Source organism: Oreochromis aureus, linkage group 22, assembly GCF_013358895.1.
Source record: "Oreochromis aureus strain Israel breed Guangdong linkage group 22, ZZ_aureus, whole genome shotgun sequence".
Classification (NCBI taxonomy): Eukaryota; Metazoa; Chordata; class Actinopteri; order Cichliformes; family Cichlidae; genus Oreochromis; species Oreochromis aureus.
The window spans coordinates 16,571,966-16,714,783 of record NC_052962.1 but is presented as its reverse complement, the minus strand read 5'-3'; the positions used below and the strand labels follow the sequence as shown (position 1 = coordinate 16,714,783).

At 40.8% G+C, this 142,818-nt stretch overlaps 9 protein-coding genes and 1 long non-coding RNA gene across 13 annotated transcripts in view; 1 reads left to right on the top strand and 9 right to left on the bottom strand.

Moving 5' to 3' along the window:
• Positions 1-498, top strand: part of LOC116333647 (biotinidase-like) — a 17,860-nt gene extending 17,362 nt beyond the window's left edge. Inside the window, 2 exon segments of the mRNA XM_039605300.1 lie at positions 1-23; positions 111-498. The exon segment at positions 1-23 is cut by the window's left edge and continues 550 nt beyond it. Coding sequence (XP_039461234.1) covers positions 1-23; positions 111-383 — 296 coding nt within the window. The 3' untranslated portion in view covers positions 384-498.
• Positions 477-20,031, bottom strand: LOC116333668 (serine/threonine-protein phosphatase 6 regulatory ankyrin repeat subunit A). Of its 2 annotated transcripts, none has more exons than XM_031756906.2 (29): positions 19,825-20,031; positions 11,198-11,281; positions 10,408-10,486; positions 9,157-9,227; positions 8,462-8,662; positions 8,292-8,379; positions 8,049-8,191; positions 7,833-7,940; positions 7,646-7,750; positions 7,066-7,144; positions 6,787-6,901; positions 6,519-6,601; positions 6,374-6,437; positions 6,114-6,182; positions 5,817-5,957; positions 5,587-5,698; positions 5,461-5,487; positions 4,653-4,727; positions 4,166-4,367; positions 3,995-4,082; positions 3,746-3,863; positions 3,414-3,633; positions 3,202-3,289; positions 3,031-3,114; positions 2,762-2,910; positions 2,577-2,659; positions 2,025-2,107; positions 1,841-1,932; positions 477-1,752 (listed from the first exon to the last, which is right to left on the bottom strand). In XM_031756906.2, the coding sequence occupies exons 1-29, from the start codon at positions 19,849-19,851 to the stop codon at positions 1,454-1,456; spliced, it is 3,177 nt and encodes a 1,058-aa protein (XP_031612766.2). In that variant the 5' UTR covers positions 19,852-20,031; the 3' UTR covers positions 477-1,453. The 2 variants fall into 2 exon arrangements, with proteins under 2 accessions (XP_031612766.2, XP_031612765.2); XM_031756905.2 differs by lacking the exon at positions 19,825-20,031 and adding an exon at positions 13,044-13,631.
• A 2,099-nt stretch (positions 20,032-22,130) lies between these two features.
• Positions 22,131-24,756, bottom strand: LOC116333680. Its single transcript, XR_004200475.2, has 2 exons — positions 24,529-24,756; positions 22,131-23,028 (listed from the first exon to the last, which is right to left on the bottom strand). It is a non-coding gene; the product is annotated as an uncharacterized LOC116333680 (long non-coding RNA).
• Positions 24,757-27,721: 2,965 nt separating this feature from the next.
• LOC116333665 (progranulin-like) lies at positions 27,722-29,677 on the bottom strand. The gene is made up of 5 exons (XM_031756903.2): positions 29,614-29,677; positions 29,348-29,497; positions 28,957-29,259; positions 28,631-28,794; positions 27,722-28,274 (listed from the first exon to the last, which is right to left on the bottom strand). Exons 2-5 carry the CDS (start codon positions 29,495-29,497, stop codon positions 28,259-28,261), a joined length of 633 nt encoding a protein of 210 aa, XP_031612763.1. The 5' UTR covers positions 29,614-29,677; the 3' UTR covers positions 27,722-28,258.
• Positions 29,678-34,664: 4,987 nt separating this feature from the next.
• Positions 34,665-36,863, bottom strand: LOC116333682 (progranulin-like). Its single transcript, XM_031756919.2, has 5 exons — positions 36,770-36,863; positions 36,460-36,609; positions 36,077-36,379; positions 35,770-35,943; positions 34,665-35,216 (listed from the first exon to the last, which is right to left on the bottom strand). The coding sequence occupies exons 2-4, from the start codon at positions 36,607-36,609 to the stop codon at positions 35,776-35,778; spliced, it is 621 nt and encodes a 206-aa protein (XP_031612779.2). The 5' UTR covers positions 36,770-36,863; the 3' UTR covers positions 34,665-35,216; positions 35,770-35,775.
• Positions 36,864-59,380: 22,517 nt separating this feature from the next.
• LOC116333667 (progranulin-like) lies at positions 59,381-61,469 on the bottom strand. The gene is made up of 5 exons (XM_039605983.1): positions 61,311-61,469; positions 61,001-61,150; positions 60,619-60,921; positions 60,312-60,485; positions 59,381-59,724 (listed from the first exon to the last, which is right to left on the bottom strand). Exons 2-4 carry the CDS (start codon positions 61,148-61,150, stop codon positions 60,318-60,320), a joined length of 621 nt encoding a protein of 206 aa, XP_039461917.1. The 5' UTR covers positions 61,311-61,469; the 3' UTR covers positions 59,381-59,724; positions 60,312-60,317.
• An 11,736-nt stretch (positions 61,470-73,205) lies between these two features.
• LOC120435492 (progranulin-like) lies at positions 73,206-78,539 on the bottom strand. Its single transcript, XM_039605181.1, has 6 exons — positions 78,511-78,539; positions 75,094-75,196; positions 74,808-74,954; positions 74,438-74,740; positions 74,131-74,304; positions 73,206-73,553 (listed from the first exon to the last, which is right to left on the bottom strand). Exons 3-5 carry the CDS (start codon positions 74,952-74,954, stop codon positions 74,137-74,139), a joined length of 618 nt encoding a protein of 205 aa, XP_039461115.1. The 5' UTR covers positions 75,094-75,196; positions 78,511-78,539; the 3' UTR covers positions 73,206-73,553; positions 74,131-74,136.
• Positions 78,540-86,098: 7,559 nt separating this feature from the next.
• LOC116333657 (progranulin-like) lies at positions 86,099-88,748 on the bottom strand. The gene is made up of 5 exons (XM_031756895.2): positions 88,599-88,748; positions 88,185-88,334; positions 87,837-88,058; positions 86,787-86,924; positions 86,099-86,692 (listed from the first exon to the last, which is right to left on the bottom strand). The coding sequence occupies exons 2-5, from the start codon at positions 88,332-88,334 to the stop codon at positions 86,603-86,605; spliced, it is 600 nt and encodes a 199-aa protein (XP_031612755.1). The 5' UTR covers positions 88,599-88,748; the 3' UTR covers positions 86,099-86,602.
• Positions 88,749-90,365: 1,617 nt separating this feature from the next.
• Positions 90,366-96,602, bottom strand: fam133b (family with sequence similarity 133 member B). Of its 2 annotated transcripts, none has more exons than XM_039606138.1 (11): positions 96,447-96,602; positions 95,721-95,818; positions 95,325-95,403; positions 94,304-94,390; positions 94,166-94,198; positions 93,906-93,977; positions 93,357-93,455; positions 93,213-93,254; positions 92,996-93,088; positions 91,210-91,260; positions 90,366-91,074 (listed from the first exon to the last, which is right to left on the bottom strand). In XM_039606138.1, exons 1-11 carry the CDS (start codon positions 96,468-96,470, stop codon positions 90,979-90,981), a joined length of 774 nt encoding a protein of 257 aa, XP_039462072.1. In that variant the 5' UTR covers positions 96,471-96,602; the 3' UTR covers positions 90,366-90,978. The 2 variants fall into 2 exon arrangements, with proteins under 2 accessions (XP_039462072.1, XP_031612743.1); XM_031756883.2 differs by having other exon boundaries at positions 93,213-93,251.
• A 1,676-nt stretch (positions 96,603-98,278) lies between these two features.
• cdk6 (cyclin-dependent kinase 6) lies at positions 98,279-138,685 on the bottom strand. Of its 2 annotated transcripts, XM_031756890.2 has the most exons (8): positions 138,101-138,685; positions 136,905-137,258; positions 130,323-130,458; positions 125,227-125,394; positions 109,703-109,812; positions 102,498-102,548; positions 102,078-102,213; positions 98,279-101,520 (listed from the first exon to the last, which is right to left on the bottom strand). In XM_031756890.2, exons 2-8 carry the CDS (start codon positions 137,126-137,128, stop codon positions 101,368-101,370), a joined length of 978 nt encoding a protein of 325 aa, XP_031612750.1. In that variant the 5' UTR covers positions 137,129-137,258; positions 138,101-138,685; the 3' UTR covers positions 98,279-101,367. The 2 variants fall into 2 exon arrangements, with proteins under 2 accessions (XP_031612750.1, XP_039461572.1); XM_039605638.1 differs by lacking the exon at positions 138,101-138,685 and having other exon boundaries at positions 136,905-138,093.
• Positions 138,686-142,818: the final 4,133 nt, after the last annotated feature.

The window sequence follows — 142,818 nt, the reverse complement described above, 5'->3', positions numbered from 1 at the left end:
TCAACGGACGTTACGCACTGCAGGCAAGAATCACATGAATATGAATATTTCTAAAAAGGTTAAAACTGACAACTCACTACTTTTATTTGCCACATGTTAAATATCTACAGGTTTGTGCCGTAGTCCGTTGTGCAGGGTTGGATCGGAGCTCTTGTGGACAGGAAGTGGAAGAAGCAGAGTCTAAAATGGACTTCCTGTTGGAGGGGAACTTTGACACCAAATACGTGTACCCATCCATTCTGACAAGCCGAATGTTCCTGGAGCAGCCAGAGAGTCTGGAGAAAGCTGCAGACATGAGAGTGACCATGAAACATTCAAACACGAAGGGTGGCCTGGTCACTGCCTGCCTGTATGGACGAATGTACCACCTGGACAATGAATAAAGTTTGGAGGGATCAGGAAAATAAAGTTCAGTGTTATGGTTAAGAGCTGCTCCAACCTTCAGCTGTTACACATTTGTTTTATCTCTTATAAAATAAACCAAAACAAATGTCTTTATTCATCTGTTACTTAATCTTTACAGTACAAACATTGCATCAAGTAGCATTCATCCTCTCTTTGAATGTTGCATATTCCTCAAAAGGCAATATTTAATAGTTTCTCTCTCACACACACTCACACACACAAACAAATCCACACAGTGACAGCCACCTTCTCTTGTCTCCTGTACACAACACAAACATTAAGAAGTTACAGCATTGCAAGTTATCCATTCCTTGGGCTGCTCATTCAGTTCATCAGTTGTACAGTACATTGGTCTTACATCCACCTGCTGTCACGATCTGCTCTCAACGATTCAATCTCCACCTGGAATAAATACGTAGGTTTCAATATTGACTTTCTCTCCTAGGAATCAAGAAGTCGATCCTAATCATGAATGCAGCATTATAAGTGTCCCAGAGTGACAGTCAGTGGCTGCTGTGAAAGAAATCTGAATAAAATCTCAAGTACAGTAGGGAAAACGCTTCTTCAGCTGGTCCCATAAGATTGTCCCTCAGTTTCTGTATCTTAACAAAGAAAAAAAAAGCAGTCCTCTGAGCTTTTCTTCACCAGATGCTCCATTAGTAAATGTGAATGAAAAATCTTTGAAAAGATTTAAAACCACTCCAGAAAGTATCCCCAAACAGAAAGAGTTCAACGTAAAAATAAAAACACTGCTTTACATTGAAAAGGACGCTGGCCATGTTACTGATCGTACAGTAATGCCGTGGAAAAAAAAGTGTTGGCAACTTATTCTTTATTTTACCAAATTATTACATTAGTGCATCTTTTCCACTGTGTATGCACCTGAAGGAAGCAAGCATGTGGTTCAGACGAGGATTATTTTTAGATTTGAAGAGACTTACCTAAGAATACTCTGCTTGTATTTACTGCCCTGTCAAGCTTTTGTCAGTGATCTATTAAGGCTCCTGAGTGGCTGGCTAACCTGCCAGTATTGAGGTTCCACTAGTCCTCAGTACGTTTCTGAATCTGAGTCATTCATTTCATCATCTCCGGAGACAGAGGACAGCAGGCGTTCTGGCCTGCAGTAGGAGGCGTGGTCAGGCCTCAGTGGGGCTGGAGTATCAAAGGCCACACCTTTGGAAATGTGGTTTGAGATCGGGTGGTGGTTGATGACTGTTTGAGTAAGCGAGAGAGTGGGCAAAGCTGCTATGGTGACCATGGGTGAGGTGGGCATCATTGAGTTGAGGATGAGGGCCAAGCAGTCAGCTACATCCCGATTGGGAGCACAAGCCAAAGCTGGAGTATAACCTGGGAATAAAAGGAGGAAAAGGGTTCATAGTACACATTAGAATTACACCTGAAGAGTATGTGAGAGTACAGTGAGATGAAAGCTGACCATTCTCATCCACAGCTAACACACTGGCTCCTTTCACCAGCAGCTCCTGGACCACCACTGTCAATCCCTTCCTGGCTGCTACATGCAAGGGCCTGCAGGTAGAAGAGTGTTACAGTAAGTTCACAGTGGGTTTTGCAGGTTATCCTGCTGTTTACAGTAGGTGCAACCTTCAGGTTCTACATACGTCTGCAGAGCAGCGTTGGTGCAGTTAATGAGATTCCTGTCGCTGATTTTCTCCAGAATCAACAAGGCACTTGTCTCGTGACCCTGAGAAGAACAGAGAGTACCAAAGTCATCTGCAGTGACCACATGAGATGTGCAACAATCCTGCCTTTGTCAGTATGTTAAAGAGATGACGTTCTGAGCTTCACATAAACGTTAATCTCGCGCAAAGCTTTAAAAGCTCTTTGTGTGACAGTTACGGACCAGTGCGTGTGTGTGTGTGGCAAATATTATTGTTCACAATAATATGACATTCTCCAAATTGTGCCTTTAGTGATGCAAGTGAAACATGTGATGATGTGGTTAAATGTGTCTGCCAGATGTGTCCAAAGTGATACATAAATGTTCCAAGGGCCAGGACCAAAACATACACGTCCCACACACTGCAAAAATATCAAATCTGAATTGTAACTACTTTCAACTTTAAACCTGAGACACTGAGACCACAAGAAAATCGCAACATTTTTAATACTGAATGACTAAAGAACATTTCCTGTCTCTGAATAGCCCTTACCTTGCTGCAAGCCAAATGCAATGCTGTGTTCCTGTCTGCATCTTGCAGTGCCAAGTCTGCCTTAGCACCGCTCACCATCACCTCTGTAACACAACACAACAGTGGAGATAAATACAAGTGAAAGGTTAAGAATTCAGGGACCATTATTTCCACAAGTTTATCCCAGTATCAGTTAGTGTACTGACCTACAGCATTGGTCTGTCCATTTAGAGCTGCCATCATCAGTGGTGTTCTGTGCATGTGGGTGTCAACAACATTTGCCTGAGCTCCATGGCTCAGAAGAAGGGAAACGCACTCCACATGGTCAGAAAAAGCTGCAGCATGAAGAGGAGTCCTGCATCAACATCAACATAGTTATTGTAAATACGTTCCCGCTCACTAAGAACAAATAGAAAAAAAAAAATTAAAAAAAAATCCCTCCACACAAGATGTTAAGTCTGTCTGCATCTCTTACCTGCCCTTGGAGTCCGTTGCATTCACAATATTTGCACCCAGGGAGTCAATTAACATCTCTGCCACTCCCTCGTTATCGTTTATCCTAAAACACACAACGCAGCCTGTCACACACCCTCAGAGCAAATCGATCCTCATAAGCATTCGTGGATACAAACAGACAGAGCCTTACACAGCACAGTGCAGTGGGCTAAATGAGTTCCCTGTAATTTTCCTGAACACCTCCTGATCTAACAACACCTCCACACATGCGTCATACCCTGGAAAACAGAGAAAGACAGATGTAAAAACAGAAGAAAGTACAGTGCTGTGTCTTAAAAAAAAAAAAAAAAAAAAAACCCAGGTTGACATGGTTCTCGAACATTTCATGTTGTGTCCCAATACCGTTATAGCAGGCCCAGTGCAGTGGTGTGTAGCCCTTGCTGTCAGTGAGGTGTGTGTGACTGTGTGAAGTGCTGGTGGCCTGCAGCAGGGCACCCAGGGCACCCACACGGCCAGAGGCAGATGCCAGGTGCAGGGGGGAGCGGCCCCGGATGTCCTTTACACTCACGCTGGCTCCCCGCTGGAGAAGGGCCTCTACACATTCCTCCTGGCCTGTCACAGCCTATGTGAAACATACAGAAAACGCTAGAGAGTATAAATACCAAAAGAAATTTTTAAAAAGCATATATTAAAATTGAATATGTGATCTCGGTAGGCACGTGTGCCTATCTCACCCCTCGGTGTAGTGCTGTCCTGCCCCAGCGGTCCTGGTTCTCCACACTGGCTCCTTGACTGAGCAGAGAGTACACACAGTCTGTATGTCCGCTCAACACTGCCAACATCAGAGGAGTCCTGAACACAGTGTGGAGATCAGGCACAACTCAGTAAGAATATTTAAGTGATCAGTTGAATCGCCAAAAACAGTAGCCTACGATTTAAATTTTTATTTATTTATTTTTTTAAACACACATGCACACACTCACTGTCCGTTGCTGTCTTGTGCATCCACATCAACGTGTTGGTCATTGTTGTTCAACAGCAGGCGCAGGCACTCTGGGTGGCCATTCATAGCTACAGCAAAATGAAATTTTGATTTTAAAAACCAGAAAATTCACCTTTTCACGCGATGGGAAGGCGACTGCCTGCTTATATACCTGCGGTATGTATGGCTGTCTGTTTGTGAATGTAATCCCAAGTCATGGGTGAGGCGCCGTGGTGCAGCAGCAGAGACACACACTCCTGATGACCTCTTGAGCAGGCCAGAATGAGGGGGGTGCATCCCTCTGGGCTACGAACGTCCACATCAAGCAGGGATGACAAGAGCACCTCTAAGGCTCCACAGTGTCCATGATAAGCCTGGACGAAGGGAAAAAGCACACACACACTATGTTAAATGGGGTGAAAGTGGCTTACTAAACTGAAGGTTGGTGGTTCAATACCCAGCTCCTCTATCTAACGCTCAAAGGATGAGAGTGTGACATTAAAATTGCTTGAGCATAGGAGAAAGTGCTTGTATGAGTGTGTGAGTGCTCAGATAGAATAGAAAAGCCCTAAATAAGTACTAATCCTTATTTAATGAATGCAGAGTCGAAGATGGATAGAAAAGAAAACATGCTTTATAGAATAAATCTTAAAACTCACTGCCAGATGGAGTGGACTAATGGGAGCGTGGCTCTCTGAATCACTCAGCATGTCTGTTCCTGATGTCTCCATTAGCTGAAACAGCAATATTACTCATTTCAGATTCAGGTTTGCACAAATGCCAGCTGCTGTATGTGCTCTACATATACTGATGGGTGAAAATTGGTTGAAAACTGAAAGACTATAAAAGGTTGGAAGTCATAAGATTAGGTAAGGTAACAGGTAAAACAACGTAACATGGGACAAAAAGGGCATAGACATGTGCCATGATTTCAAAAAGTACATCAATCTATATATAAACAGATTTTAGTTTTGTACAAAATACAGATAAAATCAGCCTTTTTAATTTGATGCCATAATAAGCCAGAGGAGGGTTCACAGCTTTATCTGTTCAGCAAGTGTCGTAGCCACTACACTACAACAGAGGGAGCTCCTTGCAAAGCTCAATGGTGCTACAGTGAGAGACTGGGGCGATCGTGGCTCAAGAGTTGGGAGTTCGCCTTGTAATCGGAAGGTTGCCGGCTCGAGCCCCGGCTCGGACAGTCTCGGTTGTTGTGTCCTTGGGCAAGACACTTCACCCGTTGCCTACCTGGTGGTGGTCAGAGGGTCCGGTGGCGCCAGTGTCCGCAGCCTCGCCTCTGTCAGTGCGCCCCAGGGTGGCTGTGGCTACAACGTAGCTTGCCATCGCCAGTGTGTGAATGTGTGTGTGAATGGGTGAATGACTGGATATGTAAAGCGCTTTGGGGTCCTTAGGGACTAGAAAGCGCTATATAAATACAGGCCATTTACCATTTAAAATTCCTCTTACCACATCAAGGGGCGTCTCAGTTGCCATCTAAAAGAAACAAAGAGACTTTTTGATATAGTGTCAGAAAACAGATTTTTCAGCCTTTATGGCCAATTTTTCCACATTCAGTGCAGCAGCTGTACACACCAGCTCCAGGCAGAGTGTACGTCCGTAGGCTGAGGCATAGTGCACTGCACTATAACCCTGTTTGTCTCTCACACCTGGATCTGCGTCATTCCTCAGAAGGTACTCCACACATCTGGGAAAGACCAAAGACAGGGTATTTCTTTTATCTCTTTTAAATAAACACTTTAAACTTGGCATTAGGGATTCTCTGAATTATAATATTTACAGATTGAACACGGAGGAGAACTTACTTCCCATCAGTGTCAGCAGCAGCAGCATAGTGCAAGGGGCTACAGCCTCTCTTGTCCAGCTCATTGATGCTTGCCCCGGAGCCCACCAAGGCAAACACACACTGGTAGTTACAGTTGGCTGATGCATAGTGTAGCGGAGCTCTGTGAGGGTCAGTAAATGAAGTTAGCCACTATTCGCAGATTTAATGTGGTCAAAACTTTACCATTCCCTCAATCTCTTATTTTACTCCATTTCTACCATACACCTTTGTGACACCAGCACTGTACTATTAGTCCGATTTTCACAATTTAGCTTACCTGCCGAAGTTGTCTTTCCTGTTAAAGTCTGCTCCGATGTTTAACAGCAGGTTCAGACACTCCAGGTTCCTGTGTGGAGAGGCAGCTTTAAGGGGGGCAGCTGTCTGGATGTACCACTCACTGGTACGACAGTTAACCGCATCACATTTACAAAGTACATTCACAAGCTTTCAGTTCAACCAAAACATGTATCAGATTGTTTGAAAAGAGAAAGAAAGAAAATAACTAATAATATTGAAGCAGTAAGCAAAAACAATCACCCTCCAGCGGCAGCAGCATGTAGACAGGTCCTTCCAAAGTCGTCGGGAGTGTCTATGACAAACCCTGCGCAAATATGCAAGCTGCATTAATTTGGATGTCAACTGGGTGATTCCACAGGCCTGAATGTTGTCAGCATTAATGTACCTGAGGACAGCAGCTTCCTGCAGCAATCTGAGAAGCCGCTGAGAGCTGCCAGGTGTAGGGGGAACATCCCGTGAATGCCTCTCCTTAAAAGACAAGCCATTGCATGCAAGCATTTTTATGACAGAAAAAAAGAAAGAGATTTTATTTATCCTGACTTTAACCATTTCCAGGCTTAGAGCTGCTCACTTGCGTTTGATCCTTTAAGACTACTGCACAGATAACATGAAGCAAGAAGACAGACAGATGGTGAATGTCAGTTGTTACTAACTTGGCTGTGTTGGCTCCATGTTTGATGAGTGCTGTAATGATTAGCTCATGGCCATAGCGGGCAGCAATGTGAAGGGCAGTGTTTCTGCTCTTGTCCTCACAATCAATTTCAGCTCCTACACACACATAAAACAGAATTATATTTTCCATTAAAAAAGCAGGAGCAATCTCAAGAAAAAAAGAGCATATTGTGCAACATATGCGGCATGCATCACACTCTGAGATCCAAACTAATTTGAATCCATGCATGAAACAGACAGCACTCGGCGAGGGCTCTCACCATTTTGAATGAGAGCCTGAGAGCAGGAGAACCTTCCATGTGTAGCTGCCATGTGCAGGGGAGTCTTCCCATCTTTACTCTGAAGAGAGAGAAGACAGAGAAAGAGACATTTATTATTGCAAAATGTTCATATTACAAATATGAAATCATTAAAACATCAGGTATTCGACTATGAATCTAACTCAGAAGTGTTAGAAAGATAAAATGAACAGAAGCTATCACAGACGCCACTGTGGACCACCCACACACACACACACAAAATGCTTGAGCAGCTTGCTGCCTTAGGGAGTCTCCCTCCCCCTCCATCATCCATATGGCCTTGCATCTTGTTGCTGTAGGGACCCAATATCAGTTTCCATCACTGCTACCAAAGTGTTAACAACACAGTCCCTCTAGCTTTCAACTAAATTCTGAGCAGGATGCATACTAGTAAACACTGAGGACATACAAGATAAAATTAATCCTTTTTTTAATACATATACACAGGAGCATTATGCACATACTTCCTTCTTTGGAAAGCAAATACTCTCCCTTGGATGAATTTCTAGTTTCAGCTTTTTTAACTGCGTGTTAACATTACCTGCAAGTTGATGTGAGCCCCGTGGGCCAACAGCAGCTCCTGGCACAGCGCCCCCTGGCGCGAGGAAGAAGCAAAGTGGAGGGCAGAGAAACCCCTCTCGTTCACCTGAAGCCAAGGGACCAAGTAACAGGATTAAACACACAATTACTATGCACATGCAATGTGGCAGAGAGTGATGCGCACACACCTGGTTAACGCTGGCTCCTGCCTTGATCAGCTCACCAACAACCACATCCTGTCCATTGTAACAAGCCAAATGGAGTGGTGTGTTGCCATAGGCATTAGCCTCATTTACCTATGCACAGATGAACAACATTTTCAATTTAACCATTACTAACTACAGTAAGAAATTTTGGTGACACAGACGGTATTTTAAGGACACGGTCAGTATGTCTGTACTGACATTAACCCCGAGGCTCAGCAGGTAGTGCACTGTGCTGCTCATGCCACTGGAGGCAGCTGCATGCAGCGGGGTATAAGCCTTCTTGTCCTTGCAGTCGACCTCAGCTCCACTGGCAACCAATAACTTCACTACCTCCAGGTGACCTGATAAGAGAGGTGAGAAGTAGATGAGTCAAATTCACTTCTGTCAAGTACTACATGTCAGCATCTCCCATTCACATCAACACTATAACCCTAATCTTACCCATGTAGGCTGCCCAGTGGATGGCTCTCCTGTCCTTCTTATCAAACGCATTAATGTTGGCTCCTCTTGACAGCAGCAACTTCACCATCTGACACACAGAATCAGATTAACAAGGAGCTGATGTGTAGTCGCCTCTGTATCTGTGTGTGTGGGAATGAAGAAAGACTGACCTCTACATGTCCACTGAAGGCAGCGTGGTGCAGGGCAGTGCGTCCCGCCCGATCAGATACGTTGACATTGCTTAGCAACGGGACCAAAGCCTCAGCACAGCGTACCGCCTTATTGCTAGCTGCTACATGGAGTGGCGTCTGCCAGTTCTTGTCGCGAGCATTCACATCTGCACTGTGCTTTAGTAACACTGCCACAGCATCCTGAATAAAGAGTGAGCAAACATAAGGTCTACTGGAAAACAGTCTCAGTGCTCTAAGAATGTAAGCGCCATGGTTTGCAGGTGGCTGTGTGGGTGTTTAGAAAGTTCATATTCTATTCATAGAGGGCTTTCATCCTGAAATCAAAATGCTGGAAAGTAGAAACTACACAAGGGACTATGTTAGTTTGGGCATGTCGCCCAGGACTAAGAAGAATAGGCAGACATTTTGACGTTTATCAAACACAAAGCCATAGCACAGGGGTTATTTCCATTTGCCCCTTTAAGGCCAGATTCTGGGAAAGATTCCCTCAACTTTATCACAACAGACCTTTCACGAAACCTTGTCAGTAAAGCAGCTAAAAGATATTCTAAGCAGAAAGTGTTTGCGAAATCTCCCTTAAAAAAGAATTTGTTTAGCATTACTTGTGACACGGTCAAAGTTGTAGCGGATTCCCCAGAGGTCACATTTGCATGTGTGTTTGTGTAATGTGTTACCTCACTACAAGAAGCCACAGCTCTGTGAAGAGGAGTTAACCACTTGTTATCTTTGGCATTAACTCGGGCTCCTTGAGTGAGAGGAAGAGAGTGAGACAGGGTAAGAAAAAGAGATGTCAGAGCAGTCACATAGTGGCATACGCAGAATTGCAGAATGTGCAAAAAGGAGGGGAAGAACTAAATATCTTAAAGGCAAACTATGTTATAAAAAAAAAGGGAAAAAAAGGCTTTTATGGGAAGGGGGATGAGCCAACAGTGGCTGGAGGATATAAAACGCCCATGATCCCCTTTTGGCACGACCCGTGTGTTAAAATAGCCCTGCAGCTGCACCTGTTACTTGCTCTTCATTGAGAAACACTGAATGCACACACAGTCTCACATTTATACGCGCACTACAGCACCCTACTGTCTCGTGTTACACGTATGCTTACACTCAGGCGTTTAAGTGTAAGCTCCTCCCACTGATGTGCTCAGCTTGCTTCACAGAAAATGAAGCCAAAAAAACACTCGTATCAGATGGTTGACAGATCACAAGAGCGGTCACTAGTCACCATGAGACGGTAACTGAGCAGTGAGCACGGCATGGAAATTACTGAGAAACTGCATGTTATGATAAAAGAGATGAAAAACAGTCAGGCTTTTATCCCAGTTTAAAATGCACTGAGCTGTATGGAAGTAGGGAACTACAGGGAAGGCTAACATGGCATTGATGAAATACAAAAACAAAAGTTGTCTGTGAAGGTTCTCAGTCATCCAGGTCATCATAGTCTAAGGAGCTTGGAAAGAAAAGCGTCCCTCTTGGGAGGACACTCCCACAAGGCTTAAATCTGGGACTCTCCACCATTTGACCCTAGAATTGAAGAAGTTTCTCAGATGAGAGGTGAAACGTCTTCAAGCACCTTAAAGAAGTCCAGACGCTCTTCTTTCCAAGCTCCTTAGACCGAAAAAACAAGTTATTTTATAGGTCACAAATTGCGCATTTTAATAAAGAGAGAACAGCTAATTATTCAGTATTGCTTTGACTATCTTACCGATCAATCAGCATGATGTAAATAAAGCTTTTAAAACTCGTGCCTAAAAAAATACTACAGTTTGAGTCAAGGGATATAAACATACAGAAGAGATAATGGGGATACAGACATAATGTTTGGGTGGATGGAAGAGTACAGTTATAACTAGAGGTCCATAAATATTAGGTAGAAATTAAATCAAATGATTAGCTTAACAGGTGAGCTGGGATGTAATGTTTACCTGAGAGGATGAGAAGTTCAATGATCTCCGCGTCTCCCAGGTAAGCTGCAGCATGCAGCGGGGTCCGCTTCTCGTTGTCCTGGGAGGACGTTACGAAACAAAAACAATCAGTAAAGCATAGGTTTCACTTCTCGTTCAGGTCACACAGACACACATCCTGAGCTGTGACATCATGCATGCCAGAACAGAATCAATAGACCTTACAGTGTTGCAGACCACAGGAAGTGCCATTCAGTAAAAATATCCATCATCGGTTCACTTTTATTCTTCACTTCACTTCATCACTTCAACACACATCTCGCCCTTTCAGTACAACTGAGACCAATCAGTGAGGTGGGGCTATAAACAAATCTCATGTGACTGGAATAGGCCTGGGCTAGTGTAGCTGACTCCAGGGAGAGCTGGTGTTATGACCCCACCATTATAGACCCACAGAAATCACACTGGGAAAACACGCTCAGGAAGACTGGGACACAGACTGAATGAAACTGGGGGAAAAGGAGAGAGCCAGTGAAGGTCGTGTCCTTTCTCATCTGAAAGGTTAGAGTGTTACAAACAGTTCATATGTCCTGTCTGGCTGGCAGCTACATAAGATGCAGAATACAGAAAGCTGCCAAAAAAGCACTCCGCCAGCCAATCGATAAACCCAGATCAGCTGTGGGCTGCCGGCTGCCTGCTGCTCCCCTCGCTGTTGTTTATGTGCCCTGTGGCGGTGAAAGGCAATGCTAATGTGTTTGTGTAAATTATTCTAAAACTAAACAACCAGAAGCAACAAAAGTGTGTGATTTACCTGAATGTTGACATCCTCTTTCTTGAATATGAGGGCGCGAACTTCATCTGGGTCCACATTGAAGATGGCTCTCAACAGAGATGGCTATAGAGATTTAAAAAAAGAAAGAATGATGAGAAAATGCCAGTGTATAGCACTATTGGAAAGGTAGTAATTTTCTATGCTGACAAGTGTGTTATCAGAGAGAGTTATGAGTGTTTCAGAAGGAAATGTCTTGCACACACACAGAGTATAATCCCAGGCTGGGGCAGAGCCATAGGTCACATATGGCTGTATATCACCTATTTGTTTATGAGTAGCAGTTTTGGCACATAACTGTTCAACTCTGTAAGGGAAGGGTTAATCCTGAGCATTCTTGCCACGTTGTGCTGCAACAGAAAGTAAATAAAATGTAAATATAGAATAAAATAAAAACGAATAAAATCTGTTTATGAATAAAGAAGAATTTTGAGTACATTTGCTAAATTTAAACAAGTTATACAAGGTCCTCCTCAAGAAGGAAACTGTGAATGAATGACAGGCACATGGTTTATCTGAAAATGTAAACAGCTGCCATGAGGTTGACAGCATACTGAGCAGGATTTGTAGCCAGCGATGCCCTGAAGTCATGATAAAAGTAAGATTTAAAAAAAAAACAAAAAAAAAAAAAACCCCAGCATCCTCCTTTTCCTTACATCAGCCTTTATTTTAAAAGTACTTCAAACTCACATTATAACACTGCTTTCAGCTTTCAGAAGTGATGACTTCATAATTATGGGTAATTTGTCATCTCTGAGATTTAACTGTTTGTGTCTTTGATAGAAAAAAAATAACATTTATTTTAAAATCAAACTAATTTATGTGCAAAATGAAAACTTATGCAGCACAACAGACATTTGGTATTATAATAAATGTCCTTAAAGACTGCCCTAGTGAGCCTCATCTTTGTTACCAAGATTCGAGCAATGTAGAAATCTTAAATTAATGCTACTGTTCTCTAATTGCAGCTTCCTTCTTTCAAAACCTATAAATAAATAAAAGTGTTTTTCATTTGCTGCAACAGTAGTGAAAGTGCACTGACTAACGCTAATATGATGATGCTGATTTTGGCGAGGCTCTAATCTTCAAATGCTGCCGTTCGCTCTTTTGCAACCTATCAAGTATGTCTACAGAGGCTCCATGTCTCTTACTGACAAATCTTTTTGGCTAGAGTGGCTCGCCATGGTCAAACACTGCTGTTCAGTCTATACTTAGTACTATCTAGTGTTAATAAGCACTACAACAAACACTTTCAGCCTTCTTCTGTTTTCCCCAACCTGCTCTCATTACCTCCAAACTAAAAATAAGTAGGGCTGTCTAGCATGCCGGCATCCAACTCTTGCCTATTACAATGATGACCACTAAGCTAATGTAAGTGATTGAAGGAGGTCCCCATGCATAAACCCTGTCATCACAGCCGGCACATCTTCTTTGGCTTCCCCCTCTTCAGTGCATGCTTCAAAGAGCAGTTATCATAAGATGAAAAGACTTATTAACATGTTCCAGCAGAAAGCTTGCCCTTTATACATCCAACAGCAGAGACTACAAAGACCAGGGCTTGCTTTTAATCTATACAAACCAGAGCAGTTCTCATGTGGCAGGACAATACTAGTGCTATATTTAGTGGCACATACCATGTGCTGAAAGTGCACTGTATTTTTATAGAATGGCACATGAAACAGCACAGGTGTAAACATCAGACCAGGACTACAAAGTGCAGTGGTCTACCTTAAATCCCAGTTAAAGCTGTCATTTACACAAAAAACTGTAGATGGTTCCCTTGTTAAAACTAGCAATTTAGAGATTCAGCAAACAGTCCCAACCTCACCTTGTCATCCTCAGCGGCTACCTTTCGAGAGGGATGATGGGATCTGCGTTCTGGGGATGATTTGGGCCGTGGAGGTGGGGATGAAGAGCAGGACTCATCCTCCTCTACCTCCTCCAGCACCACGATACACACACGGCTAGCCCGCTCAGACCGCATCGGGAACAAACATTCACACGCCACACAATCACTCACTCACTCACTCACACACACACGCTCTGTCACTCACGCACATGAATACAGAGTGTTCCTTCTCACATATGTGCGCAATTCAGCGGCACAAAGGTCGGCAGTAAATCCCGCACGCATAGTGTTTTCCTCGTAAACAAGCGCTGCACATCTTCACAGAAAAAAAATCCACTCTGAAATCCGGCTCTGTCCTCTATCTGTCAGTGTTGCTTTGCGGCATGTCTCTTTATCCTCCTCCTCCTCCTCTCTCGTCTCCACACTCACACTCTGTGAGCAGCAGTAGCGGAGACGGCAGGGAATTCCTTTGCGTAATGGTGGCGGTAAGAGGCATGCGGCAGAATGAGCTGCGCACAGGAAGCTACATATCCTCAGTGCTGTGCTGCAGCCACGAGCACATACGCAACTGATGCAAACACACACGCGTGCGCGCGCACACACAGATTAGCATAAACGTGGGAGGGGGCACCTAATGTATGTGTGGGTATGCATCGCTCATTTCAGGCAGACTGCTGAAGCCAGCTCTTTCAAAAGAAGAGAGGGATAGGAGAGGGAAAGGAGGGGGAGGGGAGAGGAGATAAAAGGGGTGAGAGACAGAGAGAAATAAAAAGAAAAGGGGTGGGAATGGGAGGGGATGATTGTAGGCAGGTACCTGGAGCACTACAGAACAGCTGTGTAAGTTGACAGTGAAAAATAGAAGAGCAGATAAAAGAGAATCAAGTTATAAAAAGAGTGACGAGAGAAGTAAGATTTGCTGGGACAAAGGACAGCTATTTTGATGCGTCACTGTAACCAGGTCACTTCCTGGTCAGGGCTTATCCTTACTGTCCAGCTAACGAGTATGACAAATACTTCCACTGTTTTAACTGTAAGAACAAAAACAAAAGTCTAATAATGCTTTTAAAGTAAAAGCTTCCCTTTCAAGGAACAGAAACCATGCTGTTTGTTGGACGTTTGAGCTCAGTCCAGATTCCTGCTTGTTTACAACTCTACCTAACTCAATCTAACCTTTGTCTTATCATTAAGTACCGATCTAATAAAACTCCTGTCTGTTATTGCACATTAAAGTAATAATGTCAAAGGTTGTTCATATTTTGTTAACTGGGCATGCTTCAGGCATCTTAAAAGCTATAATCAACATAGATCGTTAAAAGCAACAAAACACATACACACTGAAATGTGGTGCTCTTTTTAGCTAAATGGGGTGTAAATTATCTGCATTTTATAAAGCTGGTGCTACAATAGAAGTCCCCTTTCATTCTGTATGCTGGAGAAACAAAGAAAATGAATACCACATTGTTGTTGTTTTAGTCTGTGTGTGTGCCCTTGTCCTCTTTGGTGTACTGGTGGCATAGCTTTAGAAGTTCCCATCTCCTCATTATAAAACTGGAACCAAATGGCTTTGCCAGGGAATGTGAGGGTAGCTAACAAGACCAGTCTGTGCGTGCAATACTGTGTGTGTGTGTGTGTGTGTGTGTGTGTGTGTGTGTGTGTGTGTGTGTGTGTGTGTGTGTGTGTGTGTGTCTCCTTCATATTCAACACAGATCCTAAAAAGAGCAATCTTGCCAAGCCACACATCCCTATTAACTCAGTGGGAGGGACGGCGCAAGGCAAATGAGAGAGAGCGATTCATTTAGAAAGAGCCTTTGTGCAGGCCTAAATTTTAAGTCTAATGGTTTTAGCATTCAGAAACTTAATATAAAACACAACATACAATTTCTCTTTTCCTACAGTAATCACTCTGCCATTACAGATTTGCATCAAAAGCACAAACAAAGAATGATTTTCAGGAACCAAAGCATGTAAACAACCAGTGTTTTGTCTATCCCACTTGCTAGCACTGGGGAAACTCTAAGCAGAGCAGCCTGAAGATATTTACAAAGCAAATTTGTTGTAACCTGCCAAACAGAAGTGGGTATTTCTGTCTGTATTCATCCAAACTCAAAAGCAAAGCCAAAGCAATGGATATGGAACAGACTGGAAAACTCCACATACAGTAAAATGAATGATCAACACCATGTGAAAAACAATCTAACAAATAAATAAACATTTTGTTATGCTGGTCTTGTGTGGTGTCAAAAGTCCAGTGTGACTGCAGCTACTTCACGAGAGACCTGACGTGACAGTGTGCATGTGTAAGAGAAAGTATGCAGGCCTGCACTGACCTCTACTCTGACCAAGCAATAGGATGCACGGTGTGTAACGTAATCCCAGAAACACAAAGGGCAGTGCGTGAGTGTGTGTGTGTGTGTGTGTGCTGGCATAGACAGCAGTAATAAACCTGCTGAAATCAGCTGATACCGTGAGATATATTAAAAGGTTTCAAAGATCATCATGAGATCATCTGTAGTATAACTTTGCTGTTTTGATGTGTGTGGTGTAGGGATGTCACCAGAGCTATCTAGAGCTATTATACCTCTAGAAAAACTACAAACAGAGCATCAAAAACTACAAGTGGAAGATGGTGAATAGTGCAGCTGCTGCGATAGCTCTCCCCTGACTCATTATGTATGAAAGTAGTGTGCGTTGCTATCCTAAAATACAGGTTACCATTTTGCCCGAGACAGCTGAAATTAGCGTTATGAAATCATCTGTATGATAGGCTGAAATGTTTGTAACGGCTAATGTTGTAAATTGGTTAAGCTAGGTTAATCTAACTAACTTTATACCTCGTAGTATTGTTAGCCACCTACTCTGCATCCATTCAACACTTTAATCTGTGTCCCATCAACAAAATATTATGTAAACATTTTAAATAAATGGTCTGCCACCATCACGTCAGTGTTTTAATACAACTTTTGAACTAGTACGCAGGATAGACTTTTTTAAATTATTATTATTACTGTGATATTGAACTGGTCTCAAGCTATTGATAATGATGACTAACTTTCTGGTAATGTGACATAACTGGTAGTGGTGCAACGGACCAAAAGTCTCACGGTTCGTATCGGATCACGTTTTTTTCGTCACGGATCGGATCAATTTTCGGATCAGCAGAAAAAAAAAAAAAAAAGACAAAAATTTAAATCGCCATTTACTTATTTAAGTATTTTTTGCCTATTAAAAAAAACATTCAACTCAAGACTCATTGCACACAATTATATAAAAACAAATTAAGATGCAATATAGGGCAGTACAGGGCTTTCTATCTATTACTCCGCTGTGATATAATGGCTCAAGCATGTTCATCATAGTTTAAACTAGTGCTGTCAGCGTAAATCTCGTTCAAAAGACGTTAATGCCATAACTGCATTAACGCGGCAAATCTCCGTTAACTAGTTACCGCGGATCGCCCCGTGCGTGGGGCTGCACGGCGTCAATTCGTCAACTAACGCGTTGACTAGTTTAAACCCCTTGTTTTGCACAACGGAATACGGCCTCCCGTCTGCAGCTAAACACCCCAATAGCTTTTGTAATAGCTTTAGCCCGGTCAGATTGGGCAGCAAAGGGCTGCTTAAATACCGCAAACTCCTCTGCTCCTCCACTTGGAGCGCTAGCGCTGACCATAGCTATCGCTTGACAGACTGACCACGCGCACCATACACAGACTTTTTTCTTCTTTTTCGAATCTTCGGATCACGTGCGTGCCGAACCGTGGAGTGGGATCGGTTCGGATTACAGATTATTATATTATATTGTTATGATTAATTTAGTTTTAAATGGATAATTGGATAATTGTTTAGTGAAAATCTGATGTGATGTGAAAGCTCTACCTTTTTCTTTTAAAATCCTTTATTTGAACTGTAAGAAGAACTCTGCAGATTTATTTTAACACCATCTATCCTTGAGCCAAGATCATCTTTAATGTATTGTTAATGCGGGAGAAACAGGAACGCCGATAAACACTGGAGAACAAACAAATTCCACACAGAACGGTCAGTGTTAACCACTGGGTCGGCTTACGCTTTGATTATACTCAGACACAGACACAGACAGCTGGCGACCCAACAGACGAGGAGTTATTCCTGTTATAATTCTATGAACTATGCCTAAATTCCACTTCCTTGGGCGCACGTGTAGTTGATGTCACTCAGACACAAGCGGCCTCAAGCGGACCCCAGCTGACTTGCAGATCTGAAAATTCTGATCAAACTTACACCAACTATGACTAAATAAACTAAGACAAACTGTGACTCCTAATGGTTTTTCTTGTATAAATCACTACTTTTAGCCAGATTAACCTAGAATAGCCTACACATTCTCCAGGACTATAAAACTGAAAATTAAAGCAATTAAGTTGTATAAGTTCTGCACACACTGCACTTGTCCAAACAACTTGGTGCATGATGCTCAGAAGCTGGCGACCGGTTATTGTGTGGGACGATTCTGCTGTGTACAGACGGTTCTTTTGAGAAGTCCCAGGCCAGTAAACACATAGAAGGAGAAACATTTGAAATACTAATGATAGTTTTTTGTTTGTTTGTTTGTTTGTTTTTTAAAGAGAAATGATTCAATCACTTCTTAGCTGGATCAAACATCCTGGTTTCTAAGCAACATGACGCCCTCTGCAGGACAAACATATGCCGTTGCCAAGAAAAATGACATTCTCGTCTCCAGTTTGGCCCTCTGAGCCCTCTAAGTGTGACTATTTTTGTCCCTTTGTCAACTTGTCAGCAAACAGCACCAGAGAACAATAGAGAATAGAGAGGGAGATCTGACCAACACACACTCTTCCGCTCGTTGCATGCTTGATGTAAGACTGGAAGACTGTTCAGGCCGGGACAGGACACTGAGCCCCACAATACCTGACCCACTTTTTCTTGACCAAACTCATCAGGGCTTCAATCTAAGCCAATTGTGACTCAATATATAACTGAATTTCTAAGCAGTCAGTGTCACTATACTGAACCCCTGATAAGTCATTAAGAGTATAAAACATAAATTAAAAAAATAACAGATTTAAATCGATAATCCAAAGCTGAAAGCATAGCTTTGGATTTCAAATTAGTTAACAGTCACACAACAACCTCTCTTAATTGAAAACTGTAAAAAGTGAGAGACAAATATCAAGATTAATTAACTGTATATAGGAATTTTTAGGTAAGAGCGGTAAATAATAACAGCTGTATCAGCTTTGGAGCTGGAACATTCTCATAGTTTGCTATTTTTTCCATTAGTATTCATTTATTTTAATTAATTTTAGTCTCCAAAGCAGGTTTGCTTGTTACATTTTTACTATTGGTTAAGCATATAACATTCTCATCAGTTTCAGCATTCATTTTAATAACAGAGGATGGTAGAGATTCTTAATCTTAGCCTAATGCAGAGTTTCATCATCTTTATTATAAAATGTATTATTTAAGAAGTTTAGCACCAGCACTACAACAGAATCACAGTACTTTGACTCACGGTGTAAAACTCCCAGTCTCAGTTAACCTGTTCTTCATGTATGTTGACAAATTAACAAATTCCATGCCAAAAAATATTCTGTCTTTTAAATAGATTGGTCCATAATACCATTTCCTTTTTAAAAAAAAAAAATATATATATATATATATAATTCTATTTTTATTTCTGTTAAGTAAAATGCATACATGTATATGAGCTTACACACTTGATTTCCTAATTTATTACATCTATCTAGCTATCAAGCAAATGTACAAATACTGCATTATTTTCCTTTCAAATGTTATATAACATACAAACTGCTGTCAATGTGACTGGCTTCTCAGTGGGCCAAACGTGGAATATAAATAAATAAATAGTGTGTGGTAAAAACGTTAATCCCACCCTTGGCTAATGATGAACCTGCCCACTTGCTATCACTACCCTGAAGACAGGAGCGTTTCCAGCAGCTGATCTGAGCCTGAGGATAATGTCTGACCGGTGAACACAGCTGTGCAGACTTGAGGGCCAGCACCAGCTGCTACTTCAGTGTGACAGCCTTTCTTATCTCCAGCAACAGGTGACTGCCCGAAGCTGCCCTCGGGGGCTGAGACGGACAGCTGACAAACCTACTGGGCAACAAATTCGATCTGCAGTCTTTTAATTTGTAAGGTGCAATCCGATATCGGCTAACTTTTACGTTATTAACCTGGCAAGGTGTGCCACGCGTTAAGGATTGCGGTTGCTTATTCACATTTAACAGGCGCAGGAGTTAGCTAGCCACCCAGAAAACCTCGTAGCTATCCAGCTGTGTTCATCGGTCCATCACCACCAGCACCAGCAACACACACACAAACAGTCAAAAGCACCCAGCCTTTGGCATGAAACAACTTTAACTGAACAAAGTTAATGCAAGGCAACAGATGGCCACACGTTAGCATGCTTCTTGCTGTTTTTTTTCTTTTTTCTGTTTACGGCTACAGCTAGTTAGCTAACATGTTAGTTGACTTAATGATAAGAATGATGCAACACTAGCCTAGCATTTAGACTTTTATTTAAAAAAAAATAACATTTGCACGGTAGGCTTAAGTCACTATTGAGAAACCTAATAGTTTTATGTTACACAAGTTAAAGGAAAAATGAGCAGTCGACGTGACACGCCGCTCCTTATCTCCATACTGTAAAAACTCGAGCAAACTGGCGTTAATCGGTTTTACTCAAAAGTGTCGAGCTGACTACACCCCAGCTAAATGAATTCATAGGTGAGCATTACCTGGTCTTGTATCTTCAACACAGCCATATTCCTTGAGTTAAGACCAAAGGAGGCAGCAACTCGCCCGGGAGTTACTGTAAATTACCCGGGGTAGACTGAAAGGGAAAAGACGCTCCGCGGCGGCTTCTCCCTCTTCCTGTCACGGACGCACTCACTGGGAATACACAGCATCAACTTCCCCATATTTTCACCGTTATGTGTCCCGCTTATCAGGGAAATCATCATCTTGTTTCCCATAAACACAAAACGCAGACTCCAGCGCCCTCGCCATGTGTCAATATGAATTGTATACTGATTGAAAATAAAATAGTTTAGTATTAACTACACTGAGATAAATTCAAAATCACATTTTTCCCTGTTTGTAAAGTGTAAAAGCAATCATTTTGCCACATAGTGTGAAGGCATGAAGCAACTATAGACAAACATATGAAGTAAAATATTTTTTTAATTTAATTTTCAGCGTACAATATTATAAAAACATATAGTTACGTCAATATATAATTGGTCAGAAACGCAACACCATTTTTAAATTTAATTGGTAACAGAAGATTATTATTATTATAAAATGAATTTGAGAACAGAACCCCAGCTTTAGTTTAAGGGTAATCACATCATTGTATGTGTTGCATTTGTTTTCTTGAAGGTGAGGAAGTGGAATATTTTGGAATGACTCGTTCTCAACTCAGTCGAGCTGTATTTCACTTGCTGAAGAAAAAACTTTAACAAAAAATTTAGATAGTGCCAGTGAAGTTCCGGCCTAACTGCTTTATTTCAAATTTTTAAAGTCTTAAAATCATCTTTAATTTCTTTCAGAAATAAGAATTGAGTGCACAAGTTTGAATTTAGTTTTGGATTTTGTCACACAGGCTTAAATATGTACACACACTCCCACAAATATTTGGTTAAACTTGCTAGGGGACATTGCTTTTAGTAGTCATCAAAAGACCTATCAGCATAGTTCTGTTTGGACCACTCTTATTTGCAAATTTAGTAGAATTCATTAAGATTGGTTTCTTTCCTTGCACAGACCCGGATTTCAAGCATAGTCCATAAATTTTCAATATGGTTGAAGCCATTCCAGAAGCTTAATGTTAGCCTGCATTTTCCATCCCAATGCGTGATGTGTTTCAGATTACTGTCCTGTTGGAACAGCCAATTGTATCCAAGTTTCAGTCGTCTTGCTGTTAATTTGAGGTGAAGTTGAAGAAGTTTGAGGTATCCCTTCTTCTTCTTTACTATTCCAACCACTTTTTTTTACTGACATGATGCATGTGAGGCATGATGCTACCACCAGCTGGCACAGTGTTCTTAGGTTTAAAGCCTCACCTTTAGTCCTCCAAACATACCACTTATCATTGTGGCATCTCAAGTTCTGTGTCATCTGAGCATAAAACCTTCTTCCAGAAGGCATTTGGCTTGCCCATGTGGACAGCTGCAAATTTCAGTCAAGCTTGAAGGTGTTGATTTTGAAGCAGGGGCGTCTTTCTTGGTCAGCACCCTCTCGGTCCCTGGCAATATAAAACTCACTTTACTGTGGACAGTCATGCTGATGTTCCAGCAGTTTCCAGTTCGTTGCAGGCTTGAGCCTCGGTGGTTTCTGGGTTATTCCTGAACAGTCTAACCAAATTCTTCTCATCTGAGGGTGAGAGTTTGGGTCTTCTCCCAGACCTTGGCAGAACATCTGAATAACTTGCAGTACAATTGTTTGAACTGATGATCTAAACAGTTTCTTAGAAATTTCTCCAAAAATGTCTACAATTTTCCTTCTTAGGTATTCACCAAGTTCACTGGACTTTTCTGTTTGGTCCATCCACTGAGTGCTGTCAAGCAAACCCTTTTTATGCTGGCAAAGAGAAGCTACCAGTTGTAGTCAATCATGATCACTAAGAAGTGAATAGAGCTCATCAAGTTGGTTGAACAATATGTATACATATATCTGAGCCTGTATGTATACTTTTAACCCTGTATGGATTAGAGAAAATCCCAAATAAATTTAAACTCATGCATTAAATTCTTGACCTTTTAAAGTCACTAAATATGTATGCTTTACAGTTCAAATAAATTAAAAATCCAAAACGACCATTACCTTTATGCCCTTAATAAGTCCATGTAAACTTCTGACGACAACTGTACATATTATTACAGTTATGCACAATCTTTTAAAACGTATAAATGTGTCCACTACTTCATCTCTGCAAACCTGCAAAAAGTATACCGGCACTCACTGAGACAATCATCATGTGGTCGATTACAACTTGTAAAACAAACTACCGGTACCAGATATTTACAATAAACAATGCATGTAATGATGTTGATGACAGCTTTTATTTTGAACACATAAAACAAACAAACCAATAAATACGCACATATTGTTTCTATCAAAATGGATGTTTTCCAGTCAGTAAATGTCCCTATAGTGATCCATATACCAAGACGCAGCAGGTTTCCGTGCATTAACAGAATTTCATCCAGCTATAACATTCACGCTGATCACATGGGATTCAGGCCCTTTGGTCTGTAAAACCTCCTGCGCCGCTCTAGACTGGAATTACTGGAAAACTGTTTGCCACAAGTACCACACTTGTTTTTCTTGGTGTGGCTTTGCAGGTGTTGAACTAAACTCTCTGCAGACAGTAAATGTCTCCCACAGATTCCACAAACATGGTTTTTATCCCTTATACAGTATGTGTTTGCACATGGGCTTTCAGTCTGTACATGTAATGGAAAATCTTCCCACATAGGAATATGAAACTGGAGCTTTGATTGGTTGATATCTGACTTCTTTTTGTTAAAGTCACAGGAAGTAACAATCTTTTCACACACAGTTTTGTCTTTGATCTGAGCGCATGTGAACTTGAGCAAAGTGTTTTTGTGTCCTTTGACTCAGTCTTGCTGCGTTTTCCATCTCTGGAAACTGCACTGATTCCAGTAGAGTGCAGAGCTTCCCAAGTCAGTGCTGATACATCACACACCGTGCATTTGGGCAGAGATTCCATTGCCTGAGCTGAAGGTGCAAAAAGAGACCATCCCTTGCTGCTTTCACTCATATCTCCATAAAACTGTTCACATAGTCAATGACGACATAGTCGTAGTCCTGGGGCCGGCTTGGCTCTAGGCTTTGTTCTCTCATTTGATTGCTACCCTTTTCCACCAGCTCGTCTTTGATCTGCAGTTGTTGTGAGCGCTGCGTCTCCGTAAGGCTCTCTGAGGAAAGGAAAAGGAAACCATCACAAGCTGGTACAAACATTAGAAAAGTTTGCTTTTAAAGTTACACTGCATATATGTCACACCTTGCTTGAATAAAGTGATGAGAAAACAGATGTGTGTGTCTGTCACTCAACGGTTTAACAGCTGAATTAAAACCCTTCACTTTTTCAAAACTATTTCAAGTCCAGTTTAAAACATTAAAAGCACAACACAATAAGACCAGGCATACTTTCTCCTTGTTCATGAGTGAGGGGAGAGTGACAGACAGATTGGTGTGATGTCAGCAGTGATAAATGAGGTCACATGAGGTGAAGACACACTGCAAGACTGGAAAATAAATGCAAATTTGAGGATTTAGTTACTAAAGAAGACACTGCAACGGTGGTCAAATGTTGATGGAGGGTGTAACCAGACAAACACTAACGCTGGATGATCTGCTGCGAGGAGTTCATAATAATTTCTGGTCAGAGATTTGTTACATGTTTTGAGTTTTACTTGAATTTGTTTCACTGAGGAGAAGAATTTAGGCAACCAGTACAACAAGGGAACATAATCTGGAGATAGGGCTATTATTCTGGTACAGCAGCAAAGTATTGCCTAAACCTCAGTCACATATTGATGTGAAATCTTATGCAAACAAATACAATCACGCCACATTCAATGAAAAATTACATATACATTTCTTTTTAAAGCAAAGCTTTTACATTGTTTTGCTCTGGACTTTGTCTGAGGGATGATTACTCCAGTGATGTACTGGTCTGCATCACATTTAAAGGCACTACTAACACAGATAATGTCTTTTTATATAAGGGCAAAACACACACTCATTATTGTACTAAACAAATATTTTTATAAAATATTTTGCAGGTACATTAAGAATGGCTACATTATGACATTATTTTCTGAGCTGAAAAGCACAGAAAGCTACAAATGAGAATCAGCAGCTGGGTCCAAATTGACCAGTACGTTAAAATCATACACCAGTCACGTGCAAGCCTTTTTCTTCTCCAGTGTGTTCTCTATATAGTTTCAGTCAACCATAACCTTAACTCTTAGTGAAACAGTGAAACTGAGAGTTGAGGAAGGGTAAAAAAAAAACAAAAAAACAACTAAACTAATAAACAACAACAAACAAACCCAAAATCATATATTGGATATAAAATTTGTGTTTTTGTGATATTAAAATCAAATTCAATAAAACAAACAAACCAACACAAAGATGTATGCCCAGACCTAAATCCTACAGAAAATCTGTGGGGTGCCCTGAAGAGGTCTGCGCACAAGAGATGTCCTCGCAATCTGAGCTGACACCAAAAAAACTGTCACACTGAGCCGAAACAGTGCAAATACAAAATTTGAGCAGTAAAACAAACAAACAAACAAACAAACAAACAAACAAACAAACAAACAAACAAACAAACAAACTGGACTGGTGCATATTCCCTTTAAGCGTTTATTTTCTGGCGCATTTATCATCTGCTAGTTTAATGCACCAACCTGAAGTCCAAAGTTGGATTTGATGATAATGTCCAGCGGTTACGCTCGTTTTCTTCCTTCAGACGGGTCGCCTGCTCCGTGTAACTTGTTATATTTTTTCTGTAGCACCAAGTACTTCAGAAGCAGCAGCCTGGAGCCGTCTAAAGACAAACAACTTCAGTTCTTCCATTTGATTCACCTTCACACCACACGGGACCAATCCTCTACCTCTGTTTCTTCTTCGTCTTCCGACTCCGATGGAAACTGCGGCACAGGCGGTGCTGCTGCCCCCACAGGCTACGTAGTGTCAGTGTAACAGTTTCATCCTAATGTGCGTCAAGCCTGATGAGGAGACACAACTGCTTCTATTGTGTTACTTTGTTGTACTTTGTTTGAACTATTTTAAATTTTACTTACATACTTAGTTTTATTCTTTGTTTTATCAAGTTCTTATACTCTGTCTTTCAGTACTGCCAGATACACATTGGGAAACAAATTTGCCACATCTGCCCTAAATGAAAAGTACTTTTAATAATTAAAATCGTAAGCGGAAGAGAAGGGATTTTTTTTAAGGTTTTAAGGGTAAGCTCTTTAATCAAACTGGTATTTTTACTGCTAAAAATATATTTATTGTGGTTTTCCGTGACAGAGTTTTAAAAAAACACTAATGAAAAAAATATGAAAGCATATTATTATTATTTTTTCTTTTTTAATAGGATGCAAAATTACAGTTATTTACTTGAATTTTTTAACCTAAATAAATGAATAACTAAAAAGTTTGTTTGTGGTTGAACATTTGAAGGTGCATCAGCTTCAAATTTTGTGAATACAAATGTGAGTTCAGTCATTAAAAAAAGTAAAATAGCTTTTGACAGATTTTTAAAATATTTGTGTTTTTTTGTTTTTACAACTATCGTCTAATAAATTTATTAATCACTATAATTCCTTTTTGTTGAAGGCACTTTTTTTTGGTCCATCAGCTTCTGCATTTCTCCATAATTATACTGTGGCTCAGCAGCAGGGGAGGCTGACACAACGGAGCTCCATCAGCTCATCACGCCTCCCCTGCATAAAAGAGCCGGGACCTGAGGTGTTGTTGTTGTGTGGCTGGCAGCTGAAAAGCTGCAGCTGAGATTAGAGGAAACAGCAATAGTGTTAAAAGAACAAACTATGTGGTTGGGTCCGACATTTATGCCACATATACATATGCTGGTAAACACAGAAAATCTGCTCTGTCCCCCAATTTACACCAAGGGCGTAGATTTGGCATGGACGGAAGGGACATGTCCCCACCAATATCAAGCAATTATTGAATTGTCCCCACCAATAATTTGATCTCTTCGAGTAAAGAAAAACAAACCCGATAGAAAGAAAAAAAACGATCTGTCAACGTCTCATTCACCCAGCGGTGCAGAAAGAGTTAAATCACGTTCTCTACTGGAGTCCTACCTCATGTGACAAATATGGCCAATGTGATTGGCTGTGCCTTTCAGGGAGCTCTGTTTAGTTTTAGCAGCGGCAAGCCTGCGCTGCGAGGACCTGCAAGGAGGAGAGGAGGATGGCAGCAAAAAGGAAGAACCTGGATATAAGAAAGTATTTTTCAAAGAAACCTGTAAGTCACTTAAAGTCAAGTTCACTCATAAAATGTGTCCGTCATAATAACGTTACAGGCTATGCTAGGCTTTGGCCCACATCAGTCTAAAATTGTATGTAACCATGAATAACGTGTTTTGGAAACTAAATGCACAACATGCAGCACTATTAGTTCTCTCAGTCTCAGAGTAACATTTCTAATTTTGATTGAAACTGTCAGAGGAAACGGCAGCCTCGAGCAAGCCAGGATATTAGTTTACAGAGGCTGTTAAAATTGTATGTCTAACATTAAAATGTTGGTGACACAATAATTTCATTGTCCTGTACTGACATATTCATAGGGTTAATTTTTGAGACAAAATATCATGAGGTAGTCATGATTTTGCAAATATTCCACCTTGTAGTGCAGTTTGCACAAATTGTTTTAAAAATGCACTCACCCTACAAACATTACTGATGAGTCAAGATCTGCACAAATTGACAGAAACACTGAAGCAGCCACCCATTTTATTCTTATTGTCATGTATGTGCTATTTGTCAGGTGACAGAAGAACCAACACAAAGCTCAGAGAGCAATGGTGACACAAGATCACAGGTGAAATTGGATGATGACTTGGTGGTTCATTACTGTATTTGAAGCACATGTGTGACTGCATGTATTTGGAATGTCTCACTGTTATTCATCAGGTGACAGAGGCAGCTCTGCCATGTTGTAGCTCGGACAGAGGTGACGAGGTGAGGTCACAGGTGACTGACTGATGATTTGGTGCTATAGATTAACGAGAGGAGAAGGCATGTGTTTGGCTCCTTCACATAGTGGACATTGAGTTGTTGTGTGGGGCACCAGTAGTCCATGTCTGTTGCTGTAACAGTAGTTCATGTTTAGAATAAAAAATCCCAGCTCACTGATTTGATCAGGGCAATAGTGCCTAAAATGTTGCATAATTTTGCTGAGAGATCTTTTACTTTGTGGTAATCTTAGATGAGTAGTTTTATGGACAAAAACCACCAGGTCATTCAGTCTTCCCTTAGTGCTAATGTATAAGAGATGTTGGTGTGATGTTGGTATAACTGAAGTTAAGTCATTATGCAAATGTACTGTTTATAAGATTGGGGAAACCTGCAGTCAGCTGAGACTGAAGAAGTCACTTGGATGAGTGACGAAATGTTTCTCCCACAAAACGCTACGTCCAGATGAACAGAATCAGCTTTTGGAAAATTAATTACCTGGATGATTGAGCATGCATCAAGACGATATAACTGAAGTAATGTTGTTAAGTCCTTAAAGTCAAATTCTTTTATTGTCATGATTGTATTTGAAAATATATTTATTTTTTTATGATACCTGATTTATATGGAATATGGCTGAAGTAAACTAAAGTCTAAAATACTTAGTCATTTGTTTAATAGTAATTTAACATTATATAATTCACATATAAAACTATGAATTGTAATTTTAAATGGTTTAAAAGCATGTAGAATAGCATATGTAGGCAAGTATATTTCTCCTTTTTTTAATCAAGAAGCAAAGACAAAAAGGAAAAAAAAAAAAAAAAAAAGAAACTGGGCAGGGTTGAATCAACCGTCCCCACCAATGCCAAAACCAAATCTACGCCCTTGATTTACACAGGTCACAACAGGTCTTTATTGGTGACACAAGATAGAAAACATTCAAACAAAGAAAGAAACAATAAAGACATTTTAATAATCATTCAGCCTTACATTTTATTTTCTAGTCTACATTCAGTGATATCTAGTTACGCAGGCAGCAGGAAATCTTGCAAAGCTGGTTTGTAAGGATGACTGGTGACTGTCCATTGCAACAGCCAACTATGCACACCCATTAGTCTAAAAGCAAAGAAACAGCGAACATTAAAAACAATCTTGTGCACTTGTCAGATCATTTGTCCAGGAACTGTCTTCTCCCAAGACTGATCTGATTATATATCAGATGTGATGCAAAATGCATTTCAACAGATTTCTGACCATAATAATAATAATAGGAAACTCTTATAAAAGAAAAAACTATTCAAAAGAATAGCCACAGCACATTTAGGCATGTTTCTGTGATCCTAGGATGTCCCAAGGGTAGGCTCGAGTTTTCTGCATGAGAAGGAGGAGGGCTGTGGCTACATCCATGCTCACAGAGATCGTTCATCTACGCAGAATTGGCCCTGAAAAAAAATTTACCCCTGTTAGACCAAAAGGAAATAAACAATAAACACTTTTTTTTTTAAACATTTTTGTTCACACATGGTGATACTGAACACTGTTTTGTTGACCCTTATTGGTGGTAAAACCTGGTTCTTGCCTACCTATCCATAAAGTCACCTTTTGTACTGCTGTACTGCTGACACTGATATGAACTATTGAGTTACTTGTTGCTTCTTTGAGTTTCTTTCCACATGAGGAACCTAAGTCAAATATTCATTCATCTGTGGGAGATTTAAAATGTCTGAACAGTGAGTTGTGCAGAGAAATTATCCCAGAATATTCTTCAAAATGAAGGTTGGAATGTGGCATTTCCTACCTCCTACTTTCCTTTGCCTTTGGGATGGGAGAAGCAGGTGCTGAAGGCAGCGCTGGCTTATAGAGGAAGGGATATGTGAGTTTTTCCCTCAGACAGTGCGTGTAGGTGTGATCACAGTCCAATCCAAATGGACAGCAGTGGTATCCATCGAGACAACATTTCCCCTACAAGAAACACTTTTAGTCTCTCTAACAATAATAATGGAGCACTTTTTAATTAAAAGCTGCAGACGTTCAGATGAAAGCCGATTTCATGTCAGTGGAAGATAAAAGGAATTTCATTACATTCATGTGTTGTATTGCACAAGTGTGTTTAGGCTGACTCACGGGAGAGTAGGGACAACAGAACCAGCCTCCTTTTGGGTGTCTGCAGCAGGTAGTGCCATCAGGACAGTAGGTGTAACTGTCACAGTGGACCACTGAACTCTTTATTTGATCTGGGACGCGGCTCTCTTTAAGCTCCTGGAGTGGAGTTCCAGACAGTTCAGGGGGGGCTGGTTTCTCCGCAGCCTCCTTCTTCACCATGGGTATGGTCAGCCACGGCTGGTCTAATTTCTGACATTTCATGGTAACCAGGTTACAGCGATATCCCGAAGGGCAGCAGTGGCGCAGATCAGCACAGCACATGGCCTGCAGAGCAAATAAAACTCATTTCTAGAAGTCTCCCAACTACCACAAATCAAGTTACTACACTGGTGTGTGAATACACCTGACTTACATTTGGATATAGACAGCAGCTATATCCATGGGCAGTCTTGCAGCAGGTGCAGTCATCTGGACAAAGACTCTCATCAGGACATGTGATGGAGCATGAAGCAAATCCCCACACAAACATACCAACTGACAGCCACAGAGTGATCCCCGACATCTGCAAGGAAGAGTGTCGCCATGACTTTTTATTCTTTCGTTACTTAAACTTCAGGTTTTTCTGTTGCCTGCTGCGGTAATGTCAAATTTCAGTTAAAGACTTTAAAGGAACTTTACCTTTTTTCAGTCACTTATCTTCAGCAAGTGAAGAGCTTCAGCAGCTTCTCGTCACACGTTCCCCTCTGCTGAATCAAGCATGCAGGTTACACATTTTATAATGCAGGTTAGACACTCCCACTGACCTAAACTGTAACATCCCTTCTGTCACGTGATGCTTGTATTAAGACAGACAGGTTTTCAAGATTTCTGGAACTGCAGAAGGTCAAATCCACAACTACTGCTCTGCTTGGCTTAATAAACAAACTGTTAACTACATGTGCACAAGCAGTATAGTTAAGAACAAATGTATTTTTCATTATGGCTTACCATGCACTTCTTTTAATCGTACTCTATTTCACTAAAATGCCCTAAAATCCAAAAATATAACAGATAAGAACAAGAGGAACAATAACAATAAGGCCATTCTGCATAATGAGCAGTTAAGCATGTTATGATGATTGTAGGGAAGAATTTTCACTGGGGAAGTGTGTTAAAAAGGGAAGCCTGTAACTGGATTTTAGTAATTTGATGAAGTGAGCAGTGTTATTAGACTGAACCGTTAATAACAGACATCAGAATAAATTTTTAAGTCATACATAAACATATGTATAAAAATGGGAATATACAAAACAGTACCCAGATGAACACTTTGACAAAAATATTTATGTTTACTGAAGAGGACTTGTGGGGCAGCATGGTGGCGTGGTGGTTAGAGTTGTTGCCTCACAGTAAGAGGGTCTTGGGTTTGAATCCACCATCTGGATGTTTGCGTGTTCTTTCTGGTTTCTCTCCTGGTATTCTGGCATCCTCCCACAGTCCAAAGATATGAAGATAGTGGGGTTTTATTAACTGGTGATTTTAAATTGTCCTGAGGGGTAAATGTGAGTGCAGATGGTTGCCTGTCTGTCTGTGTTACCCCTACAACAAACTCATGACCTCTTGAACTCTGTACCCTACAACTCACTCTATACCACCACCCCTTGCAAATGTGTTTGCAAACCTCACCTACTTTTTCCACTTCTACATCCCTTCAGTGACAGATCTCATCTCATCTGCAGCAAAACAGCGACTCCAAACATACACTAAAGATCTCAATATCCTCCAAGAGATGGTTTGCCTTTATCCCTAAACTCTCTACTGAGAAAAAATGATGCTGTTTGAAAGGATTTTTTTCTGTTTTTGAATTGATCTAATTGATAAAATTTTTTTGCATTGTTAACAAAAGTATATTTGAACACATCCTCATTGCATGCCTTTTCCACAATGCTAAAAAATTAGTTTCGTCCTAATGCTGCAGGAGCTGTAGCGGTTTCATTTGTTCACTGATGAACACTGAAAGTGTTTGTGAGGTTCACCTACTGTGTTTGTTGTTCTTTATAATAAGCATGAACCACTGATCACATGTGACAGGGTCAAAGCCATCAGCGCACTGTGAAACGGAAACGGAATTTCCATTAAATTACAGTAAAACACTGACAACACGACCAGACATTCACTGTGATTACTCTAGTGTACTGTATCAGAAGTAGGTTTTACAGTTTAATAATAATAATCTCAACTGTCTCAACTATTCATTTCTACTTTTTTTTTTTTTTTTTTTTTTTTTTTTGTAACATATAGTTGTATGACCTGATGCACGAATCATCACAGCAAGTCCTGAGAACTTCCTGCAGGATTCTTGCTACTGCTAGCTAAACCTGATACACTGGTTTTGCCCAGTCACTGGAAACCACTTCACACAACAAAGTCTAAATGTCAAATAACTGTAACAACCATCAAAATAATGATAATGATGAACTTCCATCATTTTAAGCCCAATGAGTCACTCAAGAAAAAGAGAAAGAGAAAGAAAAATGCTGCATTGCATAGTGAAACAGTAGGTGTAGGTGTGATGTGTAGGTGCAGGCTCAGTACTTTTGTCCATGTAAAGATGAGCTTCGCTGTCACCACTTTAGGTTGCTTCCAACTGAGCTGTCCTGAAATTTAATTCCATAACTGCCAAGCATGCAGGAAGGTAGTCATAAAGGAGGAGTTTTAAGCTTGCAACACCAATAGGTTTCTTTGTTTTGTTAAGTTTCTTACTAAACCACAAGGTGCGGTGGAATGTATTGACAAAACAGTCTCTCTCACTGTGATTGTGTGTGTGTTTTTTCTTTTTTTAAAATTATGTATTGTTAATTTTAAGAGTTTTTGGAAAGCTTTTTATTTCACTGGGTATTTTCTCACCTCACTAATCTGCTTGAAAATGACATTTTATGACACTGATATGCTTTAATAAAGGGTTTACTTCTCCATGTGGGTATAGATTTACGGGGAAGAGGGAACTTCCCCATACAAATTGTGGGTGCAAACAATGTGACTAAAATCATTTTTACAAAAACCTCCACAAATCAATAACTCAAATGTTAAGGTGGCACAAATAAACATAACTGAACTTAAACCAACCAAAATTAATGTCGAGTGCACCAAGCTACACTGACCTGGGCCCGTATCCCTAAAGATTCTGAGAATCCTCTCAGAGAGCTCCTAACTTAACCTAAAAATTCCTTGCCAGGAGTTTTAGCTTAGAAGTGATTCCAGAACATTTTCAGTGAACTCTGAGCAAGGAATGGATGGAAAATCCTATCTTAGTGAGGAGGTGTGGTTGACCCCGTTGCTAGGTATGAGTCATCATTTCAAAAGCCGTGATTGGTTGATCCTACAAGTTTGATGGAAATGAGCTTTTGGTGAGAATGAGCAAAGGATGTACCCTCAAATCAATAAACATAATTATACACTCTAATCTTATGCTGACTGTAATTGTAAATAATATTTCACATTCAAGAAAATATCTGGAAAATGAATAGTAAGCTGTAGGGGTTATAGCCTAACATTAGAATCTAAAATATGTGAAAACTTAAACTCATTACACCCTGTTCAAATAATGATTCGTGTCTTATTTGCTCATATCAATATCCTAGCTGGCATATTTTGTACTTTCACTCCCATATGGACCCCATTGAAAACAAATGGTAAATGGCCTGTATTTGTATAGCGCTTTACTAGTCCCTAAAGACCCCAAAGCGCTTTACACATCCAGTCATCCACGCACACATTCACACACTGGTGATGGCAAGCTACATGTAGCCACAGCCACCCTGGGGCGCACTGACAGAGGCGAGGCTGCCGAACACTGGCGCCACCGGGCCCTCTGGCCACCACCAGTAGGCAACGGGTGAAGTGTCTTGCCCAAGGACACAACGACCGAGACTGTCCAAGCCGGGGCTCAAACCGGCAACCTTCCGATTACAAGGCGAACTCCCAACTTTTGAGCCACGATCGCCTATCTCAAGGGGCTGTCCCTAATGAAGAAGAAATCACAATGTTACAAGTTCAGTGTGGTCTTAACGAAGGTAACACGGCTCAGCTTTTATCAATGTCTGTGATTGCTGGCTGGTCTATTTGTAAAGGCTTGTTAACAAATATCCTACAAACACAGAAAATGGAGAAAAAAAGGACTCGCAAGCCGAACTGGACTGAGGAGCAAGGTTTGTTGCTGGCCCAGTTGGTGAACGAACATAAAGGTATCTCTCCTGCCTCTTCTGTTGGCCATTTTGTGCAGCTGCTTAGGGAACTCTTAAGCCACTAAAGTCCTCTCCCTGCTCTTAGCAGATCTCGCCTTAGGAGCCCTTTTAAGCGCTAGGAATCTTGAGGAATAGCTTTTATATTAACTGGGATTGTCGTGTCACTTTTAGGGGAAATTCTAAGAAAACGTCACGGGTCTGAGAATTTTCTTAGAATTTGGCCGCTAGGAGCCACTTTTTGCACAAAGATTCTTTAGGGATACGGGCCCTGGTCTCCTGATCACTCTCTGGTGGGAGGAAGGAGAGGAGTCAAGGAGAGGAATTGAGGATGTGAAATTTGAGAAATGAGTGGAGGGCGGGTCTTACCCATCTATCCATCCTTCCATCTATCCATCCATCCATCCTTCATATGGCCACTAAGGGGCAGCAGAGGCAAGCTGTGAACATGACAATATCAACACCTGAGTTCAAGTTATCTGTCATATACAGGTAACAATGGGACAATATTACCTGCAATGAAATTCGTAGGCTCCGAGGCAAAGTAAAATTGCACAAAGTTACACTTAGTTTCATATTTTTATCTAAATAGAGAATTTTTTTAAAGTGGAATAAATTAATACAGATTACTTAAACTTATACTGTAGTGGCTGTAGTGCAGAGGTTTTGCATATACATGTACAGTGTGTACAGCAGGGGTGTCCAACTCCAGTCCTCGAGAGCTACTTTTAGATGCATCCCTACTCCAACACAACTGAATCAAATGATTGGATTACAGCATGCCATCAAGTTTGGCAAAGGCCTGGTAACAAGCCATTCATCTGATTCAGGAGTGTCGGATCAAGGATGCATCTAAAAGCTACAGGACAGTAGCTCTCGAGGGCTGGAGTTGGACACCCCTGGTGTACAGTGATTGTGCAAAATAAGCTGTCTGATATTTCAGCAGTTCAGTTGCCCGATGACTTTTGGATAAAAGCTGTCCATGAATCTGCTGGTGAGGGTGTGGATGCTCATGTACACTCCTATCTGACTACAGGAGCTTGTTCATGTGGATAACCTGTCTAGCAACACCAGGCTTCACTCGTAGGTTCTGACCACGTGAGGAATCTGAGCAAATATTTGCTCCAACTCAAATATCTATGTTGCACATGGGTGAAAAGGGGCAGATTTATTCCATTTGCTGTGATGTTGTTCTGTGTTTTCCACACTAGGTGTCAGCAGCAAACAGGCCGTTTCCAGAAGAGTGACCGAAGCATGGAAGAAGCTAACAACAATGGATCCGCAGTTTGGAAGCTTTTTAGGCTGGCAAGACCAACAAGGGTTTATTTTGTTTGTTTTTTGTTTTTTGTTTTTTTCAATTTGTTCATCAACTTCAAAGCGTTATCATAGTGAAGTATTGTGATAAAGTTGTAATTCATTATGTTGGACTGGTGTAGAGCAGGCTGTGGTGTTCATGGGCACTCAGACTGTGATGTGAAAAGAAGATAAATGAATGACTCCATTACCCAGTTTGGAAGAAGATGTTATTTTTATTGGTCAAGTGTGAAAAGTACACAAAGGAAGGAAGAAACAAATCAAGCCTTTCACCTTACTACGTTAATGCTGGTCTATACTCACTGACACTCAGTCACACGGGCAATATAAGACAATGGAATAGATAAAAAGCACATTTCCATAACTAAAACTATATTTGGTGACTCTCAATTATAAAATATGCAGTAACATTAGCTTAACCCTGTAAACCTTCATCCATGAAATAATTGCCAGAAAATTAAAATTTTCTGAAAGTGGATGATTTATTGAACCTTCTGACAAATTAAAACAAAAAGAGATTAAATGTTCATTTGAAAGTATAAAATTTAATTTTCATTATTTTTTTTTTAGACCTGTGTACTATTCTTCAGCATGGCAAAAAGAATTTTAGGACAATTTTTAACAAAAATGACCAAAAAAATCTATCACAGTGGACTTTAAAGCCATCTCAGCATGTGTTACCATAACGCAGGAGGGGTTGCAGGTACATCTATAGTCACAGCAGCTGAAAATCTGCTTCCTGTGTCCCTGAAATGATTACAAATTGTTCAGTTAGAACAAAATATTTTGGTCAGAATGTGTTTTGTACTCTAAACCATCTATAAGCCACTCTTCAAATAAGCTCTCCTGCTGACACTGAACTGGAATCAAAGCAAAATATTAAGTTGTCTGTTGGAGATTTGTGGGTATTTAGCTGCTACATGCTTTTTGCATGTCTGAAGCCAGTGTACTTTGGATTTATTAAAATCTTTCAAAGCCGCAAAACCTTGCAGAAAAAATACTCAGAGCTGAAGAAAGCCAATGAGTCAGTAATAACTCCCTGTGATATCATCCCCACAAGGTTCATCATGTCACAGTATGTCAACATCAGCGACCAAGCCCACAACTATCAGTACATTTAGCTGTTGTTAAATCCTGGTTAGTGCTCAGGTGTGCATTGGCATCACATGACTTGATAAAACATCAGTAAACAAACAAAGGTCCTTAGCCTTTAAAATTGATCTGAAGAGTGAGTCATGCAGTGAAATTATCCCAGGATGTTCTCCACATGTGAAGGTGGTTAGAGTGTGGTGTTTCCTACCTTCTCCTAGTTTTCTTTGTCCTCTGAAGTTGGGATGAGGGAGGCAGGTGCTGAAGGCACTGCTGGCTTGCGGAGGAAAGGATATGTGAGTTTTTCCCTCACACAGTGCGTGTAGGTGCGGTCACAGTCAAATCCAATTGGACAACAGTGGTAGCCATCCAGACAACATTTGCCCTGCAAAAAACACTTTTAGTCTCTCAAAAGAATAATTATTATAGCTGCAAACTTGCTTCATGTCAGTGGAAGATAAAGGGAATTTTATTCCAATCATGTGTCTTATTGCACAAGAGTGTTTAGAATGACTCACAGGAGAGTAGGGACAACAGGTCCAGCCTCCTTGTGGGTGTCTGCAGCAAGTAGTGCCATCAGGACAGTAGGTGTAACTGTCACAGTAGACCACTGAACTCTTTATTGGATCTGGGACCTGGCTCTCTTTAAGCTCCTGGAGTGGAGTTCCAGGCAGTTCAGGTGGGGCTGGTTTCTCCGCAGCCTCCTTCTTCACCATGGGTATGGTCAGCCACGGCTGGTCTAATTTCTCACAATTCATGGTAACCAGGTTACAGCGATATCCTGAAGGGCAGCAGTGGAGCAGATCGGCACAGCACATGGCCTGCAAAGTAAGTAAGACGAGCAGAGCTTTTTAACAACCAACAATCAAGTTACTGCACTGACGGAAAGTTTCTGACTTACATTTGGAAATGGGCAGCAGCCAAAGCCGATTTTAGCCTTGCAGCAGGTGGCGGAGTCTGAACAAGTACTCCCATCAGGACATGTGATAGAGGATGAAGCAAATCCCCACAGAAACACACCGAATGACAAACACAGAGTGATCCTCAACATCTGGAAGACAGAATCAACATGACTTTGCAGATTTTTTTCTTTCTGAACTACAAAGGTCAGACTTTGTAACTTTAATGTGACACACTAACGCCCAATGTTAGTAGCAAGCACTAAACCATAAACCACTTTACAAAAAAGTTCACTTCTTTTAATCCCTTACCTTTAGGCAGTGAAGAAATTCAGCAGCTTCCTGTGTTGCCTTTCACACTTTCCCCTCTGTTGTATCACACACACAGCTCTATATAGTACAGGTCAGACACTCCCACTGAGTAAGAATGAAAGATTAACTTCACGTAACACCCCTCTATCTCGTGACTCTCATATTAAGACAGACAGGTTTTGAAAATTTCTGGAACTGCAAAAGTTCAAATCCATTACTTAACTGCTGTATTTGCTCAGCTTAATATACAGTCTCCACACGTCCTCATATGACATGATTGTATATGCACAAGAAAGAAGGACTGGGTCTGTAAGCCTCACCTATCGATCAAAGTCCAACAGAGCTGGCAAAAGTACAGACGTTCTTCAATATGTAGAAGTACAGATTGAAGTACTGAGTACTATTTATCACAGTTGCTGAGCAGTCCTTACTTTTGTATATAACCTCTTCTTCCCCTCCCGTCCTGTCTTTCTCACATCGTTCTCTATCTCTGAAGTTATTAACTTTTTTTCCCTCCCTCAAATGTAGAACCTGTACCTTTAGCTAGCAGACACACTTTTGTGACAAACTGCACACAAACAGTTTGCGTGTTTGCAAATATTTGTTGAGCTGTTAGAAATGCTGGATTTTATTAAACACTTCTCCCCTTATGCTCGCATCTCTTCTGTAGTGCTAGCTAGATGCAACTTGCGAACATCTGGTCCAAAAAGTGTTGTTTTGGATCATTTTGGCCTGCTTTAAGGGCTGAATGTGGTACTTTAAATAACATATAAATCATAAATTTCTGCCTATTTTGTGCCATTGTGTGCAATAAGCACCAGTGGTGGATGCACCAACAGGATTGTCTTTGTTATTTATGTTCAAGTCGGTTTGACATCTGTTATGTTAAACAATAGATGGTACGACAACAACAAGAAGACACACCACCTTTGTCACAATTATTGTACCTTCTTGCACAACATGACTATGTGAACGCTGCTGTCTTAAACATTCTTAGAACCCTGAAGATAAACATCTGCGGGAGCTGACTTCTCCACTTCTTGCCATTGCTAGCTAAACTTGCAACACTGGTCTTGGTTACAGGAAAATCTCAAATCAAATCACATATCTACAACAATTACAGCAAGGGATGAGCTTTAAGTATGCCTTAACTATACCAAGTGTTTTGATAGCAGTTCATGACAAAGTCATCGCACAGCCGAAGCACAACAGCCTCATGTAGCAATGGAAGACCTTAGGTAATTAGCACAGCGGCTAACATGTAGAGGGCTAGCATGGTGATGGGTGCAGGACACTGGGGGAAAAAAACACAAATAAAAAAGTGTGAACTTCAGTCCATGGTGGCCATTAATCTACCGTGTTGAAAAAAGAGAACGATATGTATTGGTAGCCTGTTGTTGTTGTTCCAATAGATTAACTAGCTAAGGATAGTGCCCTCCAATGAAAACAGGTGCAGCCAATTATTGAATGGACTACCACATGATATGATTATTTAAGTTGTTGCATTTTGAGAACAAATTAAAGTACCCAAGACTACGCATTAAAGGTCCAAACTCATGCTAAAGATGCAAAATGTTCATCTCCGACTCTCCATAATGTTTTCATTTAAATATAAAAATACCTCACTGGAGCCGCCCAGAGTGAAATGAGCAGTGTGGGAAATAATGTCACACTGGTGTGTGTTTTATTGCGACATTAGTAGTTCCCATTGTTTCGGCTCCACACTTGAGAAAAAAAAGTCATAAAATTAAAAATAAATGTAGCTCTACTTTTAGCAAAATATTATTATATATAAAGGTGTTACTAGAGTTATGAGGCACTACAACAATTTTTTTTTGTTACATCAAAGTTGGATCTCATCCAGCTCACATGTTATGAAATGAATAAATGTAAGTGAAGAGCAGTTAGTTGACAGGCAGCAGATGCTTCATTGCTTAATTTTGTTACTGCAGAGAAAAGAGCAGAAAACTACAGGTCTTGTGAGTATTGTTGTTTTTTTCTTTTGTTCCATGCTTACAGGTTTACAGACGCTTGTGTTTACAACTATCACTAGATGTTTTAAAAAAACCTGTCGGTTACTGATGGTTATTTAACATCAGAATATTTGGCATGCATATATGTGGGTATGTGTGTGTGTACCAAGTACTGTATCATACTTACTTTCAGTTTCTTGTGTTTCTTAAACAAAATATATATTATGTGAATGCTGCTATCTTTAACGGTCTTGAAGATACAATGAAGATAACTATCGACTGGAGCCAAGTTCTTCTTGTCTTCTTCTGGTCATTGCTAGCTAAACCCGCAGCACTGGTCTTGGCCCCATAAAGACTGAAAATCCACATCCACAACAATCAACGTTTACACATAAAAACAAACTGAAATAATCATTCAAATTGGTTATTTAAAAAAAAAACATCTATCCCTTGGAAGGGCTAGAAAAATATTCTGCATTTTAGCAATTGATATGACTTTCAATTAATGTACAAGATCTCTAAATTGTGGACTTCAGTCCTGTGTTCAGTAATGCAACTTGGTGACCAATAATGTATAAAAAGGACAGAAAGATGTGTACTGGTAGTTGCTGGTTAGAGGGATTGTTGCCCAACTTTTCTGGCACTAGCAAGAGATGGTGCCTTGCAAAGAAAATGATCAAATATTCTGCATTTTAGCAATTGATTTGACTTTCGATTAATATACAAGATCGCTTTATCCAAGAAAACCACTTTGTGGGCTGTAAATTGAAATGGGAAGTTATAACGAATATATCACAGTGAATTGCTTCTTTTTCTCACTGCTTCTCTTTTTGTTCTTGGCATCAGGAAAAAGTTGAAATGTGACCACGGGGAGAACAAAGAGCACATGCCTCTGAAAACCATTTCACAATAATGGAATTTGTATAATCAGCTGCAACAGCAACCAGCAGGCCAGTCACGAGGTCAAAAATGTACTAAACTGGCTTTGAAAATTGCCAAAATTAAATGCATTGTACTGGCCAACGGGAATGTTCTGGCTAACGCACGCTACAAAACCCATGTATCCATAGTTTTCACATTACGCTAAAGCTCCTGGGACACGCCGATGTGTGTCAAGTCTTTGAACATCTTCAAGTTTAACTTAGCCAAAATGCCAGATAGTTGCTGTGCTATCGGATGCACAAATCAACGTTTATTTACACCTGCCAGAATGGTGCAGAGTATGTCAACAACATGTGAACACACCTCTCCTAACCCTGCCTTACAGTCCAAATCACACCAATCTGACAATTTAATGCTACGAGAACTTTTCTGGCCCTACACTGTAAGTACAAGTCGACAAAACACAAGATTATGTTTATTATTTACACATACAGACTGAAAATACATGTAGCTGTCTGTACTTTGAAAGCTTTCAAAGCAGCAGTGTAAGATGAGGAATTCTCTTCAAGATACATGTAGATGCAGCAAAACTGGAGCTCTGGGAGAGACGTCACCACTTTCAGGGATTTTTTTAAAAAGCTGCAGAGGCAGAATATTGAACACAAGTCCCCAAAATTCATATCTTTGTTTTTCCTCCATGGATCGATGATCTAAGCAGTCTCGGCTCAAGACAAGTGAAAAAACCAACACTCAACCAATGGTCATGACAATGGAGTAATGTTTTGCCTGTCAGGGTGGTGAGTCAGTCACATGACTGAAAACTCTGCCTGGTTGGGATCTCAGTTAAGGAGATTTATAAAATTAAATTATTGGGTTTTAACTTAAATAATTCTTTATTTTAGTCTGATCATGTTGAGCATATTGTTTCCAAGATGGCAAACAGCATTGCTCTCTTAAGGAAATTCTCTACATATCTTCCTATCTCTGTCCTGAATTGTCCAATCATTTGGTCATGCTAAAAAACATCTATAAAAGTTACAGCTTGAGGCACCCAGAACAGTTCAGCAATTTAAAGGCACATGTTTAGTTACTCGTGCAATCAGCTATTGTGAAATCTGTGTCATTCTTTTATTTTGCAATTAACTTGTAAGGTGTGGTTTTAGTCGTGATCATAAGACACAGCAAGTGACCTGTGGTCCACTAGATTTACCCTGTCCTCGAGCTGATTTTAAGAAAGGAGCTGCCAATACATAATTTACAATACAAAAACTAACCCTAAACAAGCTTTAAATAAACACAATTTAACAAATTCTACACAAAAGCTGTTGTCAAGAAATCTGACATGACTGCCTCGCACTTCACACAAGGATGCTGACGAACACCCACTTGGCCAAAAAAACATTTTAACAAACAACCTGCATTTACGGTGATTTACTCAATGTCACACTGCAGGATATTATATTTTTATTTTGCCTGTAGTAGTGACGCTGTGCTGGGGCTACACAACTGTGGATGTTTTCAGTACTTGGCACATGATGATAAAAAAGGGCCCAGGGAAAAAAAGGCTGTGGTTTGAAACTGTATTATTCATGCCATGAAAATGAGGAGCAACGAACTTATCTAACCTTTCTTTTTTTCAAAGTACTGTTACATCAAAGTGGTGCTGGTTAGTTTAGTGTAGCGTTGTGTGCACCAGTTCAAGAGATTTGGAGTGCTCTGTTTGAGAAGCCCTTATTCTGATTTGTGTTGAACATAAAACACCGGCATGCTTTGGTAAAAATGACTTTTAATCAGATAAAGAACGAACGACGGACTCGGCCTACAGTGTGAGAGACAGGACAACTTAAACATCTGGTCAAATACATTTTTTTTAGTAAAATGAAACTGAGAATTTGGCTTCTGTTCTGTAGTACAGTTCTATCCAAGTCTGTGGTTTAAAGTGCTACAGCTGTGAATGCCCTCTATATGACAGGGCTGAAACAAAAGTGAATGAGAAACGTTATTCAATACTTCATCGAATAACATTAAAAACTGTTTCGTTTGACTACTTGAATACTGAAAGTAACCCAAGCAACGGAAAAAGTCGGGTATGAAGCATAGGGACTAACTTGTAGTGGGCTAGCACACTGAAGGTCTTAGTGAGTAGCAGGCACACTGGAAAAAACTGTGGACTTCAGTCTTGTGTTCAAAACTGGTGACCAATAATGTATAAAAAGGACAGTGGTGAACAAGTGAAAGATATGCACTGGTAGTTGCTGGTTAAAGGAATTGTTGCCCAACCTTTGTGGCACTGGCAAGAGATAGTGCCCTGCAAAGAAAATGAATCCATCAGTGTAAAAATGTGCAGAACTTGTTGCAAGTAACTCTGGGAGTGTAGTTTATCTTAATGAAATAACCGATAATAATGAAAGTGTAATTGAAGTGTGATAACATGTAGAAAATTTAGAGCTGTTTAAGTTATTCTGCGTTGAGGGACAGGAACAAATTAAGAGCATGGGAAAAATGACTTTTCTTCAAATGTGTCATACTTGCTCATGTTCTTTTGAAGCAGCAGGGAAAGTTCCCATTGTTTCTTTGGTCACATACTCAAACAGTCATCCAGTTCACATTGTGTCACAATTCACAGGTTGTCGCCTGTGAAATGACAAATATGATCCTGCTCTTGATCACAGTTTGGGTGAAGACACATTAGGTCAGCGGTCCCCAACCCCTGGGCCACCTACCGGTTCCGGTTCATGAGTAGTTTGGTACTGGGCCACAAGAGTTGATGCTTGGGTGTGAAATTTATGGTTTTTATGGTTTTTATCGGTTTTTATTGTTATTTTTTATCGTTTTTATTGTTAACTCGCCTTTCCCTGGGTCTTTTCCCGTGTGTTATGAATAACTCTTCTTTTTTTGGTACCGGTCCTGGTTTTATTTTGTTGTATTTATCTGCGACACCTTAAAGGCTGGTCCGTGAAAATATTGTAGGACATAAACCGGTCTGTGGTGCAAAAAGGGTTGGGGACCACTGCATTAGGTGATCAATGTGTTGAACTCTGATTAAATTCTCATCTACACTGTAGGAAGAGTAGCAATTGAATGCGTGTTTTCCTTTCATCTGAGCTAAAAATGAGTGAAATGTTCATCATGGGTGGAAAAATAATATAGTAAGTTATAAGTAGTAATTAAAGTAATAGTAATAAGAGTAGAAAAAACAGGTTAAAATTAAAAATCATTTAAATTGATCGCAGATAAGAAAATAGAATGTAATAGCTTTATTGTCAGACCAAACAATAAAACATTAGGAGTGCAACTCTAAAGTGGGGTTTAAAATAAAACATCAAACATAAAAATGTTGAATAACAAATACTATAAATGAGTTATTATATTTAAAGGGAGAGAGTAGAAGCACAAGTTAGTTATCAGTACAGACATTCATTGATGCATTTAAGTATTCAGGACAGAAATGGCCCTTAAAAAGAAGAAGTCCGTGAGTCTACAGGTGTGTGTTTTGGCTGATCTGTACCTCCCAGAAGGTAACAGTTTAAACAGATGGTGGACCGGCTGAGAGCAGTCCCTAAAACCGTTTATGCTCTTTTGAGGTAGTGAGAGTTGGTGATTTCCTCCATGGATAGCAGCTGGCAGCCAGAGATTTTTTTTTCCGCTGTTCTCACCACTCCTTGCAAAAACCTGTTTTGTCTTCTACGGAGCAGCCTGTATACCACACTGGTAAGCGGTATGTTAGACTCAACTGCAGCATGGTAGACAGGAACAAGCAGTCTCCTCTTCATGTTTCTCCAAAAGAGAAACACGGAGAGGAGGCTTAGTGGAGACTTAGTGTTTAAAGCAAAGTTGTTCACTGAAAATGCTGACACTCGTCGCAGTATTTCATCTGTTTACTGACTCATCTTAAATGGACTCATATTCACTTGATATTAACTTGATATGAACTTACTGATGGTTTTGGATTAGTCAAGAGGAGTAGAATCAAATGTGAACAGTGTGCACAGCACAGCCCTGTGGAGCTCTGATGTTCAGTGTATTTTGTGAAAAAGGCATAGATGGCTGAAAGAACGTGCTTACGTTTGCTGACCAAAACATCTGGGATAATGGCATTAAAAAAGAGAATAAAGAAGTGTTTCCAAATGGTCCAGTTCAATGCAAATTCTGTGCATGAGTCACATGAAATTTGTTCTGTGGTCAGGCAAATGAAAAAAAATATTTAATTCTTTTTGGAAAATATGAACACTACATCCTCTGGGCTAAAAAGAAGAGGGACCATCCTGCTCATCATGAGCATTCATTTCAACAGTCTGCATCTCTGATGATGGTATGGGTGTATGTCAGTGCTTAAGAAATTGGCAGCGTGCACATCTTGAAAGGCACCATCAGTGCTCTAAGGTATATACAGGTTTTAGAACAACATATGCTCCCATCCTGCCAATGCACTGCAAAAACTCAAAATCTTACCAAGAGTATTTGTCTTATTTCTAGTCAAAATTATCTCATTACACTTAAAATAAGACAGAATCAGCTAAAGGGCAACATTTCAGTGAGCTAAAGGAACTTGTTTCAAGACAGTAAATCTTAAAACTAGACAATTTTCACTTGTTCCATTGGCAGATTTTTTTTTCACTTATTTCAAGCTAAAATATCTTGTATTAAGTAAAAAAATCTGCCTTCCCTCATTCACTTCCCTGCCTTCAGGGAAGGCCTTGATTATTAAATTCAGTTTTATTTATACAGCGCCAAATCACCACAACAGTCGCCTTAAGGTGCTTTATATAGTAAGGTAGACCCTACAATAATACATAAAGAGTGAAACCCAACAATCATATCAGAGATTAATAACAAGTAAGGATTCAATACAGAGAAGTCTATTAACACATAGTGAAAATCATGGAGAAGCTTGCGACTCTGCAACGGGAAATTGATAGATCTGGGGACCAGTGATGGACATTAGATCAACTGCAGAATTGGAATGCAGCTTTTTGCCCTAAACCAAACCAAAACAACCTCTATCTTCTCGTGGCCTTCCCTCACCAGCTAAAATTTCCCGGGCCAAAGCTGGAACAACCAATTCTCCCAGATAACAAGACGGTGTATGACTCTCTACTCTTTCCTCCTACTTCTTCAAGGTTACCTGCGTTGGCTTGTTGACTTTTGCTTAAATCTAGGTGAAAGGGCTCTCTCTCTTGAGTTGGACACAAGATACAGACACATACGCACACATGCACATGTACTCAGACAGAAATATACAATATACAATATAAATGACTACTTCCACTCGATGCAGCCAGGTGGGTCTGATTCCAGCGACGGAGTATGGCTGCAGGACCAGATGGCTGTTTTTTCCTGTTCTCAAACTGCTCTCCTCCAGTCAGTCAATCAATCAATCAATCAATCAATCAATCAATCAATCAATCAATCAATCAATCAATCAATCAATCAATCAATCAAAAAGATGACTGAAGAAGAAATACACAATGCATCATGGGAATCTCCCAGCATTCTACACTTTTTGCAGCATAACTAAGGGAAGATTCAGGGTCCCCTGGTCCAGCCCTAACTATATGCTTAAGCAAAAAGGAAAGTTTTAAGCCTAATCTTAAAAATAGAGATAGTGTCTGTCTCCCAAGTCCAATTTGGAAGCTGGTTCCAAAGAAGAGGAGCCTGAAAGCTGATGGCTCTCCCTCCCATTCTACTTTTAAATACTCTAGGAACAACAAATAAGCATGCAGTCCGAGAATGAAGAGCTCTAATGGGGCGATATGGTACTATAACGTCAGTCCAGACCTTTCACCCTTTCACTGAAAACATTTGGAACATCATGAAGCAGCTGTTGTAGATAAACTTGTTGTTTCAACTTAAAAATATGAGGTAAAGGGCTGCCTTAAAATTTTAAGTTAAGTCAAGAAATAGAGTTTGTTCTTATAACACAACCAATTGTTATCTTAATGAAAAATCACATGTTGTCTAAACTTTCATCTTAGTTTAGTTGACTGAGATTTGTTAGTCAGTTCAGCTCCTTTAATTGTCATTTTTACTTGGGAAAACCCTTTCAGCTAAATTAAAATAATCTATTGTTTAAACTCTTGTCCTAGTTCAGTTGACTTGGGTTTTTTTAGTTAATTCAAATACTTTAGTAGTTCTTTTAACTTAGGAATCTATTTTAGCTTAACTAACATAATCTGTTAGCTAAGTTGATTTAAGTTTATTAATTAACTGAGCTCCTTAAGGTAGCTGAGTGAACTTGTAAATCATTTTCATTTTAATTATCAGAGTTGATTGACTGGATGTAAAGAAAAATGTGTATTAAACATCTTAAGTTTTGTTTTTTTGGTTTTTAGCTTTCTAACATCCATTTCAGCAAAACTACCTGTTAGGTTTATCTTAGATCTCAGGTTTAAATAGCTACATTCCTTTAAATTAATTTTCTGTTGTTTACAGAAAAAAAAAAAACCCCACAGATTCCATTAAAGTCTATCTGATCATTTCAGGCAGAAAGTTTGTTTTAAGAACATGACAAGACAATTACTCATGAGCACCCAACATTCACCATTTATTGTGCCATCTTAGTCATCTGAGAAACAGAAAAATCAGTGACGTAGCTCATCAGGCTCACAATCCATCAAAACTCAAAGGTTGCTCCTGTGAAACAATAAATTTGAACTTGGTCTTGAGCCCAGTTTGGGTGAAGATTAAATTCTGACCAATACTCTAGGAGCAGTAGTGATTCTTGTGAAGTAACAACATAAAGTCTGCATTAATGTAATGTATCAACGGGACACTTGCTATTTTAGAAAAGTTATTCTTTACATTTACAAAATTTTTAAACTTCATTGTGCTCAGTCACACCTGTTAGCATAAAACTTGAAATATTAAAATAGTACAAAACCTTTGATAAGTGACAGTAAAGATCAGTTTATAACAAGTAAGACATCAAACTCTTGTATTTGTCTTCGTTTACAATTGCAACAAATTCCACAGAACCAATATCTCTGAAAATGAGTGCATGCTTCTGAAACATTTGATAATATGGATATTTCAGAAACATCAGTTTGAGTCTGCTCAATTGCAAAACAAAGGAAAAACTACTGACTTGCATGAGATAAGCATCTGCAAAGTCCAGCATTATATTGTTGTTCACATAAGTTTCTTAAACCATGAACAAATGAGTAATTGTCTAATCTGGAATGTAAAGTGTAGTCATTTAGTGACATACAAAAGTGAGAATGAGAACTTGCAAGAATAAAAAAACAAACAGTAAAATAAAACTGTCCTTAACACTAAGGAACATACAATTACAGTTCTGCATGGCTTTCTGCAAGAGTCTGTTTCTTAGACCATGCACTAGTGAGATGCACTGCCTTCCACCAATGTTCATTAGGATGTTCTGAATGACTTCAAAGATGTCCTTAAGTTCCTTTGGATAGTCTATGTTGAGGGCAAAGAAGGCCCATCAGCATGGAAATGGCACTTGAGACATCCCTCAGATTAGACAGGATTACTGCCGCCTCAAGGACAACCAACACATCGATGATGTCTTCTTCTTTCACCATCGCAATGCCAACTTTCATCCTCTTAGAAAACGTGTCTTCAATACCTGTCGGCTATAAAAGGGTTCAAAGACAAAAAAAAAAAAAAAAATTACACAATTACAATTACACAATATCCCTTGTGCTTAAGAATTCATGTCTTTCCAAAGAAGAGCCATACTGATGCTTTGGATGATGGTGATTGGCTTTGGGTAACACTTATTAGTTGTTAAAGTTTTTCAGAATGAGATATGCACCCCATGTTACAAATTCATTTCTTGCTTTAAACAAAGACCATGTTCATAAATAACTGAGCATGTCTTCAATTGCAGAATTCAAACAAAATTTTCAATTTAAATGGTAAATGGCCTGTATTTGTATAGCGCTTTACTAGTCCCTAAGGACTCCAAAGTGCTTTACACATTCAGTCATTCACACACATGGGTGGATGACTGAATCGTGACTCAAGAGTTGACAGTTCGTCTTATAATCGGAAGGTTGCGGTTCGAGCCCCGGCTCCGACAGTTTCAGTCGTTGTGTCCTTGGGCAAGACACTTCACCTGTTGCCTACTGGTGGTGGCCAGAGGGCCCGGTGGTGCCAATGTCCGGCAGCCTCGCCTCTGTCAGTGCGCCCCAGGGCGGCTGTGGCTACAATGTAGCTTGCCATCACCAGTGTGTGAATTTAAATCTACTTATGCTAAATATTGGCTGTGCTCTAAACCAAATCTGGCTGAGAATACATGAAATGTGCAAACTGCAGCTACACTACAGGATCAGATTGTGGCTCCATAGACAATGCTTCTTTAATCAGTTTATTGATTAAAGTTTATTTTCCCCTATATTAACAGCATGAAAAAGAGCATATAGACATGGCTGAACAGGTTGCATAATTGGCACTGAATATCAACATCCACCTTTACCCAGCTGCCCAATGACTCTCGGCCAGTAACCTTTAATTGCTTACCCAGTCTACACAGTCTCTTTTCCAGGGTCCAGGACATTTCACCAAAGTATTGCCCCCACAGCTGTAGCAGCCACTGCAGCCCCTTAAATATCCTAATATCTCTGCCATTACAATATACAATGTGAGAAATCAAACGTAAAGCTGAAGTGAACAGTACAGCAGCGAAATGTCAAAGACCCTGGTGAAGACATGAATAAACACAAGACACTAATAATATCAATGCTAGCTTGCCAGTTAGTTTCTCTGAAACCCAGACCAAATCCAGTGTCAAAGATCTTGTAATAACACATTTGGTGAGGAAAAAGTACACATGTTATCATGTGGCATCTATTGTTTCATAGATGCCACATGTTTCATTAAAATCCACTGTGGTGCTGTCATTATTAAATTTACTAAAAGAAACAATGCTAACCTTCACAGTCTTGAAAGTGTGTGAGGGATCTTCCTTTAGAAAATGAGGTCCTCTGTCCTCTTCCTTTGTGTAGGGCTCTGGTCAAAGAAGTCAAAAAGAAAACAAAAACACTTTTTAAACAGTGTTTATGAAGCATGTAGACAGCTCCAAATTCACAGCTTTTGATACATAATTCCATCAATATATGATTATCATTGGAGATTTTGAATCAGGCTTATCAGGACATTCAAGTAGAATATGATATCCAACCTACCACCAATATACACAGATTCTGTAAAAGTTACCACACTAAATGTCCAGTTGTGAAATATGATGACAGACTTTACTTATCAGCTTTCTTTCAATGAGTTCATCAGTTGAACTGGATAACCTAAAACTTAAACAAAGGAGAACATTTCGCAGTTGAACACTTACATCATCACCGAAGCATTTTATGAGCCTAGTTAGCCCTCCTATGCCGCTCTTGATTTTGTACAGCTCCACGAACCTCTCCATAATGGTCAAGCACAGCAAAAGGAACCCTTTCAGGTCAACAGATGTAAGACGGGCAAATTCTGCTTCAACCTGAGCAATAGAAGAAGAGGGGTGGAGAGTACAGGCAGAATTAAAAAAGATTCTTTGAGACCCAAATTTAAGCAAACAGTCATCTGAGGCCCATTAGAGAAAACACAAACACACAAAAGCAAACAAACAAAAAGATGCACTTTACCTGCCGTTCAGCAAACAAGGAAGTTCAGAGAACAATAAGCTCTGTCCTGAAATCTTTTAAAGTAGAATGATTGTGAAAATGACTTATGTGATGTAAAACTTTAGTAAGCGATGCGATTAAAAGAACACTGAGTAAAAGGACAAGTAACAATTTCCTTATTCCTCAGATGTTTACCTTGATGAGCAATACTGTTTTAGTCCAACTGCCTCATTAAAGTTACACAACAGGCTTTTTACATTAAAGCCAGCAAGTCCATTACATACTCCCTTTTAGATCTGAAATACTGTGCACATTCTGTGTATATGTAGTGGACAGCAATTTACCCAAAAGAGTGCAAAGTTTGCAAGTCCACCTCATTTAAATGACAAAGACAGATGTGATCATCTAGACCTGTGAAAATAAATTAATGACAAACTTGCAGTTATGGATGTTATTACAACCACAAGAACCTAAACAGTCTGCTCCATTGCTTTTGTTAATGAATCACTTGTTGGTAACAGGTCTGAATATTTAGTTTATGCCACCTGCATGTGATCATCAATAGTGCCATATTACTTCTTAAGAAGTACCCTGACACTACAATCTTTATATCATTTGTTCTACAGAGCTATTAAGTTACAATATAATCTGTGGTGTTTCCAGTATGACAAAATGCACAAATTGTAACTTACCATTTGACTCCACTGACAAAAATAAATCCCCAGCATCAAGTTTGGCTTCACAGACCTAAAATAAGTAAAATAAAAATATATGTTATAATTATATTGTTTTCGCCATTTATTCATGTTTGCTAATTTTCTGACATATAAACAATGTTAGTTTTGTTACAATACAGAGAATGCAGTTTAGTTAAAAGGTAAATTATGCAAAAAAAAAAAAAAACTTCTGCAGTATACCATGCCAAAAATCAGTGTCTCTGATGCCAATTATTTTATCACTACAGCTCTTTTAGTATGGAAACTCACACAAACTAGTCATACTGATCACAAGAGTTCAAAAATAAGTCAAAATAGTGAGCTGTTGTTAAGCATAAAGCATTTCAGGGTAACAAATAACTGCACAATAGAATTAAAGCAAAAACTAAACACACTGGAGGACTATCTGATAAAAACTAATATAATGCTGGTTTGTAGACCATATTTTGTCTCAGTCCTCAGTGCACTCTTGCAGCTTAGCATGCAGCAGTTCATAACAACTTAAGTGATTACATAGGGATAAACAGATGACAACAAGCATCGGAGTCCTGCCAAAAGTTCTTTTGAACCCAGTCAGTTATTGGAAATATTGCCAAAATGAACTTCCACCAAAATACAACAGCCTGTGAACTTGAAAAGAAATTTACAAGTACAGAGACAATATGAAATAAGCTTTATTAATTAGCTGAGTTAGCTTGCTAATATCGCAACAGTGGTTGAGTGCACAACCTTAAAGCTAGCGGCACAATACTTGTGATTTGGTCAGTGCCACATTAAACCCATAAAAAGGCCATATGTCAGTTTATTAGCTCAAGTTTGGTCATGACATACAAGCTGGACCTTGTCGGCTAAAGTTACATTAGCTAAAGCAAACATTTCGGTAAAAGAGAAAAACACACATCATGCCATAGATTCAAAACATGTTCCAACTTTTGTAGCTCTCTTTCCTTATAGTTATAACCAATGTTACTCACCTTGAAAGCATATTCCAAAGAAGACGATTAGAAAACGTCCAAGTAAAGTGAGCATGTCGTTAACCGCCAATTCCCCATGATGCACCTCGGTAGCAGTCACGTGAGGCAGTTTTGAATCCTGCTGTGCTCAACTTACCCACATTGTCAAGTTCACATAAGTTGCTGATTTAGCTGGACATGAGTTTTCAAGTTAGCTTTTTTTGGTGTAATTGGGACGTTTTTAACTTGTAATTCTATGTTATAACAACAACTTCAGTCATCTATCGTCAAACTGATATAGAATAATATGTTGAAATAACAAACATCTAGAATTACATTTTACAGTGTGAGCTTTGCAAATCATGGTAATCAAACAGTTGTATTGGCAGTTAAAGTCTGTGCAGGCCTACCTTTTACCTGATCAAGCAGCAAGAAGGTAATTAATGAAGAACTAGAACTAGTATAAAAATCGGCAAACAGTTTCCATCCCTGCAGCTGGCAGAATCGACAAATGTCCCAGTATTTAGGATTTTACATTTCTATGGAGCTGGTATCACATTAATCACCAGCAGTGGGATGGAAACTAAAATATCCTAAATGAATGGTTTTCATGCCAAGGCAGAAATGCACCAACCTGATATTTGGTTTAAATACAGTCTCATACTGACTCAAATATCAGTATTGGTCACACAGTGGGCTGATTTATTAGATTCACTGTAATGTTGTGTTTACAGCATCATGTGTCCTTAGTAGAGGGCTCATTCCTAAATGGAGCATTAACATAGCATGGGGCAAGCAAACAGATTGGGATGGGCAATTTGGAGATTATTTAAGGTGGAAAGACCAACAGGTTTCTTTGTTTGTTTGAACTTTCTGTCTTAACTGTAATCTATGGTTGACTGAATTGTCAGCAGCTGAAAAGTTTCTTGTCAGCTTATCTCGTCTTCTCTGATTAAGTTCATAGAAACACTTCCTGAAAAGCTTTAACTGCATGTAAGGTAACAGAATGATAAGGTAACATAAGGTAATTCACAAATCAAAAGGTAAGTTCAAACCAGGGAAAACACACATCTATGAAATGAGGGAACATGGAAAAGACAAGCACACATCATTAAGAGGGGACATGACAAAGGGCAAGGGGAGACACAAACAATATATAGAAAGAATAATAAGGCTAGGGGAAAACAGCTGGGAAACACAGAGGGAAACATCAAGGATAGCAAACTAAACTCAAAACAAGGTACACAAGACAAGAGACTTTCAAAATAAAACAGGAATTAACTCACACTGAGGAAAAGACGAACGTGATACAAGGAAAGACCAGTGTTGGGACTAATGCGTTAATAAGTAACGCGTTACAGTAACTACGTTATTATTGTGGTAACGTGCACGGTAACTAGTTATTATGCCAAAACCAGGAACGTGTTACTCGTTACTGGGATTTAGATAGGCTCGTTACTCGTTACTTCGTGTGGTGGATATCGCGGAGCTTCCACAGATTCAGTAACATTAGCAAGTGGTGGAGGCCAGCAGGTGGATGAGGGAAAAGGGAGGCAAGAGGAGAGACCCGAAGCGGCCGCCGGTCCGAGTGTCAGGTGAACTGAACTTCAGGTAAGAAGTTATGACCTGCAGTCTATCCGGGTCAGATATAAACCAAGTTTAGGTGGAGTTTATTTTCGGTATGCTGACATTTTCGTACTGCGTGCTAGCTAGCATGACGGAGTTTCTATACAGCTGGGTGGGTGCTATGTTACTGATGAACTTTATTTTGTTCATACGGTTAATTATTAGAGTTGTCAACCGTCCCATAAAAACAGAATCGTCTGGTATTCAGAGAAAATATTACGCGTTTCGTACTGAGGTGAAAAGGAACACAGTTTGTCCCGGACTTCAGCTACAATAAAAAAGACACAAAGCTGAAGCTGCACAGCTGCCTCTTCTTCTCTCATTCTCTCCTGTTTCTACTTCAATCACGAAACTGATCAATGATCAGCTGATCGGCTTTTCTCTCTTGTTTGTTTATCGCCCACTTTGCGCCAGAAAGAGGAAACCAGCAGATGTCGCGTTAAACAACAGCAGCACGTTTAAGCTTGATCAGCTGTTGTTAGAATTTATTTAATATTAATTTCTAGTATCAGCTGATGTTTGCTGGAGCCACAGCTGTAAAGCTGCTGGTCATGATATTAGTTTGGTTATCTGGTGAAAGGGAAACATGAAGATGAAACCAGGAGATGTCCTTACTGAATCATCAGAGCTGAACAGGTGATGGAGAAACAGGTTTACCTTTTAGGTGACATGAATAAGTTGAAGGGAAGTTATGAGCTGTTTCTGAGAGACAAATAACACCAGGATGCTTTTCTATGTAGCTGACAGCTGGTAACTGTGCAGGGGCGGGTCTAGCAAAGTGTTGCCAGGGGTCCATGTAGGGCATTAACAGGGAAAGGGGGGCACAAGGAAATAGTTTTCTTTATTATTCTCATTTAAAATGTCTCGCTTTTAAAAAAATAATTATCTGAGTCTTACAACAAACAATTGATAGATTGATACATATATACCATCAGAACAGTGTACATCACTGTCACAACAGTGTTTATTTTCATTCAAAGGCTTTATGATTTTTCCTATAATGGTGGGCCGGTCTCTAGTCAAAATGCCCAGGATGATTTTTTTGTCCCAGTCCAGCTCTGTATGCAGCTCATCTGCAGTCTGGTGTTACCTACATCTTCCTATTCAGAAGGCAGAATTTCCGAGTTCTGAGTACAATTGAAAGCACCACGACTGCAGTTTTTGTGTTGGATGTAAAAAGCAGGCTAGACTCATGCGGCGGTCAACGACGGTCCAGGCGTGGGATTTCTCTTGTGGAAATGTGCACATTATTTTTTCCTTTCTATTGGTAGGTGGCACAGTGCACTTGTGGCAAGTAAGCAAGCTAGAAGACTGACAATCTTGCTGGGTATCCAGTTACAGAAGCAACACATTAACAAGAGAATTCTGAGTAAAACCAAAGTTACTTTCCCTAGTAACTAGTTACTTTGAAAGTAACGAGTAACTTGAAGTAACTGAGTTACTTTTGATAGAAGTAACTAGTAATGTAACTAAGTTACTAATTTAAAGTAACTTACCCAACACTGGGAAAGACAAACACAGATACAGAAACACAGGGGATGCAGGAATTCCCAGAAACTTAAGAAATAAAATAAAAACTGAACCAAAACTTTGAACAAAACTAGATATATAAATATAAATATCACCTGTCACTGTCCACTTAACAGTGTGTGAGAGAGTAAGTGCAAAGCACACGGTGTAACAAAACTCCTGTAACCTCATTTCTTTTCATACTTCAATTTTTTTCTAAAGGTGAAAAAAATGTTTGTTTTTTACCACAGACGAAATTGTTTGACCAGAATTGCATAATAAACAAAAATAAATGAATAAACACAAAGTGTATTTTCCTTTCACTTTCACTTTCTCTTTAGTTTTTATTATTTAAATTATTTTTTTTAAATCTTTTTGCTTAGTAAAAATAACTGATGCACAGATATGTAGATCATTGGTGTTGCCTCAGGGCAAGCAAGGCAGGTAGTGCTTATCTACGAATATCAATTGGAACACGTCAAAATGAAAGTGATCTGTTCTTTCACCTCAAACAGCTTTCTGTCATATTTACATCTTTCCTTTAAATTACTACCATCTGTGGTTGGTTATTGTCTCTGGAAGCAGGCTTAACTCCCCTTTACTGTATTTCCACTGAAATCTGGATTTGACTTCATATCCATGTCCTGACATGTAGAGATGTGGTTCTCAATAAATAAATGGACTAATGGCTTCCGTGCTTAATGTGTTCACAAATTTGGTCATATTAGTGAAGCCTATAAGACGTTTTCTCTCTATTTCACATTTATTTATTGTAGTTTTGACTAAAATGTTTTTTCACCGCTAGTTTAAGCATTTAGTTCATTTCCGGTGGACAATAATAACCCTTGTCCGTGATGACAGCAAAAAACAGGATAACTGGTGCTTCTGTCAGTTCTCCTTTCATGAGGCTTCTCTCTGTGTTATAAGCTGTTGCATTTCATTAAAGCCTGATTCACTTCATTTGTGTCTGTCCAGGTGCTCACAAACTACTTCTAACACATAAATGAGTGGAAAGAGACCCAGTTATCCAGTTATTACCACACTCTGTTTCACATTATTTTCAGTGTTGGCTGTAAAATGGAACCTGTCTTTGTTTCACTTCCCTATTTTCTTTTTACCGTAACTTTACCTCCTCCTTCTTTATCTAAGTGTGTTGCTCCATCAGCTTCTTCATTTCACCATAATTCTAAATGTGCTGCTGCCCGCAGAAACCCGGCTGTGGCGCCTGACTTGTTTACTTGATCAAACTCAGCATGTCAGTCTTGGACTTCTTTATGCCCAGAGCAGTCTTATTTGGCAACCAGTCACACCAATAGATGGAAACTCACATTACTATCATTTTTATTTGCAAATGTCCTTATATTTTTATTCTCCACACTAAACACCATGACTTCACTAGAGAATAGTATGACCTTTCAGTTTTTGAAAAAATCCAGCCACTCGACATTTTTAACAGACAACATAACCCAAGTTTAAAAAAACAGCTCCAGGAAATCATGCTCAGCTAATTTGTGATGGTAACATCAATATATGCAATATGTGCAACATTCCTCAGCAAATCTTGAGTAAACTAATATTAGCTCCAAAAAACCCCAGAAAACTGTTACGGTGCAGTTTCAACATTCAACATCGTTTCAATATTGTTTGTGTGGCCCCGAGAAATCTCAAGAGTAAGAATTTCTGCGCTTCAAAAAGGAAAGCAGTGCTGCCCATCTGCACAACACTGGGCCTGAAATCAGTACAATCAGCACAAGTGTTTGTGTTAGAACAGCTGCTTTTCTAGGATTGTGGTAAAAATAATCATTTGCTATTTTAATGCTTAATTTAGTTTAATTTACCTCGAGATCAATGTGCTACTGTTCATTGAGCTAACAATTTTTTCTCACTTCACATCTAAAACAATCAAAATGTTAATATTTTGAAACTTAAGTGTTCAAAATAAACAAATATATTAATATATAAATAAATAAAAATGCGCATACATGTTTCATTAATAATTGTTTCTAGATCTGGATTTTTTGTGAAATTAACTGCTCACAGTTTGTTTATCTTAAGCAGGCTGAACCATATGGGAAGGTTACGGTTAGGGTAAAATATCACGCTCAGAAACTCGTGTTTTAAACTCATATTACACACTTTGTGTCACAGGGTTAAACAATTTATGTATAATCCTTACCCGTGGGTAGGGACAGTAGATGCCTTGCAGCAAGACATCCTCCCCTGGCAGTAATGTAGAGAATCACAGTGAATGACTTGAGCCTTAGGAGAGCCGGCACTGTCTTGTGTTAGAGCTGGCTCTGGTGTTTGCAAAATGGGAAAGAAAGCTAACTATTACTCTCTGTCTCTTATCCAGAATTAGCTGGAAATGTTAGCTAGAACTACATGCCTTGCAAAGGAACTGAATACATCAGTGTAAGAATAAAGTGTAAAAAAACATTTTGTCTGCACATTAAGTATGGCAATGTTTTTTTTCTGATGTGTTATTGCAAGAAATGTGCAGCATGCTACAGTTTAGAATTAAGAAGTGCTTCTAAATGGTCCAACTCATCAAAATCAGCACTTTCTACACTGTACAACAGTTACACTAACAATGAAACTCTATGTAGAGCTGTCTCTTTAGACTGCACAGAAAACTCATTAAAAACATGCTACATCACACAGCTTCCTCTTCACATTGGAGACATCCCTGTTTTTTTCCCTCTTTAAAGGAAAAAGAAAAGAAAAAAAAGGAGAGACAGAGTCACCAACATTTACATGGAAGCTTGAAATGTGCTGAATGACTTTTTTCAACTTTGGGAGGCACTGATGTAATATTTGGTTCAGATATGAACTCCACATCTACTCAAATATGTATGCTCTGAATGGGTGAGAAGGGGCAGATTTATTCCATTTGCTCTGATGTGGTTCTGCATTTTCCACATTAGGTGTCAGCAGAGAGTTTCCAGAAGAGTGAACATAACATGGGAGAAGCTAACAGCAATGGATCTGGAGGAAGCATTTTAATCGTGCAAAATCAGCAAGTTGGATTTTTTTTGTTTTGGTGTTGTTTTGTTTTCTGTTTGTTCATGAATTTCAAAGCGTCATGATGAAGTTTTCGTCTGCAGAATATTTTCCTGTCTCTCTCTCTCGGATTATAGCAGTTGTAACACTTACTGGGAAGCTTTTACTGCAACACACACTACCGGTCAAAAGTTTTAGAACAACACAATTTTGCCAGTTATTTATTGCACTTCAAGTCCAATGAATAGCTTGTAATGGTACAAAGGTAAGTGGTGAACTGCCAGAGGTTAAAAAAAAGGCAAGGTTACCCAAAGCTGATGTAGAGAAAAAGGCAATTAACGATGGACGAGAGACAGACCACATAACACTTAAGAATGTAGGTTTTTCCTACAGAGAAATTGCAAAGAAAGTCAAGGTGTCAGTGCATACAGTTTCCTTCACCATCAAAAATCACTCAGAAACTGGGGCAAGCTCTGACAGGAAGAGGTCTAGCAGACCCAAAGCCACAACTGAATCAGAGGAGAAGTTACTGAGAGTTAACAGCTTGAGTGATAGGCAGCTTCAAGCACAGCTTAATAGTGGTCGTAGTAAGCAAGTCTTAGTTTCACCTGCGAAGATAGGACTTTGAGCTGCAGGTATCAGAGGATGCGTTGCAGCAAGAAAGCCATTGCTAAGACATCAGAATAAGACAAAGAGGCTTGCCTGGGCCCTGAAACGCTGCCAGTGGACTACTGAAGACTGGAAGAAGCCATTATGGACTGATGAATAAGAATTTGAAATCTTCAGTTCATCACGCAGGATCTTTGTATGTTGTTGAGTAGGTGAAAGGATGGTTCCACAGTGTGTGGCATCAACTATCAAATATGGAGGAGGAAGTGTGATGGTCTGGGTTTTTGGGTGGTACAGAGTGAGAGGTACCCTGAACCAAAATGGCTACAACAGCATTCTGCAGTGCTATGCAATACGCTCAGGTACGCGTCTAGTTGGTCAGGGGTTCATCCTACAGAAAGATAATGACACAAAACATAAGTCAAGCCAGGCCAGAACTACCTCAGGAAAAAATAAAAGATGGTAAGCTTAAAAACATGGAGTGGTCAGCACAGTCTCCAGACTTAAACCCCATCGGGGTTTGGGATGAACAGACAGAAAAGTGAAAACAAAGTAACCTACAAGTGCCACACATTTATGGGAACTTCTGCAACAGATATGCGAAGAACTTTCCGAAGAACATTTGATTTCTATTGTAGAAATAATGCCATGGGTGTTTTCAGCTGTTATATCTGCCAACTGTGGCTACATTGATGACACAAAAGTTTAGAATACATTTTCCTCTATAAATTCATTACATGATTTCATTTTTAACTCCAGCATCATGTAGTTGTTGCAGTTTCCACTTCACAATAGTCCTCCTTTTGTGCAATGAAAATAAAAGTAATGTCCATATCTACTGTGTAGATATGGCTACCATTTTCCTCCTCCAGTACACAAACTAAAATCTGCTGTGTAGCAGCCTCAAGGATTGACATAAGCATGATGTAGAGTTATACAACAGGGTTTGTTCTGGTCTTGACAACCTATGAGAACTGCTCACGGACAAAAACAATAAAACAAAAACATCACATTAAAATGCACACTTGTACTAAGTGTCAATCAATCAAAAGTCCTTGATCACAGAAAATAAAACATTTAAAATACACAAACCTCGTGAGCTGGCATCCAGGAGGGGCTAAATAGTCCTTTATGGCCTTATTATCATATTCTCCATCTTCTTTCTCATTTATTTCTTCTCTTTTTCTAACTTTAAACATTACTTTCTCCATGTGTGGAGCTAACCGCAAGCTGCAGCATGCACACACCATGTGCCTTAGCAAAAGAGTGCAACTGCAACCAACTGTACCCTACACAGTTCACCGCCAGAGGGTGCAAAAGAACAAAATCCAGACATACAGCTTAACAAAACATCAAATGCAAAAGGCTTTTTCACACTGTGTGCAAGTGGAACCAATAACCTGGATTGATAGGCAAACAAACTGAAGATTCCAATGAGTTGGACTACTGGGAACAAGAACCGGTTCTCAATTGCCATTCCAATCCACCATTATACATGGTAACATAATTAGTGTCTGTTTGTGTATATTTCTTCATATTTTGATAGGAAAATAGGAGGTAGGTACAGCAATTCTTGTTTTAATACTGGAACGTTCAAACATACATTGATATACAGAGTTTGAAAATTAATATGTGGTTTGTTCAACTTTATTCTTCAAGTAATGCATTATGCTGGACTGGTATTGAGCAGGCTGAGGTGTTCATGGGCACTCAGACTGTGAAGTGAAAAGATGATAAATAAATGACTGCATGACACAGCTGGAAGGACGATGCTATGACTTTTTATTGGTAAAGCAAGACAAAAGTATACAAAGAAATGGAAAAAAAAAAATCATAAAACAAATCAAAAAAATTTCACCTCACCATCGTAACATCATACTGGTCTATATTCACTGACACTCAGTCACATAGGCAGTATAGGAGAATGGAATAGATGAAAAACACATTTTCGTTATTTAAAAAATAATCGATAAGATGATTTAAGATTAGCTTGAAATCCTTAATGATAAATCCAGATTAGGCATTTTCAACACATGATGACCTCAGTGAAAAGTTTGCTTAGCTGGTCTGTGGAGATGACTGGTGACTCTTTCTCCAGTGGGCCTGAAATTAGTGCAAGTCTTTGTGTTAGAACAACATATTATAGTCACCTCACTAAGTTTCTCCCTAAGCCAGGGGTGTCGAACTCCAGGCCTCGAGGGCCGGTGTCCTGCGGGACACTTTTCATTTGGCTACTAAGGGGCAGCAGAAACAAGCTGTGATTTCTGGTCCTTGGGCTGCTACATGCTTCACTATGCTTGCAGGCTAGTAGCTGAATTAGCTTGTCTGCTGTTTGTTTTGGGAAGCCAGCATACTTCGGATTTATAGGAATCTTTCAAGGCTGCAAAACTATGCAGAAATACTACGCAGAGCTGAAAGATCCAAATTTGGTAATAATACTCTATGACCAAATGTCACAGTATGTCTGTCAAATGATCAAACCCACAACTATCAGTATATTTAGCTGTTGTTAAATCCTGGTTGGTGATCAGATGTGCATGCCATCATTTGATATAACACCAGTAAACAAAGAAAGGTCTAAAATGTAGCCTTTACATTTGATCTGAACAGTGAGTCATGCAGTGAAATTATCCCAGGATGTTCTCCACATGTAAAGGTTGTAAAGGTGGTTAGAGTGTGGCGTTTCCTACCTTCTTCTAATTGTCATCTTCCTCTGAAGTTGGGATGAGGGAGGCAGGTGCTGAAGGCACTGCTGGCTTGCGGAGGAAAGGATATGTGAGTTTTTCCCTCACACAGTGCGTGTAGGTGCGGTCACAGTCAGATCCAACTGGACAGCAGTGGTAGCCATCCAGACAACATTTGCCCTGCAAAAAACACTTTTAGTCTCTCAAAAGAATAATTATTATAGCTGCAAACTTGTTTCATGTCAGTGGAAGACAAAAGGAATTTTATTACAATCATGTGTCTTATTGCACAAGAGTGTTTAGGCTGACTCACAGGAGAGTAGGGACAACAGGTCCAGCCTCCTTGTGGGTGTCTGCAGCAAGTAGTGCCATCAGGACAGTAGGTGTAACTGTCACAGTAGACCACTGAACTCTTTATTGGATCTGGGACCTGGCTCTCTTTAAGCTCCTGGAGTGGAGTTCCAGGCAGTTCAGGGGTGTTTGGTTTCTCCGCAGCCTCCTTCTTCACCATGGGTATGGTCAGCCACGGCTGGTCTAATTTCTGACATTTCATGGTAACCAGGTTACAGCGATATCCTGAAGGGCAGCAGTGGACCAGGTCGGCACAGCACATGGCCTGCAAAGTAAGTAAGACGAGCAGAGCTTTTAACAACCAACAATCAAGTTAGTGCACTGACGGAAAGTTTCTGACTTACATGTGCATGGGGACAGCAGGCAAAGCCGATTTTAGCCTTGCAGCAGGTGGCGGTGTTTGGACAAGTACTCCCATCAGGACATTTGATAGAGCATGAAGCAAATCCCCACAGAAACACACCGAATGACAAACACAGAGTGATCCTCAACATCTGGAAGACAAAATCAACATGACTTTGCAGATTTTTTTCTTTCTGAACTACAAAGGTCAGACTTTGTAACTTTAATGTGACACACTAACGCACAATGTTAGTAGCAAGCACTAAACCATAAACCACTTTACAAAAAAGTTCACTTCTTTTAATCACTTACCTTTAGGCAGTGAAGAAATTCAGCAGCTTCCTGTGTTGCCTTTCACACTTTCCCCTCTGCTGTAACACACACAGCTCTATATAGTACAGGTCAGACACTCCCACTGAGTAAGAATGAAAGATTAACTTCACGTAACACCCCTCTATCTCGTGACTCTCATATTAAGACAGACAGGTTTTGAAAATTTCTGGAACTGCAGAAGTTCAAATCCACTACTTAACTGCTTTATTTGCTCAGCTTAATATACAGTCTCCACACTTCCTCATATGACATGATTGTATATGCACAATAAAGAAGGACTGGGTCTGTCAGCCTCACCTGTCCATCAACGTGCAACAGAGCTGGCAGAAGTACAGACATTCTTCAATATGTAGTACAGATTGAAGTACTGTTTGAACTAATTTACTGAAAGAAAAGCAAAAAAGCATATACTTGGAAATTTACTTAATGAATGAAGGGAAAAACTACTACTAATAATAATGATACATTTTATTTAAAGACTTTCTAAACACTCAAGGACACCTCACACACAATTACAATTGCTTAAATTGTAATGTAAGCAATTAAGTAGCGCTTCTGCAAATTTTTGGGTGCTAACTGCACTCTCACTCACCATTTTAATATAATATTAAAATAATATTAAAACACAGGAATACAAGCTTTATTTCAACTCGCATTGTAATTGTAATGATATACTCAGCTTGAACATTTGCGATGGAGAACACAAGCAGGGAAAACAACAGCTATATTTGTTGTTGCCTACAGTGTAGATGGGTGACTTTAATCCACACTAAAACAGAAAAATCGATATACTCCGGGGTTAAAGTGAGGGACATTAATCTTGGTTCTAGTGGTGCAGTGTGAGGAAATAATCAGAATAATTTCTGTTGTGAGCTCGAGCTGATTTTGTGTTCAGGCTGCAATCAGCTGGGCTGTGCTGCTGCTTTTTGGGGATTCACACAACTGAATTCAACAAGACATTAGCTAATGTTACACAAGCTGACATGGCTGATTTATAAAGATAGAATTCAGTGAGTGAATCTAAGCATCATCAGCTTAAATGTAAATTGATGTCTTTTTTTTTCTTTCTTTTTTAAACCAAAACACCACAGCTTCTCTGTGCGGGTTCAATTTTGTGCTTTACTGTAAATTTGACCACATTTATTATACAGTGCTCAGCATAAGTGAATACACCCCACTACATTTGTCAGAAAACTTTTAGTTTCCTTTTAGAATCAACATTTTCTATGAGATACTATTCTACAAAATACTCCCACAAATGTGGGACATTGATTGCAAACAAGATTTGTGAATTTTCCACAAACAAAAGTGATTTTCCTAACAAATTCATTCAAGCCCATGTTGCAAAAATCAGTACACCCCAATTATAGTAAGTGATTCAAAAATTTAAGAAAGATGGAAGTGCAACCATCTTACAGAGACGTCCAGGCCGTCCATGGAAGTTAACATCTCGACAGGAGCATCTTCTGATGAGAAGGGTTGAAGAAAATCGTCATGCAAGGTCACTGAAGTTAGCTAAAGCAGTAGAAAGCCAAACTGGAGTGACCGTTTCCTGTGACACCACACTGCGCACACTGCAGAGGAATGGCATGCATGGGTATTGCCAAGGAAGGAAGCCTCTCCTAAATCCCATGCACAAAAAAGCACGCCTAGAATTTGCTAGGGCCCATGCTGAAAAAGATCAAGACTACTGGGACTCTATACTCTGGAGTATTGAGACAAAGATCACTGTTTTTGGAACTAATGGTTTCAAAACTGTATGGCGTCATAAAGGAGAGGATTTCAAAGACAAATGCATGGTGCCTACAGTGAAACATGGTGGGGGCAGTGTCCTTATGTGGGGCTGCATGAGTGCTGCTGGTGTTGGGAAGCTGCATTTCATTGATGGTATCATGAACTCAACAATGTACCGCTCTATACGGAAGAAGATGCCTCCATCACTCCATGCACTTGGTCATCGTGCACTTTTCCAACACGACAATGATCCAAAACACACATCTACAGCTACTGTTGCATTTCTGAGGAAGAACAGGTTGAAGGTGACTGAATGGCCAAGTATGTCTCCTGATCTGAACCCGATCGAACACCTGTGGGGAATTCTGAAGCGACAAGTTGAGCATCACTCTCCATCCAGCATCCAGGCTCTAAAAGAGGTTGAAGAATGGAAAAAGATAGATGTTGCAGTATGTCACCAACTTGTTCATTCCATGCCTAGAAGACTTGGTGCTGTCCTTGAAAATCACGGTGGTCATACAAAATACTAGATGTAGTAGTTTTTGTTGCGGGGTGTATTCATTTTTGCTTCACCCAAGTTGAGTAAAACTGAAGATTTTGTGATCTAAGTTATATTATTAACCTTAATTTCATATTATGGAGTTAAAATGGAGTTAAACAAGTGTTCAATAAAACCTAGCCTCTTGAAAATTTTGGAAATTGTTCTTTTGTTCTTTGAGCTACTGATTAACGTACTTTTTAAAGGGGGTGTACTCATTTATGCTGAGCACTGTAGTTAGGTTTAAAGTTCCTATTTATCACAGTTGCTGAGCAGTAATTATGTTTGTTTATAACCTCTTCTTCCCCTCCTGTCAGGTCTTTCTCACATCGTTTTCTATCTCTGAAGTTATTAACTTTTTTTCCCTCCCTCAAATGTTAGGGTCACCATATTTCCAAAAAAGAGGACACTTAGCTCAGTCATGAAGAACTTGCTTAAAGAAACATATTTAACATATTTAAACGATGCCTTCTCTGTGCAGTTAATGAATTATGAAATAAAATATGTCATATAGGCCTTTACAAGTAAACAAGTGCAAAAAAACCCAAAAAACTTAAAAACCTTGGGAATTAAATAATGGTACAGAAATAATGCATCATCTGCATAAAAATTTTTTTTTACCAGTACTGGGTCGGTATGAGGGCTGGACTGGGACAAAAAATTGTCCAGGGCATTTTGACTAGAGACCGGCACACCAGGTATTATAGGAAAAGCCATAAAGCCTTTGAATGAAAACAAACGCTGTTGTGACAGTGATGTACACTGTCTTGTTGGTATATGTATGATTTCTATACATTTTACGTCAGATAAAAACTTTGGTTGTAAGATTCAGATAATTATTTATTAAAAGCTAGACATTTTAAATGAGAATAAGAAAGAAAAGTATTTCTTTGAGCCCCCCTTTCCCTGTTAATGCACTACCTGGCCCCCCTGGCAAAGCTTTGCTAGACCCGCCCCTGCACAGTTACCAGCTGTAAGCTACATAGAAAAGGATCCTGGTGTTATTTGTCTCTCAGAAACAGTTCATAACTTCCCTTCAACTCATTCATGTCACCTAAAAGGTAAACCTGTTTCTCCATCACCTGTTCAGCTCTGATGATTCAGTAAGGACATCTCCTGGTTTCATCTTCATGTTTCCCTCTCACTACATATCCAAACCGATATCATATCACTATCAGTAACATCATAGCACCCGCCCAGCTGTATAGAAACTTCGTCATGCTAGCTAGTACGCAGTACGAGTTATTGTAACTGACTGTAAAAAGTCAGCACAACGAAAATAAACTACACCTAAACTTACCTTCTTACCTGAAGGTCAGTTCACCTGACACTCGGACCGACGGCCGCCTCGGGTCTCTCCTCTGCCTGCCTCCCCTTTCCCTCATCCACCTGGCCTCTGTGGAAGCTCCGCCACAGGTGGTGGCTGTGGCGGAGTTGCTTTTACACATCGGCCAGCATCTGGGCAATCCACCACCTTTCATTGTTTATACCGTTACAAAAACAAAAACAACAACAACAAAACCACCCGTAAAAACGAAAAATCACCATCGGGCATACCGGGCATGCCCGATGGCCAGTCCAGCTATGGTCGGTACGAGAGAAATTTCTTTTGCAGTTCGCCTGAAAAGATGCACTTGCGCTTTGAGATCTTTTAAACACCATTAGGCGCGTTGCTGCGCGCTGTCTGTCCCATCTGTGAGCGCAGAACAAGCGCTCACAAAACAGCAGTTCGGGGATGAAGTCTCACACATAGGTCCTCTGTCGGAATATAGGAAAACACGGACATTTTTATAAATCTCGAAAATTCTCCCGGACGCCCTGGACAAAACGTGAAAAATGGACATGTCCGGGGAAAAGAGGACGGTTGGTCACCCTATCAAATGTGGAACCTGTACCTTTAGCTAGCAGACACACTTTTGTGACAAACTGCACACAAACAGTTTGTGTGTTTGCAGATATTTGTCGAGCTGTTTGAAATGCTGGATTTTATTAAACACTTCTCCCCTTATGCTCGCTTCTCTTCTGTAGTGCTAGCTAGATGCAATTTGCAAACATCTGGTCCAAAAAGTGTTGTTTTGGATCATTTTGGCCTGCTTTAAGGGCTGAATGTAGTCCTTTAAATAACATCCATCCATCCATCCATCTTCATCCACTTTATCCGAGGCCGGGTGGCGGGGGCAGCAGCCTAAGCAGAGAAGCCCAGACCTCCCTCTCCCCAGCCACCTCCTCCAGCTTATCCGGGGGAATACCAAGGCGTTCCCAGGCCAGCCGAGATATAATCTCTCCAGCGTGTCCTGGGTCTGCCCTGGGCCTCCTCCCGGTGGGACATGCCCGAACACCTCACCCAGGAGGCGCCCAGGAGGCATCCTTGTCAGATGCCGAACCACCTCAACTGGCTCCTTTCGATGTGGAGGAGCAGCGGCTCTACTCTGAGCCCCTCCCGGATGGCCGAACCTCTCACCCTATCTCTAAGGGAGAGGCCAGCCACCCTTCGGAGGAAGCTCATTTCTGCCGCTTGTATCCGCGATCTCGTTCTTTCGGTCACTACCCACAGCTCGTGGCCATAGGTGAGGGTAGGGACGTAGATCGACCGGTAAATTGAGAGCTTCGCTTTTACACTCAGCTCCCTCTTCACCACGACGGACCGGTGCAGCGTCCGCATCACTGCAGCCGCAGCACCAATCCGTCTGTCGATCTCCGGCTCCCTTCTCCCATCACTCGCGAACAAGACCCCGAGATACTTGAACTCCTCCACTTGGGGCAGGAACTCATCCCCGACCCGGAGTGGGCACTCCACCCTCCATCCTCTCCGTGAATCGCTACCTTATCGTGGTGGAGGGGTTTGTGTGTCCCAGGGATCCCAGGGGCTATGTTGTCTGGGGGCTTTTGCCCCCTGGTAGGGTCTCCCATGGCAAATTGGTCCTGGGTGAGGGACCAGACAAAGAGCGATTCAGAAGACCCTTATGAAGAAAACATCGAGGGAACAGTTTACCCTGCCCGGGATAGGGTTACCGGGGCCCCGCCCTGGAGCCAGGCCCAGGGAGGGTGCCCGAGGGCGAGCGTCTGGTGGCCGGGCCTTAGTCCATGGGGCCCGGCCGGGCACAGCCCGAAGAGGAGACATGGGCCCATCCTCCCGCAGGCCCACCACCCGCAGGAGGCGCCATAGGGGTCGGGTGCATTGTGTGCTGGGCGGCAGCCAGGAGCAGAGGCCCTGGCGGACTGATCCCCGGCTGCCAAGACTGGCAATAGGGACTTTAAATAACATATAAATCATAAATTTCTGCTTATTTTGTGCCATTATGTGCAATAAGCACTAGTGGTGGATGCACCAACAGGATTGTCTTTGTTATTTTCCCTCCATATATGTTCAAGTCGGTTTGACATCTGAAAGATTTCCAGTGGTGGGAAATAGTCACTCATTTTCCATGTGTTGAATCTACACTAAGAAGCCTGTTTTGTAAAGTAGTAGAAAGTAGAGATATTTGTGTTATTAAAAAAGATATACAATATATATCTTATTCATATATTATGGTTTTATGCTACAAAACCATCGGTAACAAATTTCATTTAGTTCATTTTGCAGCATAAATGTAACTCCAACCACACAGTCATAAAGATCTCCTGTAATGTTAAACAAGAGATGGTACGACAACAACAAGAAGACACACCACCTTTGTCACAATTATTGTACCTTCTTGCACAACATGACTATGTGAACGCTGCTGTCTTAAACATTCTTAGAACCCTGAAGATAACCATCTGCGGGAGCTGACTTCTCCACTTCTTGCCATTGCTAGCTAAACTTGCAACACTGGTCTTGGTTACAGGAAAATCTCAAATCAAATCACATATCTACAACAATTACAGCAAGGGATGAGCTTTAAGTATGCCTTAACTATACCAAATGTTTTGATAGCAGTTCATGACAAAGTCATCGCACAGCCGAAGCACAACAGCCTCATGTAGCAATGGAAGACCTTAGGTAATTAGCACAGCGGCTAACATGTAGAGGGCTAGCATGGTGATGAGTGCAGGACACTGGGGGGAAAAAAACACAAATAAAAAAAGTGTGAACTTCCATGGTGCCCATTAATCTACTTTATTTTGAGAAGAAGTTGAAGGACCCAAGACTACGCATTAAAAGTCCAACCTCAGGCTAAAGGTGCATAAAGGTGCAACTCTATAATGTTTTCATAATGTTTCAATTTAAATATAAAAATACCTCACTGGAGCTTCCCAAAGTGAAGTGAGCAGTGTGGGAAATAATGTCTCACTGGTGTGTGTTTTGTTGTGACATTAGCAGTTCCCATTGTTCTGGCTCCACACCTGGGAAATAAAGTCATAAAATTAAAAATTAATGTAGCTCTACTTTTAGCAACATGTTATTGTATATAAAGGTCTTAATAGAGTTATGAAGCACTACAAAAATGTTTTTGGTTACATCAAAATTGGAGCTCATCCGCTCACATATTACTAAATGACGAAATGTAAGTGAAGAGCCGTTAGTTGACAGGCAGCAGATGCTTCATTGCTTAATTTTGTTGCTGCAGAGAAAAGAGCAGAAAACTACAGGTCTTGTACGTATTGTTTTTTTTTCTTTTGTTCCATACTTGCAGGTTTACAAAAAGGACAGTGTATAAAAAGGACAGAAAGATATGTACTGGTAGTTGCTGGTTAGAGGGATTGTTGCCTAACTTTTGTGGCACTACCAAGAGATGGTGCCTTGCAAAGAAAATGATAAAATATTCTGCATTTTAGCAATTGATTTGACTTTCGATTAATATACAAGATCGCTTTATCCAAGAAAACCACTTTGTGGGCTGTAAATTGAAGTGGGAAGTTATAACGAATATATCACAGTGAATTGCTTCTTTTTCTAACTGCTTCTCTTTTTGTTCTTGGCTTCAGGAAAGAGCACGTCTCTGAAAACCATTTCTCAATAAAGGATTTTTTATAATCAGCTGCAACAGCAACCAGCAGTCACGTCAAGTAGTGCTTATCTACGAATATCAATTGGAACACGTCAAAATGAAAGTGATCTGTCCTTTCACCTCAAACAGCTTTCTGTCATATTTACATCTTTCTTTTAAATTACTACCATATGTAGTTGGCTATCGTCTCCGGAAGCAGGCTTAACTCCCCTTTACTGTATTTCCACTGAAATCTGTTGTATCTCTGGATTTGATTTCATATCCATGTCCTGACATGTAGAGATGTGGTTCTCAATAAATAAATGGACCAATGGCTCCCGTGCTTAATGTGTTCATAAATTTGGTCATATTGGTGAAGCCTATAAGACGTTTTCTCTCTATTTGACATTTATTTATTGTAGTTTTGACTAAAATGTTTTTTCACCGCTAGTTTGACCATTTAGTTCATTTCTGGTGGACTATATTAACCTTTCTGTGATGACAGCAAAAAACAGGATAACTGGTGCTTCTGTCACTTCTCCTTTCATAAGGCTTCTCTCTGTTTTATAAGCTGTTGCATTTCATTAAAGCCTGATTCACTTCATTTGTGTCTGTCCAGGTGCTCACAAACTACTTCTAACACATAAATGAGTGGAAAGAGACCCAGTTATCCAGTTATTACCACACTCCGTTTCACATTATTTTAAGTGTTGACTGTAAAATGGAACCTGTCTTTGATTCACTTCCCTATTTTCTTTTTACCGTAACTTTACCTCCTCCTTCCTTATCTAAGTGTGTTGCTCCAACAGCTTCTTCATTTCACCATAATTCTAAATCTGCTGCCCGCAGAAACCCGGCTGTGGTGCCTGACTTGTATACTTGATTAAATTCAGCATGTCTATTACTTGATCTGGTCAGCCCTCAGTTATATTTGTATTGGTGACACATAAAGGAGTAAAGAAAGAATAAAACAAAACAAAAAATCTTTCATATTGCAGTCTTGGACTTCTTTATGCCCAGAGCAGTCTGATCTGGCAACCAGTCACACCAATAGATGAAAACTCACATTACTATCATTTTTATTTTTTTTACGTGTATTCATCTTCTTATCTATTCATTTATCCACTGACTGTCTTCTTGTGATCTGATTCTGTCTCAGATGTCACAGTGTGTGCAATATTCTTCAGCAAATCTTGACTAAGCTAATATTAGCTCCAAAAACATAGAAAATTGTTACGGTGCAGTTTCAACATTTAACATCGTGAATGTAAGAGAGTAAGAATTTCTGAGTTTCAAGAAGGAAAGATCACAGTTGTATCCATACTCACAGCAGTGCTGCCCATCTGCACAACACTGGCCCTGAAATCAGTACAAGTGTCTGAGTTGGAACAGCTGCTTTGCTAGGATTGTAAAAACAAAAAAAATCATTTCCTGTTTTCTTAAAAAAAGTAATATTTTGAAACTTGAGTGTTCAAAATAAATAGATATATTAATATATAAATAAATAAAAATGTGCATATATGTTTCATTAATAATTGTTTCTACATCTGGATTTTTTGTGCAATTAACTGCTCACAGTTTATTTATCTTAAGCAGGCTGAACCATATGGGAAGGTTAAGGTTAGGGTAAAATATCACACTCCGAAACACGTGTGTTAAACTCATATTACACACCTTGTGTTACAGGGTTAAACAATTTATGCACAATCCTTACCAGTGGGTAGGGACAGTAGCCTCTGTCTATTATCCAAAATTAGCTGGAAATGTTAGCTAGAACTACATGCCTTGCAAAGGAACTGAATACATCAGAGTAAGAATAAAGTGTAAAAAACATTTTGACTGAACATTAAGTATGGCAACATGTTTTTTTCTGATGTGTTATTGCAAGAAATGTGCAGCATGCTACAGTTTAGAATTAAGAAGTGCTTCTAAATGGTCCAACTCATCAAAATCAGCACTTTCTACACTGTACAACAGTTACAGTGAAATTCTATGTAGACCTGTCTCTTTACACTGCACAGAAAACTCATTAAAAACATGCTACATCACTACAGCTTCCTCTTCACATTGGAGACATCCCTGTTTTTTCCCTCTTTAAAGGAAAAAGAAAAAAAAAGGAGAGAGAGAGTCACCAACATTTATATGGAAGCTTGAAATATGCTGAATGGCTTTTTTCAACTTTGGGAGGCACTGATGTAATATTTGGTTCAGATATGAACTCCACACCTACTCAAATATGTATGCTGTGAATGGGTGAGCAGGGGCAGATTTATTCCATTTGCTCTGATGTGGTTCTGCAATTTCCACATTAGGTGTCAGCAGAGAGTTTCAGAAGAGTGAACATAACATGGGAGAAGCTAACAGCAATGGATCTGCAGAAGCATTTTAAGCTTGCAAGACCACCAAGGTTTTTTGTTGTTGTTTTGTTTTCTGTTTTCTGTCACGATGAAGTTTTCGTCTGCAGAATATTTTCCTGTCTCTCTCTCTTGGATTACAGCAGTTGTAACACTTACTGGGAAGCTTTTACTGCAACACACACTACCGTTCAAAAGTTTTAGAACAACACAATTTTGCCAGTTATTTATTGCAATTCAAGTCCAATGAACAGCGTGTAATGGTACAAAGGTAAGTGGTGAACTGCCAGAGGTTAAAAAAAAGGTAAGGTTACCCAAAGCTGATGCAGAGAAAGTCAATTAACAATGGACGAGAGACAGACCACATAACACTTAAGAATGTAGGTCTTTCCTACAGAGAAATTGCAAAGAAAGTCAAGGTGTCAGTGCGTACAGTTTCCTTCACCATCAAAAATCACTCAGAAACTGGGGCAAGCTCTGACAGGAAGAGGTCTAGCAGACCCAAAGCCACAACTGAATCAGAGGAGAAGTTACTGAGAGTTAACAGCTTGAGTGATAGGCAGCTTCAAGCACAGCTTAATAGTGGTCGTAGTACGCAAGTCTTAGTTTCACCTGTGAAGATGGGACTTTGAGCTGCAGGTATCAGAGGATGCGTTGCAGCAAGAAAGCCATTGCTAAGACATCAGAATAAGACAAAGAGGCTTGCCTGGGCCATGAAACGCTGCCAGTGGACTACTGAAGACTGGAAGAAGCCATTATGGACTGATGAATAAAAATTTGAAATCTTCAGTTCATCACGCAGGATCTTTGTATGTTGTTGAGTAGGTGAAACGATGGTTCCACAGTGTGTGGCATCAACTATCAAATATGGAGGAGGAAGTGTGATGGTCTGGGTTTTTGGGTGGTACAGAGTGAGAGGTACCCTGAACCAAAACTGCTACCAATGCATTCTGCAGTGCTATGCAATACGCTCTGGTATGCGCCTAGTTGGTCAGGGATTCCTCCTACAGAAAGATAATGACACAAAACATAAGTCAAGCCAGGCCAGAACTACCTCAGGAAAAAATAAAAGATGGTAAGCTTAAAAACATGGAGTGGTCAGCACAGTCTCCAGACTTAAACCCCATCGGGGTTTGGGATGAACAGACAGAAAAGTGAAAACAAAGTAACCTACAAGTGCCACACATTTATGGGAACTTCTGCAACAGATATGCGAAGAACTTTCCGAAGAACATTTGATTTCTATTGTAGAAATAATGCCATGGGTGTTTTCAGCTGTTATAACTGCCAACTGTGGCTACATTGATGACACAAAAGTTTAGAATACATTTTCCTCTATAAATTCATTTAACTCCAATTGCTTATTTGTACTGTGCTTTCATTTCAGAGTGCAATGAGACATTAAACTGCATAATTTCCAGTAAAAGCTGAAACAACTGTGGTGATCTGATCGGATGGGAATTGAAATTAAGAATTTAGCGACTCTGATTCCATTTAGATATCACTTATCGATTTAATTCCTTTTTTATTCTCTTATTAATTCTCATTGGCTTCTAATTGGCTTCTCTTTGAGTCACCACCATCACTAAGCAGCATATCAATAACATTTAATTTTTGCAGATTAATTGTATGCTTTGTTTGTGCATGTTTATGTATGCGTAGATTTCCCCTCTTTGTTGTGATCAATGTTGGAGCCATTACTCAAAAAACGTAATGTATTACACATATTCTCAGCTTTAACATCTCTCGTGGTTCTTGGGTAGCTTAACATTAACATGCTATCTGTGCAGGTGCTTTCAAAGAGCCGAAGTTGTGTTAGCAGCATAATGTAGTTGTTTCTGGCCTGGATGTAGTTTCCACTTCACAATAGTCCTCCTTTTGTGCAATAAAAATAAAAGTACCGTCCATATCTACCATGTAGACTGCGCCACCATTTTCCTCCTCTAGCACACAAACTAAAATCTGCTGTGTGCAAGTGGAACCAATAACCTGGATCGATAGGCAAACAAAATGAAAATTCCAAGGAGTTGGACTACTGGGAACAAGAACCGGTTCTCAATTGCCATTCCAATCCACCATTATACATGGTAACATAATTAGTGTTTGTTTGTGTATATTTCTTTATATTTTGATAGGAAAATTGGAGGTAGGTACAGCAATTTTTGTTTTAATACTGGAAAGTGCAAACATACATTGATATACAGAGTTTGAAAATTAATATGGGGTTTGTTCAACTTTATTCCTCAAGTAATGCATTATGTTGGACTGGTACTGAGCAGGCTGAGGTGTTCATGGGCACTCAGACTGTGAGTAAATGACTGCATGACACAGCCGGGAAGAAGATGCTATGACTTTTTATTGGTGAAGCATAAAGTATACAAAGAAATGGAAAAAAAATCATAAAACAAATCAAAAACTTTTCACCTCACCATTGTAACATCATACTGGTCTATATTCATTGACACTCAGTCACATAGGCAGTATAGGAGAATGGAACCGATGAAAAACACATTTTCATTATTTAAAAAATAATCGATAAGATGATTTAAGATTAGCTTGAAATCCTTAATGATTTCCCTATTTCTACAATAAATCCAGATTAGGCATTTTCAACACATGATGACCTCAGTGAAAAGTTTGCTTAGCTGGTCTGTGGAGATGACTGGTGACTCTTTCTCCAGTGAGCCTGAAATTAGTGCAAGTCTTTGTGTTAGAACAACATATTATAGTCACCTCACTAAGTTTCTCCCTAAGTCTTTCTATCTAGCCGCTCTTCATTTGGCCACTAAGGGGCAGCAGAAACAAGCTGTGATTTCTGGTCCTTGCTACATGCTTCACTATGCTTGCAGGCTAGTAGCTGAATTAGCTTGTCTGCTGTTTGTTTTGGGAAGCCAGCATACTTCGGATTTATGGGAATCTTTCAAGGCTGCAAAACTATGCAGAAATACTACGCAGAGCTGAAAGATCCAAATTTGGTAATAATACTATATGACCTCATCAGCACAAGAAACAGTTGGTTAGAGCAGGTTCATCATGTGACAGTAGTCTGTCAACATAAATGATCAAACCCACAACTATCAGTACATTTAGGTGTTGTTAAATCCTGGTTGGTGCTCAGATGTACACAACATCATTTGATATAACACCAGTAAACAAAAAAAGGTCTGTAGCCTTGAAATTTGATCTGAACAGTGAGTCATGCAGTGAAATTATCCCAGGATGTTCTCCACATGTAAAGGTGGTTAGAGTGTGGCGTTTCCTACCTTCTTCTAATTGTCATCTTCCTCTGAAGTTGGGATGAGGGAGGCAGGTGCTGAAGGCACTGCTGGCTTGCGGAGGAAAGGATATGTGAGTTTTTCCCTCACACAGTGCGTGTAGGTATGGTCACAGTCAAATCCAATTGGACAGCAGTGGTAGCCATCCAGACAACATTTGCCCTGCAAAAAACACTTTTAGTCTCTCAAAAGAATAATTATTATAGCTGCAAACTTGCTTCATGTCAGTGGAAGACAAAAGGAATTTTATTCCAATCATGTGTCTTATTGCACAAGAATATTTAGGCTGACTCACAGGAGAGTAGGGACAACAGAACCAGCCTCCTTTTGGGTGTCTGCAGCAAGTAGTGCCATCAGGACAGTAGGTGTAACTGTCACAGTAGACCATTGTTTTCTTTATTTGATCTGTGACGCGGCTCTCTTTAAGCTCCTGGAGTGGAGTTCCAGACAGTTCAGGGGTGTTTGGTTTCTCCGCAGCCTCCTTCTTCACCATGGGTATGGTCAGCCACGGCTGGTCTAATTTCTGACATTTCATGGTAACCAGGTTACAGCGATATCCTGAAGGGCAGCAGTGGAGCAGATCGGCACAGCACATGGCCTGCAGAATAAGTAGCAACCAACAATCAAGTTAGTGCACTGGCAGAAAGTTTCTGACTTTCATGTGCATGAGGACAGCAGCCAAAGCTGATTTTATCCTTGCAGCAGGTGGCGTTCTTTGGGCAAGTACTCACATCAGGACATGTGATAGAGCATGAAGCAAATCCCCACAAAAACACACCGAATGACAAACACAGAAGAGTGATCTTCAACATCTGGAAGACAGTAGCAAAATGACTCTGTACATTTTGTCTCTTTGGAGTATCAAGGTCAGACTTTGTAAATTTAATGTAACACTCTAACACTAAAGCATAATTCACTGTAGAAGAAGTGAACTTTTTTTGTAACCTTTACCTTTAGATAGTGAAGAAATTCAACAGCTTCCTGTGATGCCTTTCATGCTTTCCCTTCTGTGGTATCAAACACTGCTCTTTATATTAGAGGTCAGACACTCCCACTGCACAAAAATGAAAGTTTCACTTCACGTAACACCCCTGTGTCCTGTGACTGAGACAGGTTTTCAAAACTTCTGGAACTACAATAGCTCAATTCCACTATTAAACTACTGCTCGGTTAAATATACAAACAGTCTCTATACATGTTCTTATGCCATGATTGATTATACCTATTAAAAAAAGAACTGGCCTGTAAGCCTCACCTACTGATTAAAGTACAGCAAAGTTTGGAAAGGTACAGAGATTCTTCAATATGTAGAAGTACAGACTAGGGCTGGGCGATATGGCCTAAAATCCATATCGCGGTATAATTTGAAGCACGTGCGGTAACGATATATATCGCGATATATTCTTTTCTTCTGTATAACGTATTTTCCACACTATAAGGCACACTTAAGATCCTTTAATTTTCTCAAAAATCGAGAGTGTGCCTTATGTATGAATTCTGGTTGTGCTTACTGACCTCGAACCGATTTTGGCGTGCAGAAATCTGTTAAAAAAATGTTTTAGTACAACTTTGGTAAGCCGCACTGCTCGATGGATTGTCAGAGCATTACGGCTGCCGTAGTGAGGAGCTTCGCGGAGTAATGTGGGTCCAAAACTCAGTCCGTTTCAGGTCCCAAAGGAACACAGAGTTAAAAACGGTCTAAATTCTTTCTGTAATGTTCTGTTCTCAAACTTATGAATAACGTATTCTTAATCTGCTTAACAACACTTTCATCTTTAATAAAATCATCAGCGTTGCTGCTTTACCAGGTGTAACAATTAAGTTGAACATCCAGGTATCCATGAAAACAGAGTTTATTAACTTTAACGGAGTTAGAAGTTAACAGGAAGTTAGCTCGCTAGTTTCCACCTAAACATGACATACCATGTTCTGACTGAGAGATTTTTGAAACTAATTAAAAGTACAGCTCTGCTAGCACTTCCAACACAAATGAAGACAGACAACTACAGGGAGTGCAGAATTATTAGGCAAATGAGTATTTTGTCCACATCATCCTCTTCATGCATGTTGTCTTACTCCAAGCTGTATGGGCTCGAAAGCCTACTACCAATTAAGCATATTAGGTGATGTGCATCTCTGTAATGAGAAGGGGTGTGGTCTAATGACATCAACACCTTATATCAGGTGTGCATAATTATTAGGCAACTTCCTTTCCTTTGGCAAAATGGGTCAAAAGAAGGACTTGACAGGCTCAGAAAAGTCAAAAATAGTGAGATATCTTGCAGAGGGATGCAGCAGTCTTAAAATTGCAAAGCTTCTGAAGCGTGATCATCGAACAATCAAGCGTTTCATTCAAAATAGTCAACAGGGTCGCAAGAAGCGTGTGGAAAACCAAGGCGCAAAATAACTGCCCATGAACTGAGAAAAGTCAAGCGTGCAGCTGCCAAGATGCCACTTGCCACCAGTTTGGCCATATTTCAGAGCTGCAACATCACTGGAGTGCCCAAAAGCACAAGGTGTGCAATACTCAGAGACATGGCCAAGGTAAGAAAGGCTGAAAGACGACCACCACTGAACAAGACACACAAGCTGAAACGTCAAGACTGGGCCAAGAAATATGTCAAGACTGATTTTTCTAAGGTTTTATGGACTGATGAAATGAGAGTGAGTCTTGATGGGCCAGATGGATGGGCCCGTGGCTGGATTGGTAAAGGGCAGAGAGCTCCAGTCCGACTCAGACGCCAGCAAGGTGGAGGTGGAGTACTGGTTTGGGCTGGTATCATCAAAGATGAGCTTGTGGGGCCTTTTTCGGGTTGAGGATGGAGTCAAGCTCAACTCCCAGTCCTACTGCCAGTTTCTGGAAGACACCTTCTTCAAGCAGTGGTACAGGAAGAAGTCTGCATCCTTCAAGAAAAACATGATTTTCATGCAGGACAATGCTCCATCACACGCGTCCAAGTACTCCACAGCGTGGCTGGCAAGAAAGGGTATAAAGAAGAAAAACTAATGACATGACCTCCTTGTTCACCTAATCTGAACCCCATTGAGAACCTGTGGTCCATCATCAAATGTGAGATTTACAAGGAGAGGAAAACAGTACACCCTCTGAACAGTGTCTGGGAGGCTGTGGTTGCTGCTGCACGCAATGTTGATGGTGAACAGATCAAAACACTGACAGAATCCATGGATGGCAGGCTTTTGAGTGTCCTTGCAAAGAAAGGTGGCTATATTGGTCGCTGATTTGTTTTTGTTTTGTTTTGAATGTCAGAAATGTATATTTGTGAATGTGGAGATGTTATATTGGTTTCACTGGTAAAAATAAATAATTGAAATGGGTATATATTTGTTTTTGTTAAGTTGCCTAATAATTATGCACAGTAATAGTCACCTGCACACACAGATATCCCCCTAAAATAGCTAAAAGTAAAAACAAACTAAAAACTACTTCCAAAAACATTCAGCTTTGATATTAATGAGTTTTTTGGGTTCATTGAGAACATGGTTGTTGTTCAATAATAAAATTATTCCTCAAAAATACAACTTGCCTAATAATTCTGCACTCCCTGTAAACAGCAGTGGCGTTTGCATGGTTACGGAAGTTGGACTACCTGGTATATCATGTTGTGCTACGTGATTGCTAGCGACACAGCTATGTTAGCATAACATTAGCACAGTGAAGCCGGAGGATGAACGCCAACTTTTTTCCACTCGATAAAAGTTAACGTGGTTAGGGACAAATGCAATCGCATAGTAGGATGCTATGGGCCAAACTTCAGTCAGGAGAACAACTGAGATTATTCATCTACAATACAAGGTTAGTTATTAATATACTGCAACAACATGGGAATAGAGCAGCTGCGAGAGAATTCAACATTAATGAATCAATGTTACGGAAGTGGAGGAAGCGCAGTTTTTGGCTTTCCCGATTGTGGTGGTGCGAATGAGGGATAACCAGGGACGGTAACTAAGATGTTGACAACGCCACCTGGGGGAGGGAGTTACACCCCAGGAAAGATTTCTCTAGCCAATGCAAGTGTTACACTGGCTACCAAAGCCCACAGACTCGTTATTAACAGCAGAGGTGAGACAGATGAATTTTACAAATCAAAATTTATTAAGAAGAACTACTAAAAACATAGAATTATAAAATCAGAAAGGTACCTAAGGTAGCAGGGTTGAGACGGCAAGATAGTTAATTAAAACACTTTATTAACAACCGATAATTAAAATGACCAGACTCCCTACCACGATGCTACCCTAAAACAATCAGTTTGATAAAAAAAAATAACTAAACAAAATAGTGGAGACTGGCCACTTGAGGAGGCAACCTACAGGGAGGAGTGCCCAAGGGTGCCACCAATTACTCACCCGTGTAATTCCACTGCAGACCTCACTGTCACTCACACTAAACTCTAAATGGTGCAATCTACCTATGCCCGGTGTGTACACTCGCATGCATCGGGGAGGGGATTCCACCTCACGTGCCTAGCCCCTCAACAAGCGGCCGCACCTCCACTAAAGCAATAAAACAAAGCATAAAACATTAAACACATTAGTAAAGGAGATCCACATAAAACAAATACACCCCAAGTTACTGTTCTTTATAAAAGCATCACATAACAAAACAGCATAAGACAAGACAGCAGCAGTATAGCACAATCCACTCTCTAAAGGGCAATAAACTGAGTAGCTTTCCTGGAGAGATCTGCAGTGCTTAGCTGCCTAATGCTCTCAGCCACCTTGGATGGACAAGACTGCCAAATGCCTCCTTCTGGTAGTGAAGCGCAGCTGTTTCTTATAAGCCCGCTAATTGTCAACTGGGAAGGTGTGGATGTTAGTGGTGCATTCGTGGACATCACGTAAGATCCTACCCCAGAATCTACTTCACTACAATCTACCCCCGGGATTTGAATCATCGTCCCGACGATGAACACTCACTGCCAAGGTCTAAACAGGGTAACTGTATTAGGCACAGGTGCTTGGGAGTGCACAGCCCCTATTGCTCTACTTCCTGCTACTTGGGGCAAATGATGCAGATTCGAGTGCATCCCAGCATTACCACGGGTAGTCCTACGTAAAGGGGCTATATTATTGTGAACACCAGCCATAACTGGCAGCTGATCAGTGCAAGCCGACACCACAGGGGACGTTGAGGGTTCTAGCTCGTCTGGTCTACGAGGGTTAGGAGTCTCTGGTCTTGGTTGGCAACTGCTTGGGGCTGGAGTAGGTTCAGAAACCAATAAAAAACACTCGCCACCTTGCATGGGTTCTTCTACAGGGGCAGTAGTGTACACGGACCCATTTTGGTCAGGGGCCTTAAGCACTTTATACACCACTGTACTTGAAGCACCCTTAATTTTATTACGACCTGTGAGCCCAACTTTCTTCAGATGAACCAGCTGACCTTCTCGCAGGGGAGCATCCTTTGCTTGCTGGTCGTGACGCGTCTTACGCCAATCAGCTACAGGGATTTGCTTCGGTTGAGGTGCGGGCAAATGGCCCACACACACATTAAGATGGGTTTGTGCATCTTTAGCCGACTGGCATCGCTCACACTCCTGGCACCACCGTTGGATGTCTCCATACATCCCTACCCAGTAGCACCATTGAGAAACTACATCTACCGTGCTCCGAACACCCTGATAACCATGCTCCTGGTGCACTTGCTGCAAAACCTGACCCTGAAGGGACTTGGGCAGCAATACCTGCAGTGTCTCTCCTCTCCTTGGATGACAGACCTTCCGATATAACGCGCCATCCCACTCCACTAACCTACTCCATTGCCTGACCAACCCGAGGGCCAGCCTTGAAGTGCGACCACGCTCCTTGGCATCAGGGCCCCGCCTCCGCCTCCAAAATTGCAGAAACTCCCGGACCATGGGGTCAGTCTCCTACAACATACGAAGGTCAGACAATGTATACCCAGGGAAGACCGAAGTAATGGCTTTAACAGCGGGGGTTACTGGTTTCCTACCAGTAACCTGTGGCAACGGGTCAGGTAGTACAGACTCTGAGCCTAGGATGCCCCCACCTGAACCTCGGCTCAATGGTTCAGGGGGTGGAAGTTTCCCTGCACGGAAGAACAAACAACATTACTTAAACTGGCTTGCACTGCTGTACCAGCTGACTGCACAGGCATGACTGGGCTCACCAGGGCACTCTCTGGCAAAATGCCCAACCTTCTGGCACCATCTGCAAATGACAGCCTTATTACGTGAGGCAGGATATGATTTGGAAGCACTATTCGAAGCTCATAGGGTGCAATACCTGCCGGACTACCTCTAAAAGGGACCTCCTGGACAGTGTGTTGAAAGCCTAACGCCGGGGGAACCGAGTAACTTCTATCCCTCCCGCCCCCTGGCATACCTCCACGCTCCCATAATATAGTCTCACGACGAACATCCATCAAGGTGGCAGTAGGGTGGCCGCGGACATACTGTTTTAATTCTCTGCGTAAGAAACAACCAAGCACATTTTCAACAAATTGGTCTCTAAGCAACACATCTTTGTTCAGCAGAACATGAGGGGACTGTTTCACAACTCTATCCATGAGGCACATAAGAGCATGCAAAAACTCTTGCAATGTTTCTCCCTCCTGCTGTCGTCTTAAAAAAGAACTCTTCCTGCAGAGAGACATATGACTTAGTACACCCATACAGTTCCTGTAAAATAGTCAAAATCTTTTCGGGATCGTCTTTCTCCTCTGGGAGCTGATATTTAATCTCTTCTCTGGGCTCGCCTTCTAGACGATCATAGATGAAAAGGGCTTGGTCGGCTGGTGAAAGATGTCGTACCCTCAAACAGGCCTGCACCTCTTCCACCCATTTGGCAATACCTATACCAGTCTTACCGTTGAACCATGGGCACTTCCTCTCCTGAGAAATGTAAATCAGTCTCTCAGTCGCGGGAGCTGAAACAGCAAAATGCCCATTGGTGGATGAACCTGTAGCAGCAGCACTGGTGCCAGGTTGCTCCAATCCTCGCTCTTGCCGCATCCGCTGATTTTCTGCTTGCAGCTGAGCTACCAAGTCTCGTAGCTGTGTGAGCTCTTCCTCCATGATAAACCAGAGTATTTAAATATCACTTTATAAAACCAGAAGTCCATCCCGACGCTGCCGCTGCTGCTGTGTTGCCGCTGCACTACAATAACCAGACCAACCGAACAGATTTAACCCCCAAAAAACAAAACAAAACAACAACAAAAAACCCGCAACAGATCTCTGCCTGAAAATATCCTGTCGACACAACGCCAGATTGTGGTGGCACGAATGAGGGATAACCAGGGACGGTAACTAAGATGTTGACAACGCCACCTGGGGGAGGGAGTTACACCCCAGGAAAGATTTCTCTAGCCAATGTAAGTGTTACACTGGCTACCAAAGCCCACAGACTCGTTATTAACAGCAGAGGTGAGACAGATAAATTTTACAAATCAAAATTTATTAAGAAGAACTACTGAAAACATAGAATTATAAAATCAGAAAGGTACCTAACAGCTGCGTTTTCAAAAATACCCGTGTAGGTGTGGACGTAGCGTAAAAGAGTTAGTGGTGTATTTTATTACTACCTGTAATTTATTGCAGTTTACTTGTATTTGTTTAATTGTTTACTCAATGTTTGAGGAGTGAAATAAACCGCAATGGAGTTTGAAAATAAAATATGGGTGTGTGTGGAGTATGTGATTGTGCGGGGGGGGGCTAAGATTTTTCTTGTAAAACAAAGGGCGGCCTAGCAAAAAAAGTTTGGGAACTACTGCCCCAGGGTAAGGTGATCTCTCTCCTTTCTGTCTCCTTTCTCTCTCCTGTTTTTGTCATAAAAAAATTCTAACGTTTACAACTTTTCTTTTAAATTGCTGACATCTTGTAGATAGTGTCTCTTGAACAGGCCTAACTCTCTTTTACTACACTTCCACTGAAACCTGTGGCATCTCTGGATTTGATGGAATGTCTGTGTCCTATTAACAATGGCTTGAGCTTGTCAAGGTGAGAAGCCAACAACAGCACACCTGTTTGGTCTGGGTCTCAAAAATTAATTGATTTATACTACCATGCTTAATTGTTTCATGTGTTAAAAAATTTGGCCATATTATCAAAGTGTAAGATGTTTCTCTTTCGTTCTCTCTCTCTCTACACAAACACACACACACACACACATATGTATATGTATACAAAATATAGTTTTTGTTACTTTCAGTACTGGAAGTAACTAAAAGTAGGGTTAATATAGTTCGCTCGAACGTTCTAGTGAACTATATTAACCCTCGCCCCCTCGCCCACGACCACGATACAAAACATTGTAACTTGTGCTTCAGTTCTCCTTTCATGAGGCTTGTCTTTGTGTTATAAGTTGTTGCATTTCATTAAATCCTGATCCACAGTTTCTGTCCAGGTGCTCGCAAACTACTGCCAACACATAACTGAGCGCACACAGACCTATAGAGAGAAACGTGCCTCGAAAGTGTTACGAGACTGCGTACGATCCACAAGCGTAAACTAAGATTTACAAATGTGTACAGTGATTTGTGTGTAACTTTTGAGGACAACACACACGAACATCAAGCTATTCGACCACACGTTAAAAAATAAAATGAAATAAAAAGGATACATTCAAACCAGAACAAATGGTTATTATTTACGCACAATTTTTCAAGTTCAGCTTCACGAATCAGATAGTTTACTCCTTGAAAAACCTTTGGGTGGATACAAATGTCTAAAACGGGTAACATCACTCTCACTTCCTCACTTTTTTTGTTTGTTTGTTTTGCTTTTGTTCTACATTTTTAATAAAATTGACTGTTTTTTTTTTCTAAAGAAACAGCACAGCTCATCACCCATCTAATTCAAAACATTTTACCAGATATGGCTACTACACAGTAGCCTAGTGGGAAAAGTCAGTGCACATCTGCAGATAGAGGGATCACCGTGGTTATGCATCACTCCCAGTCGTCTTCTGGAGTGAGTATATGCCAACTAATCTCTGTATATTTTGAATATAGATATAATCCATGTAATGTGGAATAATACGTTGATGCTAATCTTACCATTCTCTGGTAATAGCAGGCTAACACTAATGTTAGCTAATGACTAATCCTGAATAATTCACAAAGTCGTAGCAGTTTATTTAAACCATATATTCCCCTACTAGGCTACTGTGTAATGCCTTTAAATGTTAAATCTATTTTTTCTGTTGGAGAGGTGTCTTATTCTGTTTTTTTAAGATAAAGGAAATGCATAGTTTAAAAAAATACATTAAAAGGAAGGAGGAGGAGGAAGCTCAGATGTCCCGGTTTTACACTGGGACATGAAGGCAGCCTTTGTGGATCTGTGCAAATTCTCAAAACCAGATGTGGCCATGTGATGTGATGTGAGTGTTTCAGGCGATCCGTGCACACACATTTAAGGGTTTGTAAGTCAGCCAGATGAATGTGAGACATTTATATGTACAGAAAGTTTTTGGAAGAGAAAATCCTCAGATTTGTGAAGCTAAACTCTAATTGCTTTGTAAATGTGTGTGCACTGGATTTGGACCATCTATTTTTTGTGCAATTTTATACAAATCTTGGTTGGATTTTCATGCCTGGCTTCAATCGAGTGGGATTCAAATTACCCCATTTACCTTAAATATGATATTCTTTGGTGTGTTTCTGAAGGAAAAGAAAGCCAATTATGGTGTTAAGGTTTTATTAATCTTGTGTAAGCAATACAGGGAGTGCAGAATTATTAGGCAAATGAGTATTTTGTCCACATCATCCTCTTCATGCATGTTGTCTTACTCCAAGCTGTATAGGCTTGAAAGCCTACTACCAATTAAGCATATTAGGTGATGTGCATCTCTGTAATGAGAAGGGGTGTGGTCTAATGACATCAACACCTTATATCAGGTGTGCATAATTATTAGGCAACTTCCTTTCCTTTGGCAAAATGGGTCAAAAGAAGGACTTGACAGGCTCAGAAAAGTCAAAAATAGTGAGATATCTTGCAGAGGGATGCAGCAGTCTTAAAATTGCAAAGCTTCTGAAGCGTGATCATCGAACAATCAAGCGTTTCATTCAAAATAGTCAACAGGGTCGCAAGAAGCGTGTGGAGAAACCAAGGCGCAAAATAACTGCCCATGAACTGAGAAAAGTCAAGCGTGCAGCTGCCAAGATGCCACTTGCCACCAGTTTGGCCATATTCCAGAGCTGCAACATCACTGGAGTGCCCAAAAGCACAAGGTGTGCAATACTCAGAGACATGGCCGAGGTAAGAAAGGCTGAAAGACGACCACCACTGAACAAGACACACAAGCTGAAACGTCAAGACTGGGCCAAGAAATATGTCAAGACTGATTTTTCTAAGGTTTTATGGACTGATGAAATGAGAGTGAGTCTTGATGGGCCAGATGGATGGGCCCGTGGCTGGATTGGTAAAGGGCAGAGAGCTCCAGTCCGACTCAGACGCCAGCAAGGTGGAGGTGGAGTACTGGTTTGGGCTGGTATCATCAAAGATGAGCTTGTGGGGCCTTTTCGGGTTGAGGATGGAGTCAAGCTCAACTCCCAGTCCTACTGCCAGTTTCTGGAAGACACCTTCTTCAAGCAGTGGTACAGGAAGAAGTCTGCATCCTTCAAGAAACACATGATTTTCATGCAGGACAATGCTCCATCACGCGCGTCCAAGTACTCCACAGCGTGGCTGGCAAGAAAGGGTATAAAAGAAGAAAAAACTAATGACATGGCCTCCTTGTTCACCTGATCTGAACCCCATTGAGAACCTGTGGTCCATCATCAAATGTGAGATTTACAAGGAGGAAAACAGTACACCTCTCTGAACAGTGTCTGGGAGGCTGTGGTTGCTGCTGCACGCAATGTTGATGGTGAACAGATCAAAACACTGACAGAATCCATGGATGGCAGGCTTTTGAGTGTCCTTGCAAAGAAAGGTGGCTATATTGGTCGCTGATTTGTTTTTGTTTTGTTTTTGAATGTCAGAAATGTATATTTGTGAATGTGGAGATGTTATATTGGTTTCACTGGTAAAAATAAATAATTGAAATGGGTATATATTTGTTTTTTGTTAAGTTGCCTAATAATTATGCACAGTAATAGTCACCTGCACACACAGATATCCCCCTAAAATAGCTAAAACTAAAAACTACTTCCAAAAACATTCAGCTTTGATATTAATGAGTTTTTTGGGTTCATTGAGAACATGGTTGTTGTTCAATAATAAAATTATTCCTCAAAAATACAACTTGCCTAATAATTCTGCACTCCCTGTATATACATAAATGTAGTTTTTTTTTAGACCAAACCAACCCTACTTCACTGAACTTAACTAAGTTTAACTTATATTAAGACTGTGTCTACGGTCAAGCACTGTTTTAATGTCTTTATATTTTAATCCAAGCTCAAAATAAAAATCTATGAATCTCTCTCTCAAAAAAAAAAAATGCACACAAATCACTGCACACTGGAAATCTTAGTTTACACTTTGTAAGACTTTTCTCTCCATATAGACCCAGTCTTAACTGGTTATTGCCACACTTCTTCCTTTTGACATGTTTTTGAGTGTTGGCTGTAAAATGGAGCCTGTCTTTGTTTCACTTCCCTATTTTTTTTTTCTTACCATAACTTTACCATTCCTCCTCCATTACTATTGTGTTACCGTCTTTCCTCATCTAAGTGTGTTGCACCATCAGCTTCTTCATTTCTCCATAATTCTAAATCTGCTGCCACCCGCAGAAACCCTGCTGTGGTGCCTGATTTGTATCAAACTCTGCATGTCTGCTGCTATATCCAGTTGGTCAGCAAGTTATATTGTTAATGAAGACAAACAAAGTAAAAGAAAGAATAAAACACACAAAAATGAATAAATTTTTTTTTAAAAAGCTTTCACCTTCCAGTCCTCCACTTCTTTATGTGGCAGTCTGACCTTGCAACCAGTCACACCAACACACCAACATTTTGCGGCATCAAAACTCACATTTCTATCATTTTTATTTGGAAATATTCTTATGTTTTTAACTTTCAATACAAAAACGCCACAATTTGACTTGAAAATAGCAGAAAAGCCTTTGATTTTTCAGTTTATGAAAAGAATCCAGACATTAGACATTTTCAACATGACCTCAGTGGAAATAAATGGTTGCAGGAAATCTTTTGAAGCTAATTTGTGAAGTTAAATGGTGACTGTCCAGTGACGCAGCAGCATCAATTTAAACACAAAACAGCCAACGGATACTTAAAGTAATCTTACGTGGATATAACATCAATTGCCCGCTCGCTGTCTTCTTGTGAGGCTGATCGGCTTCTATCTCAGATGTGGCAGTGTGTGTAATAATTTTCAGCAAAATCTTGACAAATCTTGAAGTAACAGTATTTAAAAATTTAAAAAAATATATAAAAAAAAGATCTAAACTGTTACAGTGCAATTTCAACATTCAGCATCGTGTTTCAACATTATTTGTGCAGCCCTGAGAAATCTCAAGAGTAAGAATTTCTGCATTTCAAGGAGGAGGCATCACAGGTGTATCCATACTCACAGCAGTGCAGACCATCTGCACAACACTGGCCCTGAAATCAGTCCAAGTGTTTGTGTTAGAACAAAACATCAACCTTATTACAGCAAGAGGTGATGGCATTTCTGGGATTTATACACAATCCTTACCAGTGGGTAGGGACAGCAGTTCCACTGGCCTGTGGATGCCTGGCAGCAAGACATCCCCCCCTGGCAGTAATGTAGAGAATCACAGCGAATGACTTGGACCTCAGGGGAGCCGACGTGTGTTAGAGCTGGCTCTGGTATCTGCAAAATGGGAAGGACAGGCTAACTATTAGCCTGTTCGTCTTATCCAAAAATTAGTCGATTCATCAATCCTATTAAATGGGGGATAAAGTCTATCTGAGCTGTCACATGGGGGAACAGTACACTTTGTATGTAGCGATGGGAATTGATACAAATTTATCAGATAACGTAACATATCAAAGACATTACATTTGTGAAAATTGACTGCATGCTGTGGGTCAAATGTTTGCAGGCGCTTGCAAAGTTGCTTCAGCAGCACAATGCAGTTGTTTCTGTCCTGTATGCACTTTGCACTTTACCATCGCAATCTTGTCCTTTTAAGCAATAAAAATAAAAGTAATATCCATGTCTACGCTCAAGACTGTTCCACTGTTTTCCTCCTCTGACAAGAGGAACCGATAAACAGAGTCTGCAAGCAGACTAACAACTCCAAGGAACTGAACTTTTTCTATGTGTGTATGTGAGAGGATGTGTGATTTTATCTAAAAGTCCTTTAAAAACCTGATTTCTTTTTGTATTTAATTAATCAAGCTAAACCAGGAATTTTTTACTTTACTTGGCCATCTAAGGGGCAGCAGTATTTCTGAAACCCATGAGGAAAACTACACAGAGCTAAAGGATGCAAAGTTAGAAAAGAAATTCAGCAACTGTCCAGGTATGCTCTCATCATGGCGAGAAACAGCTGATGCACGTGCAGTTCTTTTCTTGTCACATATAAAATTATTACAGCAGTCTTGCAATATAAGTGAGCAAACTGACAGCTGTCATCACATTCATGTGACTTGTGAACTCATGTGATCCTGTGTTATTGCTTTATTAACTTCTTCTTTGTGTAACATCGCTTCTTTTCAACAAAGTGAGGAGTTAAAGCGACAGGCAGCCTTTAAATGTTGTCAGCGTGGTGTGTCCTACCTCATTCATGCTCTCTGTGTCCTCTGACATAGGGATGACAAAGGCAGGTACTGAAGGCAGCGCTGGTTTATAGAGGAAAGGATATGTGAGTTTCTGTGCAGCATCCTTCTTCACCATGGGAATGCTCAGCCACGGCTGGTCCAGTTTCTCACACAGCTGTGTCACCAGGTTACAGCGATACCCTGACGGACAGCAGTGGAGCATGTCTGCGCAGCACACCGCCTGCAGAGTGAATACGACTTATTTCCAACCTGACTTCCAAAACCAACAACAAGCAAAACAATAAATAAAAAACCAAAGCAACAACACTCATGGAAAGCTATATTTGTGTGAATATAGCTGACTTACTTTTGGATACTGACAGCAGCCATATCCACGCTCAGTCTTGCAGCAGGTAGCGATGTCTGAGCAAGTACTCCCATCAGGACACGTGATTAAGCCAGAAGCAAATCCCCACATAAACACCCCGACTGACAACCACAGAGTGAGCCTCGACATCTGGAGGGGAGAGCATCACAGTGACTTTTTCTTTTTCCCTTTAATTCTTTTCCACTGACATCAAGGTGATATTAAAAAGTAGATAAAGTGCATATTTCTTTGCAGCTCACAAGTCAGACTTTTGATCGCATGTACTCCTGTAACTACAGTATCATTTTCACTTCTTCTGAAGATTCCTGCTCTCAAATTAAACTTACAAAACAAGATATTAAACCAATAAATTGCCCATAAAAGATTTTAAAATCAAATCTTTGAATCACATACCTTCAGATTGGGAAGAGAGTCAACAGTTTCCTGTCATATATTTCGCACTTCCCCTATCACTGAAACTTGCATGGCTTTTTATAGTGCAGGTAAGACCCGCCCACTGAGGAGCAGCTGAGAGCTTGACTTCACATCACAGCACTTCTGTCCTGTGACAGTCATATAGCAGTTTTTAAGGTTTCTGGAACTACAGTAGTTCACGCCCACAGATAAAACTTCTATTTTTAAAGGGAAGTGCATTGTTTACTGGGCAACTTAAAGATTAAACAAGGCTTTATGAACACACATTAACCTTTCATACCTCGCACTGTTTTGATCACAAGACCTGCCTATGAAGTCCTGCCACTGTGATGAGTGGCTAAATGTTCTCAAACTTTTATTTTATTTGGCCTTTACACTCACAGTTTGTGAAAGCTTTATATATATTTTTTTAAATTAAAATCACCCAAACTATGAAATGCCAGCACATCTTTGCTCAAAGGAAACAAATATCCACCCCCACCCCACCACATTAATTCTCAGTTCCCACTTTTATACTTTATGGAAATTACTGCATGCCAATCCATGACTAAACGTGTTCCACTGTGCATTTTTCTATCCAGGTATACTTTTACTGCATTGGCAGCGTGTTTGGGATCATTGTCATGATAAAAAAAAATGAAGCTGTTGCCATTCAGATGATTTCCAGATGGTATTGGATGGTGGTCCAAACTCTGAAAGAACTTTGTTTTCATAATGCCATCAATTTTGACAGTATATCTCAGCCACTTGCTAAAATGGTCCCAAACCATGACAGAGCCTCCAGTGATCCTGAGACTCACTGTGGTAAATCTCTCCTGTATTTATAGATGGCAATTTGAAGCTAAATTTCCAAAGTTCGTAAGACCTATTGCCACCGATCTTCAGTCCTGTTCTTGTGTAACTTGACATTCCCCAGCCTTTTCTCCTTGTTTCCTTTCCTTAGGAATGGCCTTTTAACAGCCACCGTCCCTCTGAGACCATTTCTGATGATCTACCTGCTGTTCACTGAAGCTGAAGGGCCCGATGCGCCTCCTAGGTCTTTTTTGCCTCTTTCTTAAGGATGTGACTTTCAGATGCTGTTCATCTGCTGTGGAACCACTTCGGTGGCATAAAAAAGAATTTAATGTCTGTCAGTGTTATCTTTGACATTTTTCATAGATCGAAGCCTAGATACAATTTAAAACTGGTTCTTTGCCAAGTTGTGTGTAGACACAAAGAGGTTCATCCCTCAGGTTGTTAGGTGCTGTTTTTATGCTTGAATCATTCACAGGTCAGAGTTAAGTGGCTTAACAAACAAAAAACATTCCTCTAAAAATGTCAGGTAGAAGGACTGGGCTGAAAGTGAGTGAAAGACTTTCAGAAAGCCTGCACAACTGTTGCTTGAGGCCACTTGAAAAAATACGAGTCTGGCTCCTTCGAGACAAAATATGGAGAAATGAAGGGTGGCTCATGACACTTTCCACAGTGGTGTCACACTTTTGGAGCCTGTGGTTTCATCGGTGAAGCATCTCATTCATTGTGCGGCATGACAGATTCAAACACAAAGTCAGACTCATGGTTCAGTAAGAGGCATTTAAAGTAGTGAGGTTTACATATTTGTGTTTCTTTTTCCAGTTTCAGAACCAGATCGGAGAAGAACGGGGTCTGAAGAGGCCGAAGCTCCAGCAACCTGGAGACCTACAAACAACAGCTTTATTACTTAACCAACTCCTTCTGGCCTCAGTGTTGTAACTACATAACAGCAACAAAGGTTAAAACAATACTTTATTATTGAACTCCATTGTTTGTACAATTACACTGCAGTGTAACAACTCATCTAACGAAAACAATTATCCCTTGTATTACTGTATGACTGTGCAGCTCATTTCTTACAACAATGGCCAACTTCAATATGAAGCTGACAAGACATCATCACGTCTACATGCATCACGCAGGCACTAGCATCAACAGCCTCGTGTAGCAATGGAAGATGTCAGGTGTGAAGCACAGGGGCTAACTCCTAGAGGGCTAGCATTCTGAAGGTGGTGGGGAGTGCCAGGCACACTCAAATCTCCACAGAGAGAGAGGAGGAAAAGAGAGGGAAGTGTGGGGAGTTCAGTCCTGTATTTGAGTGTAACTCAGACCAATAATGCAGAAAAATCATGGTGGTAAAACAAAAAAAGATATGCACCAGTCGTTTCCACTTAGAGGGACCGGCGCTGTCCTCCTCATTTTCACTTCACACATAGAAGCCGAGCATTCAAGCCCGCTGCTTCCCCTGTTCAGGTGGAAATCCCCAAAAATTGGATGTGAGTAGTTTTTGGTAGTCAAAGGCAAAAATGACTCTACTATTGAGCTGTCAGAAAAATGGGAGACGTTTTCAGTCGAGGTCTGAGTCCGACTGAGACGCCGCCTTCTTTTTCTTTTTTCTGCCATGTTTTTTGTGCTTCTTTTTCCTCTTCTTCTTGGATTTGTCCTGGAAAAATAAAAAAAAATTCTGCATTTTAGTGACTGATTCGTCTTTTGAACGATGTACAACGATATACCGCTCTGCCCGCAAAATCTTGTTTGCGGACTGTCTTGAAATAGGAAATGAAGTAAAATGTCTCACTGTGAATTTCTCCTTTTCCTCGCTGCTTCTCTTTTTCTTCTTGGCTTCAACCTGCAGGAGTAAAAAGTTGAAAAGTGACAAAGAATTTAAAAAAAATAAATAAATTCCCCTAATATTTCACGATAGTGGAAATTCTACAATCAGCTGCAACAGCTGTGCGGTCAATCCAGGACCAAAGATGTTGTCAAACATAAATCTTCATGACTCCTTTATCTTTCTTCTGAATTATTAAATACAGTACATGCAGTACAGATCACTGGTTAGTTAAAACTGGGCGTGTGACCCAGTTTGAGATTATAATTTTTTTATTTTTTTATTTATTGCATCTTGCGTTTTGTAATTTGAATATATTTATTTACTTATTTAAATTCTTAAGGCTGTTTTACTCCTATGTTCAGATGTTGCTATTTTTAAAAGTGCTTTATAAATAAAGCTGGCTTGGCTAAGAACACCATCAGCACTGCGTCAAACACTGATAGAATTAGGATGGATTTTCTCCAAGTTATTGAGGAGAAGGATCTATTCCACGTCGCACTGCAGGATATTAATTTTTTATTTTGCCTGTAGCAGTGATGCTGTGCTGGGGAAATACAACTGTGGACATTTTAAGTCAAACAAAAGTTCACATCTGAAACCATTTCACTCACATCATAAAGAGGAGCAGTAAAGAACTCATTTAAATTATCCTATAAAGTAATTTAATGTAGTGTTGTGTGCAATGATTCAAGGAGCTGAACATTAAATGCTGCCATGCTTTGCTAAAAATGACACAAAGATGGACTTCCCCCTACAGTAAAGAGACACGAGAGCTTGAACATCTGGTTGCGTAAACATTTTAGGAAAAATGAAACTGATGATTTGACTTCTGTTCTGTATCGCTACTGTATCCAAGTACAGGGTTTAAAGAGGGACACCAGCGAACGGCCTCTATCTGACAGGGCAGAAATGTAAAAGGCTCCATTGAATAACATGAAAAATGGTTCAGTTTGACTGCTTGAATGATTAAAGTAACTAAGGCTTTGTCCAGATCACTATCAGAGTGAAAAGGTAACACATTCAAGACATAAATCCAAGCGGTTCGTATTTCCATCAGATGTCTACATGTGCATCTCAGGGTGAATGCTTAAATAAGAAAATAACACCTAAATAAATAGTGCTCCAACAGCCAGCAGACAGATACAAACACGTGATTTATTCAAGTATTTTGGGTGGAGGCTTCTTTTATGTGCAAAACAGGAGGATTACTAATGAGTAACCGACCCCTTTGTGATTATAACAGAAGCCCTCTGAGATACTTTGGTGACATCTGGACCAGAGTCATTACAGGTTTGCATTTGCCAATTAGCTTTTTATTTTTATATGATTATTTATGTTAGTTTCCCCCAAGATGTCTAGTTTTCTTATTCTATTTCACCAAAATGTTTTTTCAGATCTAATTTTAAGTCCAGTTCTAGTCAGCTATAAAAAGCCTTGGTCTGCACAAACAATCTGTTCGTGTGCAAACAGCAGTGAAGACAGACTGCCATAAATATCTGACCTGAGAATAAGATCGACTCAGCTCTGACAAAAAATAAATAAAAAAATTTAAAAAAGCAGGGGAGCATTTTCGGTGAGGAGCTATTAAATTTAAAAACCGAGAAGACCAAAGAAGCAAAAGAGGAACAAAGGATGAACAGAGTAACGCTCAACTACTTCAAGTCTATTTGTAAAGTGAGGCAACGGATACATTTTTAATAAAAAATTAATGACTGCAGAAATGTGTGATAGAGACAGAAATAATACTTACCGCCTCATCATCATCAGAGTCAGCAGACGACTCTGATGATGAGCCTTTATGACTTCTCTCAGCCTTCCTCTTTCGTCTACGGCTCTTTTCATCCTGATGGACACAAGATTTATTTAAGTTGTTTAGGGAGGAAAAGAAAAGCCAGAGAATTGCATTTTAAATCAAGCGTCGTCATCAAAACGACAGATAAGTGAATAACTGAATAAACGTAAATTACCTTATCTCTGTCACCTTCTTCCTTTATTCTTTTCCTTTTCTTCTTGGAAAAAGAAAAAAGGACAAAAAATTACCACCACAGTCCATTTCTATAAAACTGCAATGAATCCACTATCACCACTTGCAGCATTGGAAAGAGTAAAACCTTGCTTTCAGCATCTGACTCATCCTCTGAGCTGTCCGATGCTCTTCTGGATGACGACTTCTTTCTCTTTCGCTTCTTCTTTACAGTCTTCTTTTCATCCTGCACGTGCAAAAAAAAAAATACCTGCAATCAGTGTTTTGCTGTATGTGAAGGAATCCTCCTAAGATCCACTAAAGTCTTTATAAATCTGATCTCTCTAAAAAATACAGTTTAATTTTTTCCCCCCTTTTTTATTAATTTTTGGGGGCTTTTTAGCTTTTATTAAGACAAGGACAGTTTAAGAGTGGACAAGAAAGGTGAGAGAAGGCAGCGAAAAGACATACAGGATATCAAGTCAACAGCCTTGTGGCACACTGACTGCTCAAGCCAGTGGGCCAAAAAACTTGCATCCCAAGTTAGTTTTGATAGTAAACTGTCATCCAGCAGACTCCAGAAATGTCCCAACCCGAACCTGTTTAATGCTACATGCCGTGCAGCTGTATTGTGTTACACTAGATTAGGTTCAAATGAAGCACATGAGATGTAAAATGAATCATAAAAGGACCTTACCTCGTCATCTGACTCTGAGGAGGAGCTGCTGGAGGAATCAGAACTCGATGAGGAGGAGGAAGATGAAGAATGCTTGACCAAAACACAGTGGAAGCAGGGTTCATTAGATATGAGGTTATTCGATTGTTTGAAAAAACAAAAAAACCCAAACTGCATTCACAGGCTTGAATAAGAGACGAGTTTAGAAAACATGCACTCTGTGTGTATGTATCAGTAACATGGCACAGCTGTCAATCAAAATGCTGGAGGTCTCTCCTCACCCTGCTGGATTTCTTCTTCTCCTTCTTCTTTTTCTAAACACAAATGCCAAGCAAATGAAGCACAGAGAAACAAAAAGTAAGTAAAGACGAGAAATAAAAATAATACTTCATGAACCTGATACAGGATTCATATCATACCTCTTTTTTGTCTTTCTTCTCCTCCTTGTCCTTTTCACTTGCACCTAGCATTTTCTCTCTGTTTTTGGCAAGTTCTTTCTTCCATCTCTTAAAAAAACAAGAAACGATGTTACCAAAATAGTATAATAATAACAATAATAATAATAACGATAATAACAATAATAATAATAATAATAATAGACTGCATTTATGTAGCACTTTTCGCAACCCTTAAAGCGCTTTACAGTTCCACTATTCATTCACTCTCACATTCACACACTGGTGGAGGCAAACCATAGTTGTAGCCACAGCTGCCCTGGGCCAGACTGACAGAAGCGAGGCTGCCATATCGTGCCATCGGCCCCTCTGGCCATCACCAGTAGGCGGTAGGTGAAGTGTCTTGCACAAGGACACAACGACCAAGACGGACAGAGCTAGGGATCGAACCGGCAACCTTCCGGTTACAAGATGAGCTTAACAACCCCCTGACCCCCCCGTGGTGTTTATCTGGTAACTGTTTCAATAAGTTGCAATATTTTCATCTAATATGGATTACAATGTTGCTACAGTGAGAAACCATGACAACACTTCAAATGTTCTGCACACAAAAACAAATAAAAAAAATAAAATAAAAATCAAGCTCTCACAGTACGGTCACATTTCCATTGCAAACACAGATTTCCCCTAAGAAGGTAAAACATGCGGTACACCTGCACTCAGGCTCCGAGTTCACTGTATCAAACATTCTCACACTCGTAAATAAACAGCCAATTAATAATAACCAACTAACCAAACAAACACATCTTTGGACTGTGGGAGGAAGCCAGAGTACCAGGAGGCCCAGAAAGGCTCCAGCTGACCAGGATGTTTGAACAAATGCACCCCTGTGCCAACCACAAACTAAATAACTTTAAGATTGTATTTGTCTTTTTAATTTATAGACAAGTAAGGGAGCCATGGAGTATTTAAAAGTAAGCTAACTCCAGAGGAAAACTGTGTTTAACAGCCCTGTTCAAATGCTCTGTATATAATGCAAACATACCTCATTCATTTTGTCCTCAAAGTCAGCCAGGGCTCGAGAGCCCTTTTTCTTCTTCTCCAGCTGTTCCTTTAGCTCCTCCCTGATAAACACAAATAATTTTTTTTTTAAACGGCTTAATTCCAAAACTGTCACCTTTTGGAAAAGACTGGATTCTTCTAGTTAAAGGTGAGGTTAGTATTCTTATTTAGGAATCACTAATAGCTTTATCTACTTAATACTGTTCATATGCTTTAGAGTTTTGAATTTATTAAAACCCTTTAACAAAGACTATGCTGCCAGATATGTTCACCTTGACTCCTTTGGCTCTTTAATAGTACACCAAAAATGTTCTTGTGGTGATGATAAAGTGAGGACACCACTTTACATCACTAAGCTGCAGATCTGCCCTTTACTTACCATGTTGGTCGAGGTCTGCTTAAATAATCCTGAATGGTTGGCCCAGAGCCCTGTACCGGCCCCCTGGCTCGTGCAGCAGCAATGGGGTTAATGTAAGCCTGAAACACAGACAAAAGCATTCATTTCCATCCTTCTAATAGAGGGACGCTTAAAATATGGCATAATGCATTGCAATTCACCAGTACTACATGCGGGATCGCTAAAATAGCTGTGAAACAGGGCAAACAGAGCCTGGGCATGGGGTTTACAGCAGGACGCTGCTACTGTGTAAGATTTGTGTGTACCTGGAGCTTCCCGAGGCTATTGAGAGAGCAATTAGTAGTACTTAGTAATAAAGTAGTTGCTGTATTTGCCAATCAACAACGGTCAAGGCAGTGCGCCTAAGATGCAAGCCGGGGGGAACCACTGTGCAACCTCAGCATGCCAAACCTGAACTACTCCCAAATTTAGGATTACCTTCTGATGCACTAAGCTAACGTTAGCTGTTTGAAAGCCTAAAGATTAAAGCAACCAATCTACGCTGTTGTATTTCCAAGCTAAGTGTGCATATGCGCGGCTAAACTAACCACCGTACACAGCAGGCCTAGCATCACAATACCTAGTGGACACGTACGTAAGCTAACCAATGCTAACTGCCGCGATAGCCCGTTTATTTGTATCTTGTTTACTAAATGTCACTCGGTACATATGCAAATAATTTTATTCAAATTATGCGGCACCACTCACCACTCGATTGTCTCTCTTGCCCATGTCGAGTCAGCAATGGGAAACAACACCCAAGAGAAAGAACAACCATTTGTGTTACCTTGCTAACATTTACGTAGCCACTTCGAGTTGATAAAAGCTCGACTGATTCTTCTTCTTCGGCTGCCGTCGCAAATACTACACTACTGCCCCCTTCTGGAAAAGAGTAGGATATTGTGTCAGAATCCAAGTAGTGTTGAAATAAGCCAGAAATTAATGCTTTTACTAATACTTTTATTTTACTTCTTCTTCTGGCTGCTTCCTTTAGAGGTCACCATAGCTGATCCTCTTCCCCCCATCTCACCCTATGGCAAGCATCCTCCTTTGTCACACCAACTCTCTGCATGTGATCCTCTTTGTCTCATGCCTGGCAGCTCCATCTTCAACATCCTTTGTTCACTATATCCACTATGCCTCTACTGTACAGGTCCAAACCATCTCAGCCTCGCCTCTGTAACTCTAACTGCTAAGCCTGAGCTGTCTGTCTGATATACTAATATCTAATCATCTCCATTCTGCTCACTACCATGTTGACATCTTCACCTCCACCTCCCGTCTTTTTGTCACTGCCACCATCTCCAAATGATACATCATAGCCGGTTTCATTATCATCTTGTAAACCTTCTCTTTACACTTGAGGTTATTCTTCTGTCACAAATTATCCCTATGACACTCTCCTCCCTGCCTAACCCTTTTTCACCTCTCTTGTGCACTGTCTGTTGCTTCGCATGGTTGACCCCAGGTATTTAAACTCATCTACCCTCACTATTTCTGCTCTTTGCTGTTTCACTGTTACACCCGTTTCCCTCTCATTCATACACATTGTGAGAAAGTATTAAAGCAGGTGGCATGTTTCAGTTCCCCTATGATATGCAGAGATAAGGAGTAGGTTGTAAAGAAGAATAGAAAAGCAGGAAACTATAGAGGAACAGTTGGGGAGTGTACCTTTCTATGTGAACGTTAGGGTGTGTGGCCTTGAATGTCCTTGATAAGGAAACAACGTATTCTTTTTATGACTCGGTTTGCTGACTGTAGTGGGCGTAGGGTGAGCTCACCTGTAGCCCCCGTGTCTAATCATGTAATTTAAAGGTTGCAACATGCTTGTGGGACTACTAGATAAATATAGGGCAAGTCCCTTAAGGGAGCGCCCAGAGCCTTTATAATGAACAGACTGAGGAATTGCTCCTCAGATCCACTTGGTGCTTGCTGTGGCTGCATGCAGTGTGATCTCCCAATGTGCACTGGTAATAAAGCTTTGATGAACGAAAACTTCAGCCTCATCTGACTCTTCTTCTCCAGCTGGGATATCAAACGGATCGGTGAGGTCGAGAAGTGAACCTCAACAACATGTATTCTGTTATGGTTCAGTTAACTTTCATTGTTCTTCCCTCCAGAGTATACCTCCACCTGCTATCACTACAGATAACAGTGTCATCTGCAAACATCTGTCACGGAGGCTCCTGGCTTACCTCATCTGTTACTCCTTTGCAAACAGGAAGGGTTCAGAGCAGAACATTGCAGACCTCAACCCCCGTCTTACTGTCCTCATATATGTCCTGCATACTTCTCATGCATTTCCACAGTTCCACTCTTGGCACCCTATTATATACTTTCTCTAGTCCCACAAAGACACAGTGCATTTCCTGACCTTCTCCATCAGCACTGAAAGCAAACATCAGATTTGGCGCACTCTTTCTCAGCATGAAGCCATACTCCTGCTCACTAATCGCCTCTTTCCCATTTCTTCATGTACGCCTCATGAGCGTTATCCCTCTGTATTTACTCCAACCCCTGATAAATAAGTCCAAACAACATTAATAAAAAGCTGCTTTTTATTCAGCTGGTGCAACATAATAATAAGACACCGATGCATTCATACATAAGTATAATGCCAATATGAGTGATGGATGAAGCGACGTTCAAAAATAGTGACACTGCCTAGAGTTCAGCAGCGGATTTCAGTTGTTATGAGACTGAAGAGCATTACAGATTGGTTAAATCATAAGAAAGCACACAGTGACTGTATTAACTGTAATGAGATTAAAGCAGTCAATATTTTAAATGTAAACCTCCGTGTCTAACGCATTTGTAGCTTTGATTGCATTGTAGATGCCACTTACACCAGAAATGAGTCGTTATCAAATAGAAAAACAAAAAAGAAGAAAAAATTAAAATCACACAGTGTTAAGCAGACATGTATTTCTGTCATGTTTGCCACCTGGTCATTAGTTTGTGGCAAGAACAGTTTATACAGGCAGTTATCTTCAGACAGTAAGGACTACAGTAACATATATTCGATAAATAGTAGACAGTAGATTGTGATCAATGACACGATCCTTAGACAGCTTGAAAGAAAACCTGAAGAAGTTGTATCGTAGTCATTCAGTAACCCAGAGATGTGCAAACTGTGCCCGAAAGGTTTCGGACGTCCGTGGAGAGAACCTGAGAAAGTCAGAGATTGAGTCTGTGTGTGTCTGTGTCTGTGTGCTAAAAGCACTACCTGTTACGAAACCCCAAAACAAAAACCAGTGTTACAATGTTACTGTTCTGCAAGAACTACTAAATACAAAAATACAACTCTGGAAAAACTTGCTTTTACCTTGTGGTTCAAAACTTAACTTGGATAGAACGGCACGCCAAGGTAAAATAAAGCAGAAACTGTACACAAAATATTGTGCATCACATCGTCATCAAAACTACTGGAAAATCCGTAGTAGTTCTCAACACATGATAAAAGAAATCCGTCGGAACAACCCACCACACGCAAATAAAACAGAAAACAAAGAAACAACTCTCGCCATGCAACATTCTGCAGACCCTCGCTACTCTACGTCTATCCGTTTTAACGACATGCCTATGTGCTGACAAACGCACGTATCAAAAGGTTTCTATTGTTACAGCTTGTACTTTAGAACTAGCACAATTTACTGTACAGTACCAATGCTTTTCCTTTATACATTCCTTACAACGTCAAACTATTCTTACACGGACTCTACAATCCTTTAATGAGTTGGCGTCACTGGTGTAAGAACACTGTATACCCCAGCATTAAAAAAACAAAAATCAAGTTACAAGTATATAAGACTCGTCAATAAAATTAAAATTAAATACAGAATATTAGTGACACAAAAGTGTGCCAAAATTCTACCATGTTGAATGAATAGTGCTTGTGGGTCTCTCTTTGACACTTTGTGCAGGTCTGTCTGTGCATTACTGTATGATTTGGAAAGAAATAATTTGATTTCACAATAATGATAAAACAAAGCGCTCACGTTGGTACAGCTAAAAGTCATTAAAAAGTCAAAGTCTATGTAAGTTGTAGGAACATCTCCAAGTTGTCTCATTGTCTCAGCACCGATATCAGCCCCGTTACGAGTTCCTCGATGTGTGCAGAAACCATTAGAATCCCGCTACTGGTCTGCAGTTACTCTAGACTTCCACAAGGTGGCACCATTATTATAGGTCAAACTGGAATGATAATGGACATGGCAGTGGGTGGCTGGTTTGTGATGCCTAACAACGTCCGAGTGAGTACATGGGTACATGAGCGTGCTTATGTCAGCGGCACTGGGGACAATAAATGTGCGTGTGAAACGTTCGTCTTCTCACTGCACACACCAGCAGTAAGCAAGCTATTTATAAAAACAAAACAACAAACAAGACAACACAACAACAAAAATAAAGAGGCAGGTGAGATCCATCCAGGCTCTGGTCTGGTCCTCTCTCTCTCTCCTGCAGTCCAGAGTCTTTTTTTTCCATTGTTAAGTATAAACACTGGGCATAAGGAGGCTTCCGCTCTTCGGACTCTACAGTCCCAACTCCAAGTCAATATAAGGATCGGGTCACTTTGCATTGTTACACAACATTTCACATCCTGAAAGCAGCATTTACAATCCATCAGTTCGTGGAAGGATGACAGCTTGTGTGCGCAGGGTTCTGGGGGGCGTTTGGTGCCATCCCATCTTCACCCGCTCCCCGCTCCACAGAGCGTTTTATACGCCCCAGGGGGGGAAAGTATTTGCCCACTTTAGTCTGTTTTAGGCTTCGTTTTATATGCAACGTAAAACCAACATTAATGATGCTTTTTTTGACACTGATTATCAGAAAACATTCATAAAGAAAACGTTTAACGAAGTTACCTATAAAGGAGTGACAATATTACCGCTCTAAACTGCGTCACACGTCGCATCAGCTGATACAACTCATTGCTTATCAGGTAGGGTCTCTACCTTTCAAAATAAAGCATCTCCAGGTGACTGCTGTTGTGATTTGGCCTTTATCTTTCTGAAATAAATAAAACTGAATTGAACTAATGTGGCTGAGCGCTGCTGATGGAGACCCAGATGTGCTGTTCTTTAGTTAACATCATGCCTGCAGGGCCCAACAGCTGGAAAATCTCATTACTTGTCAGCTTGTATTTGGCACGTAGGACAAACATTAAAACACAGCTCAGCAAACGCCCCTTAATTAAAGCTTTCTGACCAATAACTAAGTGCTATATGTTGGTGGTGACGCGTCTTTGCAGGAGGCCACTGAGGACTTGAGTGGGGAGATCAATAAAGCAAAGGATAGACTTTGAAATTCACAATGTAAACCTCATTACAGAATGGCGTCATCATAATGGAGAAAAGCTGCAGTACTCAAACACTGATGCCTTTTCTGGACTATTTTTTTGAGATTGTGAACTCTCCTGTAACCAGCTGTTTTGTTTTTACTTGATTTGAGTGGATTTGTTGAAAGGGAAACCTTTTTCTGGTAATCAGTGCCAAAAAAACCTTTACTAATGTATTTTGATTTCACGCTGAAATAAAACATGACAAACTTTTTAGGAAGGGTACAGTAAATACTACTTATAGCCACGGGAACGTGGAGGGCGGTTAAAGGGGGGAAAAAAAGAGGACTTTCAGGCACTCCTCTCCTCCATCGTGGACTTGTTGCTGGGGATGGGCTGGGCTGCGTACACACTTCTGCTGTGGCTGTCCACGCTTTGAAAGTAGGGGTGACTCAACGCAGTGAAGGCCGATATTCTCCTGGACGGGTTGAAGGTGAGGAATTGCTGCGGGGGGGGGGGGGGTGAGGAAAAGAAGATAATGAGAGACCACCAAGTATAGAGGCTTGTTTACATTTCTAGGTTGAATAAAATATTGCGTGCAGCTCGGTTCCCACGTTGATTTTAAAATCAAAATCGATGCTCCAAAATGCAACAATCCTGATGAATGATCGATTATATTTGTGCTTTTATAAACAAGCCGAACTACAAGTTGGGTATAAATCTGCTCGATGGTGAAGTAAGCGCTTCGCTTGATGCATTTATTTTCCACACATGAGGATTTCAGGCTCCATGTTCAGAAAAAACAAGGAGTTAGAAGATATAAAATGTATCAAAAACAAACAAAAAAAAAAAACAATCAAATTGTACAAGGTAGTCAAGTTACTGACAGAAGTTGTTCTGTTAGCTTAGCTTCTCTTAGTGCTTTGGCCCATAAATAAATGTGCACGATGCCATAAAGGCGACAGTGATGAGCAAGTGACAGCTTTAAAAACATTTTCCATACAATCTTTTTGGACACACATGATATTTTAAGATCTTTTAATGAGAGTTACACTACAAACCATTAACAAGGCCCGTCCCTGCTCGTCCATGTCTGGAACTAGGTCTTCTATTGGTTTCGGGGGCCGGGGTGTGAAGGCACTCTGTGGCAGGGCTACTTCCTGGGGCCAGTCTTCTGCCGAGGGTACCCCGACAACACTGTGGAATCATACAGCTCATCAGTGTCTTCATCATCGGCAATGGGAAGCATTCACCACTTAATTCCAGTTCAAATCATTTGAACACGAATACATGCACCCCAGAAAAGCAGTGTGGGTTCATCTGATGGGTTTTGCATTAATTAGAAAAACAGTAGATGAGTGCATGTTCTGTCCTTAATGTTTAGGCAAGGGTTTGACTGAATCTTCCAAAATTCCACTGAGTTGAAAGAAAATATAACCGAGCCTGAGGAGAAATGGAAAACAAGAGTAGTCATTACTTACTCAAAAATCTTTCCTAGCTGATCAACATCCGAGTTTCCTCTAAACAGCGGCCTAGAAAACAGAAATTATAAAAAAAAAGGTTAGTTTAGTTTCTACGTATTATGTTGCAAAAACAAAACAAAACAAAGCCCGGAAATGCAGAAAAAGGTTTCAAACTTTTTCAAATGTAGAGATTCAGTTCTCCCTTTTGTAACCTGCTTTAGATAGGAGTCATTTTCCCATGGTACACTGTAAGACCAACAGCCCTAACATATAAGCTTTTGGCTCGAGGAATGTGGGACTCCGATGTGAACGTTTTGAAGTAGCCACACGCTCGCAGCTTCATCCCAGGGAATAGGGATTGTGGAGCGGTGTTGGTGGTGCTGCTGAGGATGGGGAGGGAAGGAAACGGGGGATGAAAGGAGGGAGGAGAGCGGCAGCAGGGCTGCTGGTGGTTCCTGTGGCTTTGGGCCGTCTTCGGGTGCCCGTGCTTGGCATGGGATCAGCACAGATTCCAGTAGTCATCATCAGCACAAGCCTGGCAGTCGCCACACGGGACAGAAAAAGCCTTTTTATCCCGTGTGTGTGTGTGTGTGTGCGAGCGTGTGCGAATGTCTGCTTTTGCTCTCGCTGACTGAATGCGTGGAGGAAATTGGGAGGAAAAGGCGTTTGAAAGAAAAGTTGGATTATCCTAACAGAGAAAGAGGTATAGGAGCTGGAGCTTCCTGTCAAAGTTCCTCTGAGGGGAAATAAGGAGGTGCTGTTGTCACAAGAGGGGACTTGTTTAACATTGCACACACCACCACTTTTAGGCTAAATGAGATTAATATTTCTAAGTGTTCTTCACAAAACAAACGCACAAGGCTCAGAAGGAGAAACCGCTCTCTCTCTCTTTTTTTAAATTTTTTTTTTAAATAGGTTCCACTTCTTTACTGTGTTTGCTCACCAGCAGATGTCAATGTAGTGCCAGGGTATCATCATATAGATGTGCCTTTATGCATGCCTGTCTGCATTTTGTATCCAGGCCTTAGTACACTTCAAGTGCACCCCACTTAACTGAACTCAACAGAGACTGGTTTAGCCACCATGTGCTCCTTGTGCTTTCCCACTTGCAGGAAGCTTTGCATAGCTTACACCCACACTTTCCTACAGTGGAGACACTGGGGATATTAGTCACACAAAAGGTGTTTGGCACATTTTTACTGTGACAGCAGAATTTCTGTCACAAGCTGAAGTTTGGAAGTGGAATTAAGATATTAGTTTCTTTCTAGTGTTCATAAATGGTGTCCTTGAGTAACGGACGTCTCAAAAATGATTGCATATGCAGGTCTTTTAGGGCAAGGCACCGCACTGAGAACTTTGAAAGGCATGTAAAATCAGACCAAACCAGTTTCTGACTGTTGAAAAAGAAAAAAGAAAAATCACCTACAGCAAAGCTATCATGCCAAAACAAGTAGGGCTGATAATTCCAAGAGGTCCATTTTTAAACCTGGAGTGGTTTGTTGGTTTGTTGAAGGGGGATAACTGGATTCACACAGAGCTGGCCGCTGGCATGCACACACAGTCAGCAGTTGAGTGCGAGTGCTCGCGCTCTGGCATCGTTTCCCACCCTGAGATTTGCACGTACAAATCCCAATGCCCGTGCACAACGCCACACAAGTGGCTGCAGTGAAAAGGCCGAGACCGAGTTGGGACAGGCAGCTGAGTCACGCATCCTTTAGTGCCAGCACGGCGTCGTCCCACATTCCTTTGAGAGAACCTCTGGAATGCGCGTGTGAATTCGCATGTTTGCACGTGAGCGTCTCGAACCATCTGAGTGGGAGCTGGAGAGAAATGAGGTGTGCGCGTTGGACGGCGGACTTTTCATGCAGGGTATCCCGGGCTGTACTGCATGCACGCGTGCATGCAAGGGTGTGCTTTTGAGAATTTATCAATCGAGTTCCAAACTGTGAGAAAGTCAACACGGATGTGGGGCCTCTCCCGGGCCATTAACGAACCGCGTTCAACCTTTTTGGTTAGAGGAATGTCAACAAGCAGCAGCTCTCTCCACAGTTCTTTCGAACTGTGACTCACCCAACACCATCCCAACCATGCAGATGCAGACTTGTATAATATTTGCTCAAATTCCTTGGAGAGCAACTATTCTCACTACAGTACATAGTCATTAAAAACACTTTTAATGACCGTGTACTCTAATAGCATGTTTGGTGGTGAAAGTGAAGAAGAATGTGCTTATGAGTCATGAAACCTTTGAAGTCTCATGACTCAAAGAAAGACTTCACATGTTTCTGGCCTGAAATGCGACATGGTGTGTCAAAAATGGGGGTCATGGCTGCTCGTGGGGGGTTTTAGGCTTACTTTCAAAATTACATCTAACCTATGAACCGGCTGTTTCTTCTTCACTCAGCCTTTTTCACTCTGTGCTTATAAACTACTCTGCATTTAAATCATTAGTTATGAATCTCCGGCGTTCTTCCACAGCACATCTTAACCAGTCGAGTCAGATGGCTGCCCCTCTCTGAGACAGTTGGAGGTTTCTTCCTATTAAAAGGGAGTTTTTCCTTACCACTTTCTCCAAGTGATTGCTCATAGAGGGCCATAGGGGTTGATTGTTGGGGTTTCCCTCTGATATTGCAAAGTGAAAATGCTACAATAATGCAAAGTCAAACCCAATGTCTTGCAAACCAAACAAAATCAAAGCAACTTACAGAAAACAGGAGATCCATTATTTTTCTTTTGTTTTCTATCATATTATATGTACAGACTGTTTAGTCCTGCAGTGGTAGATGCTCACAGTGGTGAGTCTAAACCAACAGATCAGGGTTAACAGCTCTAAATGCTTCAGTTAATTTGTTTTCTACTCTTGACTCTATGATGTCAGAGCTCTTTATGTCATCACAACTCTGGTTCTGAGCAGTCGCTTTACCCGACTGCTGTACCAACTATCTGTTTCCGAGGGGCCCCCAATCAGAAGAAAGCTGACTTAAAGGGCGATGGACGAACGAAGGGGCTCCAACAAGTTCTAGTATTCTAGACAAATTTGACTTTTCCTTTTAATCATGCAAAGATTTTCTCTAGCGGAGCAAGGAATAAAAATGTGAGGCTAAAAATGAGCACTACAGATTGGTGAACAATTCTTCTGAAAAACAGCTTAATTATGAGCATAGAGGTCTGCGTTCGTGCCCCCGAGCTGTCAGCATTTCTAATCTCAATTTCAATATAACTGCAAACTAACAAACACTGCTCTCTCTCAATATCTTGCTTTCTTTCTCTTCACCCAGGTGCCCTTTAATCTCTGACAGGTGGCCTTTTAAAAGCCATCTTAATCACCCGCTGAGACTGAGCAAGGAGAGAGAAGTGTGTGTGTGTTCGTGTGTGTGTTCATGGCCATCAAAGAGCTTTGCCTTACCGTCTACCTTACAGCAAAGTTGGGCAGATGCCAGATTTTGAAAATGCACTACACAAACCAACACACTTCAAAGTTTATTGTGTCAGGGTGCGAGGAGACGTACTGCATCAACTGCTCACTCTGATCAGGGCTGCAGACAGAACCAGACTGTGCTTTTAAATGAGCACTATATAACACAAGGACAGACCTTCGGTACACAGATTACGCACACATTGTTTCTACTATTTGACTTAAAAATGTTTGATTACAGATCAAGTTGGGGTTTTTTTTTCACGAGTGTAAAAGACGCATTGATGGGAAATAAACTTTGCTTTGTTCTCTTCATTTAAAGCCTGACCTTCAATAAAATTTTCCAGCTTGACCTTGCCACAAGTATGGAAAGTACCATACATTACTGACATTGAATGAAGTAGTTACGAGCATGACTGTGAATACATTACCTCTAAAACTAGCAGTGAACCTCTTATTCGAAATTCACCCATAAACCGCTGAAAATATTTGAAATGCGGTGCACAGATACAATTTCTGAACGAGGATAACGTTTTATAACTGGCGCCACAAACTGAAAACCTGTAAATGCTTCACCTGCTTTGCATGATTCGGAGTTTGAAATAATCCTGCTTATTTTTGGACAGCGGCCCCCTTTAATTCATCATCGGTCTCCGTCACCCCCCACCCTTCAAGGCCGACTATGAGAAACTTTTGACAGCAGAGCGGGACTTGTGTGACCACAGCTGTGTCATTCAGATGACCGTACAAGGGATATCTGCTCTCACCGAAACCTCTGCATACGCTGACCTCATGTGAAACTTTGGCCATGTTTCACGATTACACATCATTATGAAAGTGCACGTATGGCGTGTGTATGTGTTTTGGTTTTTTTTAAATATATGAATGACAGAAAAATAAGGAAACTTGAAAAAAGTTTGAAAGATGTCAAATGACGTGGGAACGCAAGTTCGAAGAAAAGCTATACTGTGAAGTGGTCTCAATTTAAATGTTGCAAACTAAGAGAATGAAACCTTAATCATAATTATAACACTAAGTATCAAAGCAGTCTCTCACAGTCCCAAAAGACCCATCTTTTTGTCCTATGCGTGAAAACTTGTAAAGCATCATTAAAATACTGTCACGTGCCAAGATTTAAATAGCCGGCAAACAAATTGAGCTTGATCAAACAACTCTTAGATCAAGCTTCATCACGGCACCATTTGTCAACAAGATACTCCGAAAGTGCCTCTGCATGTTTTTGTGCAGCACGACTAGATGTTAGCCTTGGGTAACCTTTTGATAGAGGAACCTATACATTCCCATCAGGTCCCAAGTACAGAGCGTGGATTGCTGTGTGCGGCTGCGCATGCTGGGGTAAGGAGTCGTTTGGGGAAGGAAGCAGGGCTGCTTCTCTTGGCACTTAGCCCTACCTCAGAAAGACTGTTATTATCTACTGTAGAACACGCCACTTCAGCCTGGCGCGACCTCTCTACTGTCAATTAAAGCCTACATTTTATACATACTGTAGCACCTTAAAAACATTAAATCAACGTCGTCTTAATTTGACGAGGATAAAACTGCATCTTTTCGCCCCCGTCTTTTCTTTCTTCCAAAAAACCAAAAACAGGCAGTTGTAACTTTTTTTGGGGGGGGTGAAAACTGTCCGTTATTAGCTTGGCTCGCCAGCGTGAAGTTCGTTAGACCACAAACTGACAAATACCTATACCAAGTAGAAGTAGAATCTAGACTTACATGCTGCAACCACAGCAGACAGCAGTGTTACTGTAATGGCTTGATAAGCCAACCGAAATGTGATTCCTCGCTGCTCATAACGCATCTGACAGGTGTCATTTGAGGAAAAGATGACTACAGTAAGAAACTCCCAAATAACTGATTGTGCCGAGTGATTTCAGTTCGTGTTTTTCAAGTAAAATTAGACCAATGATACAAAGAACGCCCGTCGCCCTCTTCGTCGAGCTGCTCCTTTGTGAGCGATCGTAAATACAACACTCAAAGAAAGACTTTAAGCTTTTTCATCTGTTCACATGGGAACATTTTTATGAGTCACCCACCAGTAAAGAAGACGTTTTGATGTCTTATACTGCTCAAAAATGTATCCATTATATTATTTGATTATTACTATTACTGCAACTTATATGATAAAACAAACAGTCAGATAATTTTATGGGGGGGAGGAGTATTTAATATTAATGACACAATGACTTGGTTCCAGTCCCCCATATCACTTCTCATGTCTGTAACCTCCCCAAGTGATTCGGTTAAAGTGCTGTGCTCACTGAGGAATGTCATCATTACTCAATCATTACTTAAGAACACAATAAAGGGACTTTGGTGGGTATTTTCCCTTCCACAATGCTTTGGCGTAACCCAAATAACAGAAATTACAACAGCTATCAAGAGTTTGTTGGAACAGAAATAAAACTTCATTAGTCTTGGGTTGGACACCCTTTTCCCTTCAGAAATGCCTTAATTGCTTGTGGCACAGATTCAACAAGTGGTTCTAAAAATTCCTCAGATTTTGTTCCATATTGACATTACAGCGTCATTCAGTTGGTGCAGATTTGTCGGCTGCACACCCACGAGGTTAATCTTCCGCTCCACCACATGCCAAAATGCTGCATTGGATTGATATCTGGTGTCTGTAGAGGCCATTTGTTATGACGATATGAGCTTTGTAACATAGCACTTTATCTGCCATCAGAAGATGGGTACTCTGTGGTCTGTGGTCATAATATTCAGGTAGGCTGTGGCATTTCAACCATATTTATTTGGCATTGAGCATAATTTTAAATGGCACAAAAATATCCCACACACCATCACACCATAACCAGCAGACTATCCTTTGATACTAGGCAGGATGGATTTATGCTTTCATGTTCACACCAAATTATGACGCTAACATCCGAATGCTGCAGCAGAAATAGAGACTCATCAGATCGAGCAACATCTTTCCAATTATCTGTTGTTTAAACTTGGTGAACTTGTGTAAACTATAGCCTCAGTTTCCTTTTTTTGGCTGACTAGATGGTCTTCTGTTATTAAAGCCCATCTGCTTTAAGATTGGACATGTTGATGTGGTCATCTTGACCATGTCAACACGTCTAAAAGCACCGAGTTGCTGCTTTGCGATTGGCTGATTCGTATAAACAAGAAATTAAGCAGGTATACCCAATATAGTGGCTAGAAGTCTCTATACCATGCAACGTCATGTCTTGGCAAGAGGAAAGTGGGTCATCTATAAGGTCTACATGCCTTTAAGCACAGCCCTAAATCCCAAATTGTCTCTTATACAACCGCTAACCTAAGTGTGTATATCACAGATAAAGACTTACAGTGCATTGAATAAGGTGTTGCATAGATGTGTGCAAATAGGTGATGTGGTTAGTTAGACCCAGCAAAGTGCTATTAAAAAAAGATACCAGTGAAAACAATCAAGACAACATGACGCTCACAAAGAGTCTGAATATGAAGACCAAAGTCTAACATGTGTTTAGACTTTACCACCAAGGTGCGTCAACACTAAACCTCTGAATGAAATGTGATTGTGTGACTCGGGAAGCATTTGTGAAAACCTCGACAGAATCCTTCCACATTATGTTTATTCTATGTTAGACTGCTTCCTGATTAATAAGAGTGATCAGCAGGGATGCTAACAGTGAACCCAGGAATACCTCGGAGAATCAACATTAGTGAAAGAGACAAAGGAATAAGAGAACTGCAGAGAGACTTTAATTGAAGTTCAAAGACAGTCCAGATTTAAATAAGTATAAAGCCCAGACATCTTTGCCCAATACTTAGGCCTCACCTTCTCCTGAACATCTCAGCGAAGATGCAGCCGACACTCCACAGGTCCACCGGTGTAGCGTAACTTGACTGGAGCAGCACTTCTGGGGCTCTGTACCACAGTGTTACCACCTGCAACACAGCAGAAAACCTGTTAGATTTTACTGCACAAAGCACACACATAGACACACAAGTCACTAATGCACAGGGTTAATGCTTCTCTGTCCCCATCTTGAGCTTATGTAAGACATGAAATCATATCTGGCAGGACAGGCCTCCCTGTTCCCATTCCGGTGTACCCACTTCACACAATCTTTCCACATCAATCCACCGGGGAAGCTCAGAACTGTACCTTTATTTACAATTGCAGCGTGAACGTCGGTACAGAGGAGCACCTACTACAAAGACTCACAATACATGTCTCAAACCTGGCAGACAACATGTGCATGGGAAATGAAAAGGGGGTGATTAACTGATATCAACCGCCCCGCTCTACCCCTCCTTCCTGTCAAAATAGAGAGTGAGAAAAAAACCCAAACACTTCCTGTCTTTTATCAGACTACCCTACATCCACCTGAAGCATCAACAGCAGCCATTTTGTGCTACTTCAAACTAAGCATGCTTTCCAAATTTGTCCCTGTAACTCTTTTGGGACCTCGCAGTTTGTGTGTGTGGAGCCATGAGCCTGCAGGAAAGCAGCAGCATTGTTAACAGCTACAGTAGGGAAAGCCTCCAGACAAAACTCAGTGACCCCTAGTAAGAGTGGACGGGTTCCAGGTGCTTTCCTAAACTCCAGATTTTTCCTACAGCTTTTGGCTGCAGTTCCCCCTCCAGGCACTGCAGACTGCTTATCTGGATCTTCAAGTCAGGGACGAATGTATGTAAGCAAAGAGGATGCACTGTCACCTAGATATATTTATAGACTTGGCTGGCTCTAAACAAGTATGAAGGAACAATCATTGGATTTTTTTTCCTCCCCTCCTTTTTCTTTAAAGATCTTATTCACTCTTAAAATATGCTTGACTAGGTAATTTGAGAGGAATGATCTTCAAAAGAAGTACGCAGTTAAATATAAACTATTAGTGAATGAACTGGGTCATTGTTTATGTGACCGGCACAAGTTGCTTGTGTGTTTCTGACTTGTAGGATTGTGGTGAAAGGAAACTCATGTTAGGTCTAATGCTCCACACTTTGCTTTCAGTATTTTTCAAAAACTTCTGAAACTGCTCTGAAACATTATCCAGACATTCACAGCAACCAGGTGACACTTTCACAGACTCTGATTTGGATGATGATGGTTTATTACTGGAAAGCTGGAAAGCTAATGAAATCCTCATCAGTCCCAGGTGGGCTTTCAGTTGATTGCCAACTAGCCTAAATTACATCCAAAAACTCAACAAAACATGCTACAAGTAAACAGACAGTATTAGTTCAAAGTACTGCAGTGACTAAAGGGTTTATGGTTCATGGGCTGGTGTCTATTTGCATAGCTCTTTACCTGCACAGAAAAGAAGGATTGTGGAAATATAATCAAAGCAGAGACACTTTTTGTGCATGTTCAAGATTAAAAATGCATGCATTATAAGCACCAACAGTGGCTGCAGAGGACAGTTTTCATTGTTTTCAAGCACTCGGTTTCACTTCAATATTTAAACTTCTTTCTCTGTTATGTCTTCTCCACAGCAGGGAGGGCCGGGGGTGGTAGCTAAAGGGACCAACAATAGCACAAACACAAACAAACACAGGTAGCCCAGATTACAGTTTGTTCTACATATGTGACAATGCCATCGGGTTCATGTACACAACTACCAACTATGAAGATAAGGGTCTGCAAAGGTCTGCAGAACATGAGTGTAGGTGTTTCCTTGTGCAGTGCTGCGCCAGGAGTCACAGGTAGTGAGCAACTGGATTTAAACACATTACTGGCAGCCTAAATAAATATTCTAGGGCAATCGATTACCAGGTCATCTGGCCATGGAATAGGAATTCCACGGAAATCACTTTATATATGACTGTGGCACGAGAACTTGTCCTGGATATGTGAGGTGAACTGAACAAGTGAGCAAATCTCCAAGCTGACAAGTGAGATCAATAAGAGGAATAAAAAGCTGAGCCGCATTTTTTCTAAACTGAATGAGACTATTAATAGAGCCGGGGGCCGCATTTTGCAGATGTGTGATACTTTCTCATCTCTACTTCCTGCTTCAGTGGAAATAGGGCGGAAGTTGAGGCTAGTTGGCTGAGATCCGTCGGGCGAGTCACGTGACCAGAAATGAGACACGCATCTGCCAAGTGAGCACACCGAGTGTTAGGGTCATTGACGAATTTTAGAACAGTGAAACCTCAAAGAAAATCATGAATGGAAGTCGCACAGCTTCCCATAGAGTCGGGCTACATACTTTCATTTTGAACGAGGACAGGACTCAACACAGCATTGCTACATTTTTGTAGGAATTTTAAAAATTTTTCGAAAATCTTTTAGTTAAGTTTGCAGCAAAGTGTTGAGCTCGATCTTCAGTTAGAGCATATCTGCATCTGTCGCCTATGGAGATATTGCCATGAGACGTTCAAATGCAGGTCACCATTTTTAAACATGGATAGATGCTTAACCGACAAATGGCCCGCTCCACGTCTTCCTCTTACGCTTGCAGTTGCAGGCTCAAATGCATATGACCTCAGTCTATTGCATGGATTTGTCACCCTGCAAATACAAAAGTCAGGACTCCGAGATACATGCACGCACGCACACATGCACACAAACTCACACACTCTCACAAAGCCTTCTAGGAAGAACCACAGACCTAGAGCTCGGGGTATATCCGCCTCAGTGAAATGCAGTTATTCGAAAACCGAGCCACAACTGCAGATTAAGGCATATACATAACACATGCATGCACTTGCAGACACACCGGAAGATAGCTGTATTAAGCTTTATTTCAAATATGAAATTACACCCCAGCCACTTGCAAAATACTAAACCATTTTTGTAGCTGTGTATTTATGGCCTTGCATGCCTGCACTGAAGGATAAGCCAGCAGTTATTCTAGATTTGTGTTTTTTGTCAATGACCATCATAAAGGAAACTAAAACCAACAGCAGATGATTTTTCAGTACTTTCCAACTTCCCTTACTCCATCTTTGACACTTAAATTTGTTCCTGCTCAAGACATAAAAAAGTCACATATTTAAAAACATATTTTTTCATCTGTATTCTTTGCACTAGGTAGTGTTTAGAGCACCAGCTCCCTTTTCTCCATACCTCCTCCCTCATCTCTATAAAAAAGCCCATTTCTCTGTTTCTGTAAGTCTATAAAACACACGTGTCTAAAATGCAGTACAGCCCAGACTTAAGTTGGAGAACCTACTGTGTACATGAGTGGGTTTAGATCACACACATTTTGACACTATGCATGGAATGCTCCTGTTGCATCCAACCCCTTAAAAAAAAACAAAAAAAAAACCAAAACACAACACTCATCCCTACAATGCTTTGAGTCGAGGCCTAAACACACAACCAAATAACTGTTTTCACAGAGATGATTATAACAACACGTGTGTGCTACAAAATGAAAAAAAGGACATTCCACACTTGTAATGTTCCCTTTTGCCCCCCCCAATCTTCTTCCGACCACGTTAGCATTCCTCCTTCCTTAGTCTCGCTTTCTCACCCTTCTTATTCTCTGTTCTGCTTCACAAATGCCCTCATTATACGCTCCTGCTCTCCCTCTTCTGCAGGGGCTACATGAACACACGCAAACTCATGCACGCAGTATAACGGAAAGTCAAAAATGGGTCGGTCATTTTGCATTTTCAATCTGCCTGCGTCCATCTGACACCCTTCTTCCCCTCTGGCACGGAAACAGAAAACCCAGGAGGTGGTCAGATAAAGCCAAATGAGAAAAAAGACAGAGCAAGCTAAGAGCAACACAGCGAGGGAGAGAGATGTAGTGAGTGCACGAGGCTGACTCCAGATTAAAGGACAACATTCTCAGAATTCCTTTCTGCTGAGACCATCGTCCTCAGCCCTGCCTGCTGCTCTTTCCTCCCGGCTCCTCATCAGTGAGGAAATGGCTTCTCCTACCCCAGAGGACCTCCAGACCTCCTAGGTCAGACCTCCAAGCCCGTCCGCCTTGCAACATCCGTTCCGGTGCTGCCAGTGCATGCTGCATGTACGGGGGGACTTGTATGACAATGAGGTGCATGCACATGATCAAGGGTGGGGTTGGGAGTAGGGGCATTTGGTTTGAGCTATGTGTGAGTATTTGCATGCGAGTTAGAGAGCACCTGCTTTAGCTTGGATGAGTATGCTTCAGTGCCAAGAACCTTCTTGTGCTAGAGTGTGTAACTACAAATGTATGCAAGTCATCTGCAGCATGTGTTTGACGTTTTAAGGGAGAAATCCGTTTATTACAGCCTGGGCTTTATTTTTCCCAGATTAGTGCATCTTTGTTGTCAGTGATTAGTCCGTGTGTTTACCAGTTAACTGAAGCAGCATTTCGAAGTGGGAACTTTCCATTGTATCAGAAATATAAAACATCCGGTAACAATTATTAACAATGAACTCTGGGACTGGCCATCACCGCCCCACGCCATCACGATGCCGAAAATTCAATCCCGAGTTTATCGAGGTAGCTTTCAAAATAAGGTCAAAGTGCCTTTTTGCTAAACAACAGCAACTCTAATCTGAAGTAAATCTACTGCAGAATGGCTTGAAATGGGGTGGGGGGGGGGCAATTTCAATCTTAATCCAAAAATAGATGCGGTGAAATGTCCTCATGGAAGCTGCTCATACCACACATCACAATATCGTTGAGCTGAAGCATTTCTTTAAAAGCGCTCCAAAAAGTCCGCCTGAATATTGTGCAGGGTCTGCACTTTTGTTAAACATGTGTGAAACCTACGCTCGCCTCTTTGCCAATGTCGTTAGAATCACAAATATTGGCTGCGGTTGCACAAAGTAACAAAATAAGCAATAAACACTGTAGCTCGGCTAGAAAACAGGACCTACACTGTAATAACCAGAGTCAGTCATTCTTTTAGGTTAGCAGAACGTTTTTTGAACTGTAGGAGACCACATGCTTCATTCCTCATCCCATTCTTCTTCAAATCTCGAGACGTCTTCCTGTCAGTCAGAGTGACCTGATGTCATAAGGGGCTGCAGCGCCAGAGGCGAGGAGGCTGATGGCGCTTGGCTCGGGGCCCATGTTTACATTCCCTGTCACTGAGGAAGCCCAGGATGAAAGAGCTCCACTGCACAGTGATACATGCCCTCCACACACACACACACACACACACACACACACACACACACACACACACACACACACACACACACACACACACACACACACACACACACACACACACACACACACACACACACACACACACACACACACACACACACACACACACACACACGTACGTAATCGAAAAGAGCAGGATTGTCGAAAGTCACAATTTTCAGTTGCTGAATCAACCGGAATAGAGTGGAGTGCACTTAGGCTTGAGTACATTCCTGAAAACAATCCACAACAAATTGAAGTCTTCCTAAGAGAACCTCAGAGGAAAACGTGTAAAGACTCCGGTGTATATAGGCTGGCTACATTTGGGTGAAGCAGAGCGGATGTCATAATAATAAGCATTAAACAGCATTGTGTCTCCAGAGAGGCTCCGTTCGAAGCTTCAGCAGTCAGCCATCTTGTAAACACCATTATTTCATTCCTCCTTCACTTTTCCTCTTGCTCCCTTTTTTTTTGTTCTGCGAAAAAAAAAAGGGGAAAAAAAAGAACAATTCACAGCCTCCCACAATAGCTCTGCCCAGACCAGGAAAGGAAATAAAGGAGAAGATTTAAAAGAAAAATGAGGTGGGGGGGCAAAAAGGTCCATTGAGACAGAGACGCCTATGGGAGGGTCTGAGAGACAGCGAGAGAACTACAGGGGCCCAAAAAAGAAAAGTGCAAGAGCAGCACACAAACTGTATACAGTAAAACAGAAAAAAAAAAAAAAAAAAAAAAAAAACGAGGGGCAGTGAGACTGTTGCCAAAGTATGCACAGCGTACAGGAATGCAGCATGGGGCCCTCGGCGCACAAAACAAAGACAGCACAGTCAGTGGCTCTCTCTCCCCAGTGCTACCACATCCGCACATCATTAACTGGAAAATTCCTGATATATGCTGTAATTTCCCCCCCCCCTCCTATTCCTCTTGCTGCTGCTGGTACAGACTAGGCTTTAAAATCCAGGTGACTGGTGCGTGTGCACATGTGATTCACACGCACCAGTCAGTAGCCCCCATTTCTGCACCTGCAGGGTTGCCAAGACATCAACAACAATTAATACAGCAATGTGCAGAAGTATGAGCGTGTGTGCGTTTGCATGTGTGTGCACATATATGATCTCTGATCATATATGATCTCTGATCATATATGTGTGTGTCAGTGAGTGTGAAACCCTGCGAGTGTTTGCTTATGTCAAACTGAGGCCAACCCCTTTGCTCCAGCCGGCTGCAGTCAAAGCATAGAGGATGACTTTTCCTTTTTTCCCATGTGGAGCCGTTTGAGGAGATATCTAAACATTCCCACATTCAGTGCTGCACGTGCTCTCCTGCGTGCACTGCAAGGATTTTTTCCCCTCCCTCCCTCGCCCAGCCTGCTTGCCTCTGTCTCTCTCTCTCTCATTTATTTCTTGCCTGTCCAGAGCAGAAACACATTGTTTGGCATGAGGACAAATTCACAGACATGACGATCTGCTTCATACTTTGTCATCGCAGAGTTATTTCATCTTCGTCCGTATGTTTCTGAGCTCTGCTGCGTTAAACAGTGGCGGTGCACAGCTGATGTCTGACATAGTTTGACGATTGCGTCAGCCCCTAAAGCATGTTTTGGAAAGAGGCTTTTTTTTGAAACATTGCATTTGGTTTGGGGGAACAACACACCTTATTTGCATGATCATCGGTATCTTCTAAGAGCATCATGACATGCCACAAATGAGAACATTTTCCGCTAACTCCCGCCAACAGATTTTAACTGATATTCATAGTCAAACGAGGGTGCAAAGGTGGGAGACACTTTCATAGTGAAAATGCAAATGCAGACTGAATACAGTCAGACTGCTTCTTGAAAGTCTTGTAGTGTTAAAAGCACGTCTGCTGTTTGAGCACGGGCAGGAAATCTGGTTTCAATTTGTTTAATGTCGTCTGAGATACGGGTGTCTTATTCTGGTACGGGTAGTGGGAGGGCTGCGAGAGGGAACCGGGGGGAAGAAGTGGGAAAACACCTTTGATCAGGTAACGGTTACAGTCCCCTGCATGTCACCAACCAACATTTTACGGGAAGTGGTGGCTGTCGACGTGCAGATTGTTTGAGACGAGTCTATTCAAAATTATGCAAATCAGAAAAGCAGCAATGAGTAAAAAACAGTGTTTGTATTCAAAACAAGTAAGCCTCAATTCAGCCAGGACATAAAATTCCCTTTGGCTCCCATGTCACTCAGCACACTGATGTAAGATAAGATCAGAGGCAAGACAAAAAACATTTGCACCACTAATAAGCTTATCTTGTCATTCCCAGTAAATGATGGCTGCCCGTTCCATTTCTTTTCTGCTAAAACTAGAAAAACACAAGAGCTCAACAGATACCGCTCGCATCAAAGTCTGCTGGCATTCCCCTTCAGTTCTCCAAATTCAATTTGAGCGGCAACGACATGCGCGTGACAGGCATAAGAGCGGAAAGCAACGGGCATCACGGGATCATCCCATCGAGCCTTGTATGACGATGATTATAAATGTGTGGATGGCAACAATGGAAAGACCCCTATGGTCAGGTTACAGGAAGTTATTTATTGGAAGCTTCACCTAACTTGACCTGCATGAGTCACATGAAGCTGAGGGGATTCCCTTATCTTACTGTTAGGAATTTTCTTAAAAACACTGAGCTGGATTTCTCCTCAAGCTCAAAGTTTAACATGAACTGACATGTTTCATGCATTACGTATACGGTCAATAGGGATTAGCTTAAATAAAAACATTCATTAATGCACAGGAGTGAAGAGAGAGAGATGAGTTCCTCAACGTGCATCCATTTCCATCATTCCAGTTATGCAGAGTTGCTGATTTGTTACTGAGCCCTGATAAACAGGAGAGGATCGATTAATGCTCAGATGATGGAGGCAGGAGTAAAAGGACTTTTTTCTGCTAGAATGGCTCCATTTCCCAAAACTTTAGTGGGAGTGTTAACGAAAAGTGTAAGAGTCTAGTGTAGGAGATGAAGTTATACCAACATCCTGTTGATCCTAAGTGGGCAGAGCAGATGCTGTGGTGTGTTTGAAGGGAAAGATTCACTCAGATGCATAATCAACAATAACCAGCCCAAAAATCCACCGTGCATTAGTTATTTCCTAAACATTCAAAATTCATCCACCCACAGCTATTACAAGACACCATTAAAAAGTGTGTTTTCATTGTTACTAGGCTACCTGTTGCCTTTTTTGGTAGTTATTTTAATGGTTAGAGTTCACATCCTGTGAGACTGAAATGGAAAATTCTCCATAATAAAACTCTTGAAATGACAGGAAAAAAAAAGATTTCTGCCTTTATTAAAATAGATCAGGGTCTTACTAACGTCCAGCAGTGATGGTGCTTTCTGCCAAATAATTTACACGTTACAAACTGTGACTGTCAGCTAAAGGCATGCGTGCTCTTTTTTTGTGTGCTCCGATGTTTATGGCCTAGTGTTGGTGCTGACATGTGGAAACTGTCTGATGTGCAGACTCTTGTGTGCAGAAAAAGCCTCTTTAAGCTGTATTTCTTCAGACAAACACTTTGTCCATCTGTTTCAAAACACTGCTGGGTCTCATGAAATACATAGTTTGTAAGGGGGGGTGGGGGGGCTGTATGATATTTTACTTGAATCTATTGCATGTGCTTTTCATTGCAACTGCCTCTTGAGGTCTTCAAGATTTATTTATATTTACCTACTTGAATTTATAACCTCCGCCAAGGAGGTTATGTTTAGCATTTGCATGCTTTTCTGTCTGTTAACATAATAGGTCGAAAAGTTTTGAATGAATCCTGATAAAACTTGGTAGGGGGTGTCGAGTGGGGTCATGCTAACAATCCATTAAAATGTGGCCTACATCCAGCGAAGGTCTTCCACGCCAACTTCATGATTTGTTACCGAAATTGACGAAAAGACTTAGATGTGATGTGTATTGTACAAAGATCTAAAATATGTCACAACATTTAATACATGTCACATGCGATATTTAAAACTGTTTCTCATGGCCTCTGCAACATTAAGGACATGATACCGGTATGTGGGGTGTCACATTTGACATTTCACATGTGCCTTTCTTTCAAGCTGACCTTAAAATCTGCTATATCTTTAAAGTTATGTCAAAAGAAAGAGCTTAAATGTACTGCAGTATAATATAATATCATAAGATCAAGTTATTTATGCCCAGTTACAAATAAATACCTATCATCTATTACCTACTCCTACAAAATGTTTGTGTATTGAAAGTAAACGTGTTATGCCACGTGTTGGCGGAGGTTTGCACTCTTCTGATGCTTTTTGTTGAATTTATTATCGATTCTTCTTTACGTTTTCTGTTCACTCACTGTACTGGTGATGCAAATGATTGCTAGGTTCGCTGACATGCGTCACCTGCAGGGTTTAGGATGCTGTCACACCGGAAGGCGGTCAGGCCTTAAAGAACTCGAGTATTAATTTTACATGTTGAATAAAATGAACGATGTGCACATTTATGACAGATTCTCTGAGAGTCTGTTGCATGTTCCCTACCCCCGCCTCGAGGAGTGGACCAATCTGAATGAAACTTTGCATGAACATTGCCTTGGGCACTGTGAGCACTAACATCTATATAGTAGTATATAGTATTAATTTTGACAGTTCAACTGAACTCTGAGTGGAATGAATTTTAAGAATGTGACAGTTTTTACATTTACAGCCACTCCCCGTTTAACATGGTTTCTCTTTTTCTCAAAACCCATGAGCCCGAAGAAGGGCCGACACCGAAAAGTCACAAATTACTGCATCTCTGCAAGCTAGACTATGTGCAAAGTCTTTTTGTTTTACAAATTAAACAACAGTTATCCCAAAGCACTTCATATTCTGAGATAAAGACCCTACCAGTGTTGTCATCCTGCTAACAAACCCAGCGTTTACTAAGTCCATTAGTAATCTCATTACATGTTTTCTGTCACTTTATGCATTTAGGATACAAGAAAAGGTTAAAGCGTTGTGCTACTCTGTGAGTTGGTTTGTTTTGTATTAAAATGATGTGACACTTCTTCCCATTTCCAAAAAGATTATTTTGCTTCAAGTGCTTTGGCAGCAGGAGGACCTTAAAGAGCCCTCTGCACTCTTTCCTGTTATGTCAGATTAACCCATCAGCTTTTCCCATCTGCCTGTCACTCAAGGCAGTACAATGAGGCTGTAGCCAAACTAGGGTCATTAAAAAAAAAAAAAAGAAAAAGAAAAAAAAAATCAACAAAGCAACGGTCCCTCAGGGACTGCCGGGGGCACCCTAATCTGGACCCCCACACCAACCCTTTGGGTGGTCTCCCTCCCCTCTCCCTCTTTTTACTCTCCATCTCCGTTCTACGAGAAGCCGATTTGGTTGGGTTGGGAGGTAATCACTCATATTCAGTCATGCATGCACCCGGACTCCATGGCCCAATTTTAAATGCACGTGTATTAGCAAGCCACCATGTTGCTAGGTGAGGCAGCAAATTCATCACAAAAAGAGAAGTTCGGGCAATGCTGGTAAATCATCAGCAGAAAGTACAGCAGTGCTACTTTCAGTTAGCAACACTGGAAAAACAAAAAAAAACCCATAAAAGTGAGTGAGGGACTCTTTGACAACTTCATGCAAATGTTCATTTCAGTCATCTTGTCATTCTAGAAGTGCTAAATGAATCACTTTGAAAGTGAGAGAGAACAGTCTCATTCGCTTAAGCAACAGCAGTTCTCTAAAGCCCATCTGTCTACCAGTAACGGTGGCATTAGGTGACTAAATATGTAACTGTTGGTCTGTTGGGCAAAGGGGAAGATCCTCTTAAACACTGTGTGTGTGTGTGTGTGTGTGTGTGTGTGTGTGTGTGTGTGTGTGTGTGTGTGTGTGTTGGTGTGCGCTGCATACAGTGTAGATTGTGCGCTTTATTATTAGCAAGAGGAAACAATGAATGGATGAATGGAGATTGTGTATGTGTGTGCGTTTGTTTGTGTGTGTGTTGGGCTGATAGGGGGATTCCAGACCCAGGAACATTCATCTGGAACCGAAGACCCCATCCTCGCAGCTCCACACCAGCGCGTGCATGTGCTAAGACACACACACACACACACACCCCATCTCGTTTTGTGGCCCAATCTAACCGAGGAAGGAAATGAGTGCTCGAGTGTGACTGCAAACAGATTAACATGTTATGTGCTGCTCTGTGTGTGCGCGCGAGTAGTTTCGGGGACTTCATAACTGTTGCTCATATGTGAAGGTGAATCCCCTGGCAAGTATTCTTTCCTCGACAAAAATGCCCGTCTAGTCATAAAAAAAAAAAGAAAAGAAACTATCACACCTACTTGAGACGAATCTTCAGTAAAACCACATACACACTAAATATTGTGTAACACTATGCAAATTCTATGGTTAATCATGTCTTCATCTACTAGTGCGCTATGAATAATCATCAATCAGGATGATAGATAACTGAGGAAATACTTCTCTTAATCTAAAAAAATTACCCTTGATTATAATACTGAGAAATTATATGTTTATGGCGTGGCCTACGATCATTACTCAAACTGAATTTCTTTCCTCTTAAAGACTAACCCAGTTAAAAGCAGCTATCAGGTGTAACCTTTGGAACCGTAACTCATCTGTACTTTCCAATAACTGTTGCCTTAATAATGAAAGTGCAAGTTAACATCAGTGTTTCCAACACAAAGACTTTACCTGGCGTTTCGCCCACTTATGTGAATGCCTCCCAGTGTATTTGTTGAGTAATCTTAGCATTTAATTTAATTATTAACTTAAAATTGAACAACAATGCCATCCACAGTGGATCTACCAACAGACACACCCTCCATTCTTATTTATTAAAGTCGCCACTAAACACTTGGCTGACCAGAACACATTTTATACTCCAAGCTCATGTACATGCCTAACATTGTTGCCAAGAGAGTCTGAAAATATCACATCTGGACTTTAAGAAGGCAACGTAAACAAAGGTCACTGGGGCATGCATGGTGGGATGGTCAGCTTGCTTGACATTTTTAATGGGTTTGGGGTTTTTTTAAGAATCTGGTGATTTGTTTCATTAAACTGCCTTTAAAACCATCAGAAATGGTATTTCTCCATAAAAATGCCTACAGAGCACCAGAAGTTGTTACTGTGCAGTAGATGCAAGCATGTCAGCTTTGGCTGTCACACAGAGAAGAGCACCAATGATAATGCCACAGACGAGCAGAATCAAAGCTCGTCCTCTATCAGCTCAGCTTTCTCGACATTTATGTCACCTGGACCCAAGGTGGATTATGGTGGATGCAGAAAAGTACAACACCAGCCTATCCAGGTGCATGCACTTTTTCCTTCTGACATATTTCAGCCAAAAGAAAAAAGAAATTAGGTTTTTGCGCAACTCACTTGAGTCTGGAAAGATACATTTCTTTAGCATCACAAGATGAGTACTATTTAAGTCTACTATATGTAAGAGAAAGCTGACATATCTCCAGGATGACTTGCACCAATACAATATAGATGAATAAATAATTAGTACTACAGGTCAAAAAATTACAGTTGGCTAAAATACTTTTATTTCACCTTCACCAAGCCTTAACATAAGGTAATGACAATATCCCAATGGACTCAAAAAGTCCAGACACATTAATGATGAAATTTCCTAAAAAGGCAGGCAGATCAGAAAAGCTTCGAATAAAAGTTTTTTTAAAAAGGGAAAAAAACCCCAAAGTACTGAGCTACTGTTGCTGCCTACCTTGATCTTGAAAGTCTCATCTCTCCTCATTTTAAACTCTTCCAAAGACTCTTTTCAGTCCCTCTCTATATATTATCTGGTCATCAGAGCCCAGAGCTCAGCAGTTGGGCATCAAAGTCCCGACAGCGGGACGGGAGGGGTGTCTGTCTCTCCTTGCCTGTTCCATCCCTGTCTGCGACAGCCACTGAGGGATTCCTGAGGCAGGCCACGGGGCCCCTTGGCTCTCAATTTACACAGAGAAATCCTATCATTTGGCGCTGTTCTGCCGAGCTACCCGCTGATGCCCTGTAAGTGCCCGCTACAACACATTAGACGCTTTTCATCCAACTCTCAGGAGATGGGAGGGAAGTTCAAGGCGGTGTGTCTTGTGTTGGGCTTTGGGGTCAGGAGGGGGATCCATCAAAAAGCCTTGATGACAACGTCGGCATGAGTTTGAAGTATCCACACACACAATTTATCAAGATCCTACTACAAAGTGCATGTTCGAGGATGGTTTGTACAAATAAATAAAAGACAACAAACACACAAACACACACACACAGTTATTAAGTGAAACCCTGTAGAAAAAATAAAGAGGTTTTGAGTCGGTTTTTGAATGTAGTTACAGCTGTAACTGACTTCAGGTCAGCAGGCAGGTTGTTTCCAAACAGCATCACAGGAACTGAAAGAACCTCAGGAAACTTAGGATCTAATTCTGGAAACACTTAAAAGACCTGCACCTAATGACCTAAGAGGTCTGACTGGGTTACATGCACTGAACCAGTCAAAGGATTTTAAAGGTAATTCTCTGTTAAACTGGGAACCAATGAAATGCCTTCAGTACTGGGGTAATATGTTCAAGTTTGCATGTATATGTAAGGACTCTAGCTGCTGCAGTGAGTTTAAGTCATTCTACTGATGATTCTAATAGTCAGTAGTAAATAAATAAATGAATGAAGCCTTACAACAGTCTAACCTGCTAGATATGAATGCATGGATCAATTTCTCAAAGTCAGTTTGAGAGAAGGATTTTCAAAGTTTTTATCAATTTAGGTGGAAGAAAACAGTCCGTGACTTTATTAACATGACTGAGATGACTGTCCAAAATAATGCCAATGTTTTAACCTGCTGACTGTGTTTGAGAAAAGGTGGTGATACATATGAACAGATTTTCTCTCCTATTTTTAGAACAACAAATATTTCCATCTCGTTTCTGTTCAATTCAGAAACGTTTCTGGCTTCCAGCAAATGTCATCAACGGATCTTATTCATTTGTGATCAGAACAAAATAAGCACAGCTGTGCATCATCTGCAAGAGAGTGGTAGGATGTATTATTATTTTTTATGATAGTACAGTGGTCCCTCGCTATAACGCGGTTCACCTTTTGCAGCATCGCTGTTTCGGGGATTTTTTTTTGGTGCAATTTTGCATGCTTTGTTTTTTTTCCCAGCGCATTGTGTTCTGCATCCTGATTGGCTGTAGACCATTGTCAGTCAATCTCGTGCCAAGTCTCCTGTCCAGTACAGAATGCGTTCACCTTGTCAAATTTACATAGAACTTAGATCGCTAGCAGTGTGACTCAGAAGTGCTGTACTGTAACCTTTATCCCCAACAAACAACACTAACGACGAAGCGTTTTGCTCCGTCCAAGGCACCTGCAGTAGCACCAAAAGGCAGAGGAAGATGCTACCATCGCACAAGTTGGACTTCTAGACACAATCAGATAAGTCAAACCCACTCAACTCATTCTTCTTGCTTCCTCTACTTCCATACCATTGATTCATTAATGTTGAATTCTCTCGCAGCTGCTCTATTCTCATGTTCTGGACCTGAAAACAGGGTTTGATCTTTGGTTTCATTCTATAATACTGGACTTATTTTTCTACAAAGGTTTGAACTTTGTGGGCATTTAAACAAGAGAGAAAAGTGTGAAAATGTTCATGCCTGTCTGAGACAAGTGGAAAAAGTGTGTAGTGAGGGGTTTTACAGCCTTAAAACATCTATAATAATTGTAAAGAATAAAGCTGACTACTCCACGGATATCACCTATCGTGGGTTATTTTTAGAACTTTAGAACTTAGAATTTTTAAACGAGGCACCACTGTACCAAGCAGAAGCATGTGAAGGTTAAAGAGTCATGGACCAAAGAAGGACCCTTGAGGAACTCCCAGTGGAATTTTCATTGTGCAGATCTAAAACTGCTAATTGAAACATGAAAACTTGTATCCATGAGGTATGATGGCAACCAGCTGAGAGCCCGACATGTTAAAACCAATTAAATCTATTATATTTTGCTTTGAAAGATAAGATCAGAAGTAGGTCTATATTTATTAATTGCCAATAAATCCAGGTTATTTTTCTTCAGTAGTAGTGTGATTACAACTCAAAAGAAGAAGAAAATAAATTAAAAAAATAAAAATCACCATATTTCATAGTGAGAAGTCTTGACGCGCTCATCCAGTCGGGAAACCCTGTGCTTACAGTTTTGTGAGTATTTGTTTTGAAGGCCTCCGCTGGATGAGACCTACTGCGTTTAAAAATATGAAGACCGTAACTCACCACTGACGTGAGCGCCATCTGGAAGCTGTAGATGCGAGCTAGACCAAAGTCGGCCAGTTTGATCTGTCCTCCGCTGGTGACCAGGATGTTTTGGGGTTTTAGGTCACGGTGAACCACGCGGTGCGAGTGCAGGAAGTCTAACCCCTGGAGCAGCTGGTACATCATATCCTGTAAAAGAGCCAAAGAGGGAAACAGAGGGGCAGCAAGGACATAAAGTTAATATGAAGTTTAAAAATGGATGGTTTAATTATGAGACTAGTACAGCAACGGCACTATTGAACGCATACGGGGCAAAAAAGGCTGAGCGGATGGTCGTGGATGTTGATTACATTTGCAATATACACATCTGAATGATTACGTCTGACCTGTTGGAACGTCACTTCCGAAACAGTTCATGCTAACTGTCCACACAAAGTCTAGGCTGCAAAACCTTGCACAACTACAAAGATTTGAATCCATTTCTCCTTCGCTCTGAGCAACGAAAGGCCAGAGTGACAACAGCCTGCAGTGAAAAGCATTGTGGTATGGAGGGAGTTAACTAGAGGAGGCCTGCGTCTTTTCTCGTCGACTGTGGCAGATGTTTGATAACTGACACACACACACACACACACACACACACACACTCGATAGAGGCAGAAAGAGGCCCCTGCTTTGTACAAGCACAGATCTCTGTTACTCAGCAGCTGTCCTGCTAGATTTAATTGGCACTCGCTCGTTTCTCTCCCCTTTTTATGCCCCAAAGCTGACCTCAGAAAATAGCCATAGGCACCGCATCGCCCATGACACAAAGAGGAAGGTAAACTGGCATGAGCAGGAATGAACAAAGCCAGCTTAGACTTGTTCTTTCCAAATAGGAATACTCTCAAACAGGTGCCACACCTGTAAACAAAAAACAAGTCATTCCATGGGATTGTGATCAGGTAGTTTTGGCAAAGACTGTTTAAGTAAATAAAAGTCGAGGGAGTGGTATTTCAGGTTGAATCCTAATACCAACTTAAAAGTGTGTGTGTGTGTGTTTGGTTTTTTTAGCCTCGCTTACATGTAGCACACAGCAGAAGAGCTTCAGGCACCTTCTCTGCTGAAAATACTTCATTTGGTTTAGGTGAGACGGGAGGGGGTGCAACACCTGAGTAGACCCATTTGTTCCAGGCAATTACCTGGTCTGTGTTCAAGCGGACATTAAGCAGATTTCGTATAAGGGGAGCTGAAAGTCTGTTTAGCGAAAAGACAGAACGATCCCCACGATTGTGCTCTTGGATCTCCGATCGGGTACCGTCTAGAAATATCCAAGGTTTGCGATGAGAGTTTGAACGCCCCTTTCTACAGCACCCATACTCCCTCCTACTCACAAGACACACACCCCAAAAAAACAACCCAAAAAGCCCTCCGCCAAGACCTCACAAGTGACATGGACCTGAGCCCGCAGCTCTATTCAGTGGCCGACCAGCTGGTGAGTGAGTCAAAGGGGTCTGCACACTGAAGCAGAAAACATTAGCGAGCAGTGTGGGGCTGGCTGCTGTGCGGGCCACAGAGGAGGAGACAGGGCACCCTGCACACAATACTGTGCAGATGGGGAGTGATGTGAGTGTGTGTGTGTTTGTATACACAAACTAACAATGTTCCCCCTGGGTTGGTGTAAGTATGAGCACATCCATTTCCAAATCTGTGTGTGTGTGTGTGTGTGTGTGCATGACTGTATGCACCTCAGTCTGTGTGAGGGTGCATCAGTGTGTGGGTGCCCTCTGACCAAGGACAGGCAGGATGTATAAACAGACCTTCCTTTCTACATCTCCATTGAGCCATGACCTCCCGAGGAGGGCAGCAGACAGACAGGGCCATAGGACAGAGGCAGGCAGTTGGTTATTTTGTGTGTGTGTGTGTTTGTGTGTGTATATACAGGGTGGGGTGGGGGGGCTGACACAATAGCATGGCCCCCCCACCCATCAGTTCCTCTGTGCTTTAAATAGCCATTTCACCATGCTTCCTTTCAACAGCATTTCCTAATAAACACTAATTATCTCACAAGTGTGACCTTTGGACAAACACATAAACAGTCTTGGCCTCTGCGGCCTGAGTGTCATCTTCTCGTCACTATCAGGTAGAGTCACAGCTGAGTAATGCTAAATATTTCAGCTACGTTCTACATGGTCACTATAACCACTGACAGCAGGCAAACATCAAGTTTATGCATACAAAAATATAGTTTATAACTTCTGAAAAGTATAAAGGCCACTTGTGGCACAAAGCGATCCACCTCCCTCAATGCTGATTCCAGCTGCAGGGAGAGAAAAGTGGCTCACACAACTGTCTTCAACTGGCAACGCTTCAAGCTAAAAAGCTCCACAAACAACTTGGCCAGGAGGAAATAAAAATCACACAAAAAAGCAACAGATCTGACCCTGAAAAAAAGAAAAAGAAGAAGAAGAGGTCCAGGGAGGGAGGGAAAAAAAGTAGTCAGCCCATGCAAAAAGCAGTCAAAACATGGCTTTCTGAGTGCGCCTCCTTTTCTAATGCAAATGTAGCAGAGGCAGCCATATTGTTTATTGTAGCCAGGCACAATATGGGACATCTGCCGGTTAGCGTTAGTGTAATTCCCTCCCCATGCTTCATTAACCTCTCTTCTCCCCCTTCTTCATGGACCCACAGAATAGAGTTGTGGAAGCTTGGATGATGGTGGCGGAGGAGGGTGGGCGAGCCCCAAGCGGTCGCCCGGCTGACGAGCGCTGAGGTTGGGGCAACCTGGCTGCTTGATGTCCTTCCAGCTCATTTGATTCCTGGAGGAGGGCCCCTTGCATCAATGACCATGTGGTGGGTCTCGAGCCTGAGTGGGTGGTGTTGGGTGGAGGGCTGAAGTGGACAGGCTAGGTCAGGGTGGGGTGCTTCGAGTTTGAGAAAAACTATGCTTCTTCTTTCGGAGTTTAGGGCCACTGGTTGAAGGTAAATGTTTTTTCATGGTTAAAGGTGGAAACGTTCACACAGTCAAGGGGGACTGCCATTTAATCAGATGGGCACAGGCGGCACACGTCTGGACTGGGATTCAAAATCTGGAGTTGTTTTGGGGGGAGGGGATCCCCTTCGAGTTACTGTGGAGTGTCCACTGTCCTAGCAATAACAGGGGATGGTGCCTGGCTGGCTCTGTAGCATTGTCGCTGTCCTTTTGTTCCTTGAGGCCTCAGCTGTTAGGAGAAAGCAGAGCCTGGGAGGGGGCTTAAGGGGTGGCCACATTGTTCAGAGCCCCAAAACGCCTCCTCAAACTTTTCCAACGTCAGATATGGCCAAGCACAGATAGTGTGGATGGTTGGATGGGTTGACATCTTATAAAACTGACAATCCCACAAGTAAGCCTACTTCTTGTATTGTCAGGCCAGGTTTGCAGAGTTAAGAAAGCTGGCCGAAATGTAACTTCTCTGTCTTCTTTCCTTTCCAGTACAAACCACTTCCTCATCTTTTCTTGAATACTGAGCACAACAACACAGGCTTCTTAGTGGAGGTATGTACCAGTGTCCAGATGTTTCAACACGCCTTCAAATGTGAACATCAGACCGTTGACACATCTTCACACGTGGTCTGAGACTAAAAGAGGGGAGCGCTTGTTCATTACAGTCGTATTCAGTGCAGTAGCCTCTACACCGCCACAGAAAGAGTCTGAGTCATTCAGGGTTTATAATCAGTCCTTTCGTTGATTAATTCATCACTTATTATGAGTCCTATGAGACAAGTGGTCAGAGATCCGCAACCATTGGTTCAGCCATTTAACCAGACTAATAAGCAACAATCTTTTGATAAAACTGCACATTTTTACTCCATCCACTGGCACTACAATTATTAATGAGCTGTTTTAAATTAAATGAGCTAAACTAACTCTTCTGTTAAATCAAACAGAGAAAAGGGCCTTTCTTCCCACCCTTTACTTCCATTAAATCCCCTTGGGCTATGTCCTTATTTTCAGCTTATTTAAAAAAAAGTAAATAAAATTAGTTAATACAGCTTCATGGGACTCAAAACAACTGACTAGCTAATAAGGATTAACCTTCTGATGAAACAGACTCAAAAACTGAAAGTAGCTACACATAATGACTGTGAAAATTTCTGAAGCGTCGGGTTTCCAGAAAAACGCTGCAGTATTATAATATCTGCAGCCAGACGTGATCGGCGCACACATCACAGAAACCACAGTCCCACAGTCTGTATCAACTTCGGCAAAAGTCATGGGAAAGCCTCAGGTGTGATCTACCCGACTCGTCTACGCTTGCACTGCATCCCACTGACAGCGCGGCTCGACACAAAGCTTTCACAAGCGAACCCAGGCCCGGGGTGATGAGCAGCGGTTGCCGTAGCACCCGAACTTCTCCGTTTCAAATTTGACACTTCAAACTCTCGAGGCTCCTCTGTCTAAAAAAAAGAGATATACCTTTCCAGTATTATTCATGGCACATCAACTGACCTTGGGGTGAAACCCGATAAAGATCATTTTTTTTTCTTTTTTAATGTTTCCCACACGAATTCCTCAGCTTTTTTAAAAAAGAAAGAGACCATAAGAGAGGAAAGGAGCTACTTCCGACCTTTTGGCAAAGTGTAACTGGATGCTCAGTGGATTTATTTAACACATTTCCCAATTCAACAACTTTTAGCACACAACTGAGAGGGCTCTGTTTTCAAAGACACACATGGAAGATTTTTAAAACTGGCTCTGTGTCTGTAATATTGTGTAAAGTTGGAGGGAAGGGTGAAAATAGAGAAGGCAGGGATCCTTTAATTTGGAGCCCATCTGCCACATGTGCTGCCCCTCAGAGTGCCCCAGTAACTCTGATGTTGGAGGGAACTGCTCTGCCTTCTACGTCTCTGGCCAAGAAAACCCACTCAGAACCGTAGAAACATGGCTGTGTTCAACCAGTGCTACAGCCGCAAGAGATTAACCAGGCGCTTCCTATATACTTCAAACAGAAATAATATTTAAAATAAGCCTCCTTCGTTTTTTTTCTTGGAATAATGTGTAATAGGCCAGCACACACACATTTATAGTGACCATTAAAATGAAAAAAAACAAACTGCATTTACATTCCTGTGTAAACCTACATTACGACGACGGCGGTTACCTTGATGGTCTCAGGCGGTACTCCAGGGTCAGGAGCCTTTTCCAGGTAGGTGGTCAGGTCCTGATCTACATGCTCAAAGACCAGAGTGAGTTTGGTTTCTCGGTCAGTCCGAGAGACTGTGCACACATCAAACAACCTAGGATAGGAGAACAGATGATGAGATCAACACAATTGATTGAACGGGGGTGCACTAGGCTTAGTTCGCTGCTGCTACACAAGGTAAGAGTACATGTACACAACATCAAATATTACCCACAGGCTCTTATTACTATATAGACTATAATTAATCACCTTTCAGCTTCTATAACAGACTGTAATTTAAGATTTCAGATTCTTATGCCCCGTCAGTGAAGTAGGGTACTGCATTTGTTTTAGAGTATGAACACAACAATATATTATTAATATAGTAATAAAAGTATTTTAAATGAGAAGTTTGTGATACCAAACATTGGTGTAACTAAAGATATTATCAGCAGTGTTGGGGAGTAATGGAATACATGTACCAGCGTTACGTATTTAAAATACAAAATATGAGTAACTGTATTCTGTTACAGTTACCGTTTAAAAAGGTGGTATTCAGAATACAGTTACTTTGTTGAGATAAAGGGATTACACGGCGGTCTTTTCCCGTTTCATATGTTAGGCTATGTCCTCTCTACTTTTGGTAATTCCACGCCGGTGGAAACCCAAACAAAACACGCATTAAGAGGCTCTATATGGCTTGGCTCTGTATATAGCACTGCAGAACTGTGCCCCCCCCAGCATGATTGCACTGAGTAGGAGATGCTCTGTATCTCATTGTACAACTGTATAGTGACAATAAAGGCATTCTATTCTATTCTATTCTAATGCCTGTGTCTCAATCCCGCGGCCCATGTCACCACTACTTGCCCCATATGGAAAAGAAATTGGAAAAACGTATAAAAGACTTGCACCAGCTTTAGCTTGCTTCATGTAGTGAATCATATAAGGCTTATATGATTTACTCATGAAAGTGGCCACTTTGTCATTACTTTCATATATAGTTTTAGGAAGTATCCAAAACATACAAGTTCCATTTATATAATTTTTCAAGGGATCTTATATCTGTTTTCACTCTTGTATGCTTTTCATACAAGTTTCACACAAGACAGATACAAACCTTATAAGATTTAAACATTTTATAGATATATCTATCTCTATCTCTCTCTCTCTCTCTCTCATATCTCTTTTCCATATGGGGCGGTCCGCATAATGACGTGAAGAAATATTTTTTTCAAATTATTGTTCAAAAAATTATTTATTATGAAGTCAATAGGCAGAGTGTTACAGCCATAGCCCTAAAGAATGTGGCCTCATGGGCAGTGTGTAGTCCAGTTGTAAGTAAGCTATTAGGACTCAACTGTACACCGTGTTCGTGTTTTCCTCCGAAACAATAAGTTCCGTTGGAGCCTTTCAACGCCTCTCTCTGTGTCTCGCCAGCAAAGTCGACCCAGACAACAAAGTAAAGCTAGTTTTCGGCTACGAGCCCGACAAGGAACCTGACGTATTAGCCAGAGGTCCCTTTAATATGGTTCGGCGCCGCGGACCTGTTTTATATACGCGCAGAATAGTTTCATGAGATCGCTGCAAAAAGTGCAGCCTTACCTAATGTCCACCCTACTGTTACTCATTTATATTAAGATTTAAAAATCTAGTTGGTATTGGTATGGCGAGTAACCTTCAGTAATAGTAATAAATCACACAGCAATAGTACATTCATGTAGTTGTAAAAAGCATGATAATATATTAAGTAATCCAAAGTATTCAGAATACATTACTCTCATTGAGTAACGTAACGGAATACATTACAAAATACATTTTGGGGCATGTAATCTGTAATCTGTATTTTAAAAGTAACCTTCCCAACACTGATTATCAGTAACTGGTAAGGGTCATTAGGATAGCTAAATGTCAGTGTGTTTCCTGCTATGACAAGTGCTAATGCAAAAGCACAACCAGTTTTCTTAAATAGATAAAAAGATAATAATTAAAATGTACAACAACCTAGCTTTGATTAAAAATGTCCCTCATATTAAAACTAAGAAATGAATCTGAATCTACCACCATCGCCAAGTTTCAAAGAAAGGGAGTGCTCATGTTTTCCATTGTGTTACATGACCTTTTCTTTTAACACTCAGTTGTTTTACTTTTGAAATTAAAAAGTTTTTTCCATTCTCGCTCGATGCAGAAATTGGCCTGATCAACACTTCCAGGTGTTCTTTGTCATATTTATTTGACTCAATAATGTGCCAGATGTTCTAAGTGGGTGACAGGTCTGGGCTGCATGGAAGCCAGTTTAGCACCTGGTCTCTTTCACTGAGCCACGCTGTTGTAATATGCGTAGAATGTGGTTTGTCATCATCTTGCTGAAATCAGTAGGGGTGTAACAATACTCCAAAACCACAGGTTGGTTCATACCTTGTCCATTTTTGTGCCTTAAAACACAGGATTGTCTTGCTTTTGTCTTTTGAGATGGTTTAAACACTGTTATGAGAAAAAAATCCTCCAATAAAACCATCATAAAAGCTGGGACATTAACTCATAAATCCGGACCCCCCGGTTTATCCTATGGGATGATAACACCAACTCCAGCTACGGCCACTGCTTTTTTGCAAGCCTTTTAAAACTTTAAGACTATTGAGCCTTAAACACGAGCGCCTTGGTTTCCCAAGGCGACCAACTAAGGCCAAGCATCCAGATTATGTCAGTAGACCTGCCAAGGAAGGCTTTGATGAAAAGCTGGAAAGAAAAAAAAAAATCTATCCAGTGTGTCCTCTTCAAAGAGCGAGGGACTACAAGCAGCATTCCTCAACCAGCACTATGACAACTCCTGACACACTATGGGACGTCTAGTGGAGCCTGCCTGCAAAGGCAGCATCTTTCATCGTGACAACACAGAAGACGAAAAGCGCCTTGATGGATCTCCACCGAGCACATGTTGCGTTGTCATTAAGGGGGTTAAAGAGAGCAAAAACTAAACCATTATTTTCTTTCTCTTCTTCAGTCTACAATATAGTTTTTTTAGGCAAAAAAAAAAAAAAAGTTTAAATTAACAGGTTAAATTTTAAGTGTTGCTCATTTTAAAAATACAAGTTTAAAAGATATTTTGAGTTATCCTAATATTCAGAGTTTATTTTAACTTTGAGTTGTCCTAATGGACAAGTATAAAATTATTACAAGCCCTAATTATACACAAAGTTTGAAAGTTTACATTAGTAATGAAGACGGAAACTAAAAAGTAAACATTTTCCTCAAAAACTAATTTAGTCCTGTGGTGGAAAAAATTTTGACTTAAGCTGCCAAAAAACTGGAGAACAAAAAAGAAATAAAACCTCACTGGCTTCATTCATGATCATTGCTGTACTCATTATATTCATGAGGTATCGTATTAATCCAGTGTGACAACATCTTACTCTTTAATGCAGGCACTCATTTAACTTACCTACAGTTATAAAAGCACAGAAAAGAAATAACTAAATCTCCCTGGAAACTTGTTTACTCCTATCCAGAGAGGCATCATTTGTCCTTGCCAACAACCTGGTAATCAATGGGTTTGGTCATGCTGGAGTCAGAGGAGTGAGTGAGAGGTATTAGTACTGTGCATGATGTCAGAGAATAGAAGGCGCCCTCCTTCTGAAGCACTGGGGTTAAACGCCCCTCACAGCTCGATTGTTGGACTACAATGGAGGCTTTTAGCAGACACTGAACATATGGAATGAATAATGGGCCTCATTACAAACATCCAGGGGTTGCCTGGAGTCACACAGAAGGCCCACAATGCACTTTTCCTGGCCTGTGCCGCTTGGCTATGCTAGTTGGCTAAACTCAAGGGTAGAGGAGTTTCTCCGACGCTTTAAAAATCTGCTGGTTTACATGCTTTAACAAACAAATGCTGCTGCATAATATGGAAAGTGTCTAGTGAAGCAAAGCGTATTCCACCATAAATAAAACTGACCAAAGATCGTTTTAATGCTTGCTTACATGTCCGTCTTCCAGTAAGGACAAACCCCCACTGTGGACCCATTAAGAGAAAGCCACAACCATTATCCTCCATTATTCATTGATACGTTGGGGAATTATTGTTAGAGTCACAAGAGCACAAGCCATGCCTCTAAAACATCCATTTAGAACTTCCCCTTCAATCCCAAAGCACTCGATATTCAGACTAAAACAAGCACAAGGTCAGACCTTGGCTTGTGCCAGCATGTGACGCAGTATCAGAGTCCTGCTCTCTCAGTGAAAAGTCATTACAAAAACCAAAAGAAAATGGCATCTGTGTGCAAAACAGTCAGAAGGAAAACTAGAAAAAAAATAGCTTGTTTTGTTTTTAAACATCATGCATTATTGCCAACTGGCATTGATAGTGCCAAGTGTCATACTCGAGGCCATTTGGATAGGATAGAACAGTACTGATGGGCACAAGAGTTTAACTACAGAGAGATGACACAGTTATGGAAACGCCAGCACATGATCTCACTAAATCAACATGGGAACAGCTTTAATGTGTGTTCACATTGATCCTACAAGTCTTAGAAACTGTACTGGAGGGATGGACACCATTCTTCTGAAAGACCTGGTGTTGTGATGGCGATTATGAAGACCAGGCAAAAATCTCCAAAAGATGTTCAGTTGGGCTAAAAACCCAAACCTTTGGTGATCCCTGGAACCCTGCAGACAAGGGTCATCCTGGAAGGGATCACTGCCATGGGGACAGAAATCACACCGAGACAAAGGTGATCTTTAAGAATGATTTGTGGTCAAATTTCACTCCAAGAAGCCATGGCTCACTTATCAAATACAGACCAGTGCCTATGGATATATCGACTTAACGAAGGATTTATACTCTGCTGTTTAAGTAATTGGTGATAGGTGACTAAGCACAAACGGTCTAAGGAAGAGTGGCTCATCGTTTTTTCCTGGCATATCACATTGCATGCATAATTCATTAAATGTGCAATGTAGACCACAACTTCCAACCCTATTAACTGCTGTTCTTCTAGATTTAAATGCAGGCTTGCCAGCTGAGGAGTCTTTCTGATGTGTTTGCAATCAGTAGCCCTACAATGAACTCTTTCAAAGTCGCTTAGATCTTTTTATCTTTTAATGCCATCTTGATGCACAATCATAATCAGCATTTCCATGCATGCCAGAACATTGCGGGATGTTTATTTGATTGTTAATTGTAAAATTCAAAGGATTTGCTCTTAAACTTTTTATTTATTTCATGCTTTTATTTTGTTTGTCACATTTCTGTAGGCTCTCTAGATCAAATGTGTCCACCCAGAGGCACCTGGTTGGTCATTCTTAGGAAAATCATGTATACCCATTAAAAAACACAACAAAACAAAACAAAACAAAAAAAACCCCCAAAAAACCAAAACTGAGTACATACCACATAGCACAGACCATTTTAAAGATTTTGTCCAATGAAAATCGTTACATGCACACGTCTTAACATGTGATTATGGTGTTGTTGACTACTCCCCTTTCGTCATGAGTGAAATAAGCAGTCAGCAGCATGGCTGCGCAGGATCGCCAGTTTCAAACACGTGGATTCAGACTGCCAGGGTTTCACATACCTAACAGAGTCATCTTAAATGGGAAAATTAAGTCTTTCTTTTAAGCTTCTGTTGTAACAAATTAAGAAAAAAAAGGTAACTACTTGTTAAGCAAAACAATTAACATGACTGAGAAATGTTACAACAATCCTCATCCAGTAGGCAACGTAATGTCACGTGGAAACTTGAGGGTTTCACTGAATGCAACGTCTTGTATCCAGTAATCTTGGGATGAGAAATATTTTGAGTGTTCTTAAGAGTCTGGATTTCTAAGCAGGTAATTTCAGCTGTGTTGTGTCTTTTTGAAGATATCAGTATTTTTAGAAATATTCCAAAATGTGAAAGGAGGGATGGGATCTTTAATCATAAAAGACTAAACACTAATGAGTGTTTAGTAGAAAGGTGAAGTCCGAATGTTGAACGGCTACATCGTATGTCCAATGGAACCTTACGTGTCTTCACCATTCCTAATATCAAAGGGATCTAGCACCCCTAAACACATAAGCATGCAGGTCTCGCTTCATTCTGCAAGTCAGCGATAATAGAGGCTAGGCTAGGGTAGTGGAAAGCCACCGCTTCCGAAGGATGCTGCTGCATCTTATCTATAGATGAAGACAAGATTTGCACACATGAAATATGCATGAGGTGACAAATGTGACTGGTGCCAACCAATCGAGATAAACCGGGGCGGGCTTTTGAACTAAACAGGAAGTTGAGAATGCACAGGTGTGCGCCTAATACCTGCTGATAGTGACAGCCTCCAGTGTGTTGTTGTGGAGCCTATGTTGCCTGCAGGAAACTAAAAGGGCCACCAGCTTCAGACAAGTCTGCGAGCAGGCCTTACCACCAAAGGTCATATGAGCCATCACAGTTGCCACAAGAGACCATCAAAAAGGAAGTAATGTATACTTAGTCTCATATGCACATTTCTTTCACCACCACCACCACCCCTCCATCCTGTCTCTTAAACACAAAGCAGGTTGGCTCCCCACCCCTCACTTACCTGACAACATTGGGGTGCTCAAAGGCTTCAAGCTGCCTCAGCACCGCCACCTCGCGGATGGTGGACAGCGGCATGCCTTCTTCCTCCGTCTGGACACGAACTCTTTTTAGGGCTACAAAGCGTCCCCCGTTCTTCAAATCTCTCGCCTTGTACACTTTCCCGTAGGCGCCTTCTCCAATCTCGGCCACAGGCTCATACTGAGTACCAATACTTTCTTTGTCCATTTTTGCAGAACTTTTTCCCCCCCTTCTTCTTCTTCTCTTGTTGAAAATATTGCGGGGAATCCCGGGCGAGGATGACGAGCCAGACTCTTACAAAGGCATTTTCAGAGAAAAAAGTTGGCACATGCAATGCCTAGATGACAGGGAGACACAGATGGGGGAAGACACCATCTTTGTCAGATTTGGTCAAAGAGTGCTCCAGGTAGGCAATAAAAGGACTGTCATGATGTTTTATTCCGACTATCAAAATGAAAAGAAAAAAAAAAAAGAACCGCTGCGTCCCAAGTTCCACTCCTCCTCCTATTACGCACTGCAGCTCATGTCCTCCTACCTCTAACATAAAACTAATGTGAAAAATAATTCAAATTAATCCCAGTTAACCCCTTTCAATGCTTGCTTTGCATCCAATAATTTGTCTCGTGCAATCAATAATTCACCCCGCATGCGGTGTAGCTCGTGTAATCTTCGCACGAGCTGCCTTAAATGATTTTAAAAAATTGTAAACGCAACACGCAAAAATGAGCATAAATTTCACCCGCTTCTTCGTTTTACGCCAGCAACAAGATCAAACTAGCAGCCCTCCCTGTGCTGGTTTGTCAAAGTTTCTCTTTGAGGACACCCAAACTTGCGAGCACGTGGCTGCATTGTCTGAACTTCCTACAGCAACAATCCATTTAAAACCCCTTAAATGTCGCTTTCCGAGCCCGAAACGGCTCGAAATGTGTGAAACGACACCGCATCCGAGTTTCAAGTGTGTTTTCATTAGCCTGGGTGGCTTTCCCGAATTTTTTTCCAATTTATTTTGTGCGTGGACGCAAAGTGTGCCAAATAATGGCTTAAATTCTAATAAATCGGGGAATTGGTCATGTCACCGTTTAAAACCTCATTGGGTTGCAAAGCAAGCATTGCCAGGCTCATAAAGACACTTTGTTTTGCACAAATATCTGCATAAATATGCCCACTTTCAGCGTTTACCTTGTTTTATGTTGTCAATACAACGTCGCAACGTCGGCATGCCCGGTATAACGCTGAGGACGCTTTCGTGTGTCGGATAAAAACTGCTCCGTCAAATGCATCCCTGTCCACTTTCCTCCATGCCGGGGCCACACAGGTAGTTGACGGTGCAGGCTCTAACCCCCCATCCCCTCAGACTATACCAGCCCAGGCAGACACTAAAAACGAGCAGAGGAGGAGGAGGTGGCGGCAGTGGTGGGCCGTACGCAAACTTGCGCGCACACACACTCTCACTTCAAGTTTGTGTGTGGAGGGGAGGGGGTGTATGATTGGGGAGGGGGGTCATAGGACAAAGGCAAACGCGTGATATAGCCCTCCAGAACCACGCTCTTTGGATTTTCTCCTTTCTTTCTTTCTTTCTTCTGTTTTTTTTTCTTCTTCCATATATCCGCGGATAGGCCTATGCAACTGCAGCCTCGCTCGCCTTGTGTGAGCTCCGTCTCTGCCTGGCTTTCCCACGCCGGCTGAATGTGGCCTGACCCCCTTCAGAGAGGTTTGACACGGAGCGGGGACATTTCCGCATTCCTCCCCGACTACAAAGGCACACCGCCTCCTTTTGCTCTCCCTCGGCCTCCTCGGTGCTTTACCATTCATAGTCCTCTCCGCGGGTTTTGTCTCCTGTGTCAAAACCGGGAGCACGCAGAGATCGGGGAGGGGAGAGAGGAGGTTTGTTAGATGGACGGCCACACTATCTCCCTCAAAACCATTGAGGAGCTCCTGCGGCAACAATGCACCAGCGGGAATGCAATGTGACAAGCTCGCCCTAGATGAGCCGAAGGGGTCAGGTTCAAGGCCCGGTGGCTTGATCTGTGGCAGGGGGAACCCCCCTCTGCTCCGGTGGTCGTTAGCAAGGCATAACTAATGAACCTGTTTGTTTATTTATTTTACAAGTTGGACATTTCTACAGAGCATCAGCTTCATCTTCACATCAGGATACACCTCTGATTTATTTCACTGAAGATGAGACGTTAAGAAAAATCTATAAATCCGTTTTTATGCATTAAAACTATTATTATTACGTTTTTTCTGATCTTAAAATTGCACCAGCAGCTTCAGAAAGATTTGTAAGTCAATCAGCAAATTGTAGAATTTATCATTAGTTACTGCTTTACATGAGATTCATGTTTGTCCCCATTTTTTTCTGAAAATTTAAACTTGACATCTGAACATTTTCTTTAAAAAAATAAATAAAAATACATCTGTACAGATAAATGTATATATTTATCTTTTATAATTAAATATTAGTAGAACTAAGTTTATTTTCATCTTCATAACTTATTTACAGTGAATACATATAAATCAAGAATATTAAGAAAATTTAAAGAAACCACTAAAAACAATTTTTAGAAAACAAGAAGTAGTTTCAAGCTTTAAATGCTATAAATTTGACAGTTTTTATGGTAAATTTTCTCTTTTTTAAATCTCGTGCTTAAATATTTAAATTAGTTTCAAATTCCAAACATTTCATGTAAATGATCAAATTTCACTTTTTTGTATGAAAGAGTCTTACCAAAAATGTATTGTTTTGCTTTTTTCCTTCTACTTCTGGACAAAGTTTAGATGTGACAGCACTTGATGTCAGATTGTGCCAATGAATAGCCAATTACAGGCGTGTAAGTAAGCCCCCCCATGATCATGCTTTCATTGGAAGCCATGTTTTCAGAGAGTCGTAGATGATCACAAGAAGGTCATTACCCCGGTGCTATGATTTTCACGCAAACTTGTCTTCCATGCTGTTTGCAGAGTTCCCCGATTCCCTGTGAAAAGGTAAAACTTTGTGGGGGATAATGACATGGAAGTATCTATGTCAATCTCCCTCCGCCCAGCCTTGTACGCAACCCCACATTTAAACCATTTGCATCACAAAAAATGCGCAGTGCAGACAGAGTGTCCCAGACCAATTACTGTAAATGGGGACGTTTACATTTTTTCATCATCATTGTTCGTGTGAAATCAGCTCTGAGAGCCATCGCCCAGATTGAATACATTAGCAAACATACTTCTGATCTGGCTGGAAAACAAACCAACTAGATATGTTGTGTGCAGTATAGAGATGAGAGAGTGACACAAACCTCAAACGTTCACACACACACACACTTTCTCAAATTGTAACCGTGTAACGACTTCTACAAATTACTCAGTAGCTAATTCATAAAGTTCCCAAGCTTGTTTTGTTTTTGTTTTTGTTTTTTTCTCATGCAGGAACTGTTGATGACAGTCCAATTAAGAACATCCTGCTTTGGGAATAGCACGATCGGAATTTGATCTGATTTGATGTTTAATGGGTGTATGAATACACTTACTTTTTTATAAAAAAATGAAATCGGCCAAGGATTTCATTTATGCTAACTTTCACCGCACTCAGTTTAGCTGCTCTTATATACAGACATCTTTAAACACTCTAATTTTCTGAATGTATTATTAAGAATTTATTATGAAAAAATTAAATTTCCCCCCCTTTTTCAAAATAAAAACCGTGTCAGTGTACAGGATTATAACACACGCTTGCTAATTAATTTACAGAAAACAATGTGGATGATACTCATTTTTAATTTTTTTTCCAATTTCTCATTTTTAATAGTTTTTTTTAAAATAAATAATCACATTGTTTTCTTCAGAAAAAACTAGAAAACTCAAATAGGATTATTTTTCATTATAAGTAAATGTTCTGAATTCAAAATTCTACTTTAATTTAAAGTTTAGTAGTTGCGACACTAAATTGCACTCAAATATTTGTAGTTATGTAGTAAAATGATATTCTGTAACAAAAGAAAAAATTACCTGTAAGGGTCTTATTCTGTATGAAAATGTTAGGCATTTAACAATATTTCGCTGTTGCTATTGTCTATTATGAGCCTACATTCGGTTTGTTTCCCATCATAGGGTTGCAGATTTTTTTGAACTTCCGTATTTCATGAAATATTAGATAATTTAGGGAAGTTAACTAGGAAGTTTTGGGGGATGTTGCTAACACTCACAAGAAAGCCAGACAAAAGGCTGCATACATTTGCTGTAAAGGATTTTTTTTAAGACAAAAAGCCCGAAACCACCAGTTTCATCTCTGAGAATGTGTAACTATTAAGAAACTGAGCTCATGCTGAAGCAAAGCCAAACACCCCTGCTTGTTTTTCAACTCAATTTTCTTGAGAATTTACATTTGGCATTGGTATCGTGGAGGAATGTTGCTTGACAGAGCCACTCCTTTCATGTTCTTGAAAACAAAAACAACAAAAAAAGTTTGGAGATTTAGCGAGTAAAATTCATTATTACCGTACCATTGTGCGACCCTATTTATTGACAGGTTCGCACAATGGTTACGAAAGGTTGTCGGGACATTTCCTCAGGTATGAACAGCTGGCAGCTTTGTCTGTCTGTGATAACACAATGTGAGGGGTTTGGGGCAGGACTGCTGGATCAGGAAAAGGTGAAACCAAATAAGGAATCAAGTATCAGGCAGGCTCTGTTAAACTTTCTAATAACTCCTGGTAAATTATCTATGAAGGCATTTCCCTCTTAAACTCATTAAAGGGTTCAACTAAAATGAAAAAGAATAAAAAAGGAAATGTACAGGACATTAAAAAAAGCTTAAAGGCTTAAGTCAACAAAACACTCCAGTGGGTCCCCCTGTAGGTTAATCACTGCAAGCAGTTACTTTTAGATTACTTTTATAAAAAGGTAGATTAAAAAATATATATGTATTTAAAATCTGTATTAGTTACATAGGAGAAAAAAAAGAGAAAACGTCAAAAGAGAAGACAAATCATTTATTAACTGTCACAGCTTAAAAGAAACCCAGAACACGGCCCTAATTGAAACCAGTTCACACTGCAATTTGAAGTCGATTTGAAGTAGTCATACCATACTGCTGCTTTAAGCGCCCCAACAAGGCCATTTCTATCTTTCACTCTGACTCTAAAATGTAAAAGAGAATGCAGTATGTTTGTGTGTGTGCGTGTGTGTGTGTGCGTGTCCGCACGGCAGCTGCTGATCAGCCTGGCCAAGAGAGAATTACGGCCCTCCCGTGGGGGAAGAGAGAGGGGCCAACAAGGGACAGGTGACTCCCAGTCTCTCCCAGATCTCCTTACACCCACACACCCACCCACCCACACACACACACACACACACACACACACAAACAGGGAGAGATTGATTGTGGGCTGGTCTACCATGTCCCACTATAACAGAGGGGGATGTCCCTATCACAAGGCAGAGGGTACAGTAAAATTAAGCCTTTAGGCAAACAGCTGTCACACCTGGGGAGAAAGCTGATATGATGTGTGATATCGGATGCCTTTCTAAGCCCTCAGTCCCATTGTTGGGATTTACAAGCATCACTTAGTCTGCAGTTTTGAACCAGCCGTCAGCAGTTTGATATTTAAGTGACATTTTGAGCGTGAAGACAGAGGCCGGCGTGATGCGAGCAGACAATCCGACTCTGTTCTACGTCTCTGACTTGATTTCCTTTCTCTCGTCCAGCCAGCGTTAAGTCCAGAGTGTTTGGTAGAACTAAAGCTCCTTCTCTCTTCTTCCCCTGTCCTCCTCTTCTCCCCGCCACCGGCCCCCAGACACAAGCCTCTTTCTGTTGGGGCATCCCCATGGCAACCAAGCCACTAACTTGAGGAGACGACATAAAAACCTGCTCTTTTAGGGGACACAGGAACACCTGCTACCTCCGGCGT

Coding starts and splice junctions, on each gene's coding strand:
- LOC116333682 (XM_031756919.2), bottom strand. CDS start 36,609: ATGTTGAGGATCACTCTGTGTTTGTCATTCGGTGTGTTTCTGTGGGGA. Junction 36,380..36,459: donor GCTGCTGCCCATTTCCAAAT/GTAAGTCAGAAA, acceptor CTTACTTTGCAG/GCCATGTGCTGTGCCGATCT. Junction 35,944..36,076: donor CCTGTTGTCCCTACTCTCCT/GTGAGTCATTCT, acceptor TGTTTTTTGCAG/GGCAAATGTTGTCTGGATGG.
- fam133b (XM_039606138.1), bottom strand. CDS start 96,470: ATGGGCAAGAGAGACAATCGAGTG. Junction 94,391..95,324: donor TTGAGGACAAAATGAATGAG/GTATGTTTGCAT, acceptor TGTTTTTTTAAG/AGATGGAAGAAAGAACTTGC. Junction 91,075..91,209: donor AGGAAAAGGAGAAATTCACA/GTGAGACATTTT, acceptor TTATTTTTCCAG/GACAAATCCAAGAAGAAGAG.
- LOC116333665 (XM_031756903.2), bottom strand. CDS start 29,497: ATGTCGGGGATCACTCTGTGGCTGTCAGTTGGTATGTTTGTGTGGGGA. Junction 29,260..29,347: donor GCTGCTGTCTATATCCAAAT/GTAAGTCAGGTG, acceptor TTTGCTCTGCAG/GCCATGTGCTGTGCTGATCT. Junction 28,795..28,956: donor TCTGTTGTCCCTACTCTCCC/GTGAGTCAGCCT, acceptor TGTTTCTTGTAG/GGGAAATGTTGTCTCGATGG.
- LOC116333667 (XM_039605983.1), bottom strand. CDS start 61,150: ATGTTGAGGATCACTCTGTGTTTGTCATTCGGTGTGTTTCTGTGGGGA. Junction 60,922..61,000: donor CCTGCTGTCCCCATGCACAT/GTAAGTCAGAAA, acceptor CTTACTTTGCAG/GCCATGTGCTGTGCCGACCT. Junction 60,486..60,618: donor CCTGTTGTCCCTACTCTCCT/GTGAGTCAGCCT, acceptor TGTTTTTTGCAG/GGCAAATGTTGTCTGGATGG.
- LOC116333657 (XM_031756895.2), bottom strand. CDS start 88,334: ATGTCGAGGCTCACTCTGTGGTTGTCAGTCGGGGTGTTTATGTGGGGA. Junction 86,925..87,836: donor ACACAGAGAGCATGAATGAG/GTAGGACACACC, acceptor CCCATTTTGCAG/ATACCAGAGCCAGCTCTAAC. Junction 86,693..86,786: donor ACTGCTGTCCCTACCCACTG/GTAAGGATTGTG, acceptor GACTGATTTCAG/GGCCAGTGTTGTGCAGATGG.
- LOC120435492 (XM_039605181.1), bottom strand. CDS start 74,954: ATGTTGAAGATCACTCTTCTGTGTTTGTCATTCGGTGTGTTTTTGTGG. Junction 74,741..74,807: donor GCTTTGGCTGCTGTCCTCAT/GCACATGAAAGT, acceptor CTTATTCTGCAG/GCCATGTGCTGTGCCGATCT. Junction 74,305..74,437: donor TCTGTTGTCCCTACTCTCCT/GTGAGTCAGCCT, acceptor TGTTTTTTGCAG/GGCAAATGTTGTCTGGATGG.
- LOC116333668 (XM_031756905.2), bottom strand. CDS start 13,199: ATGCGGTCTGAGCGGGCTAGCCGTGTGTGTATCGTGGTGCTGGAGGAG. Junction 11,282..13,043: donor TAGCCGCTGAGGATGACAAG/GTGAGGTTGGGA, acceptor AAATCTCTATAG/CCATCTCTGTTGAGAGCCAT. Junction 6,602..6,786: donor CATGGAGCCAACACAGCCAA/GTTAGTAACAAC, acceptor TTGTCTTTTAAG/GAGAGGCATTCACGGGATGT.
- cdk6 (XM_031756890.2), bottom strand. CDS start 137,128: ATGGACAAAGAAAGTATTGGTACTCAGTATGAGCCTGTGGCCGAGATT. Junction 102,549..109,702: donor GCTGAGATGTTCAGGAGAAG/GTGAGGCCTAAG, acceptor TCTGTTTTCTAG/GCCGCTGTTTAGAGGAAACT. Junction 101,521..102,077: donor AGGGACGGGCCTTGTTAATG/GTTTGTAGTGTA, acceptor CCCCCCCCGCAG/CAATTCCTCACCTTCAACCC.